The sequence below is a fragment of the Carcharhinus amblyrhynchos genome, unplaced genomic scaffold, assembly GCF_965287045.1.
Source record: "Carcharhinus amblyrhynchos unplaced genomic scaffold, sCarAmb.v2.hapA scaffold_96, whole genome shotgun sequence".
Taxonomy (NCBI): Eukaryota; Metazoa; Chordata; class Chondrichthyes; order Carcharhiniformes; family Carcharhinidae; genus Carcharhinus; species Carcharhinus amblyrhynchos.
In genome coordinates this window covers 642972-783196 of record NW_027649836.1, presented here as the reverse complement: position 1 = coordinate 783196, position 140225 = coordinate 642972, and the positions used below count along the sequence as shown (strand labels likewise).

Here is a 140225-nt window from a genome sequence, read left to right as displayed (position 1 = left end):
GACATTGAGACTCAGAGACCCAGAGACCCAGAGACCCTGTGACCCAGAGACCCAGAAGCCCTGAGGCCCTGAGACCCTGAGACACGGAGACCTGGAGGCCCTGAGACCCAAAGGCCCTGAGATCCTGAGACACTGAGACTCAGAGACCCTGAGAACGTAAGACACTGAGACATTGAGACTCAGAGACCCAGAGATCAAGAGGCCCAGAGGCCCGGAGACCCTGAGACACTGAGACCCAGAGACCCAGAGGCCCTGAGACACTGAGACCCTGAGACCCAGAGTCCTTGAGACCCTGAGACACTGAGACCCTGAGACCCAGAGGCCGTGAGACCCTGAGACCCTGAGACCCTGAGACCCAGACGCCCTGAGACCCTGAGACACTGAGACCCTGAGACCCAGAGGCCCTGAGACCCTGAGACACTGAGACACAGAGACCCAGAGGCCATGAGAACCTGAGACACTGAGACATTGAGACCCAGAGGCCCTGAGACACTGAGTGAGACACAGAGGCCCTGAGACCCTGTGACACTGATACATTGACTCTCAGAGACCCAGAGACCCAGAGGCCCTAAGACACTGAGACACTGAGACCCAGAGACCCAGAGGCCCTAAGACCCTGAGACCCTGAGACACAGAGACCCAGAGGCCCTGAGACCCTGAGACACAGAGACCCAGAGACCCTGAGACCCTGAGACACAGAGACCCAGAGGCCATGAGAACCTGAGACGCTGAGACATTGAGACCCATAGGCCCTGATACCCTGAGACACTGAGACACTGAGACCCAGAGGCCCTGAGACACAGCGACCCAGAGGCCCTGAGACCCTGAGACCCTGAGACACAGAGACCCAGAGGCCCTGAGACCCTGAGACACGGAGACACTGAGACTCAGAGACCCAGAGGCCCTGAGACCCTGAGCCCCAGAGACCCAGAGGCCCTGAACCCTGAGACACAGAGACCCAGAGACCCTGAGACCCTGAGACACTGAGACCCTGAGACCCTGAGACCCAGAGGCCCTGAGACACTGAGCCCCTGAGACACTGAGACCCAGAGACGCAGAGGCCCTGAGACACTGAGACACAGAGACCCAGACGCCCTGAGACCCTGAGACCCTGAGACACAGAAACCCAGAAGCCCTGAGACCCTGAGACACTGAGACATTGAGCCTCAGAGACCCAGAGACCCAGAGGCCCGGAGACCCTGAGACCCTGAGACACTGAGACCCAGAGACCCAGAGGCCCTGAGACACTGAGACACAGAGACCCAGAGGCCATGAGAACCTGAGACATGAGACATTGAGAACCAGAGGCCCTGAGACCCTGAGACACAGAGACCCTGAGACACAGAGACCCAGAGTTCCTGAGACTCTGAGACACTGAGTCGCAGAGACCCAGAGGCCCTGAGACCCTGAGACACAGAGGCCCTGAGACCCTGAGACACAGAGACCCAGAGGCCCTGAGACCCTTAGACACAGAGACCCAGAGACCCTGAGACCCTGAGACACTGAGACCCTGAGACCCAGAGGCCCTGAGAATCTGAGACCCTGAGACCCTGAGACAGTAGAACACAGGGACCCAGTGGCCCTGAGACACAGAGACCCAGAGGCACTGAGACATTGAGACTCAGAGACCCAGAGGCCCTGAGACCCAGAGGCCCTGAGACCCTGAGACACAGAGACCCAGAGGCCTGAGACCCTGAGACACAGAGACCCAGAGACCCTGAGACCCTGAGACACTGAGACCCTGAGACTTAGAGGCCCTGAGACCCTGAGAACCTGAGACACAGAGACCCAGAGGCCCTGAGACCCTGAGACACAGAGACCCAGAGTCCCTGAGACCCTGAGACACTGAGTCCCAGAGACCCAGAGGCCCTGAGACCCTGAGACACAGAGACCCTGAGACCCTGAGACTCTGAGACCCTGAGACCCAGAGGCCCTGAGACCCTGAGAACCTGAGACCCAGAGGCCCTGAGAACCTGAGACCCTGAGACCCTGAGACAATAGAATACAGAGACCCAGAAGCCCTGAGACACAGAGACCCAGAGGCACTGAGACATTGAGACTCAGAGACCCAGAGACCCAGAGGCCCTGAGACCCAGAGGCCCTGAGACCCTGAGACACAGAGACCCTGAGACACAGAGACCCAGAGTCCCTGAGACCCTGAGACACTGAGGCCCAGAGACCCAGAGGCCCTGAGACCCTGAGACACAGAGACCCTGAGACACTGAGACCCTGAGACCCAGAGGCCCTGAGACACTGAGACCCTGAGACACTGAGACCCTGAGACGCAGAGGCCCTGAGACCCTGAGACACAGAAACCCAGAAGCCCTGAGACCCTGAGACACTGAGACATTGAGCCACAGAGTCCCAGAGACCAGGAGGACATGAGACACAGGGGTCCAGATGCCCTGAGACCCTGAGACACTGAGACACTTAGACATTGAGACTCAGAGACACAGAGGCCCTGAGAACCTGAGACCCTGAGACACAGAGACCCAGAGGCCCTGTGGCCCAGAGACCCAGAAGCCCTGAGGCCCTGAGACCCTGAGACTCGGAGACGTGGAGGCCCTGAGACCCTGAAACACTGAGACCCTGAGACCCAGAGGCCCTGAGACCCTGAGAACCTGAGACACTGAGACATTGAGACTCAGAGGCCCAGAGACCCAGAGGCCCGGAGACCCTGAGACCCTGAGACCCTGAGACATTGAGACTCAGAGACCCAGAGACACAGAGGACCTGAGACACTGAGACACAAAGGCCCTGAGACCCTGTGACCCAGAGACACTGAGTCACTGAGACTCAGAGACCCAGAGACCCAAAGGCCCTGAGACCCTGAGATCCTGAGACACAGAGACCCAGAGGCCCTGAGACCCTGAGACACTGAGACATTGAGACTCAGAGACCCTGAGACCCAGAGGCCCTGAGACCCTGAGACACTGAGACATTGAGACACAGAGACGCAGAGGCCCTGAGACCCTGATACAGTGAGACCCTGAGACCCAGAGGTCCTGAGACCCTGAGACACAGAGACCCAGAGGCCCTGAGACCCTAGGACCCTGTGACACTGAGACACTGAGACATTGAGACTCAGAGACCCAGTCTCTGAGACACTGAGACCCTGAGACACTGAGACACTAAGGCACAGAGACCCAGAGGCCCTGAGACTCTGAGACACTGAGACATTGAGACCCAGAGACGCAGAGGCCCTGAGACCCTGACACACTGAGACCCTGAGACCCAGAGGTCCTGAGACCCTGACACACTGAGACCCTGAGACCCAGAGGTCCTGAGACACTGAGACACAGAGACCCAGAGGCCCTGAGACCCTGAGACACTGAGACACAGACACCCAGATGCCCTGAGACCCTGAGAACTGCGACCCAGAGACACTGAGACCCTGAGACCCAGAGGCCCTGAGATACTGAGACACTGCGACCCAGAGACCCTGAGACTCTGAGACACTGATACCCTGAGTCCCTGAGACCCAGAGGCCCTGAGAACCTGAGACCCTGAGACCCTGAGACACTAGAACACAGAGACCCAGAGGCCCTGAGACACAGAGACCCAGAGGCCCTGAGACCCTGCGACACTGAGACATTGAGACTCAGAGACCCAGAGGCCCAGAGACCCTGAGACACTGAGACATTGAGGCTCAGAGACCCAGAGACACAGAGGAGCTGAGACACTGAGACCCAGAGACACTGAGTCACTGAGACTCAGAGACCCAGAGACCCAAAGGCCCTGAGACCCTGAGATCCTGAGACACAGAGACCCAGAGGCCCTGAGACCCTGAGACACTCAGACACAGAGGCCCTGAGACCCTGAGACACTGAGACATTGAGACCCAGAGACGCAGAGGCCCTGAGACCCTGAGACACTGAGACCCTGAGACCCAGAGGTCCTGAGACCCGATGACACAGAGACGCAGAGGCCCTGAAACCCTAGGACCCTGAGACACTGAGACATTGAGACTCAGAGACCCAGAGACCTAGAGGCCCTGAGACCCTGAGACACTGAGACACAGAGACACAGAGACCCAGAGGCCCTGAGACCCTGAGACACTGAGACATTGGGACTCAGAGACCCAGAGACCCAGAGACCCACAGGCCCTGAGACCCTGAGACCCTGAGACACAGAGACCCTGAGACACAGAGACCCACAGTCCCTGAGACCCTGAGACACTGAGTCGCAGAGACCCAGAGGCCCTGAGACCCTGAGACACAGAGGCCCTGAGACCCTGAGACACAGAGACCCAGAGGCCCTGAGACACTGAGACCCTGAGAACCAGAGGCCCTGAGAACCTGAGACCCTGAGACCCTGAGACAGTAGAACACAGAGACCCAGAGGCCCTGAGACCCTGAGACACAGAGGCCCTGAGACCCTGAGACACAGAGACCCAGAGGCCCTGAGACACTGAGACCCTGAGAACCAGAGGCCCTGAGAACCTGAGACCCTGAGACCCTGAGACAGTAGAACACAGAGACCCAGAGGCCCTGAGATACAGAGACCCAGAGGCACTTAGACATTGAGACTCAGAGACCCAGAGGCCCTGAGTCCCTGAGACACAGAGACCCTGAGACACAGAGACCCAGAGGCCCTGAGACCCTGAGACACAGACACCCTGAGACACAGAGACCCAGAGGCCCTGAGACCCTGAGACACAGAGACCCAGAGGCCCGGAGACCCTGAGACACTGAGACCCAGAGACCCATAGGCCCTGAGACCCTGAGACACAGAGACCCAGAGACCCTGAGACACTGAGACCCTGAGACACTGACACCCTGAGACGCAGTAACCCAGAAGCCCTGAGACCCTGAGACACTGAGACATTGAGCCTCAGAGTCCCAGAGACCAGGAGGACATGAGACACAGAGATCCAGATGCCCTGAGACCCTGAGACACTGAGACACTTAGACATTGAGACTCAGAGACACAGAGGCCCTGAGACCCTGAGACCCTGAGACGCTGAGACATTGAGGCACAGAGACCCAGAGGCCCTGAGAACCTGAGACACTGAGACACAGAGACCCAGAGACCCAGAGGCCCGATGGCCCAGAGACCCAGAAGCCCTGAGGCCCTGAGACCCTGAGACTCGGAGACGTGGAGGCCCTGAGACCCTGAGACACTGAGACCCTGAGACCCAGAGGCCCTGAGACCCTGAGAACCTGAGACACTGAGACATTGAGACTCAGAGACCCAGAGACCCAGAGGCCCTGAGACCCGAGACACTGAGACTCAGAGACCCTGAGAAACTGAGACACTGAGACATTGAGACTCAGAGACCCAGAGACCCAGAGACCCAGAGGCCCGGAGACCCTGAGACCCTGAGACACTGAGACCCAGAGACCCAGAGGCCCTGAGAAACTGAGACCCTGAGACCCAGAGTCCCTGAGACCCTGAGTCACTGAGACCCAGAGACCCTGAGACACTGAGACCCTGAGACCCAGAGGCCGTGAGACCCTGAGACCCAGAGGCCCTGAGACCCTGAGACACTGAGACACAGAGACCCAGAGGCCATGAGAACCTGAGACACTGAGACATTGAGACCCAGAGGCCCTGAGACCCTGAGACACAGAGACCCAGATGCCCTGAGACCCTGAGACACAGAGACCCAGAGTCCCTGAGACCCTGAGACTCTGAGGCCCTGAGACCCTGAGACACAGAGACCCAGAGGCCCTGAGACCCTTAGACACAGAGACCCAGAGACCCTGAGACCCTGAGACACTGAGACCCTGAGACCCAGAGGCCCTGAGAACCTGAGACCCTGAGACCCTGAGACAGTAGAACACAGAGACCCAGAGGCCCTGAGACACAGAGACCCAGAGGCACTGAGACATTGAGACTCAGAGACCGAGAGGCCCTGAGACCCTGAGACACAGAGACCCAGAGGCCCTGAGACCCTGAGACACAGAGACCCAGAGTCCCTGAGACCCTGAGACACTGAGGTCCAGAGACCCAGAGGCCCTGAGACCCTGAGACACAGAGACCCTGAGACACAGAGACCCAGAGGCCCTGAGACCCTGAGACACTGAGACCCTGAGACTTAGAACATAGAACATAGAACATAGAACATTACAGCGCAGAACAGGCCCTTCGGCCCACGATGTTGCGCCGACCAGTTACAAAAACAATGACCCACTAGCCTATACCAATCCCTTTTCGTCCATAAACCTATCCAGAGATCTCTTAAACGCCCCCAAACTAGACGCATCTACAACTGCAGCAGGCAGGGCATTCCAATCCCTCACCACCCGCTGGGTAAAGAACCTACCCCTAACATCCGTCCTGTAGCTACTCCCCCTTAATTTAAAGTCATGCCCCCTCGTGCTAGCTTTCTCCATCCATCCATCCATCCATCCAGAGGCCCTGAGACCCTGAGACCCTGAGACACTGAGGCCCAGAGACCCAGAGGCCCTGAGACCCTGAGACACAGAGACCCTGAGACACAGAGACCCAGAGACCCTGAGACCCTGAGACACTGAGACCCTGAGACTTAGAGGCCCTGAGACCCTGAGAACCTGAGACACTGAGACCCAGAGGCCCTGAGACCCTGAGACACAGAGACCCAGAGGCCCTGAGACCCTGAGACACAGAGACCCAGAGGCCCTGAGACCCTGAGACACAGGGACCCAGAGACCCTGAGACCCTGAGACACTGAGACCCTGAGAACCTGAGACCCAGAGACCCTGAGACACTAGAACACAGAGACCCAGAGGCCCTGAGACACAGAGACCCAGTGGCACTGAGACATTGAGACTCAGAGACTCAGAGACCCAGAGGCCCTGAGACCCTGAGACACAGAGACCCAGAGGCCCTGAGACCCTGAGACACAGAGACCCTGAGACACAGAGACCCAGAGTCCCTGAGACCCTGAGAGACTGAGGCCCAGAGGCCCAGAGGCCCTGAGACCCTGAGACACAGAGACCCTGAGACACAGAGACCCAGAGGCCCTGAGACCCTGAAACACAGAGACCCAGAGGCCCGGAGACCCTGAGACACTGAGACCCAGAGACCCATAGGCCCTGAGACCCTGAGACACAGAGACCCAGAGACCCTGAGACACTGAGACCCTGAGACCCTGAGACCCAGAGGCCCTGAGACACTGAGCCCCTGAGACACTGAGACCCTGAGACGCAGTAACCCAGATGCCCTGAGACCCTGAGACCCTGAGACACTTAGACATTGAGACTCAGAGAAACAGAGGCCCTGAGACCCTGAGACCCTGAGACGCTGAGACATTGAGGCACAGAGACCCAGAGGCCCTGAGAACCTGAGACACTGAGACACAGAGACCCAGAGGCCCTGTGGCCCAGAGACCCAGAAGCCCTGAGGCCCTGAGACCCTGAGACTCGGAGACGTGGAGGCCCTGAGACCCTGAGACACTGAGACCCTGAGACCCAGAGGCCCTGAGACCCTGAGAACCTGAGACACTGAGACATTGAGACTCAGAGACCCAGAGACCCAGAGGCCCTGAGACCCGAGACACTGAGACTCAGAGACCCTGAGAACCTGAGACACTGAGACATTGAGACTCAGAGACCCAGAGACCCAGAGGCCCGGAGACCCTGAGACCCTGAGACACTGAGACCCAGAGACCCAGAGGCCCTGAGACACTGAGACCCTGAGACCCAGAGTCCCTGAGACCCTGAGACACTGAGACCCAGAGACCCTGAGACCCTGAGACACTGAGACCCTGAGACCCAGAGGCCGTGAGACCCTGAGACCCTGAGACCCAGAGGCCCTGAGACCCTGAGAGACTGAGACACAGAGACCCAGAGGCCATGAGAACCTGAGACACTGAGACATTGAGACCCAGAGGCCCTGAGACCCTGAGACACAGAGACCCAGATGCCCTGAGACCCTGAGACACAGAGACCCTGGGACACAGAGACCCAGAGTCCCTGAGACCCTGAGACTCTGAGGCCCTGAGACCCTGAGACACAGAGACCCAGAGGCCCTGAGACCCTTAGACAGAGAGACCCAGAGACCCTGAGACCCTGAGACACTGAGACCCTGAGACCCAGAGGCCCTGAGAACCTGAGACCCTGAGACCCTGAGACAGTAGAACACAGAGACCCAGAGGCCCTGAGACACAGAAACCCAGAGGCATTGAGACATTGAGACTCAGAGACCCAGAGGCCCTGAGACCCTGACACACTGAGACCCTGAGACCCAGAGGTCCTGAGACCCTGACACACTGAGACCCTGAGACCCAGAGGTCCTGAGACACTGAGACACAGAGACCCAGAGGCCCTGAGACCCTGAGACACTGAGACACAGACACCCAGATGCCCTGAGACCCTGAGAACTGCGACCCAGAGACACTGAGACCCTGAGACCCAGAGGCCCTGAGATACTGAGACACTGCGACCCAGAGACCCTGAGACTCTGAGACACTGATACCCTGAGTCCCTGAGACCCAGAGGCCCTGAGAACCTGAGACCCTGAGACCCTGAGACACTAGAACACAGAGACCCAGAGGCCCTGAGACACAGAGACCCAGAGGCCCTGAGACCCTGCGACACTGAGACATTGAGACTCAGAGACCCAGAGGCCCAGAGACCCTGAGACACTGAGACATTGAGGCTCAGAGACCCAGAGACACAGAGGAGCTGAGACACTGAGACCCAGAGACACTGAGTCACTGAGACTCAGAGACCCAGAGACCCAAAGGCCCTGAGACCCTGAGATCCTGAGACACAGAGACCCAGAGGCCCTGAGACCCTGAGACACTCAGACACAGAGGCCCTGAGACCCTGAGACACTGAGACATTGAGACCCAGAGACGCAGAGGCCCTGAGACCCTGAGACACTGAGACCCTGAGACCCAGAGGTCCTGAGACCCGATGACACAGAGACGCAGAGGCCCTGAAACCCTAGGACCCTGAGACACTGAGACATTGAGACTCAGAGACCCAGAGACCTAGAGGCCCTGAGACCCTGAGACACTGAGACACAGAGACACAGAGACCCAGAGGCCCTGAGACCCTGAGACACTGAGACATTGGGACTCAGAGACCCAGAGACCCAGAGACCCACAGGCCCTGAGACCCTGAGACCCTGAGACACAGAGACCCTGAGACACAGAGACCCACAGTCCCTGAGACCCTGAGACACTGAGTCGCAGAGACCCAGAGGCCCTGAGACCCTGAGACACAGAGGCCCTGAGACCCTGAGACACAGAGACCCAGAGGCCCTGAGACACTGAGACCCTGAGAACCAGAGGCCCTGAGAACCTGAGACCCTGAGACCCTGAGACAGTAGAACACAGAGACCCAGAGGCCCTGAGACCCTGAGACACAGAGGCCCTGAGACCCTGAGACACAGAGACCCAGAGGCCCTGAGACACTGAGACCCTGAGAACCAGAGGCCCTGAGAACCTGAGACCCTGAGACCCTGAGACAGTAGAACACAGAGACCCAGAGGCCCTGAGATACAGAGACCCAGAGGCACTTAGACATTGAGACTCAGAGACCCAGAGGCCCTGAGACCCTGAGACACAGAGACCCTGAGACACAGAGACCCAGAGGCCCTGAGACCCTGAGACACAGACACCCTGAGACACAGAGACCCAGAGGCCCTGAGACCCTGAGACACAGAGACCCAGAGGCCCGGAGACCCTGAGACACTGAGACCCAGAGACCCATAGGCCCTGAGACCCTGAGACACAGAGACCCAGAGACCCTGAGACACTGAGACCCTGAGACACTGACACCCTGAGACGCAGTAACCCAGAAGCCCTGAGACCCTGAGACACTGAGACATTGAGCCTCAGAGTCCCAGAGACCAGGAGGACATGAGACACAGAGATCCAGATGCCCTGAGACCCTGAGACACTGAGACACTTAGACATTGAGACTCAGAGACACAGAGGCCCTGAGACCCTGAGACCCTGAGACGCTGAGACATTGAGGCACAGAGACCCAGAGGCCCTGAGAACCTGAGACACTGAGACACAGAGACCCAGAGACCCAGAGGCCCGATGGCCCAGAGACCCAGAAGCCCTGAGGCCCTGAGACCCTGAGACTCGGAGACGTGGAGGCCCTGAGACCCTGAGACACTGAGACCCTGAGACCCAGAGGCCCTGAGACCCTGAGAACCTGAGACACTGAGACATTGAGACTCAGAGACCCAGAGACCCAGAGGCCCTGAGACCCGAGACACTGAGACTCAGAGACCCTGAGAAACTGAGACACTGAGACATTGAGACTCAGAGACCCAGAGACCCAGAGACCCAGAGGCCCGGAGACCCTGAGACCCTGAGACACTGAGACCCAGAGACCCAGAGGCCCTGAGAAACTGAGACCCTGAGACCCAGAGTCCCTGAGACCCTGAGTCACTGAGACCCAGAGACCCTGAGACACTGAGACCCTGAGACCCAGAGGCCGTGAGACCCTGAGACCCAGAGGCCCTGAGACCCTGAGACACTGAGACACAGAGACCCAGAGGCCATGAGAACCTGAGACACTGAGACATTGAGACCCAGAGGCCCTGAGACCCTGAGACACAGAGACCCAGATGCCCTGAGACCCTGAGACACAGAGACCCAGAGTCCCTGAGACCCTGAGACTCTGAGGCCCTGAGACCCTGAGACACAGAGACCCAGAGGCCCTGAGACCCTTAGACACAGAGACCCAGAGACCCTGAGACCCTGAGACACTGAGACCCTGAGACCCAGAGGCCCTGAGAACCTGAGACCCTGAGACCCTGAGACAGTAGAACACAGAGACCCAGAGGCCCTGAGACACAGAGACCCAGAGGCACTGAGACATTGAGACTCAGAGACCGAGAGGCCCTGAGACCCAGAGACCCTGAGACCCTGAGACACAGAGACCCAGAGGCCCTGAGACCCTGAGACACAGAGACCCAGAGTCCCTGAGACCCTGAGACACTGAGGTCCAGAGACCCAGAGGCCCTGAGACCCTGAGACACAGAGACCCTGAGACACAGAGACCCAGAGGCCCTGAGACCCTGAGACACTGAGACCCTGAGACTTAGAACATAGAACATAGAACATAGAACATTACAGCGCAGAACAGGCCCTTCGGCCCACGATGTTGCGCCGACCAGTTACAAAAACAATGACCCACTAGCCTATACCAATCCCTTTTTGTCCATAAACCTATCCAGAGATCTCTTAAACGCCCCCAAACTAGACGCATCTACAACTGCAGCAGGCAGGGCATTCCAATCCCTCACCACCCGCTGGGTAAAGAACCTACCCCTAACATCCGTCCTGTAGCTACTCCCCCTTAATTTAAAGTCATGCCCCCTCGTGCTAGCTTTCTCCATCCATCCATCCATCCATCCAGAGGCCCTGAGACCCTGAGACCCTGAGACACTGAGGCCCAGAGACCCAGAGGCCCTGAGACCCTGAGACACAGAGACCCTGAGACACAGAGACCCAGAGACCCTGAGACCCTGAGACACTGAGACCCTGAGACTTAGAGGCCCTGAGACCCTGAGAACCTGAGACACTGAGACCCAGAGGCCCTGAGACCCTGAGACACAGAGACCCAGAGGCCCTGAGACCCTGAGACACAGAGACCCAGAGGCCCTGAGACCCTGAGACACAGGGACCCAGAGACCCTGAGACCCTGAGACACTGAGACCCTGAGAACCTGAGACCCAGAGACCCTGAGACACTAGAACACAGAGACCCAGAGGCCCTGAGACACAGAGACCCAGTGGCACTGAGACATTGAGACTCAGAGACTCAGAGACCCAGAGGCCCTGAGACCCTGAGACACAGAGACCCAGAGGCCCTGAGACCCTGAGACACAGAGACCCTGAGACACAGAGACCCAGAGTCCCTGAGACCCTGAGAGACTGAGGCCCAGAGGCCCAGAGGCCCTGAGACCCTGAGACACAGAGACCCTGAGACACAGAGACCCAGAGGCCCTGAGACCCTGAAACACAGAGACCCAGAGGCCCGGAGACCCTGAGACACTGAGACCCAGAGACCCATAGGCCCTGAGACCCTGAGACACAGAGACCCAGAGACCCTGAGACACTGAGACCCTGAGACCCTGAGACCCAGAGGCCCTGAGACACTGAGCCCCTGAGACACTGAGACCCTGAGACGCAGTAACCCAGATGCCCTGAGACCCTGAGACCCTGAGACACTTAGACATTGAGACTCAGAGAAACAGAGGCCCTGAGACCCTGAGACCCTGAGACGCTGAGACATTGAGGCACAGAGACCCAGAGGCCCTGAGAACCTGAGACACTGAGACACAGAGACCCAGAGGCCCTGTGGCCCAGAGACCCAGAAGCCCTGAGGCCCTGAGACCCTGAGACTCGGAGACGTGGAGGCCCTGAGACCCTGAGACACTGAGACCCTGAGACCCAGAGGCCCTGAGACCCTGAGAACCTGAGACACTGAGACATTGAGACTCAGAGACCCAGAGACCCAGAGGCCCTGAGACCCGAGACACTGAGACTCAGAGACCCTGAGAACCTGAGACACTGAGACATTGAGACTCAGAGACCCAGAGACCCAGAGGCCCGGAGACCCTGAGACCCTGAGACACTGAGACCCAGAGACCCAGAGGCCCTGAGACACTGAGACCCTGAGACCCAGAGTCCCTGAGACCCTGAGACACTGAGACCCAGAGACCCTGAGACCCTGAGACACTGAGACCCTGAGACCCAGAGGCCGTGAGACCCTGAGACCCTGAGACCCAGAGGCCCTGAGACCCTGAGAGACTGAGACACAGAGACCCAGAGGCCATGAGAACCTGAGACACTGAGACATTGAGACCCAGAGGCCCTGAGACCCTGAGACACAGAGACCCAGATGCCCTGAGACCCTGAGACACAGAGACCCTGGGACACAGAGACCCAGAGTCCCTGAGACCCTGAGACTCTGAGGCCCTGAGACCCTGAGACACAGAGACCCAGAGGCCCTGAGACCCTTAGACACAGAGACCCAGAGACCCTGAGACCCTGAGACACTGAGACCCTGAGACCCAGAGGCCCTGAGAACCTGAGACCCTGAGACCCTGAGACAGTAGAACACAGAGACCCAGAGGCCCTGAGACACAGAAACCCAGAGGCATTGAGACATTGAGACTCAGAGACCCAGAGGCCCTGAGACCCAGAGGGCCTGAGACCCTGAGACACAGAGACCCAGAGGCCCTGAGACCCTGAGACACAGAGACACTGAGACACAGAGACCCAGATGCCCTGAGACCCTGAGACACTGAGGCCCAGAGACCCAGAGGCACTGAGACCCTGAGACACAGAGACCCTGAGACACAGAGACCCAGAGTCCCTGAGACCCTGAGACACTGAGGCCCAGAGACCCAGAGGCCCTGAGACCCTGAGACACAGAGACCCTGAGACACAGAGACCCAGAGACCCTGAGACCCTGAGACCCAGAGGCCCTGAGACACTGAGACCCTGAGACACTGAGACCCTGAGACGCAGAGGCCCTGAGACACTGAGACACAGAGACCCAGATGCCCTGAGACCCTGAGACCCTGAGACACAGAGACCCAGAAGCCCTGAGACCCTGAGACACTGAGACATTGAGCCTCAGAGTCCCAGAGACCAGGAGGACATGAGACACAGAGATCCAGATGCCCTGAGACCCTGAGACACTGAGACACTTAGACATTGAGACTCAGAGACACAAAGGCCCTGAGACCCTGAGACGCTGAGACATTGAGACACAGAGACCCAGGGGCCCTGAGACCCTGAGACACTGAGACACAGAGACCCAGAGGCCCTGTGACCCAGAGACCCAGAAGCCCTGAGGCCCTGAGACCCTGAGACACGGAGACGTGGAGGCCCTGAGAACCTGAGACACTGAGACCCTGAGACCCAGAGGCCCTGAGACACTGAGAACCTGAGACACTGAGACATTGAGACTCAGAGGCCCAGAGACCCAGAGGCCCTGAGACCCTGACACACTGAGACTCAGAGACCCTGAGAACCTGAGACACTGAGACATTGAGACTCAGAGACCCAGAGACCCAGAGGCCCGGAGACCCTGAGACACTGAGACCCAGAGGCCCTGAGACACTGAGACCCTGAGACCCAGAGTCCCTGAGACCCTGAGACACTGAGACCCAGAGACCCTGAGACACTGAGACCCAGAGGCCGTGAGACCCTGAGACACTGAGACCCTGAGACCCAGAGGCCCTGAGACCCTGAGAAACTGAGACACTGAGACATTGACACTGAGAGACCCAGAGACCCAGAGGCCCTGAGATCCTGATACACTGAGACCCAGAGACCCAAAGGCCCTGAGACCCTGAGACACACAGACGCAGAGGCCCTGAGTCCCTGAGACCCTGAGACACAGAAACCCAGAGGCCCTGAGACTCTGAGAACCTGAGGCACAGAGACCCAGAGACCCAGAGGACCTGAGACCCTGAGACCCTGAGACACAGATACCCAGAGGCCCTGAGATTCTGAGACCCAGAGACGCTGACACCCTGAGACCCTGAGACGCTGAGTCCCTGAGACCCTGAGACCCTGAGACACTGAGACACAGAGAACCAGAGGCCCTGAGAACCCGTGCCACTGAGACCCTGAGACACTGAGACTCAGAGACCCTGAGACCCAGAGGCACTGAGACCCTGAGACACTGAGACACAGAGACCCAGAGGCCCTGAGACCCTGAGACACTAAGACACTGAGACATTGAGACTCAGACACCCAGAGGCCCTGAGACCCTGAGACACTGAGACATTGACACTCAGAGACCCAGAGACCGAGAGGACCTGAGACCCTGAGACACACAGACCCAGAGGCCCTGAGTCCCTGAGACACTGAGACCCAGAGGCCCTGAGACCCTGAGACACAGAAACCCAGAGGCCCTGAGACTCTGAGAACCTGAGACACAGAGACCCAGAGACCCCGATAACCAGAGGCCCTGAGACCCTGAGACCCTGAGACACAGAGACCCAGAGGCCCTGAGATACTGAGATACTGAGACCCAGAGACCCTGACACCCTGAGACCCTGAGATACTGGGACGCTGAGTCCCTGAGTGCCAGAGACCCTGAGACACTGAGACACAGAGAACCAGAGGCCCTGAGACCCTGAGACACTGAGGCCCTGAGACACTGAGACATTGCGTCCCAGAGACCCAGAAACCCAGAGGCCCTGAGACCCTGAGACGTTGAGATATTGAGACTCAGAGACCCAGAGACCCAGAGGCCCTGAGACCCTGAGACACTCAGACATTGAGACTCAAAGACCCAGAGACCCAGAGGACCTGAGACACTGAGACACAGAGGCCCTGAGACCCTGAGACACTGAGGCACTGAGACCCAGAGACCCTGAGACTCTGAGACATTGAGACCCAGAGACGCAGAGGCCCTGAGACCCTGATAAACTGAGACCCTGAGACCCAGAGGTACTGAGACCCTGGGACCCTGAGACACTGAGACACTGAGATATTGAGACTCGGAGACCAGAGACCCAGAGGACCTGAGACCCTGAGACACTGAGACATTGAGACCCAGAGACGCAGAGACCCTGAGACCCTGATACCCAGAGGCCCTGAGACACTGAGACACTGAGACATTGAGACTCAGAGACCCAGAGACCCAGGGGCCCTGAGACCCTGAGACACTGAGACCCAGAGACCCAGAGGAACTGAGACCCTGAGACCCAGAGGCCTTGAGACCCTGAGACCCTGAGACCCAGAGGCCATGTGACCCTAAGACCCTGAGACCCTGTGACACTGAGACCCTGAGACCCAGAGGCCCTGAGTCCCTGAGACACAGAGAGCCAGATGCCCTGAGATCCTGAGACACTGAGACATTGAGACTCAGAAACCCAGAGACTCAGAGGACATGAGCCAGGCAGACCCAGAGGCCCTGCGACACTGAGACACTGAGACATTGAGACTCAGAGACCCAGAGACCCAGAGACCCAGAGGACGTGAGACACTGAGACCCAGAGGTCCTGAGACCCAGAGGCCCTGAGACCCTGAGAAACTGAGACACTGAGACACTGAGACATTGAGACTCAGAGACCCAGAGACCCAGAGGCCCTGAGACACTGAGACACTGAGACTCAGAGACCCAGAGACCCAGAGGCCCTGAGACCCTGAGACCCTGAGACACAGAGACCCAGAGGCCCTGAGTCCCTGAGACACAGAGAGCCAGATGCCCTGAGACCCCGAGACACTGAGACATTGAGACTCAGAAACCCAGAGGACGTGAGACACTGAGACACTGAGACCGAAAGACCCTGAGACCCTGAGACACTGAGTCCCTGAGACCCTGAGGCACTGAGACACTGAGACTCAGAGACCCAGAGGTCCTGAGACCCTGAGACACTGAGACACAGAGACAGTTTCTCTGACAAAATAGAATTAAAGATCTAATGGTTGAAAACAACGTTTTTTTTAACGCATATTTCAACACATTTCCTACATGATGATGTCTGAACCCAATAAAGGAACAATACTCTTTGCACATTGTTCTGTCTGGATGTTTATAGTCAAATAATAAAGACATTGTACAGTGGGTAATAAAATAAGGAAAACATCAAATCTAACAACTGCATAATATTTCCCGGTAGATCGGAATTTACCAGAGGAAGTATTACTCTCAACAGGCACACAGAATGACTGACTTTGTTCAACTTGATCAGTGAATTATTGGTATAAGTTAATATACATGAGGATATGAGTAATTCAGACCCAGCACTAAATTAGGGAAAATGTGATGAGGATTTGTACTAAGCAGGCTGAAGTTCATGTTTATGACTCTGCTGTGTGACAACAATTATCAAATTTTAACGTAGGGAAATTGTGAAATATTGACTTTTTGGTGCAATCGTGATCTATCTATCTATCTATCTATCTATCTATCTATCTATGTATCTATCTATCTGTCTATCTATCTATCTATCTGTCTATCTATCTATCTATCTATCTATCTATCTCTCCCTCTCTCTCTCTATCTATCTGAGACACGTATATAAGTCCTCTGTGAAATTGGATTAGAAGTTTCTGAATCCTGTCACCAATTGTAACAGAGTCACACGAGTTAATGCTCAAAATGTCCATCATTTTGTACAACATTTAAATTTAGTGTTTGAAAGCAAGTATGTTTCAAAGAAGAGAGTTTATTGTGTCCTATTCTCTGCCGGATGAAACCCATAAATGAACATTGATCTTTGAACCTTGTTCTCCCGGGAATTGCCTCATTAAATAATAGATAAGTTAGACAGTGGGTGATAACATCTAACAACTGCTGACTATTTCTCTGTGGGTCTTAAAGAATCTGTGGACAATACTCTCTGTTATTAGGTACACAGAATGAATGTCTTCGTTTAAACTGATTACGGATTTATTGAAAGGATTCAGTAAAATTATACTGTTTAATTCAGACCCAGCTGGCATTAAGAGAAAGGTGTGGTGAGGAGTTGCACTGATCAGACTGAAGGTCGTATTTATGACTGTGTGTAACTGATCTTTACCCAGGGTGTGTTTGATAAGCGGTTGAATCCACTGTACTAATTTGTTCAGACTTTCTGGAACCAGGAGCGGGAACGGCTGTTCACGGTAAGAGCCCAGAATATCCTCACCACCTTTACATTGTTTTAATGTAGGGAATCTGAACAATCTCGAGTTTTGGTGCCATGGATCGATAGGTTAGAAAGTTCAAGGAGGTCAGTGTGTCTGTGTTAGTTTTCTGTGAGAACAATCCAGACAGTCCTTCTAGCCCCTATTTGTCCATGTACCCCCTCATCCTTTCCTTCAATACTTCTTTGTTTCTGATTAAACAAGGCGAAATGGGATAGAAACGCTTCCCAATCCTTCTAACAATGATAACAGTTTATCTGCATTTAATATTGAACTGTTCAGTGTTTGTAACATCACGTGAAAGCTTCTGTTGAACCTTTTTTTACATGTGCTGACAGTAATCATGCAACTGAGTTCCTTCATCCATGTATGATTTTCTTTTTTTTTCTTTATCCTCTGTGAACCTTACAGCTTCACTCTCGTGTGTGTCTTTTACTCGAGGGGATATTCCCGCTTGAAGCTGGAACAAAGTTTCATAAAGTTTCATTGTGACCTCCTAGGTCTGAGCAAGTCAAGTCTGACATGCAGTGTGGGGCCGGGGACATCCTAACTGTGAGGTATCCAAAGATGTCCCTACAACAGGCCAGAGGTCCTTTAGTCAGGGTTGTACGACATTGCCCGAGAAGTTCAATTCTGAGGGTTCCCACCACCTCTCCTGTGATAATACTGCCACTCCCTCTGGTAGATCTGTTCTCTCATTGGACAGACATTGAGTGATTCCATTCCAAAAAATGGAACCAGCAGACAAAGCTAATTACCAAATATTGAGGCTAATTAGCTGCTATATTTCTGATCACATCTCAGGCTGTGAGCAAAAAAAACACAGATAACCAACTAGAGACTAGTCTGAGACATTCTCCTCATTAATCTACTGTTGCTGGGAGAATTATCGATGATGGAAAACACACAAGTTTACGGCAGTAGAATATGATAGAAGCCTGGGTACCGAGATTAATGGATCAACAATATCAATAAATTGCATTTACACAGATAGAATTGTAACAAATTGGAGTGAAAATCGAGCGATTGAAAACAAATATATTTCAACGGTAAAGCTCAGTATTTCCTATCCTCTTGTGTCTGATCCCAATAAAGCAATAATGTTTGAATTTTGAACTTTGTTCTCTTTGAAAGTATACAGTCCAATAGTAAATGCATTAAACAGTGGGTAATAAAAAGAGAGAAAAAAAGAAAACCACAGCCAAAAAATGTGGACTGTTTCTCCGTGTGTCTAAAAGAGCAGGAGGAAATGTAATCACTATCAACAGGCACAACATCCTTGTCAAAATGTATCAGTGACTAATCAAAATAATTCAAATAAAATGATATGCCATTTAATTCAGATCCAGCTCTAAATAAAAGTACAATGTGTTAATGGTTTGTGCTGATCAGGGTGAAGGTCTTGTTTATGACCCTGATGTGTAGTTATTCTTTACCCAGGGTGTGTTCGATAATCTGCTGTAAGCTCCACACTAATTTATCAGGACTCTCTGGAACCAGAATCAAGAACCACAGCACAAGGTAAGAACCGAGAATATATTACAGTGATTTGAGAAAGGACACTCGAGCCTTTGTTGCATTTTACAGAGTGGCCCAGTAGATTAATTGAATGGTTAACAGCACTGAAGAACGTCAGCCAGTCTGATCAATCTCACCCTAAAACCTTCTGTCCCAAATATCCTGCCTTGCTTGTTGCTCTATTTCCTTCAAATTGATTTGTTTTCTTTGGAAGAGATTGGAGAAATTGAGACAAAGATTTTCATTTTTCCAATAACAGTTACAGGTTCTCTGTATTTTGTCTACATCGCTCAGTAGTTGTCTGCCACCTACAGAAAGTGTAGGCAGCAGACAAGAATAATAACACAATATTGAAGTTAACTGGTTGTAATATTACTATTCAGAGATAAGGTTTATAAAACAGAAAATTCACATGTAACGAAATAGGGGCCATGTATAGGACATTCGGTCATTACTCCACTGTTATTTCATTAATAAAAAATCATGGAGGGAGCTGCACATAGTCAAGGCTGTATAAATGAGGTAACATGATAGAAACCCGATACCGAGATAAATCAAACCAAGTTGCAAATACATTTCGTTTATTGAGATAAAATTGTAATAAATTAGAATTAAAGATTAAAGGTTGAAAACAACGTTTTTTTTAACACATATTCCAACACATTTCCTACATGATGATGTCTGAACCCAATAAAGGAACAATACTCTTTGCACATTGTTCTGTCTGGATGTTTATAGTCAAATAATAAAGACATTGTGGGTAAGAAAATAAGGAAAACATCAAATCTAACAACTGCATAATATTTCCCGGTAGATCGGAATTTACCAGAGGAAGTATTACTCTCAACAGGCACACAAAATGACTGACTTTGTTCAACTTGATCAGTGAATTATTGGTATAAGTTAATATACATGAGGATATGAGTGATTCAGACCCAGCACTAAATTAGGGAAAATGTGATGAGGATTTGTACTGAGCAGGCTGATGTTCATGTTTATGAATCTGCTGTGTGACAACATTTATCAAATTTTAACGTAGTGAAATTGTGAAATATTGACTTTTTGGTGCAGTCGTTATCTATCTATCTATCTGTCTATCTATGTATCTATCTCCCTATCTATCTGTCTATCTATCTCTCCCTCTCTCTCTCTATCTATCTGAGACACGTATATAAGTCCTCTGTGAAATTGGATTAGAAGTTTCTGAATCCTGTCACCAATTGTAACAGAGTCACACGAGTTAATGCTCAAAATGTCCATCATTTTGTACAACATTTAAATTTAGTGATTGAGAGCAAGTATGTTTCAAAGAAGAGAGTTTATTGTGGCCTGTTCTCTGCCGGATGAAACCCATAAATGAACATTGATCTTTGAACCTCGTTCTCCCGGGAATTGCCTCATTAAATAATAGATAAGTTAGACAGTGGGTGATAACATCTAACAACTGCTGACTATTTCTCTGTGGGTCTTAAAGAATCTGTGGACAATACTCTCTGTTATTAGGTACACAGAATGAATGTCTTCGTTTAAACTGATTACGGATTTATTGAAAGGATTCAGTAAAATTATACTGTTTAATTCAGACCCAGCTGACATTAAGAGAAAGGTGTGGTGAGGGGTTGCACTGATCAGACTGAAGGTCGTATTTATGACTGTGTGTAACTGATCTTTACCCAGGGTGTGTTTGATAAGTGGTTGAATCCACTGTACTAATTTGTTCAGACTTTCTGGAACCAGGAGCGGGAACGGCTGCTCACGGTAAGAGCCCAGAATATCCTCACCACCTTTACGTTGTTTTAATGTAGGGAATCTGAACAATCTCGAGTTTTGGTGCCATGGATCGATAGGTTAGAAAGTTCTAGGAGGTCAGTGTGTCTGTGTTAGTTTTCCATAATACCAATCCAGCCAGTCCATCTTTCCCCTATTTGTCCATGTACCCCCTCATCCTTTCCTTCAAGAATTCTTCATTTCTGTTTAAACAAAGTGAAATGGGATAAAAATGCTTCCAAATCCTTCTAACAATGATAACAGTTTATCTGCAGTTAATATTAAACTGTTCAGTGTTTGTAACATCACATGAAAGCTTCTATCGACCTCCCTTCCACATGTGCTGACAGTAATCATGCAACTGAGTTCCTTCATCTGTGTATGATTTTACTAATTTTTCTTTGTCCTCTGTGAACCTTACATCTTCACTCTCGTGTGTGTCTTTTACTCGAGGGGATATTCCTGCTTGAAGCTGGAACAAAGTTTCATAAAGTTTCATCGTAACCTTCAAGGTCTGAGCAAGTCACTGAGTCATCTCATTGAGACGTATAAGGTGATGAATGGGATGGATAGGATAGAGGTGGAGAGACTCTTCCCGCTCAGAAAGGACAGTAGGACTAGGGGGCACAGCCTCAAGATAAAGGGGGGGCGGTTTAGAACGGAGTTGAGGAGGAACTTCTTCTCTCAAAGGGTGGTGAATCTCTGGAATTCTCTGCCCGTTGAAGTGGTGGAGGCTGCCTCGCTCAATATACTTAAGACGCGGGTTGATGGGTTTTTGATAAGAGAGGGGATTAAGGGTTATGGGGAGAGGGCGGGAAAGTGGAACTGAGCCACGACAGATCAGCCATGATCTTATTGAATGGCGGGGCAGGCTCGAAGGGCTAGATGGCCTACTCCTGCTCCTATTTCTTATGTTCTTATGTTCTAAGTCACGTCTGACATGCAGTGTGGGGCTGGGGACATCCTAACTGTGAGGTGTCCAAAGATGTCCCTACAACAGGCCAGAGGTCCTTTAGTCAGGGTTGTACCACATTGCCCAAGAAGTTCAATTCTGAGGGTTCCCACCACCTTTCCTGTGATAATACTGCCACTCCCTCTGGTAGATCTGTTCTCTCATGTGACAGACATTGAGTGATTCCATTCCAAAAAATGAAACCAGCAGACAAAGCTAATTACCAAATATTGAGGCTAATTAGCTGCTATATTCCTGATCACATCTCAGGCTGTGAACAAAAAATAGCGCAGATAACCAACTGGAGACTAGTCTGAGACATTCTCCTCATTAATCTACTGTTGCTGGGAGAATTATCAATGATGGAAAACACACAAGTTCAGGGCAGTAGAATAGAATAGAAGCCTGGGTACCGAGATTAATGCATCAACAATATCAATAAATTACATTTACACAGATAGAATTGTAGCAAAATAAAGTGAAAATCTAGTGATTGAAAATGAAGATATTTTAACGGTAAATCTCAGTGTTTCCTATCCTCTGGTGTCTGAACCCAATAAACCAACAATGTTTGAGTTTTGAACTTTGCTATGTTTGAAAGTTGATATTCCAATAATAAAGACATTATACAATACGTAATACAAAGAGAAAAAAAAACATCACAGCCAGTAAATGGAGACTGTTTTTCTGTGTTTCTAAAAGAGCAGGGGGAAATTTAATCACTATCAACAGGCAACAAAATGAACATCCTTGTCAAAATTGGTCAGCAACTAATCAGAACAATTCAATTAAAATGAAATGCCATTTAATCCGGATGCACCTCTAAATAAAAGTACAATGTGTTAATGGTTTGTGCTGATCAGGGTGAAGGTCTTGTTTATGACCCTGATGTGTAGTTATTCTTTACCCAGGGTGTGTTCGATAATCTGCTGTAAGCTCTACACTAATTTATCAGGACTCTCTGGAACCAGAATCAAGAACCACAGCACAAGGTAAGAACCGAGAATATACTAACAACTATTCCAGTGATTTGAGAAAGGAAACATGAGCCTTTGTTGCATTTTACAGAGTGGCCCAGTAGATTTATTGAATGGTTAACAGCACTGAGGAACGTCAGCGAGTCTGTGCCGGACACTGCAAGGTCAATCCTTCTAGCCCAAATATCCCACCTCCCTTATCACCCTGTTTCCTTCAAATCGATTGGTTTTCTTTGGAAGATATCGGTGAAATTGAGACAAATATATTCAATTTTTTCAGCAATAGTTACAGTTTCTCTGCACTTCGTCTAAACCGCTCAGAACTTTAAACATCTATTGAAAATACTTCTCAATGCTGTTCTCCATGTTGCTAATGTATCTGAATGTTATCAGTGTAACTGAACGTAATGTTACCAATGTCATTTCTGGCACCATTTTTATCAACATTTTCTTCACCTCTCTGAACAGGTTATGTTCTTGTTTAAGTACATGTCCAATGTTCAACTCATTATTCCTGCTTAAGGCTGAACTAATGTTTTAGGTTATATTCAATTTGGGCTCATACTTTTCACACTCTGAGACATCCTATTTGGGCATACCCAAAAAAGATGCTGGGGACACCCACACCACACCCCAGAATCCCCCGGTAAATCTTGTGTGACAATTACCCGAGAAGTTCAATCTTTAACTGAGCCCATCGTCCTGTAATGGATCCACCAGATATTGTGATGTAAATTACAAACTTCCAATTGTTCAGACTGACTGACAATAGTCATCACTTAGACCAATTTAGAAGAATTAAATCTACTTCAAATTTAGATCTCACTAGATTACTGAGGTATCTGTTGATAATATGGTGATCGATAGATCTTTAGATCCATAGACCACCCACCAGTGGCTAATAATCCAATAAGAACAATAGACTGCCATGACACTCCATGTTATTCCACATCTAACTTTCTAACATCCTGACCGTCCCCTCGATCCCCTCTGGCCAAATCCATAGAACATCAGTTCCCCTCCCCGTGTCCCGACTTCACCACCTCCACATTCCACTGGATCCCACGGAAAACCACCTGATCTACAGAACACTTCTGACTGTGTCTTCCGTGTGAGCCCACCAGACCATGCCTGCCTACCAGACACTGCCACGTGAGTTATTATGAGCCCCTTGGGGAAACCCCACCTCCCTTCCTCAGGACTACAAATTTAATTACCCCCAGTCAACTCGTCACTGACTAAATGCCATTGAGCACCATTCACTACTGACCCCTATACCCACTGATCATCCAGACCATCTGAACATCCCCCTGCAGCCCACCCTCCCCACTGAGCACCATTCACTACTGACCCCTATACCCACTGATCATCCAGACCATCTGAACATCCCCCTGCAGCCCACCCTCCCCACTGAGCACCATTCACTACTGACCCCTATACCCACTGATCATCCAGACCATCTGAACATCCCCCTGCAGCCCACCCTCCCCACTGAGCACCATTCACTACTGACCCCTATACCCACTGATCATCCAGACCATCTGAACATCCCCCTGCAGCCCACCCTCCCCACTGAGCACCATTCACTACTGACCCCTATACCCACTGATCATCCAGACCATCTGAACATCCCCCTGCAGCCCACCCTCCCCACTGAGCACCATTCACTACTGACCCCTATACCCACTGATCATCCAGACCATCTGAACATCCCCCTGCAGCCCACCCTCCCCACTGAGCACCATTCACTACTGACCCCTATACCCACTGATCATCCAGACCATCTGAACATCCCCCTGCAGCCCACCCTCCCCACTGAGCACCATCCAAAGACTTGACCATTCTGATGACTGACCCGGCTGACAATCTGACTGATCTCCACCAAGTAACAACGTCATTGAAAATATGACACCCCAGAGGAACTTCATTCACCGTCTGACAACACCACACTGAACATGTCCTGTCCAAGCCTTTCACTGACCATCCCCCTGGCCACCTGTCCCTCTGGCAACTTCCTTGACCACCCAAAGGCCTAACATTGCCCACAGGTCCCACACTACATCCAAAACCCACTGCCATCACGTGACCTGCCTACAAACCTCCCAGAGATCCATGGGACGAAGCCATTTCTCTTCACCACAAGATTAGCCCCTCCATCCTGAATAGGGCAACATAACTGTCCCCCCACCAGCTGATGGATACAACACTGTCTCACTTGCAGCTCAGTGCACCCATCGAGAACCACCCAACATAGCACAGAATTCCAGCCCATCTTCCACAGCCGGGCCAACACCCCTCTGACTATTCTGATAATGATTTTCCAATCATCACTAGATATAGAGGAACTAACTGAGGGCTGCAGAAAGGCAAACTTAGTTCTATTGTTTTAAAAAAAGGTGTCAAGGGAAATGCCAAACAATTATAGGCCAGTTAGCCTTAAATTGGTGGTGGGCAAATGAATGGAAATAATCCTGAGTGAGTGGATTAATTGTCAAATAGAAAGGCAGAGATTTATCAGGAATGGTCAATGTGTATTTGTTAAAGGAAGATCTTGCTTCACAAATTTGATTGAATTCTTTGAGGATGTGATGAGAAAGGATGCTGGAGGTAGTGCTGTGTATGTTGTGTACATGGAACTTAGCCAGGTCTTTGACAAGGTCCCATATGGCAGATAGGTGAAAAGTGTAAAAACCCACGGGGTAGAGTGTAATGTGGCAAACTGGATAAAATGTTCCACAGTGCTCGCTTTTGCAGCTCCTTACACTTTGTGTTACAGATTAACATTGTGGAAATGAATGGGGCAGCATGATTTGGAAATTACAGAGTCATAGCCATAGAGATTTACAGCATGGAAACAGGCCCTTCGGCCCAACTTGTCCATGCTACCCTTATTTTTTTAAACCCCTAAGCTAATCCCAATTGCCCGCATTTGGCTCTTATCCCTCTATACCCATCCTACCCATGTAACTGTCTAAATGTTTTTCTAAAAGATAAAATTGTACCCGCCTCTACTGCTACCTCTGGCACCTTATCCCAGACACTCACCACCCTCTGTATGAAAAAAGATGCCCCTCTGGACACTTTTGTATCTCTCCCCTCTCACCTTAAACCTCTAGTTTTAGACTCATCTGCCTTTGGGTAGGGGAGTCTAAAATTTGCAGATGGAAAAACATTGGCCGAGTAGTGAACAGTGTAGAGGGTAGCTATAATTTTGAAATAATATAAATGGGTTGGTGGAGTAGGTGGTGAAGAGGCAGACACATTTTAACACAGAAGAGTGTGAAGTCATGTCATTAGGGAGGTAAAGCAGTTATAGAGATTACACGATAAATGGAAATATATTAAGAGGAATAGATAAGGTGAATGATCATGGTGTACAAGTACACTGGTGCCTAAATGCAGCAGTTCAAGTAGATAAGGTTGTAATGAAGGCACAGGGAATGTTCTCCTTCACTGCCAGAGGTATAGAATATAAAACTAGGGATGTAATGTTGGAATTGGACAAAATACTGATGAGGCCACAGCTGAAATGTAGTGTGCAGTTCTTGTCCCCATATTACAGTAAGAATGGAATTGTTCTGGAATGAATGTAGAGGAGGTTTACAAGAATGGTGCCAGGGCTAGAATACTGTTGCTATGAGGAGAGATTAAATAGGTTGTGGTTATTTTCCTTGGAAAATAGTTAACTTAACCCAAAAATTACTTGAGCCCAGGCACATTATTGGAATCTGGAGCTTTTTCCTTCACAAGTGATGAACACTGCGCTATGGTTTTGTGACCGAGATATTCCACACTTTGTGTCTAGAAAATGCACTTGGTACAATTCTGATGCAATGCTGTTTCTGAAGACTCTAACACTTGATTCAGGGTTGCTGAGGTGTTCCTCCTCAGTTTTCCCTGTAATTAGATGTAATAAAAATGAACAGCTACAGGAGGAAAACTTTGTCACAGATTATCCGTTGTTCCCAGCACGGTTTGAAAACAGAAACTCCAGGTAATCACGTACACACAGTATCATCATTTTTAATAACAGGGATATTTGATGCTCCCCAACTGAATGGACTCATCGAGTGGCTGCAAAGAATCAAACTCCTCCTCCTCCACTTTACCTTTCATGGTGAAGGGCACTGTCCAGTACTTGAAAAAGTGAGGAGGATAATCTGTGGATCAACAAACAACTTCACTATGGTGCCACGCAATGTACCCAGTTCATCTGAATATTTCTGACTGGAATCCTCTGTCACCTTTGTGTGCTTTATTTCATCCCAGTTCTACAGAACTTCACTGAGCAGCCGTGTCCTATAGATAAGGCTCCTTTCCTTTTACCACAAGGACACATGTTCTCCCTTTGTGTGCAATGTCCATTTCTAACACTGGAAGCAATGGTCTGGGCTCTCTGGTGTACATCTGAAGTTTGATCCCTGTCTGAGGAAGGGCTGGTGCCTGGTTAGAGTCCCAAGTTGTCTTGCTGGTCCTTTCACTGATTGCAGAGGCAGAGACTCCCGTGTCCACCACCACCTTGGTTTGTTTTCCACCGACCTCCACTGTTTCATAGATAGGTTTCACACACCCTGACTCACATTAAACATGTTGTAAGAGTGCTCCTAGAGCAAAGAAAAGTACAACACAAGAACACAACCTTCAGCCCTCCAAACCTGTGCTGATTATGATGTGCTAACTGAAATAAAAAGCCCTTCTGCCCTTACTCGGCCTGTATCCCTCTACTCCTTATTCATATACCCATCTAGGGTGGCACAGTAACACCGTGGTTAGCACTGCTGTTTCACAGCTCCAGGGACCTGGGTTCGATTCCCAGCTCGGGTCACTGTCTGTGTGGAGTTTGCACATTCTCCTCGTGTCTGCGTGGGTTTCCTCCGGGTGCTCCAGTTTCCTCCCACAGATGTGCGGTTTAGTTGATTGGCCATGCTAAAATTGCCCCTTAGTGTTCTGAGATGTGTAGTTTAGAGGGATTAGTGGGTAAATATGAAGGGTTGTGAGGATAGGGAATGGGTGGGATTGTGGTCGGTGCAGACTCAATGGGCCAAATGGCCTCATTCTGCACTATAGGGTTTCTATGATTCTATGATGGCCTTAAATGTTGCGAATGTGCCTGTGTCAACCACCTCCTCTGGCAGCATGTTCCAGGCTCCAACCATTCTCTGTGTGAAAAACATCCCCTGCACATCTGTCTCAAACGTGCCCCCTCTTTCACCTTGAACCCTTTTACTGACACTTGCACCCTGGGGAAAAAGCTTCTGAATTTGCACCGTGTCTGTGCATCTCATAAGTTTCTAAATCTCTATCAGGTCTCCACTCAGCCTCTGGCTGTCCAGTGAAAACAATCCTTGTTTATTCAACCTCTCACCATAGCCAACACCCTTCAGACCAGGCAACATCCTGGTGAACCTTATTTGTGTTCTGCAAAGCTTCCACATCCTTCTGGTAGTGTGGTGATCAGAACTGCATGCAATACTCCAAATGTGGCCGAACCAAGGTTTTATATAGCTGCAGCATGATTTGCCAATGCTTGTAATCAATACCCTGGCCATATGTCGTCTCAATAACTGTGGCCACCTATGTTGCCATGTTTAGGGAACTGTGGACCTGCACACCCAGATCCCTCTGTGTCTTAATGTTCCAAAGGCTTCTGCCGTTTACTGTACAATTCACACATAAACTTGATCCTCCAAAATGCATCACTTCACATTTATCCAGATTACATTTCATTTGCCATTTCTGTGCCCAAGTTTCCAACCTATCTATATCCTGTTGTAAACTGAACACTGTTGCCCTCTCCACCAATCTTTGTGTCACCCGCAAACTTACTAATCAGCCCATCCAGTTTTCTCCAAATGAAATAGGTCCCAGCACTAATTCCTGCAGAACATTACTAACTATAGATCACCATTCTGAAAAAAAACCCTTGCCCGGCTCCTTTCTGGGGCGAATTTTCCTCTTCTGCCCACCATGGGAATCGGAAAGCTGAGGTAAGGTTTGTTGACCTCGGGTTGGCTTTTACGGTTTTGGGACGAGCACAGCCGTAACATCCTGCCCTCTGTCTTCTATCACCAAGCCAGTTCTGTTTCCGTCTAGCCAGCCCACCCAATTCCTTGTGATTTCAGTTGTTGTACAAGTCTGCCAGGTGGGACCCTGTCAAACGCCTTAGTACAGTCCATATAAACTACATCCACAGCCCTTCCCTCATCAGATATCTTTATCACCTCTTCGAAAACCTCAGTCAAATTGGTGAGACATGATTTTCCCTTATAAAAACCACGCTGCCTGACACAAGCTAGTCAATGTCTTCCAAATGTGCACATATCCTCACCAGAAGCTTCTCCACCACAGACGTTAGGCTCACTAACCCTTGATTTCCTGGATTATGCCGGCTTTCTTTCTGAAACAATGGATCAACAATGGCTATTCTCCAGTCACCTGGAACCTCGTCTGTGGTTAAAGAGGATGTGAAGATATCTTTTTTATTCCCCTATTTCTTTCCTCCCACAGTAAACTGGGGTCAATCCCATCTGGCCCCGGGGACTTGTCTACCTTCATTTAATTGAGATACTTATTGCTTTCTTCTTTGATATATTGACATTCCCTAGAGTGTTCACACACCTATCCTTGGCCTTAACATCCTCATGCCCAACCCTTGATGAATATGGATACAAAGTACTTATTAATGATCTCATTGACTTCCTGTGATTCCACACATACCATGTGCCCATTGCCCATGATTGGGCCTATTCTTTCTTGGGCTACTCTCTTGCTCTGAATACATGCAGAAAAGATATGGGATTCTCCATCCCCCTGTTTGCTAAAAACGTTTTAGCCCTCATAATTTGATGATTAAATTCATTTTTTTATTTTCTCCACACTCCTCAGAGGCTTTGTCAGTTTTTGTTTCGTTGCCTCGATCTATTTTTTGATTTTTTTTGACTAAGCTTACAATTTTCCTGGTCATCCATGGTTCCCGAATTCTGGTATTTCTATCCTTCATTTTCTCCAGGTCAGGCATGTCCTGCATTTCAATCAATTGGCCTTTAAAAGCTTCCCACATGCCAGTCCTGTATTTGCCCTCAAAGAGCTGCTCCATATCCGCACTCCCCTGTTTCCTGTCTAATTTGGAAGTATTTGGCCCTTGTCCAATTGAACCGAGGGTCACTCTTGTCCTTATCCATTCCTACCCGAAGTCTTATGGAATTATATGGAATCCTTTGCTCCTGTATCTGCTCTGAGCTTTCCAGGTGATGTATAGCTGACTGATGCTTTTTCAGATTTGAATTCCCTCACTCTGCTTTCGACTTGCTCTTAGCACCTTTACAGTTCTTCATTAAACGCCCCCTTTTTGTTGCAGTGGTGACAAACAGCATCAATAAATTTGTGATGTGTCCCTCGATACCTGAAACATCCCATTGCTTTCACCTTTCTTCTTGCTGCCTCTTTGTTTTCTTGATGCAGTGCCCCCTCCTGCACACCACCATTGGTCTTCTGGATATCTTTTGCTGCTGTTGAGATGGGGAATATCATTCTGTCTCAGGCAAGATTAGTTCCAAAGGAAGGTGGTGGAACTTGAAACTGAACCTTGAGAAATGAGAAATACGTAGTCGGCAGGATTCAAACATGTGCAGGGAAACCTCAGTGGATTTCTAGTGCTTCATCCTAATCACTTGGTCATGACTAAACATGACATAGCATCTAAAATCACACTGATCTCCAGTCAAAGAAATTACCAATGTTACTAAAAATGTTACCAAGTGTTTCAGCATCTCCCCAGGCTGATGTTAACTTTTCTACCCCAATCTCTCTCTCCTTTTTTCTGCATCTTGAGGAGAATTGTTTGATAGAGCAGATGCAGCACGGTTGAGGGGAAGTCGTGTCTGACAAATTTATTGGAGTTCTATGAGGATGTGTCTAGGGCGGTGGATAGAGGAGAGCCGGTGGATGTGGTCTTTCTGGATTTTCAGAAGGCGTTTGACAAGGTACCTCACAAGAGGTTATTGCAGAAGGCTGAGGGACATGGAGTTGGGGGTAGGGTGTTAGCGTGGATAGAGGATTGGTTGTCAAATAGGAGGCAGAGAGTCGGGGTCAATGGGTGCTATTCGGATTGGCGGATGGTGACTAGTGGAGTGCCCCAGGGGTCGGTGCTGGGGCCTCAGCTATTTACCATTTATATAGATGATCTGGAGGAGGGAACCGAGTGTAGGGTGTCGAAATTTGCTGATGACACCAAGATTGGTGGAATGGCAAATTGTGCGGAGGGTGTGGAGAGTCTGCAGAAGGATCTAGATAGGCTGGGCGAATGGGCCAGGAAATGGCAAATGGAATTTAATGTTGGCAAGTGCGAGGTGGTCCACTTTGGTAGGAATAATGGTAGGAAGGATTATTACTTACATGGAGAAAAACTGCAGCAGGCGACGGTGCAGAGGGACCTCGGGGTCCTTGTGCATGAGTCGCAAAAACCCAGCTTGCAGGTGCAGCAGGTGGTCAGGAAGGCGAATGGGATGCTGGCCTTCATAGCGAGGGGGATTGAATATAAAAGTAGGGAGGTCTTGCTGCAGCTGTATAGGGCATTGGTGAGGCCGCAGCTGGAGTACTGTGTGCAGTTTTGGTCGCCGCACTTACGCAAGGATATTTTGGCCTTGGAGGGAGTGCAGAGGAGGTTTACTAGGCTGATACCAGAGTTGAGGGGGTTGAGCTATGAGGAGAGGCTGAATAAACTAGGCTTGTACTCGTTAGAGTTTAGAAGAATGAGGGGAGATCTCATTGAGACGTATAAGATGATGAATGGGATGGATAGGATAGAGGTGGAGAGATTCTTCCCGCTCAGAGACTTTGCCGGGAATTATAGACCGGTGAGTCTTACTTCTGTTGTGGGCAAGGTTTTAGAAAAAATTATTAGGGATAGGATTTATAGTTATTTGGAGTGTAATGAATTGATTAGAAATAGTCAGCATGGTTTTGTAGCGGGTAGGTCGTGCCTTACTAACCTTATTGAGTTTTTTGAGAAGGTGACCAAAGAGGTGGATGGGGGTAAGGCAGTTGACGTGGTATACATGGATTTTAGTAAGGCGTTCGATAAGGTTCACCATGGTAGGCTTCTGCAGAAAATGCAGATGTATGGGATTGTGGGTAATCTAGGAAGTTGGATCAGGAATTGGCTATCAGATAGGAGACAGAGGGTGGTGGTGGATGGTAAATATTCATCATGGAGTGCAGTTACGAGTGGTGTGCCTCAGGGATCTGTTTTGGGGCCACTGTTGTTTGTAATTTTTATTAATGATCTGGATGAGGGTATAGTTGGGTGGATTAGTAAATTTGCTGATGACACCAAAGTTGGAGGTGTGGTAGATTGTGAGGAAGGGTGTCATAGTCTGCAGGGAGACTTAGATAGGTTGCAGAGCTGGGCCGAGAGGTGGCGGATGGAATTTAATGCGGAGAAGTGTGAGGTAATTCACTTTGGTAGGAGCAACAGATGTGTCGAGTATAGGGCTAACGGGAGGACTTTGAATAGTGTGGATGAACAGAGGGATCTAGGTGTGTGTGTACATAGATCCCTGAAAGTTGGGAATCAAGTAGATAAGGTTGTCAAGAAGGCGTACGGTGTCTTGGCGTTTATTGGTAGGGGGATTGAATTTAGGAGTCGCAGTGTAATGTTGCAACTGTACACTACTCTAGTGCGGCCGCACTTGGAGTACTGTGTGCAGTTCTGGTCCCCGCATTACAAGAAGGATGTGGAGGCGTTGGAGAGGGTGCAGAGGAGGTTTACTAGGATGTTGCCTGGTATGGTGGGGAGGTCCTATGAGGAGAGACTGAGGGATCTAGGGTTGTTTTCGTTGGGAAGAAGGCGGCTAAGAGGGGATCTTATTGAAACATATAAGATGATTAGAGGTTTAAATAGGGTGGATAGTGATAGCCTTTTTCCTCGGATGGAGAAAGCTAGCACGAGGGGGCATGACTTTAAATTAAGGGGGGGTAGCTACAGGACGGATGTCAGGGGTAGGTTCTTTACCCAGCGGGTGGTGAGGGATTGGAATGCCCTGCCTGCTGCAGTTGTAGATGCGTCTAGTTTGGGGGCGTTTAAGAGATCTCTGGATAGGTTTATGGACGAAAAGGGATTGGTATAGGCTAGTGGGTCATTGTTTTTGTAACTGGTCGGCGCAACATCGTGGGCCGAAGGGCCTGTTCTGCGCTGTAATGTTCTATGTTCTATGTTCTATGTTCTATGAATGAGGGGAGATCTCATTGAGACGTATAAGATGATGAATGGGATGGATAGGATAGAGGTGGAGAGGCTCTTCCCGCTCAGAAAGGACAGTAGGACTAGGGGGCACAGCCTCACGATAAAGGGGGGGCGGTTTAGAACGGAGTTGAGGAGGAACTTCTTCACTCAAAGGGTGGTGAATCTCTGGAATTCTCTGCCCGTTGAAGTGGTGGAGGCTGCCTCGCTAAATATATTTAAGACGCGGGTTGATGGGTTTTTGATAAGAGAGAGGATTAAGGGTTATGGGGAGAGGGTGGGAAAGTGGAACTGAGCCACGACAGATCAGCCATGATCTTATTGAATGGCGGGGCAGGCTCGAAGGGCTAGATGGCCTACTCCTGCTCCTATTTCTTATGTTCTTATGTTCTTATTATACTGCAAGTAGCATCACATTATGAATCCATTGTCGAACAGATTTCAGATATGTGGGAACAACAGTAATTTTTTGTTAAGGCTGGGCAGCAGTTGACTGCCGGTGAAGTCCTGATTAAGACACTTTGCTAAAAGGGGCAGAATGTTAGAGATAGAATCGTGCTGCTCTAGAGCATAGAGCAAGGCCTTTCGGCCCATCTTGTCTCTGCCGGCCATCAAGCACCTATGTTTTCTCATCTATTTTCTAGCACTTTGCATGTAATGCCTCTGCCATAGTATTGCAACCATTTGCGTAGATGCCAAAATACTGTGAGAGTTCGCTCACCTCTACCACCCTTTCAGGCAACGAGTTTCCAGATTACCATCACCCTCTGGGCGAAAACATTTTTTCTCAAAACCGCTCTGAATCTCCTTCTCCAAACATAAAATCGTTCCTCCCTTTTTATTGAACTGTCCTGTGAGATGAAAAGTTTTTTTTATCCTATATACCCAATCTATATTCCTTCATCTGGGCTAACATATTTCCCCAGGAACATATCAGTAACTTATTCAATCAACAATGAAACTCCAGTCTCTCTCCCTTTCTGGTGGTACTTCTTAAAACATTGAATACTCCTCAATGCTTATTTCCAATACTTGGTAACCTAGCAACCATTGCTCTGTATTACAAAATAAAACAATAACCATTGAAAACTATTCACACAACTATTCTGTTTTGATTTGGAAGCTCTGAGCATTCAGGTATGAAATCGTAAGGTAAACACGTTTGATGTTTCTTGTCCCATTCCGTAAATTTTTACTGAGTCCTTATCTGACCCTGGTCCTTGATTTCACTGCCAATCAACATTCGTATTCACCTTGCTGTATTTCCGTCTTTTTTCTTGATTACCCCAACTTGGAATAGTCACATAGATTCCCATCCCTCTGGCAAATTGATTTGAAGCCTGTCCAACCATTCTAGCAAGAACTCCCCAAGGATATCAGTCCTGTTCCTGCCCCGATGTAATTCATGTCTTGGCCTAAAATGATCAGAGGGTTAATTGAGTAAATCAATTGAAAATGTCCTTGTGTGTAATTGATAAGGAACTCATTATGAGAAAGTGAGGTTTGGAGGGATTATGATTTCATCATAACATCCTGTGGTTGAGAAAGTAATGTCTGTACTTTGGGGCACCCTAACTACGGAGTTCCCCAGGATGTCCACACCTGGGCTGGAAGTTCTCAGTTAACACCATATGTTAATTTCCTGAGATGTTCAATCTTGATTAATCCCTTCCAGGTTTCTGCCACCACCTCTGGTCGATCTATCCTCTGGTGGGACAGACATTGTGTAATTTAATTCCAAAAAGTACAAGCGCAGAGAAGAGTAACAATACAATATTGAAGTTACGTATTAGTCACATTGCTGTTTAGAACGAAGGTTGGAAACAGAATTACCACATGTAATGAAACAGAGACCATCTCCACAACATTTCAATCATTACTCCACTGTTGCTGGAAAATAAGCTATGAAGGAAAGTGCACACATTCAAGGCTGTTTAAACTGGTTAAAATGATAGATGCCTGGATACCAAAATTAATGGAGCAAAGATGCAAATACATTACATTTACTGAGATAAAATTGTAGCAAAATAGAATGAAAAATCTAGTGATTGAAAGGAAAGGTTTTCTTCAACAGGAGAGCTCAGTGTTTCCTATCTTCTGTTGTCTGAACCCAAACAAGGGACAATGTTCTTTTCACTTTTCTCTCTCTGTACATTTATAGTCAGAGAATAACATTATAGAGTGGGTAACAAAATGAGGAAAACATCAAATTGAACAACTTCAGACACAGTTTTTCTGTGGGTCTGAAAGAGCCAAGGAAGGCAGTCACTGTAAACAGGCATACAAAATGAATGATTTTGTCTAATTCGATCAGAGATTTTTCAGAATAAGTTAATATAAATCAGGGTGTGTGAGATTCAGACCCAGCAGTAAATGAGAGCAAAACATGGTGAGGGATTGTACTGATCAGGCTGAAGGTCGAGTTTGTGATTCTGGTGTGTAATTGTCCTTAATCCAGGGTCTGTTGAATAAACTGTTGATTTCCCTACATTAATTTGTCAGGAAGCAGGAATGATAATATTTGCACAAGGCAAGACCCCAGAATATCCTAACCATCACTATAATATTTAACATCGAGCACCAATGCCAAATCGACTTCTGATGAAGTTGTACAACAGATGCATTTAAAACTTAGGTCGCTGAAGGAGCTCAGTGGTTCATACTAGGTTTCTGTCAGGACAATCCAACCAATATCACTACCCTGCCTTTTCCCCGTGACCCTGCTTCCTTTCCTTTAATACTTACTCATTTCCATTTGAAGACATTTATGAAAATGGGTTAGAAATCTGATGAATCCTTCCAACAATGGTAATAGTTTCTCTGTGGTCACTGTTCAATTTGTTTGTTGTTTTGAACATCATTTGCAAGATTCTATCAGTCTCTCTTCTTCCTGTCCAGATCCTGTCCATGCAGCTGAGGTCCTTCAAATCTAGTTTGATATTCATCAATCATTTATTCACCCTATTTAACATTGTTACCTTTTTTCTCAAGTGAATGTTCTTTATTCTTTACATGACCTCGTTCTGCTTGAAACTGAATGAAAATTTTATGAAGTTTCATCATAACTTTCTGTGTCTGATTGATTAATATTGGAGCTGGGGTTGGTGGTGGGCAGAGAGGAGTGTCTTAACTGCAAATTCCTCCAAAGGTTTGCCCTAAGCGCAGAGAATCGTAATCACAAATTATTGAATATATTTGCTTTTGATTTTCCTGTTGACAGCTAAGACTAAATATAAATATTGCAAATAACTGACTGGAGACATTTCCAGAGCAAACTAATCACTGTTCTGTTGTTACTTGGAAAGGGACCTGTGAAGGACATTGCACAAACTCAAGGCTGGAGTACTTGGCTAATAAGATACTGTTGCTGGGTTTTTGATAAGCGAGGGGATTAAGGGTTATGGGGAGAGGGCGGGAATGTGGAACTGAGCCATGACAGATCAGCCATGATCTTATTGAATGGCGGGGTAGGCTCGAAGGGCTAGTTGGCCTACTCCTGTTCCTATTTCTTATGTTATGTTCTTATGTAAGATGGAAGCCTGGATAGTGAGATTAATAGAATCACGATGCCAATGCATTATATTTACTGGGATAGAATCGTGACAAAATATCTAGTGATTGAAAGCAAAGAAAATTCAGCATGAGAATTGGGTGTCTCCTATAATTTGGCCTCTGGAATCAATAAACAAAAATGTTATTTGAACCTGATTCTCTGTGAATTTTACAGTTGAGTAAGATGTGAGTTATACTGTGGGAAATAAAATATAACCACTGCAGATGGCCTCTCTCTGGGTCTGGAATGCCCTGGGGATGATATTTGCTGTTTTCAGGCAAACAGAATGAGTGACTTGGGTATAAATTGATCAGTGATTTATTGAAACACTTCAGTAAAATGATACTGTTTAATTCAGGCCCAACTCTCAAAAGGAGAAGGGTGTGGTGAGGGATTGTACTGATCAGGCTGAAGGTCGTGTTTATGACTCAGGTGTGTAACTGATCTTTGACCAGGGTGTGTTCAATAAACGGCTGAATCAACCACACTAACTTATCTAGATTCTCTGGAACCAGGATCGGGAGTGGCTGCACAAGGTAAGAACCAGAATATTCTGATTGTCATTATATCGCTTTAAAATAAATAATCTGAGCGAAGTTGACTTTTGGTGCAGTAATTCCACAGTTTCATAGTTTAGAAAGCTGAAGGAGGTCAGTATATCTGTCTTCGCTCTCTGTCAGAACAATCCAACCATTCCCTTTATCCAGTGTTTCTGTCGGGAGCTCTCTGCCTTCCGTTCAATGGTTCTTCCTTTCCATTTGAATTTGCTCAAATGGGATAAAATGCATCTCAATCCTCCCAGCAATGATAACTGCTACTCTGCAGTTAATATTAAATTGCTGATTGTTGGAACATCACATAAAACCTTCTGTCAACCCGTCTTCGCCAAGTGCTGACAGTAATGATGCAACTGTGTTCTCCCAAGCCTGGTATGATTTTCGCCACTTTCTTCTTCATCCTCTGTGAAGCTGTGACACCTTCTCTCAAGTGTGTGTGTTTTATTCAAGACAAAACTCCTGCTTGAAGGCCAACCAATGTTTCATAAGATTTGGCCATAACTTTCTGAGCCTGAGCAAGTCAGCTCTGACCTGGAGGGCGGGGGCATCCTAACTGTAGCGTTACCCAAAGATATTCCTATAACTGACCCAGGGTCCTTTAGACAGGATTGCATGGCATTGCAAGCGATGTTCAATTTTTAGGGCTCCCACCAACTCCCTCACGACGACTCTATTTTCACACTTTGCAGAATTGCTAACATCTCCTCCTTATGAACCTCAATCCCATCTGTTCTAATAGCCTGTATCTCAGTATTCTCCTCAACAACATTGCCTTTTTCCTATGTGAATACCGATGAAAAACATTCATTTAGCATCTCTCCTGTCTTTTTGGACTCTACGCACAACTTCCCACTCCTGTCCTTGACTGGCCCTAATCTTACCCATGTCATTCTTTTATTCCTGACATACCTATAGAAAGCTTTAGGGTTTTCCTTGATCCTACCTGCCAAAGACTTCTCATGTTCCCTCCTGCCTCTTCTTTGCTCTCTCTTTAGCTCCTTCCTGGCTAACTTGTAATTGTTACCTAAATAAGCCTTCACGTCTCATCTTTACATAAGTCTTCTTCCTCTTCACAAGCGATTCAATTTCTTTAATAAACCTCACTCTACCACTCCCTCCCTGCCTGACATGTATATATTTATCAAGGATACGCAGTAGCTGTTCCTTGAACAAGCTCCATATTTCAATTGTGCCCATCCCCTGCAGTTTCCTTCCACATTCTATGCATCCTAAATCTCGCCTGATCGCATCATAATTTCCTTTCCCCCAGCTGTAACTCTTGCCCTGTGGTATATACCTAACCCTTTCCATCACTAATGTAAACGTAACCGAATTGTGGTCACTATCACCAAAGTGTTCACCTGTCTCCAAATCTAACACCTGGCCTGGTTCATTACCCAGTACCAAATCCAATGTGGCCTTACCTCTTGTTGTCCTATCTACATACTGTGTCAGGAAAGCCTGCACACATTGGCCAAAAGCTGACACATCTAAAGTACTCCAACTATAGTGTTTCCAGTCAGTATTTGTAAAGTAAAAGTCTCCCACAGCCACTACCCTGTTACTTCCGCTCTGATCCAGAGTCATCTTTGCAATCCTTTTCTCCTCATCTCTGGAACTTTTTGGAGGCCTGTAGAAAACTCCCAACAGGGTGGCCTCTCCATTCCTGTTTCTAATCTCAGTCCATACTACCTCAGTAGAGGAGTCCTCATCAAACGTCCTTTTTGCCACTGTATTACTGTCCTTGACTAACAATACCACACCTCCCCCTCTTTTATCACCTTCCCTGATCTTACTGAAACATCGAAACCCTGGAACCTGCAACAGCCGTTCCTGTCCCTGCTCCATCCATGTCTCCAAAGTGGCCACCACATCGAAGTCCCAGGTACCAACCCATGCTGCAAGTTCACCCACCTTATTCTGGATGCTCTTCAAACCACCTTCCTGCCTGCTGGTACACTCCTGTGACCTTGAAACCTTATTCATGACCTCACTACTCTCAACTCCTGTATACCGGAGCGACAATTCAGGTTCCCATCCCCCTGCTGAATTAGTTTAAACCCTCCCAAAGAACATTAACAATTCTGCACCGCACACCCCCCCTCCATTCCACCAGGATATTGGTACCCCTTTGGTTCAGGTGTAGATCATTCCGTTTGTAGAGGTTCCACCTACCCCAGAATGAGCCCCAATTATCCAGGTATCTGAATCTGATTTATTGAATGGTTAACAGCACTGAAGAACATTAGCGAGTCTGTGCCGGGGAGTGCAGCATCAATCCTTCTGGTCCGACTATCCTGCCTCCTTGTCACCCTGTCTCCATCAAATCTATTTGTTTTCTTTGGAAGATACCGGTGAAATTGAGTAAAAAGATTGTCAATGTTTCCAGCAACAGTTACAGTTTCTCCATACTTTCTCTAAACCGCTAAGTATGCTGGGGAATAGGTACAGAGGAGATGTCAGGGATAAGTGTTTCACACAGAGGGTGGTGGGTGCATGGAATCGGCTGCCGGTAGTGGTCATAGACGTGGATTCGCTACGGTCTTTAGAGACTTTTGGATAAGTACATGGAAATTAGTAAGATGGAGGGTTATAGATATGCCTAGTAGGTAGGGACATGTTCAGCACAACTTGTGGGCTGAAGGGCCTGTTTGTGGTGTAGTTTTTCTATTTTTCTACTTTAAACATATCTTGAAACATTTCTCAGTCTCTGTTCTCCATGTCCCAATGCCTAATCATGTAACTGAAGATCTTCATTGCTGGAACCATTTTTATCAACATTTCATTTGTTTCTCTGAACCAGTTATTTACTTCCTTAAGTTTTAGTCCAAAATCCAACACATTATTCCTGCTTAAAGCTGAACCAATATTTTAAATTATCTGCATACAGCTAGGGCTGGTACCTTTCGGGCTCTGAGGCATCCTAACTTGGAATTGTCACAAAAGATGTTGAGGGACAGCGCTGGCCACACTGCAGAACTTCCCGCTAACACTTGCGTGACGGTTGCCCAATTACCCATTGGTTCATTGCCCTGCAATGGGAATCACTAGATACTGTGATGCAAATCACAAACTTCCAATGGTTCAAACTGTCTGAAAATAGTCATCACTTTGAGAAAGTTAGATTAACTAAAACTACTTCAAACTTCAAACTAACTACAGTACTGAAATATCTGTCGACAACTTGGTGATTATCCTATCCACAGATCTCCCACCAGTAGCGAATAGCGCTGAGCCCACGGGCCAGCCCCACTCACCACAGAAGAACTCTCGACTGTCCTCTGAAACAACCCACACTCACTACTTTACTAACCACTGGCAACCCATAACACCATAACGCTCGATGGTACTCCACATCTGACCTCGAAACCTCTCAGCTGCCGCCTTGATCACCTCTGGCCAAGCCAACAGAGCATCAGTTTCCCTCCTCTTGTGTGAACTACTCCATCTCCAACCTTCCATGGAATCACACAAATAACCGTGTGATCTGCAGAGCACTTCTGATTGTGATACCCGTGTGACCTTCACCGGTCCATGCCTGTCTATCCAGAGGCTCCCAAATGAGGTCTTACGAGCCCCTCGAGTAACCCACTCCCCTTTCATCACAATTACAAACTTAATTACCCCCGGCCAACTGCCCGTTGCCTGAATCCCAGTGAGCACTATTCACGACTGAGCACTGTCTCCACTGATTATTCCCAGCACCTGAACGTCCCACAAACCACCCCTGACTGTCCACAGTTTTCCACAGAACACCAGAATTCTCCACTGACTACCCGAACTGAACTCTACCAAGAATGAGGCCATTGAAAATCTAACATCCACTTTTATTCACCACCTGAACACCTCCCAAGCAAGTCTTCCAATGACCATGTCCGTGACTCATCCATCGGGCCACTCTCCTGACCACCGAAATGTCTAACATTCCCCACGGCCCCACTCTACACCCCATCCCCATTCTCAACATGTGACCTGTCTTCTACCCTCTTGGAGATCCATGGGACAAGATGACTCCACTCTGCCACAAGATTGCTCCATCCATCCAGGATAGGGAAACACAACATCCCTCCCCAGTTGATGAATACACTCACAGCTTCGTCTACAGCTCGGTGCACCCACTGACAACCATCCGATAAAATCCAGCCCAGCTTCCACAGCCGGACCAACACCCCACTGATATTCTGAGATTCTAACTATAGAGGAGGCAACTGAGGGCTGCAGATTTGCAGACTTAGTTCCATGGTTTAAAAAGAGGGAAACATCAAACAATTATCAGACAGTTAGCCTTATATAGGCGATGGGCAAATTATTAGAATCAATCCTGAGAGATCGGATTTACTGTCATGTAGAAAGGCATGGACTTGTCAGGGATGGTCAACCTGCATTTGTTGAAGGAAGATCTTGTCTCACGAATTTGATTGAATTATCTGAGGACTTGAAGAAGGGTTGATTGATAACGGTAGTGCAGTGAATGTTTTCCATGTGGAATTTAGTAAGACATTTGGCAAGGTCCCACATGGTAGACTGAACAAAAAAATAAAAGCCCGTGGATGCATTGTAATGTGGTAAACTGGATTGAAAAGTTGGTTTAGTAACAGGAAATAAAGGGTAATGTTCGATCGAAACCCTTACAACTGGAAAATTGTTTCAAGTGGTGTTTCACAGTTTTGCAACCCCTTACTGTTTGTGTTACAAATTTATGATGTGGACATGAATGTGAGGGCATGTTTGGGGAGTTTGCAGATGGCAAAAAAACTGGCAGAGTAGTGAATAGTGTAGAGGGCAGCTATAATTTTGAAATGTTCTAATGGGTTGGCGAGTGGGAGGCAAAGATAGATTCCAGTGCAGAGAAGTGTGAGGTCATGTAATTAGGGAGGTCAAGTAGTTACAAAGAGTACACAATAAATAGGAATATAATAAGAGGGGTAGATGAAGTGAAAGATCATGGTGTACTGATTCCTTAAGGTAACAGTTCAAGTAGACAAGATTGTTAAATGGCATAGTGAATGTTCTCCTTCATAAAGTTTATGTATTAGTCACAAGTAAGGCTTACATTAACATTGCAATGAAATTACTGTGAAATTCCCCAAGTCGCCTCAGTCTGGTGCTTGTTCAGGTCAATGTACCTAACCAGCACGTCTTTCAGAATGTGGAAGGAAACCAGAGCACCCAGAGGAAATCCACGCATACAACGTACAAACTCCATGCAGACAGTGACCCAAGCTGGCAATCGAACCCGGGTCCCTGGCGCTGTGAAGTAGCAGAGCTCACCACTGTGCTGCTGTGTCACCCAGAGGTATGGGATAATAAAGTAAGAATATAATGTTGTAATTGGATAAAACACTGATGAGGTCACAACTGAAGTCAAGTGTGTAGTTCTTGGCATCTTTGTAGAGAAAGGACGTGATTGTTCTGGAGAGAATGTAAAGGAGGTTTACAAGAATGTTGCCAGTGCTGGCAAGTTGTTGCTCTGAGGAGAGATTGAATGGCTTGTGGTTATTTTCCTTGGAGCAAAAGTACACAACATGATGAGGGGAAGAGATGGTGAGAATTCTAGAAACATGGGGTATAGATTCAAGATAAATGTCAGAAGGTGTAGAGCAGACATGTGGATAATCTGTTAATCTGTTTTATTCAGAGGGTAATGCGTGCCTGGAGTTCACTGCCCAAGTTCCTGATGAAGGCAGAAACCCCCAACTGTTTTAAAAGGTAGCAGGATCCGCATCTTAAGTGCGAGATTAGAAAGGATACCTGAATGTAATCGAGCTGGCATGGGCAATATGGGCTTCAAAGTTTCAATGACTCTACCTTAATGTATCCAACTATCTCCTGACTATTGCTGCAGCTCTATCCATCACTGACTCCCTCTGTACAAAACCCAGCAATGATCACTGAAAGCATGGCTCCCACTGTCTTCCCCCACTGACTACCCCATGGCTTAGCACCTGACTACCAGACCCTCACTAGCCACTGCCGCTGCCCCCATTCTGATCCACCAATTGACCACCACCCCAGGGAATTGCGCACTGATCTCCACCAATGTGAAAACACAAAGGTCAACCTCCCAAATATTCTATGGAAGCTGTTGACTATAATATCAGACGTGATGCCGGATTGCTGTTAGAGCACATATCTTTTGGGGTATCTGGTATGTTCAACACTTAAAAAAAACTGTTGACATGAAGATAATTACGTTTCCCGAAGACTGGTTTCTGTGACATGGGAAACCTCAGGGTGATGCCGCTATAGCTTTGCATCACGTGACTCAACATCTTGTGAGTGAGGTTGACACCTCACTTTGGCAGAGACATGGTTCTACTCCTCCCATACCCTCCTGAACACTGCGTTATTCTGGGATTGGTTTCCTGGCTCAGTGGTAATATCAGAGTTGTGCTGTGAAGGGCTTTGATGTTACAATTCGTTGGTTGACACAATTCTGTCGGTGATTATGAACAACAACATTTCATTGATTCCCAATCCTGAGTCTATTGATCTGTCCAAAACATATCACACTTCGTACGCTGTTAGTGCCACAAATGACGATATTGGCTATTGTAAACTTGTAGTTGAGCCCTGATTTCCACAAGGATTGAATGCTGGTCACTCTTGCTGATACTGTCATCATGTGGGTATGCTGGCGTTGGACTGGGGTAAACACAGTAAAAAGTCTGACAACACCAGGTTTTAGTCCAACCGATTTATTTGATAATAGACTCACGATAATAATACACACGACAGCGCAGAGTCGCTGAACAGAGACTGATAGCTAAGTTCCGCACACATGAGGACGGTCTCAACAGGGATCTTGGGTTCATGTCGCACTATCTGTAACCCCCGTGACTGGCCTGGGTTTGCAAAACCTCACTTACTGTACTGTCTGGAGACAATACACATCTCTTTAACCTGTGATCAGTGCTCCTTCCACTCACATTGTCAGCCACTTCAGGTCTTGAACAGCAGGTTAGGTGTAAGGATTCGCATTCTAATCAGTAATCTCTAAACTGTCTGTGCTTTATATGCTCTGTCTGAGGCCAGAACTCTCCATTCACCTGACGAAGGGGCTAACCCCGAAAGCTTGTGAATCTATTATCAAATAAATCGGTTGGACTAAAACCTGGTGTTGTCAGACTTTTTACTGTGGATACTGTCATCAACAGATCTGTCAGAAACTGGTAGATTGGTGAGAAAGTTTTGAAGTAGCATTTCCCTCTTGTTGATTATCTTGTCACCAGCTGCTTTCCCAGACTAAAACTATGCCCTTTACACCCGAAAAGCAAGGTCAGATGTGTTACAACCGAGTCACTCTTCAACTTCAATGACATTGAGGTCCCCAACAGAAAGTAGATCATGAGAAACTAAATTAATATTTCTCATCATTATTTGCTGTTGAGAAAAACATGAATGTTAGGGAACTTGGGGAAATAAATAGTGATGTCTTGAGGAGTGTACATATAACAGAGAAGGAGGTGCTGTGGAAGTCTTAAAGAACATCAAAGTAGATAAATTGCTGGGACCTGATGAGGTATATCCCAGGAAACTGTGGGAAGTTAGAGAGGAAATTGCGGGTCCCCTAGCAGAGATATTTGAGTCATCGCTAGTCACATGTGAGGGGCCTGGATATTGGAGGGTGGCAAATGTTTTGCCTTTGTTTAAGAAGAGCTGCAGGGAAAAGCCTGGGAACTACAGGCCTGTGAGCCTCACATCTGTGGTGGATAAGTTGTTAAAAGGTATTTTGAGAGACAGGATAGACAGGCATTCAGAGAGACAAGGACTGATTAGGGACTGTCAGCATGGCTTTGTAAGTGGATAAGCATCTATCACAAATTTGATTGAGTCTTTTGAAGGGGTAAGCAAATAGGTAGATGAGGGTAGTGCAGTTGATGTTGTCTACGTGGACTTTAGCAAGGCCTTTGACAAGGTGCTGCATGGTAGGTTGGTGCATAAGTTTAAATCTCACGGGATCCAGGGTGAGGCAGCTAAATGGATATAAAAGTAGTTTGATGACAGAAGACAGAGGGTGGGTGTAGAGGGTTGTTTCACAAATTCGAGGCCTGTGACCAGTGGTGCCCCTCAGGGATCGGTGCTGGACCCACTGTTATTTGTGATTTATATTAAAGATTTGGATGAGAATTTAGTAGGCATGGTTACAAGTTTGCAAATGACACCCCAAGATTGGTAGCATAGTGGACAATAAAGAAGACTATCTCGGGTGGCAACGGGATCTTGATCAATTGGGCCAGTGGAGATGTGAGGTGATTGATGCATTTTGGCAGATCGAACCAGGGCATGACTTATTCAGTTAATGGTAGGCCGTTAATGGGAGAACAGAGAGATCTCGGGGTTCAGGTTCATATCTCCTTGAAAGTGGAGTCACGGGTGGGCAGAGTGGTGAAGAAGGCATTCGGCACACTTGGTTTCATTGGTCAGAACATTGAATACTGGGACAACTTGTTGAAGTTGTACAAAACAATGGTAAGGTCACACTTGGAATACTGGTCACCCTATTATAGAAAGGATATTATTAAACTAGAAAGAGTGCAGAGAAAGAATTACTAGAATGCTACTTGGACTTGATGGTTTGAGTTATTAGGAGAGGCTTGATAGGCTGGGACTTTTTTCTCTGGAGCGTAGGAGGCTTAGGGATGATCTTCTATAGGGCTATAAAGTAAAGAGAAGCATAGATCAGCTGGATAGTCAATATCATTTCCCAAAGGTAGGGGAGCCTAAAGCTAGAGGACATAGGTTAAGGTGAGAGGGGAGACAGATGAAAGGGTCCATAGGGGCAACTCCTTCAAGGTGAGTGTCTGGAACAGGCTGCCTGAAGTAGTAGTAGTAGATACGGGTACAATTTTGTCTTTTAAAAAATGTTTAGACAGTTACATGGGTAAGATGGGTATAGAGGGCTATGGGGGCAAACGTGGGCAATTGAGGCTAGCTCAGTGGTTAAAGAAGGGCGGCATGGAGAAGTTGGGCCGTAGGGCCTGTTTTCACACTGTAAACCTCTATAACTCTATGACTGTGTGCACTCAACATTCTCAGTGCTACTTTCAAGTAATAATTAACATGAAGGAGTACTGATTCACCGGCAGAGGTGGGTGTGTCAAGGATTAAGCAGCCGGACGTTTGTGACCCTTTGATTCAATGTTATAAGCGCTGTTGGGGCCTAGAGTCAATGTTAAATATTACCAGTAACTTCCTCCCAACAGCTGTGCCATCACATCCCTTCTATCTGTCCTGTTAGTGGGACAGACATTTACTAAATCAGTTCCCAGAAGTGAAATGATCACAGAAGCAGAATCAAAAATTATTACTGGGAGGTGCCTATAACCTGCCTGAAGGCAGTTCAAAGACCGTTAGTTATTAACTGGAGATTATAACCACAGGATATTACCTTGGTTCTGCTGTTAATGATTATCCAGTCTATCACGGAAACAGTACAAAGTCAGAGCAGAATAATCTGCTAAATTTTATAGAAGGCTGGATGCCGAGGTCAATAAATCTGAAACCCACATTAATACTACATTTAACCGTTAGAATCGGGACAGAAACAAGAGCCAGTGATCAAATACAGATATGGTGCAATATGAAAGTTCAGTGTGCTCTTCTCTCTTGTGTCTGAACCCAAAAACTGAACAAAGTTATTTGCATCTTGCTCTCTCTAGTCTTTTCTCATCAAATAATCCATAAGTTAAACAGTGAGCCATAAAATTCGAACAGCATTGCCTCTAACTACAGCATATGACTCTTTTTTACGTTATTCATTAAACCTCACATGAGGGAGTCAGGGAAAGGCAGTCACTGTCAAGAGAGACAGCATTAATGGCATTCCCTAAATAAGCCGTGAAATTAAAACAATTAAATCCAAATGAGTTTGAGTGTAATTCAGATCCTGCTCTGTATGAGAAAGTAGTGTGGGTAGAGATTTCACTGGTCAGCCTGAAGGTTCAGGTTAATGTTTGTCACTATGTTGTATAACTTATGTTTACCCAAGGTTTGTTCAGCAAACTGCCAAACCCATTACACAAATATTCCCGGACTCTCTGGAAGCAGTATCGGGAATTGCAGCACAGGGTAAATCCCAGAATGCAGTAACCAGCCTTATATTTTAGTTTAGTCATTGTGACCCATCGTACATTTTGGTGCACTGGTTGAAAGCACGGGTAGAATGTTTGTCAGCACTGAGGAAGGTGAGTGAGTCTTCACCGAGCCCAGCAAGATCATTCCTTCCAGCTCCATTATCTCATTTTCATTGTAGTCCTGTTTTCTACAAATCTCTCTTTCCTCTATGGAATATGTTGGTGGAGTTTGGTACAAAAATTCACGACCCATTTAGCAGTGGAAACATTTTGTTTCTATTTACCCTGTCTAAACTGTTCATTGTGTTTCATAGCTTTCAAATCATCTCTCAATCTCGCTTCTCTAGGGACAAGCATTCCAAGCTTCTGAAATATATCCATGTCACTGAATATCCTCCTTCCTGCTCCATTCTCATCAACCTTTGCTGAATTGTGTTTGAAGCTGTTAGATTCTTCATTAGGTATTGCTTTTGAATTCACCACTATATCTCTATTCAAAACTGCATATTTAAGAAATAGATCGTTCTTGAGTTTATACTCTATGCCTCAGTCTGCAAAGTCCAGTATCCCCCAAGCTTATGAATCATTTTTTTCAAGCTGCTCCTCCAATGTTAACTATTTGTCTATCTGTACCCCAAGTCTCTGCTCCCACTGCCCCTTTAGAATTATTGCCTCCTTTCTTCCAAAATGTATGACTTCTAAATTTTCTGTGATGAATTTCATCTGCTTATGTTGGCCTGTTCCAGCAATCTGCCTGTGCAGTTGAAATATTACCACCATCCTCCACGCAACTTTCATGTTCTCTAATGTTTGGATTATTCCTGTTCCACTAATTCAGAAGCACTTACCGATATTAAGACAACAGTTGTCCTAGTTCTGAACTGGCATAACCCAGCTGTTTACCCCCCTCCAATCCCAAAATTCGTGGTTCATCACTGCACTGCAAGTCATGTTATTCCATTAACTTTGTATTTATGCGACCATTGGATCTTTTATTTTCAAGGACATGAAATTTGCTGACCAGATTGATATATGGAACTTTGCAAAATATAATTTCACAGACGTCAAATCAATTGCATTTTCCATCAAATTTAGTCTGATCCATCCTCAAAAACATTAATGAATTTAGTCAAATATGATTTTGTGGATCGCATCACACGGGCTTCTCTGAATTATTACACAGCTTTATAATAACTTAATGATAACTTTTCTTTAGATCAGATAAATGCAATGTTCTCATCCTGTGCTTCAGCTATGGTCTCTGACTCATTGGTACATCTTTTTTGTCACTTGTCACTATTTCTCATCTTACTATCTATTTTGCATTTCATATAATTTTCCAGCACATGTGCATTGTCTTTAATGTTAGCATCCAATATCTATCATGGTCAGTTTTAATATTACATGGCATGTGACATAACTGGCAAGGCCATCATTTCTCACCCATGTCATAAGAGCTGACGGGGGCCACCATATCGAATCATTATTAAGATTTAATGAAGAATTTGTTGTCTACTTGAAGGAAAATTAAACACCAATGATCGCACTTTAATTAGAAAGAAAATCAATTACGAAGGCAGAAATTTACAGTGTTCATAGAATTTAAATTAGTCACGGATAATTGATCCGATGCTGGAAACATCTCCTCAGTCTGATAGCTGCTATCCCGGGTACATAAAAACAAGAATGGCTATGTAGGAATTTCAGAAGTGGTAGTCATAATCTTTCAAATCTGACTTGATTCAAAGTTCTGCTTTAAAAATGGAAATTTTCTCACTCTGTTATTTAAATGTGTGTGTGTGTGTGTGTGTGTGTGAGAGAGAGAGAGAGAGAGAGAGGAGCCAGGCACTTAACAGGCCTGTCAGTTTAAATTATGCTGTGTGAAAACTTACCAGCACCAGTCAGTGAGGATTGAATGAATGAATGGAAGAACAAATCTGACCTGATCAGTGAAAGCCAAAAAGGGTTTATTAAATAAAATCCACATCTGCATAACCCAGTTGATATGGCTGGGGGAATCGCTGAAAAGGTGGATGAATGGTACGTTCCATCGTTTACAAATAATATAATCTGTGTTGCTTTAAATAGATTTCAGCTGATTAAGAACTGATCAATTAATCATGTAACCATGTCAGGGATAAACTATTTCCTGTGATAGCGAATGAAAAACATGCTGATTTCATGTTAAATTAGAGCAAAATTATACCGGATGGAAATCAGGAAGTTTCTTTTGAAAAAGGATTGCAGAAATCTGTGGCGAGCTGCTAAAAAGACCTGTGCAAGCTGATACAATTAGAGTTTCAAGGCTGATGTCGATAGTTTTGTATTCTCTATTTTTTAGCAATGCCACGTAAATGGTGGTGAGACATAGATCAACCATCATAACACTGATTTCCAGGATCTGAATGATCTCTTACCCCTCAGATATTCCACAAGTATTGTGATTTCCTGGCCTGGGAGATTCCACATAACCCAATAATACAAAAAAAATACTTCTAATGGATGGAAAAGAAAAACATTAATCAATGACAAACACAACAAAAATGTAATTTAGAATGAGAGCCATAATGATAGAATATGGAAAAAACACAGCTTTTTTTTAACAATGGCGATGTGTAATCACAGTAAAAAGTCTGACAACACCAGGTTTTAGTCCAACCTATTTATTTGATAATATTCTCACAAGCTTTCGAGGGGTTACCCTCTTCGTCAGGTGAATGGAGAGTTCTGGCCTCAGACAGAGCATATAAAGCACAGACAGTTTAGAGATTACTGATTAAAATGCAAATCCTTACACCTAACCTGCTGTTCAAGACCTGAAGTGGCTGACAATGTGAGTGGAAGGAGCACTGATCACAGTTTAAAGAGATGTGTATTGTCTCCAGACAGTACAGTAAGTGAGGTTTTGCAAACCCAGGCAAGTCACGGGGGTTACAGATAGTGCGACATGAACCCAAGATCCCTGTTGAGACCGTCCTCATGTGTGCGGAACTTGGCCATCAGTCTCTGCTCAGCGACTCTGCGCTGTCGTGTGTCGTGAAGGCCGCCTTGGAGAATGCTTACCCGAAGGTCAGAGGCCGAATGCCCGTGACCACTGAAGTGTAATCAAACAGGAAAACCTAGTGAGGGGTATTTATTTGACTCATGATTGTCGGTTCCATTCATGGAGCTTATACCGGTGATGATGACATTAGTTGGGCAGTATATGGAGTGTGATATACAGAATAACGTAATGATGTTTCCCTGTTGCTTGATGGGGAGTCAGACTTGCTTTAGTTTGGTAATGGACAGTTTTCAAGAGACAGCTGATTATTTGTAGGGTTCAATCTCCATCTGGATAAACAGAGTTAGATTGCTCATCGAACTGAGTGGTATTGCATGTGCGGGGGCCTACTCCTGTGTATAAGATGAAGAGACTGAAACAGTCTTACCAGCTTCCACGATATTTAGTTATGTAAATCTCCAGGACATTCCCTACTTAAATGGATCCCTGCATCTGCCTTGAAACTGCATCATCCTGGTTCACATTTCTAGTAAAACGGCAACAATTTGAACTTCTAGCCATTCAATTAACTTTAACATGACATGCAGCAATCTGTCTCCAGACATCCAGTACTTGATGTTTTAGCGGCACTTTAGATTTGGATGTTTAGCTGCAATCTGTGAGTTTGCTGAAGCTGAAATCCAGACTATCGGAAGGAATGGCCATTCCATGATCAATCCCTGAGGGAAAAAATGGCAGCGTTGCAATCTGAGTGAATTAAAACTGTTGATCACTATCGATTGTTTTTGATAGTAACTAAATTGTTACTCACCAAAGCAATTTCAGTTTTGCTGATATGGATATTACATGGTATTTGATCAGACATTTGTTAAAGGTTCACATATATAAGCTAGGATTCTACCATCCTGCTGCACTAATGTATTTAGCGCAGTGGGCTGGGAAATCGCGGGAGTTCCCGTGACAGTTCACCTGCTGTGGTTACTCCTCCCTGTCCCGGATTTCCAGCAGCATCTGCTCAGTGCTGGAAATCAGCTGGGAGGTGGGGTTAGCCTTTAAATAGTATTTGGAATAGTATTTAAATGTTATTAGTGGGCCCGGGACTGTATTCTCTGGGCTCGCTAGCACCCCTCACCCCACCAGAGTGTTTGATTCCAGTGGTGATTACAGTCACTCCTGACTTTTGGGGACAGTAAAAAGTCTCTCAGCACCAGGTTAAAGTCCAACAGGTTTATTTGGTGCTTCCGAAAACACATGCTTTTGGAACGTTGCCCCTCATCAGGTGAGTGAAGAGTTTGGTTCCCAAACAGGGCATTTATAGACACAAACTCAATTACATGATAATGGTTGGAATATGAGTCTTAACAGGTAATCAAGTCTTTTCAGGTGCAGAAAATGTGAGTGGAGGTAGAGATAAGCACAGGTTAAAGAGGTGTGAGTTGTCTCCAGCCAGGACATTTAGTGAGATTTTGCAAGCCCAGGTAAGCTGTGAGGGTTACAGATAGTGTGACACGAACCCAAGGTCCCGATTGACACCATACCCATGTGTGCGGAGCTTGGCTATCAGTTTCTGCTCAGCAATTCTGTGTTGTCGTGTGTCCTGAAGGCTATCTTGGAGAATGTTTACCCAAAGATCAGAGGTTGAATGCCCATGATTGCTGAAGTGTACCCCGACAGCAAGAGAACACTTCTGCCTTGTGATTGTTGAGCGATGTCCATTGATTCGTTGTTGTAACGTCAGCATGGTCTCGCCAATGTTGCATGCCTCGGGACACCCTTTCCTGCAGCGTATCAGGTACGCAACGTTGGTCAAGTAATGAGAATATGTAACATGTCCCTGGTGGATCAGGTGAGACGATGGCATCCGTGTTGATGATCCAGCATGTCGTACCTTAGTTGCTGTGGCAAGGTTGTGTGGTATCATGGTCACAGTTCCCCTGAAGGTTGGGTAGATTGCTGTGAACAATGGTCTGTTTTAGGTTGTGCGGTTGTTTGAAGGCAGGTAGTGGAATTGTGGGGATGGCCTTGGTGAGATGGTCAACTTCATCGATGACATGTTGAAGGCTCTGGGGAAGATGCCATAGCTTCTCCATTCTGGGGAAGTACTGGACAGCGAAGGGCTCTCTGTCTGCCGTGCCCTGTGTTTGCTTCTGAGGAAGTCTGTGCGGTTTTTCACCATGGTGCATTGGAGCTGTCGATTGACGAGTTGAGCGCCATATCCTATTCTTACAGGGGTGTATTTCATCGTCTGTAGATGATGTTGCGATCCTCCTCATCTGAACAAATCCCATGTATACGGAGGGCTTGTCCGTAGGGGCTGGTTTCTTTTGATTGGGGTGGAAGCTGGAGAAGTGGAGCATTGTGAGGTTATCCATGGGCTTGCGGTACAGTGAAGTGCTGAGGTGACCGTCCTTGATGGAGATGCCTGTGTCCAAGAATGCAGTGGATTCTAGAGAGCAGTCCATGGTCAGTGTGATGGTGGGATGGAACTAGCTGATGCCAACATGTATTTGTTTCAGTGATTGTTCACCATGAGTCCAAAGGAAGAAAATGTAATCAGTCTATCTAATGTGTAGTATCGGTTGATGGTCCTGTGTGGTGAAGAATTTGTGTTCAAACGTGTGCATGAAGATATTGGCATATTGAGGTGTGAATTTTGTTCCCTGACTGTTCCATGTGTCTGGATAAAGAACTGGTTGTTGAATGTGAAGATATTGTAGTCCAGGATGAAGCAAATGAGTTTTAGAATTGTGTCTGGAGATGTTTGTGTTGAGTATTGAGTTAGTTGCATCAATGCCGTTGTTGTGGTGGATGCTGGTGTAGAGTGCTGAGACATCCATTGTGAAGAGGAGTGTTCCTGGTTCAACTGCTCCATGGGAGCTGAGTTTCTGTAAGTCCATAGTGTCTCGACAAAAGCTGGGGGTTCTTTGTACAATGGGCTTCAGGATGCCCTCGATGTAACCAGAGAGGCTGTTACACAGGGTATCATTGCCTGATATGATAGGATGGCTGGGTGTGTTAGCCTTTTGTATCTTCGGGAGGCCAAAGCCATCTCCACACCTCCACTACTTGCCTTCAAACAACCGTGCAATCTCAAACAGACCATTGTACCAGCAAACTACCCGCCTTCAGGAGAACTGTGACAAGGACATCACACAGCACTGCCAGAGCAACCTCTAAGACGTGCCGGATCATCAACACGGATGCCATCGTCTCACCTGAGAACACCAGGTACACGATAAATACTCGTGTGACTTGGCCCACATTGTTTACCTGATACGCTGCAGAAAAGGATGTCCTGAGACATGGTACATTGGGGAGACCGTGCAGATGATATCACAACGAATGAATGGACACCGCTCAACAATCACCAGGCAGGAGTGTTCCCTTCTTTTCTGGGAATTTCAGCAGTCAGGGGCATTCAGCCTCTGATCTTCGGGAAGCGTTCTCCAAGGCAGCCTTCACAACACACGATAACGCAGAATCGCTGAACAGAAATTGATAGCTAAGTTCCGCACACATGATGACGGCTTCAATCAGATCTTAGGTTCCTGTCACACTATCTGTAATCCCCGGAATTTCTCTGGGCTTGCAAAACCTCAATAACTGTCCTGACTGGAGACAATTCACACCCCTTTCACTTCAGGTGTGATTCAATGAACCCACAAGGAGCTTTTATCAAAAACAATGTTTAATTAAGAATATTCTCAACGTATAGTAAGAATCTTAGCAAGAATGTTTAACAATTATGAACAACAAACACATCAGCCATGATAATATATTAACTCTAAAGGGAATATTTCTAATGTCTTCCAACCAAAGACAACGTCCAACACACAAAACCCAACAAACAAACACGTTACTGCAGAGGTTAATGCCCACTCATTACAGGAATCCCGCCTGCTGGTTTGAATGCTGAAAATCCTTTGTGAAGAATCTCAGAAAAGGTTATAGAAAAAAAATGTTTCTCCTAAACTCAGCTTCTTTCAGGCAGATCCAAAAAAAACAGGGAGAGAAAGAGATTGTTTCTTATCTTCCTGCTAAACTGCTTCCCAAAACAAACCTGAAAGCCCCAAGAATAAACAAACCTATCACCTGACTGACACGGTTTAGCTCCACCCCGAATGACATCGCTGAGTCTTTAAACTACAGGATTTAAAAAAAAGCTTCCTTAAAGTATACTCACATGACAGTATAGACAAGCTGCTGGAGTGGACAGAAAGTTGGCAACTATAATCCTTCACATTGAGGTGTAAATTGGTGCATTTTGGCTGGAGGAGAATGGACAGACAATAAAAAATAAGGTGTAAAATCTCAATGAGGGCAGAAACAGGGGAACGTGTGCACATGCACATCGATCATTGAACACGACAGGAATAGGTCAGCTTTGCTAGGGGTACAATTGTGCCAAGCCCTACAGTAATTTACTTCAACGTGAAAGTGAATGGAAAATTTTGGTTTGAGGATATAAACCTACAGGAGGATGGAGTCAGTGAGGTCAGGCTGTGTGTAACCTGAGGAGGATGGAGATAGTGATGTCAGGCTGTGTGTAACCTGGGGATGATGGAGATAGTGATGTCAGGCTGTGTGTAACCTGGGGAGGATGGGGTCAGTGATGTCAGGCTGCGTGTAACCTGGGGAGGATGGAGTTAGTGATGTCAGGCTGCCTGTAACCTGGGGAGGATGGAGTCAGTGAGATCAGACAGTGTGTAACCTGGGGAGGATGGAGTCAGTGAGGTCAGGCTGCGTGTAACCTGGGGAGGATGGAGTCAGTGAGATCAGACTGTGTGTAACCCGGGGAGGTTGGAGTCAGTGAGGTCAGGCTGAGTGTCACCCGGGGAGGATGGAGTCAGTGAGGTCAGGCTGAGTGTAACCTGGGGAGGATGGAGTCAGTGAGGTCAGGCTGAGTGTAACCTGGGGAGGATGGAGTCAGTGAGGTCAGGCTGAGCGTAACCTGGGGAGGATGGAGTCAGTGAGGTCAGGCTGAGTGTAACCTGGGGAGGATGGAGTCAGTGAGATCAGACAGTGTATAACCCAGGGAGGATGGGGCAGTGAGATCAGACAGTGTGTAACCCGGGGAGGATGGAGTCAGTGAGATCAGACAGTGTGTAACCTGGGGAGGATGGAGTCAGTGAGGTCAGGCTGTGTGTAACCTGGGGAGGATGGAGTCAGTGAGGTCAGGCTGTGTGTAACCTGGAGAGGATGCAGTCAGTGAGGTCAGGCTGAGTGTAACTTGGGGAGGATGGAGCCTGTGAACTGAGACTGTATGTAACCTGGGGAGGATGGAGTCAGTGAAATCGGACCGTGTGTGACAAAGGGAGGAGGGATTATGATCCAGTTAATACATTAGTATCAGTTCTCAGCTGTGTCACAGAGCAGACTGTTATCAAGGAGTTCAAATGCATGTTTGCATCTGTCACGAGCCATGCTCATGAATCAGGTTTGATGCTGCAGTGAAATGGACCTGTGATGAGTTACCGTCATTCAGTGTAACAGTGACAAGACAGCTCTTATTTCCATTGTGTTCTCCAGCCTGGGGAGATTAAAGGTCAGAATCAATCCCTGCTTCAGCTCAAGATCAAACCTCCTCGATTGGAGGGTGTGACTGTAGGGTATGGAACATGAAATAGATAATTGTGCAACAGAACATTTTGCTAATCTGAGAATTAGAATCTGTCCAACACAAAGAGGTGTTTACACCTGGAGGCGTGCAGTGTCTGTAATAATCACCCAGCTCTTCTCCAGATAACACAATGGATAGATTTCATAGAGAGGGAATTGAACCGGGACTGTTAGTTTACCAGACAAAGAGGTCCTTAGAAAACTGAAACCTGTTATTAATAACGAAGTAAAAATATGCTTGTTTCCAGGAAAGATGCTGCATTTTGTGAGGTAAGTATTTCTAATGGCTGGGTAGAAAGAGGGAAGTGAGTGACCATCTGGAAGGACATCAGTGTCACAGGTGAGGGAGCTCCTGAGTACTGGAATTGTCCTATAGGTAGCTGGTATTGGGAACTGCCTAGATTGAGCTGAAACAACTCAGCATCTTGTCTGGAACTGAACATAATTTAAATTATAATGATTAATAACTGGTTATTGAGGACTGACAGGGAATGTCAGCGGTCTCTACCTGTGATTCTGCTGAAAGAAAATCAAGCCCAAAGGAGAGAGAGCATTTGCAGATTGCCTGGGCTTGGCTAGACGTGTTTCAAACCAGGAGACACAGGCTGAGTAAAAACGAAACACACCGGATACTGGGATCGGGGGAAAAAAACATAAAATGCTGGAATAACTCAGTAGCTGTGGCAGCATCATGGAGAAAGAAACAGAGATAACATTAAAGTTCAAACCAAGAATCATCTTGGACTCAATGTGTTTACTCTGTTTATTTTTCCCTCAGATGCTGCCGGACCTGCTGGGATTTTCCAGCACCTTCTCTTTTTATTTTGAAAATTGAACAGAATTATCAGTGACCCTGCGTCGTAAATAAACTCCCTGAAATACCATGTGTAAAATGTATGGCTGTTATGAGGAGTTTCTTGGTGTAATTTTACATGGAAAATTGTATTTATTTCAGACAATCAGAATTTGGAATTGTCTAACACCACCATGGCTGAAGGATCAGATCCAACACCTTCAACAAGAGTGAAAATGGATGTGGGTAGGTTCAGAAAATAATTCAAATAGTAATTTCTCACAGGACAAAGTTCCAAATCTTGAGCAAGAATCTACAGTTCAAATGGGGAGTCAAAAGGAGAACAGGGGCTGAGCAGGATCCTAGTCTCAGATGGAGGGAGCTCGAGTTCTGGTACTGTCCAATAGATAGCTGGCACTGGGGACGATAAAGTGAATTGAGACAGTGACGATAGTGTGTAACCCGGGGAGGATGGAGTCTGTCTGATCTCACTGACTCCATCCTCCCCGGGTTACACACTGTCTGATCTCACTAACTCCATCCTCCCCGGGTTACACACTGTCTGATCTCACTGACTCCATCCTCTATGGGTACACACTGTCTGATCTCACTGACTCCATCCTCACTGGGTTACACACTGTCTGATCTCACTGACTCCATCCTCTATGGGTACACACTGTCTGATCTCACTGACTCCATCCTCCCCGGGTTACACACTGTCTGATCTCACTAACTCCATCCTCCCCGGGTTACACACTGCCTGATCTCACTGACTCCATCCTCTATGGGTACACACTGTCTGATCTCACTGACTCCATCCTCACTGGGTTACACACTGTCTGATCTCACTGACTCCACCCTCCCCGGGTTACACACTGTCTGATCTCACTGACTCCATCCTCCCTGGGTTACACACTGTCTGATCTCGCTGACTCCATCCTCCCCGGGTTACACACTGTTTGATCTCACTGACTCCATCCTCGATGTGTACACACTGTCTGATCTCACTGACTCCATCCTCCCCGGGTTACACACTGCCTGATCTCACTGACTCGGTCCTCCCCGGGTTACACACTGTCTGATCTCACTGACTCCATCCTCCCCGGGTTACACACTGTCTGATCTCACTGACTCCATCCTCCCCGGGTTACACACTGTCTGATCTCACTGACTCCATCCTCCCTGGGTCACAGACTGCCTGATCTCAATGATGATGTTTCAACAAAATAATAAAATGTTTCTTAAGCAAAGAAAGAAAAACTATAATAAACTACCTTCCCAGGTATATAAAAATTTACAACGTAACATGTTCTTGAAATCAATTTGATGGTTTAATGTTCTCAGTAAGTGCATGTAAGTCATTAGGCAAACTGTGGACAGATACACTACTCTCTGTAGCCAAGCACCCTCTGTGGATTTTCTTTTATCAATCCTTCATTCTCAATGCTGATCACACTGAGCCAACTTTCCTTATTATTCGTGAGACATGGGCAACACTGGCTGCCCAACATTTATTGTTCATTCCTAGCTGCCCTTACTGAGTGAGTTGCTAAGACATTTCAGAGGGCAATTGAGAGTCAGCCACATTGCTGTGGCTCTGGAATCACATGTAGGCCAGGCCACATAAGAATGGCAGACTTCCTTCCCTAAAGGACATTAGTGAAGTCGATGGGTTTTCCTGACAATTCACAATGTTTCCATGGTCATCTGTAGATTCTTAATTCAAGTTTTTTTTAAATCCAAATTTCACCAGCTGCCATGGTGGGATTCGAACCCAGACCCCGGAATACCAGCTGATTATCTGGATTAATAGTCTAGCGATATTAAAACTGGGCCATCACCTCACATGGATTCTGTTTTCCATATGAATGTTTCTAATCTTTGCTGATGAAGAGTAAGCTTTCGAATCTTCTCCGATTGATATTTCTATTGAATATCATCTTCAGGGATACACAGCCAGGATTCCAGCCTCTCTTTTGTGTCCATCTGCTCTGGATCACCACATAGATTCAAACTTCACTTTCCACAGACTCTCTGTGACACGTAGCCATGCTAACAGAACACAATTGCTTCATAGGCCTCAATAAGTTGTCACCAACTTCTGATCACATCCGAGATCTGACTTCTTGTAAAATGGATTTAAAATCTGCCTCTTGCAGTTGTCTCTACCTCTTGGGACTTTCACTGCTCCTTTCTTTAGCAACACTGAACAAGACCTTGTTCAGATTCCGGTGGGAAGATCATATTCAGTTTTGTTAAAGACTGTTTGGTGGCACAGTAGTTAGCATTGTTACATCACAGCATCAGGGAGCTAGGAATCGATTCCAGCCTTGGGTATCTGTGTGGAGTCTGTACAATCTCCCCTGTCTGCATGGGTTTCCTCCGGACGCTCCGGTTCCTCACACACTCCGCCGATGTGCATGTTAGGTACACTGACCATGCTACATTGTCCCCTGAGGATATGCAGGGGTATGGGGTGGGCGGAGGGGGGGGGAGGGGGCGTAGTGGAAAGTTCTGTTGAACGGGGAGTGTGGGGGAGGGGGGTTTGCAGACTCAATGGATTGAATGACCTCCTGCAGTGCAGGAATCATGTTTCTTTCTTCCTTTGAGAGTATGATCTTCCTGGAACTTTCTTTAGTTCTTTTCCCTGGTTTCCAAAGAGCATTTTTTTCTTCATCTTGGCACCAGCCACCCTGCAATCCCTATTAAGAATGTAAGAACACAAGAAATAGGAGCAGGAGTAGGGCATCTAGCCCTTCGAGCCTGCCCCACCATTCAGTAAGATCATGGCTGATCTGAAGTGGATCAGTTCCACTTTCCCGCTTACTTCCCATAACCCTTAATTCCCCTGTCTATCAGAAACCTACTATCCTGCTAGCCTTTCGAAGCGGGAAGAATTTCTCTACCTCTACCCTATCCATCCCCTTCATTATCTTATACGTCTCTATAAGATCTCGCCTCATCCTTCTAAACTCCAACGAGTACAGACCCAGTCTATTCAATCTCTCCTCATAGTCCAACCCCCTCATCTCCGGTATCAGCCTAGTAAACCTCCTCTGCACTCCCTCCAAGGCCAAAATATCCTTGCGCAAGTGTGGGGAGCAAAACTGCACACAGTACTCCAGCTGCGGCCTCACCAGTGCCCTGTACAGTTGCAGCAAGACCTCCCTACTTTTATATTCAATCCCCCTCGCTATGAAGGCCAGCATCCCATTCGCCTTCCTGACCACCTGCTGCACCTGCAAGCTGGGTTTTTGCGACTCATGCACAAGGACCCCCAGGTCCCTCTGCACCGTAGCATGCTGCAGCTTTTCGCCTTTTAAATAATAATCCCTCCTACTATTATTTCTACCGAGGTGGATAACCTCACACTTGCTAACATTGTACTCCATCTGCCAGGTCCTTGCCCACTCACTCAGCCTATCCAGATCCCTCTGCAGACTTTCCACACCTTCCGCACAATTTGTTTTTCCACTCATCTTCGTGTCATCAGCAAATTTCAACACCCTACACTCAGCCCCCTCCTCCAGATCATCTATATAAATGGTTAAATAGCTCAGGCCCCAGCACCAATCACTGGGGCACTCCACTAGTCACCAACCGCCAACCAGAATAGCACCCATTGATACCAACTCTCTACTTCTTATTAGACAACCAATCCTCTATCCACGCTAACACCTTACCCCCAACTCCATGCACCGTTACCTTTTGCAGCAACCTTTTGTGAGGCACCTTATCAAACGCCTTTTGGAAATCTAAAAAAAAACACATCCACTGGTTCCCCTCTGTCTACCACACCAGTCACATCCTCATAGAAATCCAACAAATTCGTTAAACACGACTTCCCCTTAACGAATCCATGCTGCGTCTGCTCTATCAAACCATTCTTTTCTAGGTGCCTCGCTATTTCTTCTTTGATGACGGATTCTAGCATTTTTCCAACTACTGACGTTAAACTAACCGGCCTATAATTCCCTGCCTTTTGCCTGCTATGCTTTTTTAAACAGCAGCGTAACATTAGCCGTTTTCCAATCTTCCGGCACTTCCCCAGAATCCAGCGAATTTTGATAAATAATCACTAAGGCGTCTACTATCACCTCTGCCATTTCTTTCAGAACCCTGAGATGCATTCCATCCGGTCCTGGGGACTTGTCCACAATCAGTCCCGTTAGTCTATCAAGCACTACCTCTCTAGTGACAGTAATCGCATTCAGGCCCTCGACTCCTACCATCCTTCCATCTTTAATATCCAGCAAACTATTCACGTCCTCCTCCGTGAAGACCGAGGCAAAAAACTTATTTAAAGCCTCAGCCATTTCCCCATTACCCACCACTAAATCCCCCCTCTCATCCTCCAAGGGTCCAACATTCATGTTTTCCCTGTCCTAGAAGTTCACTTGAAAGCTGCTGACCTGTGAAAAGTAAATATTAATGTTAAATCTATGCCCAATAGTAGGCAGCACAATCACACTCAGACCTCTCTCTATCCCCAGCCACTTCTGGTTCATTTTATTTCAGCCCAACAATTCATCCTGCCCTAGACCCAGTTTATGGCCAAAACATAAAGGCTGCCTGGCCTATCGGCTTGCCCAGTAGATGTAAAGGCAGATGAGCTGTGTAAAATTGCATTTAATTGGCCCCTTAATGGGCTAAATTGACAACTTGGTTTGTGGCGAGAGTCAGAGGAATGCCAGCCATTGAAATATTTCAATAATGTTGAAACGCTCGTCCAATGTCTTTTCCCATGATTTCACCCGTGTCTGAGTCAGGCACGTCCCCACCTGCTCAACATAAAATTCAGGCCAGTGTTCATAGGTTATTGAAGTGAGGTCAGGGAGAAGGGAGGGGACAGCTGCTATGGTCTGCATCTACTGTCAACAACTCATTTACTGATAAGGTGAATAGAACAGTGTGAAGGATATCAGCTAATGTGACCGGATAATGAGAAATATCCAGATTTGAGACGATAAACAGCATTGACCATCCAATTGGAATAGAAACTAAGGAGTACTAATTTACCACATGATTGTGGCCATGTAGCACAAAAGAAATGATGATATACATCACTATTTGGAAACTCTGTCAGTTAATTGGAGATGATGGTGTCCCCATATTTCCCCACCTGTCTTGGATAGTCAGATCTGTTAACTCAGGGGCAACTAATTTTCAAATGGATTGGATTAAAATAGCCCTCAATCTTTTTGGGAAAGGAAGAAATTTCAGGAACACTGAAAATGAACAACCATAAAAATCATTGAATCCCCGGAGTGTAGAAGGAGGCCATTCATCCCATCAAGTCTGCACTGACTCTCCGAATGAGTATCTTCCCCAGGCCCACACCACCACCACCATATACTTATAATCTTGCACGTTTACCATGGCTAATCCACCTATCCTACAAATATTTGGACGCCATGGGGTAATTTATCATGTCCAATCATCTAACCTGCACATCATTCGGACGGCGGAGGAAACTGGAGGAAAACCACACAGACACAGGGGAAACATGCAAACACGATACAGACAGTTTCTCAAGGCCTGAATTGAACCTGGGTCCCTGGTGCTGTGAGGCAGCAGTGCTAAGAAAAAAAAAATTCCACGGTTAAATCAAGATAGAAATCTATCTGAAGCCTATAAGCTGAAGCTAGGTTGTGTGACAAACTGTACATTTTTAATGAATTGATGATACAGATTAATGGAAAGTAGCACGTGTGTTGTATCTGTCTTTCCACACTCTGTTTCTGGTTCTGCCGTTCTCCTCTCTTCCCCTCTGTGGAAGTGATCCAACAGCGAGGACCTGCATGGAGAGTGACAGACAGATGTGAGAAAAACTTGGTGGTGGGGAAGCGGCTGCCAGGAAACCACTTGGAAATACTAATGAAACACTTAGTTTTTCACTTGTGTACCAATTTCCAGTTCTTAATGCAGCATTGAGCTGGGACCCTGCCTGCATTGGGATTCTCCAGGTTCACTGGGAATTGAAGTGTTTGATACAGGATCTCCCAGGGATGTCACTCACTCTGATATCACAGGCTGTGATATGACATCTGAGCATGTGCAGGATGTGTTCCCCCAGGTGTTGTAGCAATGTAGATAAACACAGCTTTAATAATCTGGTTCACAGGAGGATTCAGAATGAGAGGCAATGGAGCCGTCTGGGTAGAAAATTGATAATGTGTTGGTATTTCTTTACTTTCACAGATCCAAACTCGACACTCACTGAGTTCTTCACAAATTGTGATGATTACCTGTTGTTCCAATTAACCAAATGTTACCGGGATAGATTGGAACAGGCGATTGAAGAAGGGGTGGAAGGTTTGGCTCACATGTTAATCAGCGAGGACCATCTCAGTGGACAAGAATATCAGGTAAGATGTAGATTGAATTCCATTTCTTCACACATCACAAAACCTACAGAATGGAAACAAAGAAATAATGTGGGAAAATACCTCAGTCTGTCTACTGCATCTTCTTACATTTATCATTTGCATGATGTACTGAAAATTGAATTATTGACTAATGATACCAATCGGTAGGTCTACAGCAGACCCGTGTTTGGAATGAGACAAACCTCAGTGTTTTAGAACTTCTGGAGCTATAAAAAGGCCAGAATTATTTTGGAAGTGGCAAGATCCCACTGACAGGTCCCTTGCTTCAGCAGGTAGTGGGATCCAGGAACCTGCTGTCCTTATTAAAGGTGGCAGCTTCTACCCAAAGCTGTCAGCTCAGACAGACAGCCGGTAGCTCAGCAGCAACACCAGAAGCTGCATCTGGAGGGTGAGTGCAGATCAATGGCCAAGAGCCCTGAAATTTAGACAAGTTAGGTCTGGGGCCGGAGAGAGACCAGGCCCCAGAAAGACTGAGTTTATTTGAGGGCAGGCAGCACCGATGCCTTGGCATATTTATTGCCCCGGGGGGTAGGCCCATCTGTGAATGAAATAGTGTCCCAAAAAAAGGCCTTTTCTGAGAATCGATTTTGAGGCCACCATCTGGAATGCCTTCCTCTGCCATTTTGCCACCTTCCCACCTGGCAGCCCATCTCCAGATAGCCTGTAAAATCCCAGCCATAAAAACTTCCTTCCCCCAAACATCCTGAAAATCTGCTGGTCAAATTACTGATATATTATTATCTGAAATAAATCTAGATAACTTACTTTGGCATGACCAAAGCTTACAGTCTTACAAAGGATCTTCTTGTACAACTGGCCACTTGCTTATGAGATGTTGGAATGAAATTTCCAAAAGTGTACAATGTCTCGCTACTGGGAGTCAGAACATGAGTCAGCCCTGATTGGGTAGACCACAGGGCCCTGGGCATCATTTTATTAACAGCAGCCAATTAAGGAGTCACTGCTCGGACTCCTATCCAACTGAGAACAGTGACTCACCTCCCAGAGCTAATAACTTAATCAATGGATCTGCAGGCTCAGTAATGTCAGTGTTGGAAGTGATCCCTGCTGTTACTGCAGGGAAAAGGAGATAGCACCTTCATACTGAGCTTCCCTTCAAGGCCAGATTGCCTTTTGTACAGCCATGCCAGGGTGTGATAGGCAGGTCCCAGCAATTAGTGGGTTCACTGATGATAGCTGGAAGAGGTAGTCATTGCTGCCAGGGTCCTTCCATGAACCAAGGAGCATTTATAAAGGACGCTCTCTCCTAACAACCAAAGTTTAGCTGAAAGTTACCGCACACACAGGGATTACCCAACTATTGTAAAGTTCCAGTGGGGCAGGAAGGAAGCTTCACATGGATATTTCATTGGTGTAATGGGATGTCCATCTGAGGAGCGCACCACAGAGATTCTGACCTCTTCTAAGGTCCCATGACCCTGTCACATGGTGCTCAAACTGTGAAAGAGAGTATTAATGAGTACAGAAATAAACAACCATTCCAAGGTGGATCCTGTGTTTACTTTCCCCTCCAGCAAACACTTAGTCTAACCTGAACCCTTAATGCTCACTATCTGTTAGTTAATATCCCATCCAGTTGGACCACTCCTGCTTCTTGCTTTTGTTTGCTAGAAATTTATTATCCAATATATCAACAAAATAAAACTAACTTCTACATCACAATAATATATTATAACCACTTCACACTAAAACAATATCCAGTCTGACCCATAAGACTGTAAATGTGTGACCTCTGACTGAATGTTGGAAACAAACCATAAGTGTGTACTTCAGTGTAAGGCCACAATTGATTTGCTGTTTAATCTTCACAACTTTATTCTAATAAGTCCTGAATTCACAAATCTCTGTTATAACATCAATCCATTCACCTCCAGTAACAAAGAACAAAAACAGCCCGGGAAACAGGCCCTTCGGCCGAACGAGCCCGCACTGCCATCTTAACACCACCAATCCCCCCTCCACCCATGACCCTTATCTATGGTCATGGCATTCCACATTGAGGGAAACTAATTTAGGGACAATTTATTACCTCCAATCAGCCTAAGAGCACATCTTTGGGGTGTGGGAGGAAACCGGAGCACCCGGAGAAAATCCACGCAAGCACGGGGAGAATGCGCAAACTCCCACAGACACCGGCCCAAATCCATGTGTCTGCACAGCAATCAGTGATAGTCACTGAGCTGTCGTCTTGCCCAGAATCTGGTCCAGTTTAGGCACACACTAACAACATGAAGCACTAGGCCAATCTTGAACATCCAAGGGCAGCCCCAGTACGACCCATCGCGTGTATGCCCCTCGTTGGACACGAGGTGGACCGACTTAAAACCTGTGAATGAAAAGAGAAAACATTAGTATCATACTATACCCATTTACATTACCAGGGACGCCCCAATGCTAATGAACCTTATTTGAAACAATCTCTAATATCCTTCCATCTCCAACCCACTCATGTGCCTGTCTAGGTAACCCTTAAACAAATCCAGCGTATTTGCCTCCACCACCTTACTTGGCAGAGCATTCCATACCCCCACTACCCTCTGTGTGAAAAACCTCCCTCTAATATCCGTGTTATACCTCTCCCCCCTCACCCTAAGCCCGTGGCCCCTCGTACTGTGCGTCTCTAACGTAAGAAATAGCTTACCACTGTTTACTCTATCAATGACCTTCATAATCTTATATACCTCTATTAAAACCCCCCTCGGTCGTCGTTTTTCAAGGGAAAAGAGCCCCAATTTGCTCAATCTTTCCTCATACCCCAGTCCTTCCATACCAGGCAATGAATTTTATATGAATAATGAATTTTTTTGTCTCCACAGGCATTTAAGTCCAGCAAGGGGCATGCATGCGGCAGGTTGTAGTGGGCTGCTCTTGGACGTTGCTTCAGGAGTTGCCTATTGCTTCATGTCGTTAGTGTGCTTAAACTGGACCATCTCGAGGGCAACATGACAGCTCAGAGACATCTCTGTTACTGTGCGGACACATGGATTTGGGCCTGTGTCTGTGGGAGTTTGCACGTTCTCCCCGTGGTTGCGTGGGTTTCCTCCGGGTGCTCCGGTTTCCTCCCACATCCCCAAAGATGTGCTTTTAGGCTGATTGATTGGGTACTAAATTGTCCCTATATTGGACCTCCCTGATCCTCGCACATTAGGCATAGACTAAAATCATGAATAGGTCACTGAGACGGTGGGACGGCGGCGCGGGCTCGATGGGCCGAAGGGCCTGTTTCCGGTGCTGTGTTGTTCTTTGTTCTTTGTTCTTTGTTCTTTGTTCAGGCAGCATCCTGGTAAACCTCCTCTGCACTCTCTCCAGGGTCTCCACGTCCTTCCGGTAGTAAGGTGACCAGAACTGGACACAGTACTCTAAATGCAGCCTAACCAACGTTCTGTACAACTGCAACATTAGACTCCAGCTGTTATATTCTATACCCCTTCCTATAAAGGCTAACATACCATAGGCTTTCTTCACCACACTCTCCACTTGCACTGCCACCTTCAAAGACTTGTGCACTTGCACCCCCAGGTCTCACTGCGATTCTATACTCCTTACGGGCTTACCCTTTATCATATAACTCCCCCCTGCATTATTCCGGCCAAACTGCATCACCTCACGTTTATCCGGATTAAACTCCATTTGCCATATATCTGCCCAATCAACCAGCCTATCAATATCCTGCTGTATTGCCAGACACTGCTCCTCACTGCCCGCCAATCCAGCCATCTTGGTGTCATCAGCAAATTTGCTGATCCCACCACCTACTCCCTCTTCCAAATCATTTATATACACTACAAAGAGAAGAGGTCCCAGTACTGAGCCCTGCGGCACACCACTAGTGACAGACCTCCAGCTAGAAAAGGACCCTTCCACTACTACTCTCTGACTCCTCTTTGCAAGCCAGTTCTCTACCCATCTAGATACCTGGCCTTGTATCCCATGAGCCTTAATCTTTTCTACCAACCTACCATGAGGGACTTTGTCAAACGCCTGACTGAAATACATACAGACGACATCAACGGCTCATCCTTTGTCGACCGTTTTTGTCACCTCCTCAAAGAATTCTACCAGATTCGTAAGGCAAGACTTCCCCTTTACAAAGCCATGCTGCGTATCCTTAATCAGATCGCAACGCTCTAAATGCTCATACATCCTATCCCTAAGAATCCTCTCCATCAACTTACCTACCACTGACGTTAAACTCACCGGCCTATAGTTACCCGGGCTATCCCTCCTACTCTTTTTAAACAACGGTACCACGTTCGCTGTCCTCCAGTCCTCTGGGACCTCACCTGTGTCCAAAGAAGAGACAAAGATTCTCGTCAGAGGCCCAGCAATCTCATCCCTCGCCTCTCTAAGCAGCCTGGGATAAATGCAATCAGGCCCCGGAGATTTATCAGTTTTAATGCTACCTAAAAGCCCTAACACTTCTTCCCTCGTAATCGATAGTTCCTTCAATCGGTCTACTGCTCCCTCAATGACCGTACCAGACATCAAGCCCCTCTCCTTCGTGAATACCGACACAAAGTATTCATTCAGGATCTCCCCCATTCCCTCTGCCTCTAAGCACAATTCCCCACGTTTGTCCCTGAGAGGACCGATTTTTTTCCCCTAACCACCCTTTTGTTCCTGACATAGGAGTAAAACGCCTTTGGATTCTCCTTAACCCTACCTGCCAAAGCCATCTCATGCCCCCTCTTTGCTCTCCTAACTCCCCTTTTGAGATCCCTCCTACTCTCTCTGTATTCCTCCAACGCTCTCTCCGTTCCCAGCTGCTTAGACCTGACATACGCCTCTCGTTTCTTCCTAACCAGGTCTTCTATATCTCTAGTAATCCACGGTTCCCTAATCCTACCTTTCCCATCCTTTCTCCTAACCGGCACATGCCTTTCCTGCACCCATTGCAGTTTTCCCTTGAAAGACTCCCACATGCCTAACGTGGTCTTGCCTTCCAACAGCCTGTCCCAGTCTGTATCCCTGAGCTCCTGCCAAATCCGGCTGTATCTAGCCTTCCCCCAATTTAGCACCCTCCCCTTAGGACAGCTCTCATCTTTTTCCATTCGTATCCTAAAGTAGATGGAGTTGTGGTCACTGTTAGCCACATTTTCACCTACTGCAACCTCAACCACCTGACCCGGCTCATTTCCCAGAACTAATTCCAGTATCGCCCCCTCTCTAGTCGGGCTATTGACACACTGCTCCAAGGACCCTTCCAATACACATCTTACGAATTCCTCCCCCAGCTCTAGGCACCTTCCAATCCACCCCAGGGAGATTAAAATCTCCCATTACAACAACCCTGTTCTTCCTACACTTGTCCAACATGTCTCTACATATACCCTCTTCCACTGCCCATGGGCTGTTGGGCGGCCTGTAGTACACCCCTAGCATAGTAATAGCATAGTAATATATTCGGATATATTCTCAGGACAGTTTTCTAATTGTTTTTATTTTCCTATAATGGAGGGTCTGAAATAATCTGTAACTGAGTGAAACTCTGACCATGTTCTCCTGGTTTGGATGGCACTGCTCCCCAGGGAAACATCAGCATCTTGGGCACATCTACTCTATAGTTTATCTTTAACCTGATGAACACCCTAAAGTCACAGGGCATTGTATGATAAAGTTACTAGAGTGTTTGGATCACATCTGTAAGGACTGTTGTCATCAAAAGGAGATGTTGCTCTGAGTTTATTCAAGCAAAGATCTTTAGGGGATGTTTCACAATTCTATTAAGTGTCACCTTTCCCTTATTTGAATCACTTTTTAACCTCAATGCAGTGCCATCACAATTGGTCTGAGCTACTTTTTCAGAAAACTTCTGCAGAATAGAAAAATTAAGAAAGAAAACTTTTTGACAGCTGTTTCAAGCTTCCCTTTGCAGTTTGTGCACCCTTCCACGTGGACCATCCCATTCGGACCTCCACTCATGGCTGGAGACTTCAGATGTCTGACTGTCCCTTCTGCCTCTCAACTTTCCTCGCCTCCTGAAGACATTTCTGTACACCCTGTTTTGTATTAGGTTCATGGTCTGATTTCTCCTCTTTTTGTATATTGTAAACTCTGAATGTAAACTGGTGATGAATGTTAAAACTTTGTGAACATGGTTAGTGACATTTCACTAACTGTAAACATGCAGAATATTAGGTTCCGATATTTCAGTTAATGATGTGGAAATGATTGAAATGTTATTTTTGGTGATTCTCCTGATGGAGAAATCAACAATGTTTCGATTCATCTGTGGTAATTTCTGAGACGGCTACAGCACAGGATTATCATAGAAATCATAGCAAACCTATAGCACAGAAAGAGGCCATTCGGCCCAACGAGTCTGTACCGACCGCAATCCCACACAGGCCCTCCCCCCTTATCCCTACACATTTACCCACTGATCCCTCTAACCTACACATCTCAGGACACTAAAGGGATTTTAAAAAAAAATATGGCCAATTATCCTAACCTCCACTTCTTTGGACTGTGGGAGGAAACCGGAGCACCCAAAGGGAACCCATGCAGACACGAGGAGAATGTGCAAACTCCACACAGACAGTGACTGAAGCCGGGAATTGGACCCAGTTCCCTGGAGCTGTGAAGCAACAGTGCTAACTGCTGTGCTACAGTGCCACCCCAAAAATACTTCATGCGTATCCCCTCACCATGTAAGCTATAGTTGCAGATGTAACAAGACAGCAGGGCTCTGCTGTGGTGGGATTCGAACCCAGGTCCCCAGAACATTAGCTGAGTTTCTGCATTAGTAGCCTAGCGATAATACCACTCGGCCATTACCTCCACTTGTGCGCCAAACTTTGAGAACGGTATTCCAGCCATTAAATTTAGTTTATTCACATTAATTTGAAGGAATGATGGAATTAAGATGTGTGGAAAATATTTATCAATTTTCAGAATGACATTGCATCAAAACCAGTCGCTGCTTCTCAAAACAACTGGGAAATCCCATCCTGGAGTAAATCCTTTCCTTTTCTTTCCCAGTGTTTACCTTTCACACCACTCATCAATTTCTTCATTATTATTCTTTACAGAAAGTCAGTGAGCTCGTGGAGAAGGGAAACAGGGCAGACAGTTCCAAACTTCTCCTCAGTCTGGTAATGGAGAAGGACTCTCAGGCTCGAAGGGTGATGTGGGAATCCTTTGTGAAAATGCACCACAGCTTACGGAAACTGGGCACAATCCTGAGAGAAATAGAGGAACGCGGTATGGTAAAATCACACTGAATTCAGTTTCACACCCAAACACTGCAAACTTTACTGTAATATTACACAGACCTGATCTCATGGAAGTTAATTCCTTTCCATAGGTCCTGATCCAATTAATTATATGAAAGTTCAGCAAGAATTACCGGAAATACCCAGCCACCTGAAAGGTAAGGGAGGAAATGGAGATTTCAGACAATTCATTTTACTTGTCAGAATCTGGGTGTTTGAAAATGCATCTTTGCCGAGAGGTTTTCAGAATTTGAGATACAGAAGTTGAAAGGGTCTAGGAGCAGGAATAAAACTTGTTTGGAACTCATCAATTCTGGAGAATTCAGCATCGATGTAAGATTCAATCCATGTGACTTCTGACATTTGTTGTAATTATAGGGATATTGTTTCACTTCATTCAATTCACAAAACCATGTACACGCCTGGCAGGATCCTGATACAGTTTTAAACCCTGTACACACCCGGCTGGATCCTGATACACTGTGAAACCCCGTACACACCTGGCAGGATCCTGATACACTGTGAAACCCCGTACACACCTGGCAGGATCCTGATACACTGTGAAACCCCGTACACACCTGGCAGGATCCGGATCCACTGTGAAACCCTGTACACACCCGGCAGGATCCTGATACACTGTCAAACCCTGTACACACCTGGCAGGATCATGATACACTGTGAAACCCCGTACACACCTGGCAGGATCATGATACACTGTGAAACCCTGTACACACCTGGCAGGATCATGATACACTGTGAAACCCTGTACACACCTGGCAGGATCATGATACACTGTGAAACCCCGTACACACCCGGCAGGATCCTGATACACTGTGAAACCCCGTACACACCTGGCAGGATCCTGATACACTGTGAAACCCTGTACACACCTGGCAGGATCCTGATACACTGTGAAACCCCGTACACACCTGGCAGGATCCTGATACACTGTGAAACCCTGTACACACCTGGCAGGATCCTGATACACTGTCAAACCCTGTACACACCTGACAGGATCCTGATACACTGTGAAACCCCGTACACACCTGGCAGGATCATGATACACTGTGAAACCCTGTACACACCTGGCAGGATCATGATACACTGTGAAACCCCGTACACACCCGGCAGGATCCTGATACACTGTGAAACCCCGTACACACCTGGCAGGATCCTGATACACTGTGAAACCCTGTACACACCTGGCAGGATCCTGATACACTGTGAAATCCCGTACACACCTGACAGGATCCTGATACACTGTGAAACCCCGTACACACCTGGCAGGATCCTGATACACTGTGAAACCCTGTACACAGCAGGCAGGATCCTGATACACTGTGAAACCCCATACACACCCGGCAGGATCCTGATACACTGTGAAACCCGGTACACACCTGGCAGGATCATGATACACTGAAACTCTGTACACACCTGGCAGGATCCTGATACACTGTGAAACACTGTACCCACCTGACAGGATCCTGATACACTGTGAAACCCCGTACACACCTGGCAGGATCCTGATACACTGTGAAACCCTGTACACACCTGGCAGGATCCTGATACACTGTGAAACCCTGTACACACCTGGCAGGATCCTGATACACTGTGAAACTCTGTACACACCTGGCAGGATCCTGATACACTGAGAAACGTTGTACACACCTGACAGGATCCTGATACACTGTGAACCCTGTACACACCTGACAGGATCCTGATACACTGTGAAACCCCGTACACACCTGACAGGATTCTGATACACTGTGAACCCTGTACACACCTGACAGGATCCTGATACACTGAGAAACGTTGTACACACCTGACAGGATCCTGATACACTGTGAACTCTGTACACACCTGACAGGATCCTGATACACTGTGAACCCTGTACACACCTGACAGGATCCTGATACACTGTGAAATCCTGTACACACCTGACAGGGTCCTGATACACTGTGAAACCTGTACACACCCGGCAGAATCCTGATACACAGCCTGACTGGATCCTGAAGTGCTGTGCGCACTCTCAGGATGCCGAGATGGAGGTGCATTTCCGTACGGACGCATGAAGCATACAATTTTCTCCCTCCGACTGCGCACAACATCACAAATAAAAATAGTAAAAACCTGCTATGATAATATTCAGCCGCTGAGCAATCTGTGCCCCAACTCGAAACAATATCCAGAACTCAGCTGGGGAAACATCGCTGAAGGATTCAAACATTGAGCGACTGGAATCTCCATTGTTGTGCATCAGGATCACATGGGGATTTGTACTGTCTACAATACACAGCAGCTTGGGTAGTATTCACAATTAGAGAGAAAATATTACCGGAATAGAGATCTGTATTCAGTAAATATAGAATCAAGTGAGGATATGAACATTTTCTTAGCTTTTGTTCACTTTCAAATGAGATTTCCATTAACTTTTTAATGAATTAAATCTGTTTCCAGTATAGTGGTTTTGAGAAGTTACTTATTAACGCAAGTAACAATAAAACACATTTTCTCTCTGTTCTGATTGAAGATCTCCAACAGAAACACAAGGAGACACTCCGGGTACAAACTGAAACTCTGAGAGTGAACACTATCCTCATAAAGGAGAAGGTTAAGATTTTCCAGCTGGTTGATCGATACGCTGAGCTAACGGTTATTTCCAATGTTCGAGATCGGACACTTGTCGAACATGAACTGCTGGCAAGAGGCCGAGATCATGAAGAATGGAGAGAGAAACATCTCCGGAGAGAACTGGAAAAAATCCAAACTGACCAATTGTTCCAGAGCAGCTTTTCCCAGAGAAAATCCAAATCTGGGAATTCAGCAGCAGTGAGCGGAGTCCCGGGAATTGGAAAAACAACAATGGTACAAAAGATTGTTTATGACTGGGCCACTGGGAAAATATACCCACACTTTCAATTTGTCTTCAGTTTTAAATTCCGGGATTTGAACGCTATTAACGGTAGAATAAACCTGAGGAATCTGATACTGTTTTTCTATCCTTACCTTGGGAATATTCTGGGAGAGCTCTGGAAGAACCCAGAGGGATTGCTGTTTATATTCGATGGTTTGGATGAATTCAAGGACACGATTGATTTTGCCGACAATCGGAGAAATACAGAACCTCAGTCCATGTGCACAGATCCTGAATTCCGGTGTAAAGTGTCTGACATTGTGTACAGTTTAATACAGCACAAGCTGCTCCCAGGATGTTCAGTGCTAGTGACCAGCCGCCCCACTGCATTACATTTATTAGAAAAGGCTGAGATCAGTGTCTGGGCTGAAATCCTGGGATTTGTTGGTGATGAACGGAAGAAATATTTCAACAAGTTTTTTGAAGATCAGACGGTGGCAGCAGCTGTTTTCAAACACGTGGAGGAGAACGAGATCCTGTACACCATGTGTTACAACCCTTCCTACTGCTGGATCCTCGCTCTGTCACTGGGTCCCTTCTTTACACAAAGAGACAGGAAACAGCAGCAAGTTCCCAAGACCATCACCCAACTATATTCCTACTATATTTACAACATTCTGAAAAACCATGGCCGAGAGATTGAAAACCCCCGTGATGTGTTACTGAAGCTTGGTGAGATGGCCTACACAGGAGTCTCCCAGAAGAAGATTGTGTTTGGAAATGAAGATTTGATTGAGTACAATCTACAACCTTCCCAGTTCCTGTCTGGGTTCCTGATGGAACTTTTAGAGAGAGATGATTCTGCCCAGAGTGTGGTTTATACATTCCCACACCTCACCATCCAAGAGTTTGTATCTGCACTCACACAATTCCTGACTCCAGATCCCGGGGAGATCGGGAAACTCCTCAGTGAAGCCCACAGTGAGGCAGATGGGCGATTTGAGATATTTCTCCGTTTTGTTGCTGGTCTGTCCTCCCCACAGTCAGCTCGACCCCTGGAGGAGTTTCTGGGTAAATTTCTTCATCAGACAACCTGCCGAGTGATTGACTGGGTGAAGGAGAAGGTTGAAGGGCAGATTGGAAACACACAGACTGAAACTGGGAAAAGGAAGCTCCTGAACACATTCCACTACCTGTTTGAGTCTCAGAATAAAGCACTGGCTCAGAACACAGTGGGATCTGTGAAAACACTTTCATTTAGGGGATTGCGACTGACCCCGATTGACTGTGCAGTCCTGTCTCATGTCATTGGACTCTGTGATTCAATAAAACACCTCGATCTACAGGGATGCTACATTCAGTATGAAGGGCTCTGGCGGCTGGGACCTGTTCTGCACATGAGTCCGGGATTGAGGTAATTGTTTGGTCCTGTCCCTGATATTTTCATTGAGAAACCATTTCCTTTCTCCCACATAAAACAGAGACATGTTCAGTTGAGGAAGTCGAGAGGGAAACAATGTCCAGTGGTCACAGAGAAAGTGTGGGAGAATGGTGTAAAGTAATAATGTTCATTTCAGAGCAGCTGCAGACATGATGGGCCGATTGGCCTCATTCTGAACCTGTAATAAATCGATGATTCTCTGATAAAACTACATCATTTCAAGAAGGCAGATTCTCGTGGATAAATAGCCATGGGCAATAAATGTTGGCAACACCAGCGATGATCACATTCCTTGAGTGAATGAAAGCGTTATTGGGATACATTTTAAATAATTAGAGGTGTAAAGGCCTCCCTACAAAATTTAAAAATAAATATTTCACTCTCCCAACAAAAACCATCTGATTCTGTATGATGCTAGAAAAAAATTGTTTCTGTGTTCAGTACAGCTTACAGTTTGTAGCTCATTATTATCAGGATTATTTTTCTATACGCTGCCTCTCTCATGTATTATAGTTGGTGTGTATTATATCGGACAGTGTCCCTTTATAATTCATGTGATCACCGGTGACATCAGTCAGGGTTGAAGTGGAAGTTCAGTCTTGTATTAAACTTTACAGTGGGCAGTTATGTAAAAACCTCCCTGTTCGGTTACAGCAGCCCACCAGTTTTCTCTCTCACTGCAGCCTCATAAAACCTGAACCACTCACTCTGTTTAAAAATAGTTTTTTTCACACTGTATTTGCATCTTTTGCAAATCAATTTAAATCGTGTTGTTGGTCCTTGTCCAAACAGCAAATGTTGATTTGCTACCTGCTCTGTCCAGCACCATCACTATTTTGAACATTTCAAATCTCCTCTTAGCATTCTTCCTTCCAAGGAGAACAACCTCTCCAATCGATCCTCGTGATTTAAGTTTCACATCCTTGTAGCCAATCTTGTAAACATCTTCAGCACTCTCTCCAATGTGTTCTAAGCCTTCCTAAAGTATGACACTGTGCAGTGAGATCTTTTTTCAGATTTGGCACAGCCTCCTTGCTCTTGTACTCGATGCCCCTATTGACAATGTTATGATCCCAGCTGATTTCTGGACAGTCAGGCCTAAGAGCAGAACTCCGGCTTAGTAAATCGTGACTTTTATTCATTGTTTTATTATTTAGAAATGGAGATGAACAGAATAACAAAGTAGTCGATTAACTTTTAACAAAAGACTAAAACCTTTGTTAAGAAAAAACTACAGTGCCCCACTACTTCACCCATCTAACTTCACAGATGTCTGCAGATCTGTAAGGATGACATGAGTTACAGAATAGATCTTATGCTGTAATGCTGTCAGTAAGTACACAGTCAGTGTAAACCAACAAGCCACCCATGGTCAGATACACCATCCGTGTAGGTGTGACCTGTTCAGTAAGGACAGGTGGCACTTGAATCCCAGGGGGACCAATATCTTGGTGGGAAGGTTGGCTAGGGCTACTGGGGGGAATTTAAACTAGAAAGGTTGGGGGGAGGGAATAGAGATGAGGAGACTGAGAGTGAGGAGGTTAGCTCCCGGGTAGGGAAGGACTGTAGACAGTATGAGAAGGAGGTTAGACGGGTGATGGAGAAGGGAAGTGCCCAGACCGAGGGTCTGAGGTGTGTCTATTTTAACACCAGGAGTGTAGTGAATAAAGTAGATGAGCTTAGGGCGTGGATTGCTGCTTGGGAATGTGATGTGGTGGCCATTACGGAGACTTGGATGTCTCAGGGACAGGACTGGGTACTTCAGGTGCCAGGATTCAGATGCTTCAGGAAGGACAGGGAGGGTGGCAGAAGAGGTGGTGGAGTGGCACTGTTGATCAGGGACAGTGTCATGGCTGCAGAGAAGGAGGATGCCGTGGAGGGAATATCTACAGAGTCTCTGTGGGTGGAAGTTAGGAACAGCAAAGGGTCGATAACTTTGCTGGGTGTATTCTATAGGCCGCCCAATAGTGACAGGGAAGTTGAGGTGCAGATAGGGAAACAGATCTTAGAGAGATGTAGAAATAACAGAGTTGTCGTGATGGGAGACTTTAATTTCCCAAACATCGACTGGAATATCCCTAGGGTAAGGGGTTTGGATGGGGAGGAGTTTGTTAGGTGTGTTCAGGAGGGGTTCCTGACACAGCACGTGGATAAGCCTACGGGAGGAGAGGCTGTACTTGACCTGGTGCTGGCTAATGAACCAGGACAGGTGTGGGATCTCTCGGTAGGAGAGCATCTCGGGGATGGAGATCATAATTCTATCTCCTTCACGATAGCATTGGAACGAGATAGGATCAGGCAGGCTAGGAAGGTGTTTGTCTGGAGTAAGGGGAGATACGAAGACATCAGGCAGATAATTGGACGAATAAACTGGAAGGAGGTGTTCTTGGGGAAAAGTACTGAAGGAAGGTGGCGGATATTCAAGGAATGTTTGACCGGAGCTCTGCACGACAACGATCCGATGAGACAAGGAGGTTTTGGTAGGTTGCGGGAACCGTGGTGCACGAAGGCTGTGATGAACCTGGTCAGGAAGAAAGGAAAGGTGTATAAAAGGTTCAGAGAGCTAGGAGATGTTAAGGATCTTGAGGAGTATAAGGATTGTAGAAAGGAGCTTAAAAAAGAAATTAGGAGAGCCAGAAGGGGTCATGAGAAGGCCTTGGTGGGTAAGATTAAGGAGAATCCCAAGGCCTTCTATAAATATGTGAAAAGTAAAAGGATGAGAAGTGAAGGGATAGGACCGATAAAAGGTGAAGGGGGAAAGGTCTGTGTGGAACCGGGAGACATGGCAGAGGTGCTTAATGAGTACTTTGCCTCGGTATTCACGGTGGAAAGTGATCTGGGAGGTTGTACTATAGGTTTGTGGCAGTCTGAAAAGATTGAGTATGTGGATATTAAGAAAGAGGATGTGTTGGAACTTTTAAACTCTATCAAGATAGACAAGTCGCCGGGACCAGATGGGATGTACCCCAGGTTACTGTGGAAGGTGAGGGAAGTGATTGCAGAGCCCCTGGCAATGATCTTTGTGTCGTCGATGGAGATGGGAGAGGTTCCGGAGGATCGGAGGATTGCAGATGTGGTTCCTATTTTCAAGAAAGGGAACAGGGATAGCCCGGGAAATTACCGACCGGTGAGTCTGACCTCAGTGGTTGGTAAGTTGATGGAGAGGATTCTGAGGGACAAGATTTATGAGCATTTAGAGAAGTTTAGAATGATCAGAAATAGTCAGCATGGTTTTGTCAAGGGCAGGTCGTGCCTTACGAGCCTAGTTGAGTTCTTTGAAAATGTGACTGAACACATTGACGAAGGAAGAGCGGTGGACGTGGTTTACATGGACTTCAGCAAGGCGTTTGATAAGGTCCCCCATGCAAGACTTCTTGAGAAGGTGAGAGGGCATGGGATCCAAGGGGCTTTGGCTTTGTGGATCCAGAACTGGCTTGCCTGCAGAAGGCAGAGAGTGGTTGTGGATGGGTCTTTTTCTGCATGGAGGTCAGTCACCAGTGGAGTGCCCCAGGGATTTGTTCTAGGACCCTTGCTGTTTGTCATTTTCATAAATGACCTGGATGAGGAAGTGGAGGGATGGGTTAGTAAGTTCGCAGACGATACGAAGGTTGGTGGTGTTGTGGATAGTTTGGAGGGATGTCAGAAGTTGCAGCGTGACATAGATAGGATGCAAGACTGGGCAGAGAAGTGGCAGATGGACTTCAACGCGGATAAATGTGTAGTGATCCACTTTGGCAGGACCAATGGGATGAAGGAATACAATATCAAGGGCAGGAGTCTTAGCAGTGTTGAGGAGCAGAAGGATCTTGGGGTCCGGGTCCATAGGACTCTTAAATCGGCCTCGCAGGTGGAGGATGTGGTCAAGAAGCCGTATGGTGTACTGGCCTTCATTAACCGAGGGATTGAGTTTAGGAGTCGGGAGGTAATGCTGCAACTTTATAAGACCCTTGTCAGACCCCACTTGGAGTACTGTGTGCAGTTCTGGTCACCTCACTATAGGAAAGATGTGGAAGCTATTGGGAGGTTGCAGAGGAGATTTACAAGGATGTTGCCTGGACTGGGAGGCATGCCTTATGAAGATAGGTTGAGGGAGCTGGGACTCTTCTCCCTGGAGAGACGAAGGTTGAGAGGCGACCTGACTAGAGGTTTATAAAATGTTGAGAGGAATAGATAGGGTGGATTCTCAGAGGCTATTTCCCAGGGCTGAAATGGTTGCTACGAGAGGACACAGGTTTAAGGTGCGGGGAGGAAAGTACAGAGGAGATGTTAGGGGTAAGTTTTTCACTCAGAGGGTGGTGAGTGAATGGAATCGGCTGCCGTCGATGATGGTAGAGGCAAACTCGCTGGGGTCTTTTAAGAGACTTCTGGATGAGTATATGGGATTTAATAGGATTGGGATTTACAGATAGTTCTATGGCTTGGTAGGTTATAGATGTCATCGGCGCAACTAGTGGGCCAGAGGGCCTGGTTGTGCTGTAGTGTTCTATGTTCTATCTCTGAAACCAAGTGACAGATGCCGCCCAAAGTAACTTAGTGGATTCTTCTTCAAATCCCCCCAAATGTTTGTAACAATGTGAGAAAACTTGTCTCACTGGGATTCTTGCTTCCACTCTACAAACTCCGCTCTAGAAAAAAAAAAGCCTTTGGAATCCTTCCCCAAACAACACTTCCTCTCAGATGCCTTCACAAAGGATCCCCCTCCAATATTTCAATGTTTCCTTTTAGTATTCCTCCATACTCAGCCAGGCCAGCAGTACACAGCTCCTCTTGGCTGTATGAAGGTGTCACCAACTTTAGGATGATATCAGATGTCTGGATACTCGTGAGCAATCTTTACCATGTCCGCATTTAGCAGCTCTGTCTGTAACTGGGAGCCTCTCTCTGCTCCTCTCTTTAACTTTGGGAGCAGTAGCTTGTTCAGATTCAGGTTTTATTGTCACTTTGACTTCTATCTTCCTGACACTCCTCTTTTCCTTCTTGGTTTCTGATGGTGATTTAAATTTTGGGTTCTGCTTTCTGAATCCCTGCATTGCCCTGCCTCTCCTGGCAGCCTCTGTGAACACCGTCTTGTTTCTTGGGTTAACTGGTTACAACTGAAACTCAGTGTTTCTATCATTCACTGTGGGTCTCTGAATATAAACAACCATTTTCTTAACCTCGATAACTCTTACAGTATTGTAACCCTTAAATTAAAATGCAGGGACAGTTTAAAGTGAAACCAGGCAGGCAGCTTTGTTTAACATGAAGTGAAATTAAAGTTTTGGCCCTTTCTGAGCTCACAAGCACAGAAACACAAATTAAACTTAAACTCAGGGATTATTATCTGATACCCACAAACATAAACTATTTCATAACAGTGAAGCCCAAGATACTGTATTCTTTATTAACTGCTACCTACACTTACCCTGCTAACAGCAATGATCGATGTACATATACGTCCAGTCCCTCTGATCCTGCAATCCATTAACAATTCTACCGATTATTTTATATTGCTTCCTCATGTACATGTTTCCTGAAAGTCTCACCTCACCTGTCTCTGCATTGAACTTAATCTGCCTCCTATCTGTACACTCCACCATGGTCTGTTTTTCAGTCCCAAGCTCCCCTCCTCACAGTTTCTGATGCCTCAAAAAATTTCTGTGACTAACAAACTTTGAAATTTTCCCCAAGACTGTAAACACCGAGATCATTCATATATATCAGGGAAAAGCAGGAATCCCAATACTGACCGCTAGGATTCTCCACTACAGACATCCTCCAGCCTGGAAAATATCCATTACTCTTTATTCATCCAATTTTGTATCCACATTAATACTTTCCCATTTATTTAATGAGTTTATGTCACAAGTCTGTTGTGTCACTGCATCAGTTGATTTTTGAATATCCGTGTACACCACATCAACAGCAGAACCATCATTGACCCTTTCTGTTGTTTCCTCCAATTCACAGCAATATAAAGCCAGTGGCAAACAGCATTTTTTGTTTACCAACCAATGGATTTAGTTTTCCTCTGTCTCACTATTAGATTCACCATTTCCCTTTTGAACTCAGTGTGGGCCGCCTCAGAGTAGTTAAATGATTAACTGACCCTCTGACAATCAGCTAAGTTTAACAGCACTGCTCCAGGCTGGAGCCACAGACTTGACTACATTAGATAGACCCACTCTTTTAGGTTGTGGTTATTGGCTCCTGGCCCTCCCTTCATCCACTCCAACAAACTGAGATAGATGATACAATGTCAATAGTTAAGAGGCACTAAGAGGGATCCACTCTCACAGCTTTACCATTTAACTCTCCGTAAAATCTACAATTCTCATAAAATCCTGGGTTTCTGTAACAGCAGAAATGATTTGAATTTCCGGAAACGTAGCAGGGTCAGTGAGATTCAGGAGGGTAATTCTGATGATCAGGAAATGAGACCAGAATGTGGGACATGTTTAAAATTACTTTCTTGTTCACAGGATATGGGGTGGGGAGGATTTGAATGGGAGGGGAGCTAATGTCTTAGCGGGGAGGTTAGCTGGGGTGTTTATGAAGGGTTTAAACTAATATGGTGGGGAGGTGGGGAGGTGGCTGGGAGAGAGTCGGGTGAAAGGAGAAGTATCAGGGAGAAGGTGGTTCCGAGGGACACTTGTGGGTTGAACTGTGTCTGTTTCAATGCTAGGAGTGTGACAGGGAAAACGGATGAGCTTAGGGCCTTGATGTGTGTGAGGCAGTTGGATGTGGTGGCTGTAATGGAGGCATGGTTACGGGAAGGGCAGGACTGGCAGCTGAATGTTCCTGGGTACAGGTGTTTTAGGTGTGACAGAGGAGGGTTGAAGAGAGGTGGAGGGGTGGCACTGTTAGTCAAGGAAAACATCACAGTGGTGCAGAGGGAGGGCGATATGGAAGAGATAGGGATTGAGTCGCTGTGGGTGGAGTTGAGGAATAAAAAGGAAGAGATTACGTTGCTAGGGGTGTACTATAGGCCACCCAACAGCCCGAGGTCGGTGGAGGAAGGTATTTGCAGGGGCATTTTGGACAGGTGCAGGGAGAATAGAGTGGTTGTAGTGGGTGACTTTAATCTTCCTGGAGTGAATTGGAGGGGGCCTAGAGCTGGGGGTATGGAGGGAGAGGAGTTTGTGAAATGTATTTTGGAAGGGTCTCTAGAACAGTATGTAACTAGTCCGACTAGGGGAGGGGCTATACTGGATTTAGTGTTGGGTAATGAGCCGGGGCAGGTGGGTGAGGTAGAGGTAGGCGAACATGTGGCGAACAGTGACCACAAGTCCGTCTACTTTAGGATAAAAATGGAAAGGGACGAGTGCCGGCCGAACGGGAGTGTGCTGAACTGGGGAAAGGCCAGCTATAGCAGGATTAGGAGGGAGCTGCAGGACACTGATTAGGAGGGACTGTTAGCTGGAAAGTCCACGGTTGGCAAGTGGGAGGCTTTTAAAGGCAAAATGAAATGGTTGCAGGGGAGGTATGTTCCGGTTAAGCGGAAGGATGGGAAAGGTAGGATTAGAGAGCCGTGGATTACAGGGGGTACTGAAGACTTGGTCAGGAAGAAGAGGGAGGCGTATGTTAGGTCGAAACGACTGGGTACAGAGAGTGCGCTGGAGGAATATAGAGAGAGTAGGAGGGAGCTAAAAAGGGGAATTAGAAGGGAGAAGAGAGGGCATGAGATGGCTTTGGCTGGTAGGATTAAGGAAAATCCAAAGGCATTTTATTCCTATATTAGAGGCAAGAGAGTAGTTAGAGGGAAAATTGGTCCTCTTAGGGACAAAAGTGGGGAGATATGTATTGAGTCGGAGGGAATGGGGGAGCTCCTGAATGAATACTTTGCGTCGGTATTCACGGAGGAGAGGGGTTCGGAATCGTGCGGTCTCTTGGAGGGAGCGGAGGTTCAGTTGCAGGATATAGTTATTACGAGAGAGGAAGTGCTAGGGCTTTTAGGTAGCGTAAGGACTGATAAAGCTCCGGGGCCTGATGGTATTTATCCCAGGCTGCTTAGGGAGGTGAAAGATGAAATTGCTGGGCCTCTGGCGCAAATCTTTGTCTCTTCTTTGGACACAGGTGAGGTCCCAGAAGACTGGAGGGTAGCAAATGTGGTACCGCTGTTCAAAAAAGGTAGTAGGGATAACCCTGGGAATTATAGGCCAGTGAGTTTGACGTCGGTGGTCGGGAAGTTAATGGAAAAAATACTTAGGGGTAGGATGTATGAGCATTTGGAGCATTGCGATCTGATTAGGGATACGCAACATGGCTTTGTTAGAGGGAGGTCTTGCCTTACGAATCTGGTGGAATTCTTTGAGGAGGTGACAAAAACGGTTGACGATGGGAGAGCCGTTGATGTCATCTATATGGATTTCAGTAAGGCGTTTGACAAAGTCCCTCATGGTAGGCTGGTAGAAAAGGTTAAGGCGCATGGGATACGAGGCCAGGTAGCTAGGTGGATTGAGAACTGGCTGGGAAATAGGAGACAGAGGGTAGTTGTGGAGGGGACTTTGTCCAGCTGGAGGCCAGTGACCAGTGGTGTGCCGCAGGGCTCAGTACAGCGACCTCTCCTCTTTGTAGTCTACATAAACGACTTGGAAGAGAGCGTAGGTGGTGTGATCAGCAAGTTTGCTGATGACACCAAGATGGCAGGGTTGGCGGGTACTGAACTGGATTGTCAGGTGATACAACAGGATATAGATAGGTTGGTGCAGTGGGCAGATAGGTGGCAGATGGAATTTAATCCTGACAAATGCGAGGTGATGCATTTTGGAAGGAATAATGCAGAGAGGAGCTATGTGATTAAAGGTAGGCAAATTAGGAGTATAGAAATACAGAGGGACCCGGGAGTGCAGGTTCACAAATCCATGAAGGTTGTGACACAAGTGGAGAATGTTGTCAGGAAGGCTTATGGGATGTTAGCCTTTATAGGAAGGGGGATAGAGTTTAAAAGCTGCCGTCTAATGCTTCAGTTGTATAGAACGTTGGTTAGACCGCATTTGGAGTACTGCGTCCAGTTCTGGTCACCTTACTACCGGAAGGACGTGGAGGCTCTGGAAAGGGTGCAGAGGAGGTTTACCAGGATGTTGCCTGGTATGGAGGGGACTGGGTTACGAGGAAAGGTTGGAGAAACTGGGACTATTCTCCTTGGAAAGACGGAGATTGAGGGGGGACATGATAGAGGTATATAAGATACTGAAGGGAATAGATAGAGTCAATAGTGAGAGACTGCTCCCTAGATTGGTAACAAATACAAGAGGCCATGATTTAAGAGTGAGGGGGGAGAGGTATAATTTGGATGTGAGAGGAAGGTTCTTTATGCAGAGAGTTGTGGGGGTATGGAACGCGCTACCGAGTGGGGTGGTGGAGGCGGGAACGTTGGACTCGTTTAAGATTCAGTTAGATAGGCACATGAGTGAAACGAGGATGGAGGGTTATGGTAGGAGTTATTAAATAAGGTTAGAACCTCAGGAGACACCGGAAAGGCAGGCTTGTGATTAACGTTTTTGACTTTTCACTCCGCAGGTGTCGGTCCACCTTGTTGTCAAACGAGGGGCATGCACACGGTGGGTCGTGCGTGGGCTGCTCTTGGAAGTTCCGGGAGTGGCCTAGTACTTCGTGTCGGTGTGTGTGCTTGATCCTGGACCGGTAGACGGGCGCCGCAACGGCTCAGTGACTAGCACTGCTAGCTGTGCAGATACATGGATTTGGGCCTGTGTCTGTGGGAGTTTGCACATTCTCCCCGTGTCTGCGTGGGTTTCCTCCGGGTGCTCCGGTTTCCTCCCACACCCCAAAGATGTGCTCTTAGGCTGATTGGTTTTACCAAATTGACACTATTCTCCCCTGAATCTGGCTAAGTTAGGGGTTCCATTCGTAGACACGCAGGGTAGAATAGGTGTAGGGTGATGCGGCGGCGCGGGCTCATTGGGCCGAAGGGCCTGTTTCCCGTGCTGGGTTGTTCTTTGTTCTTTGTTATCTCCTGCTCTAGGGGCCATTAGCAGTGGGAAATAAATGCTGGTCTCATCAGTGACACCCATATCCCACGGACAATTAAACAAAATGTACATTTTGAGAGGTGTAAAAGTGGTTTCCCCAGTTGGCAAACCAGTGAGAGTGAATTGTTCATCATTTTTCAATGCTGACTGTTGCCTTTTCCATTCAACAGAAAGGGTTTGATATTATTTGATTTATTATTGTCACATTTATTAGTGCCAAAGCTTACCGTACAAAGAGAAGGAAAGGAAAGAGTCCAGAATGTAGTGTTACAGTCATAGCTAGGGTGTAGAGAAAGATCAACTTGGGTAAGATATCGTAACTTAAATCAGTTCACCATTGGTGCTAAGTTTCTGACACAAAGATAGACCCAGCTATTTCTCCTGCTGAACATTAATCTGAATTTAATGTGTTTCTCACTTTCTCCATTTAGTCTGGGTGGCAATAAAGTGGGAGATTCAGGAGTGAAACTATTCTCTGTGGCTCTGAAGAATCCAGGATGTGAAATACAGAAACTGGAGTAAGTATCAGACTGTGTGAGATTGTGTTAATAATCAGTGGATGTCTAACACTGTAAATTATTATCAGTGTCAGTAATAGTGTCATTAATAACCATTCCACATCATTCCTGTCAGTATTTGTGTTAAACACCACGGATTCACTCTGATTCCTGAAATCTTTCTCTCTCTGATCTCCAGTTTCGAGAGTAACAGCCTCAGATATTCTCACCTCTGCTCTCAGTACAAACCAGTCAGTGATGTGTCTGAACCTCAGTTACAATAAACTGCGAGATTCAGGAGTGAAAGATTTAACTAATCATTTATAATTATTCTCAAAACCATTCATGAGAATAAAAAAGATGGACAAAACAATTAAATGTTTATAGAATTACCAGATATGGCTGGTGACATGTTTAATTTAGTTTAATTTGTCATTCAGATTATAGATGTTTCTGTCTGTCAGCTTCTCAGTTTAATTAAACATAGAAAACTGCTGTATATTGGTAAGGCAGATTACAAACTACATGGAATTCTGATGAGTTTTATCCCGAGGGATCCACTCTCAAATTTATATTAAACGGAGCTTAAGGAGCATCTTAAAAGAGAATGCAGAGATGGAGGTGGGGAGGGTTATGAAGAGAATTCCAGAGCTTACCGCCCAGCAGTTCAAGGCACGGCTCAGCTGGAAATGGCAATAATCACAGTGCAGAATAGTCTGAATCATGTTCCTATTAATAATGGACATTGTTTTTAAGAACACAAATAATGATACTAAATATACCATTACTATCAGTATTCGTGTTATTAAAAACACTATCTGCTATTAGTAAACACATAATAAGCTTGGGAGCAAAGTTGGAGACTCTGAAATAAGAGACAAAGGCAGCCTGGATATGAAGTTATCTGAGTGACAGGAAACAGGCAGGAGAGGTGAACTGTACCTTCTCATTTATAGGAAGCTGACAATGGCTTTCCCCAGCAATCAGTACCGTGTTACATATACGACTTTCGGTTTATCTAAAAATGAGGTGTAAACCTGGTGAAGCTCCAGCACACGGCCACCAGACCAGAGAGTGGATACAGCATACGATAAACCGAGCTTGTGTCACAGTCGGAGCAGAAGGGGACCCACTGCCCACACCAGGGGCATCCTGAGAGGGGCTCCCAAATGCTGCAGGCAGCCGCTCCTCTATCCATTCAGGACAAACTGGACCCTCCCTGTTCAGCTGGGAAGTCCTGACAGTGACTCCAGGTACATTTTCCCATCCCTCCCACAGCCCGTGTCCCACAGAGCTCCTGGAGGTGGTGAGAACATGCAGCTCATGTGTATTTGCTGTGGGTGATATGCTGGATGTGACTCTCCATGAAGGTCACCAATCTCTCTGTGGAGGATATTATTTGTGTTCATACCTGAGACATGGTAACACTGCTGGTCTGGATTGACTCCTCCATCCTTTGTGTATGGATACACACAGCCTTTGGAAACTCCACCGGATGTTAAAATACCTTACACTGCAGCTCCAGTATCTGCTGCATTGTTAAATATTCCAGTCACATTTCACCTTCCACAAGCTGGCTCTGCCCTCTCCCCTCAAGAGTGTGAGTGAACTCAGCTATTGCTGCCTCCATCAGCTGCTCGGGTTTGTGTGTGCTGTCCTGTGCTGCCAGATTGTAACCCCTTTGCTACTCGTGTGAGACAGTATCTGCTCTGGCGGATGTTATGGGGAATAATATGACAATCCATCCTCTAACAACCCCTCCTCATCTTCAGAGGTGCACACCCGTCTCCCGCTCACCACAGCTGTTGATCTGTGAGAGAGTGAAGAATGTTAGAGGGTAATGCACATCCCAACATGTCCTGGAGACTGATCCTAACCCAGAGCTCCATCTGACCAATGGTGAACACACAAACACCAGGTTTTGGACTCAGCAGCAGAGCCTCTCCTGTGCCCATCACTCACTCACTCACTCTCTCTGGATCCACAACCCATCTCACCATCAGTGATTGCCCACCCAGCCTCCAGGTCTCCCAGCTCCAGCACTTCATCTTCCATTGGCATAAGGATAACACAATCCAGACACTGTCACTCTTGGCTCCTTCTCTGTCGCTCTGTGCCCTCTTCTACAAGCACATAAATTTCCATTGTTACTCACCCATCAAAGACACACACAAGCCTATGGTGCTGCCAGACTGCCCATCATGGGCCCACCAGGATGGTCACTCAGTGTGGGCAGTACAGCAGTCATCTCTGACTGACCGGAACCCTTCACAGAGAGGCTGACATGTTCCTGAAGATTGATGCTGCTGTTTGGACATTGCCAGTGTCTGGGTGGAGATGTTCTTTCCACAATTTCTCTTCCATCCTTATTCACATATCAGCCTGTAAGTTTAACGCTCACCTTGTCAGAACATATCAGGTTATTGATCCTTTTGCCTCACTGCAGCCACGTGCTGCCTGCTCTGGCCCTCGGCAGTTTCTATCCAGACTTGCTTGTGTTGATGTGACAGGTCTCCTCCTCCAGTCCTGAGGGAACAGAACCTCCCTCCAAACCGATATAGCCTTGAGAATTTCCAGAGAAGTGTCAGTGAATTGGGTTTAATCTGCCTTCTGCCATTTCAGCCCTTTGTTCATTAACCAGGGCTCCCTCACTGCTCCCTTCAGAGCCTTTAAAAGTGCTGCTGGCTGCCTTTAAATCTGGTGCCAGCTTTGCCTGAATGGGATCTTCCCCTGCAGCCAGTGGTTAAGCTCTGGAATACACACGGTTTTGGGGGAAGGTGAGGGAATGACACTTAGTGAGTTGCTCATTCGGAGAGTCAGTGCAGACACAATGGGCCGAATGGCCTCCTTCTGCTCTGTAACAATTCTGTGATTGTGCCTGTGCTGCCTGAGTGGACGGATTCCCCTAACCTGTCAGATATTAATGTGTCCGTTCTGGTTCTGTGTGGGGTTGGTTAGTTCAGTTGGTTTGGTGTCTGGAGTGTGATGTGGAATGATGCTAATGTTGAGGGTTTGGTCCTCGTATCGGCTGTGGGGGTTCATGGAGTCCCAACTCCTCCCAGTGCCCCACGTTTACTAAGTTTTGTCCCTGAAGCTCCATGTAACAAATTGTCTCTCTCTATTGGAGAGAAATACAGATATTTCATTGAGGACTGTGGCTACGAACACTGTCCACTCAGGTTCGATCTTACTCACATCTGAACATCACACTCCAGGCATCTTTCTCCACACCCATTTCAACATCCTGATCTTCACGTGGGGGGGGGCTACTCCTCTTACCGGTCTAAGGCTGGGTCTGTAAAGACAAATGCCTCCTTGTCCGTATATGTTCAGTTCAGAACTCTTACACACTCTCACACTCTTTCATCACAGATGAACATCTACTGCACCTACTGTACTTTGACCCATTCTTTTAAGTTTGGTGATCTATTCCGGGGCTCTGGTCATTCCAGAGTTTAACCACTGGCTGCATGGGAAGATCCCATTCAGGCAAAGCTGGCACCAGATTTAAAGGCAGCCAGCAGCACTTTTAAAGGCTCTGAAGGGAGCAGTGAGGGAGCCCTGGTTAATGAACAAAGGCAGAAGGCAGATTAAACCCAATTCACTGACACTTCCCTGGAAATTCTCAAGGCTATATCGGTTTGGAGGGAGGTTCTGTTCCCTCAGGACTGGAGGAGGAGACCTGTCACCCTGAAGCTACATTTAACTAATTGTGTCTCTCTATTGGAGAGAAATATTAATATTTCATTGGGGACTATGGTTACTAACACTGTCCACACGGCAACATCACCAACTTCCAGCTGAAATATCGATACATTTCCAACCATTATCTTCACAGAATTGTTACGGTTCACAATGAGGCCATTTGGCCCATTGAGTCTGTACTAGCTCACCAAATTAGCATTAGGAATGTGTGTCATTCTCCAGCCTTTTTCTCGTACCCTCGCTCATTGTTTCTATTCAAATAATCATCTAATTCCTTTCTGACTGTTTCGATACAGCCTCCCTCCACCACACTTCCCAGCTGTAATTCCAGACCCGAACCACTGGCAGTGTGAAAAAGGTTTCTCTCTCATCGTCTTCAACCCCACCACACACTCCATTCCTGAGCCACTGACCATCCCATGTCCCTCCCTGTGACTCAGGGTAAGGACATGGGAATCCTGAGCTCTTCCCTTTCACCATCATCCTTTTTATCATTTAATCACTCCGACACTTCCATTTTATTCTTTCCTTGTCACCCGCCCATCCCCAGCTCCCTGTCACTTCAAACAATTTAATTCACTGCTACTTCCAAGTTCTAATTTTAGCTAATTAAACTGAAACTAAATCTGTTTCTCTCTTCACAGATATTGCCTGACCTGATGAGAGTTTCCAACATATTTATTCATATTTCAGATTTACAGCATTAATATAATTTTGCCTTCTGTATGAACTGAAATTGTGTTTCTTGAATGTCCCGCGCTGTATATTATTATTGTTAATGATCTTATTCTTAAAAACACTGTGGATTTACCCTGATTCCTGTTATTTTTCTCTCTCTGATCTCCAGTCTGAATGGTAATGATCTCACTGATTCTTGTGCCGAGGACCTGGCCTCTGCTCTCAGTACAAACCGCTCACTGATAGATCTGAATCTGGGTTACAATAATCTGGGAGATTCAGGAGTGAAACGGCTGTCTGTGGCTCTGAGGAATCCGGACTGTAAAATACAGAAACTGGAGTAAGTAGCAGACTGTGTGAGATTGTGTTTATAATAACTGAATATTCAACAATATAATTTCACCACTGGTATTTGTATAAAAACACTGCCCATTACTATTGGTGTCAGTTATGAATAAGGAAAATTGTTTTTCCTCTGACTCCTGTTGCTTCTCTCTCTGATCCCTGAGCAATGGGATGTCAGTCCCACAGATCCTTATGTTGAGGGTGTGGGGGAATAATGTTATGGTTCACCCTCTGAGGTTCTCTCCTCCTCCTCAGATGTGTACAGCTCTCCCCGGACACAGCATCCATTGATTTGTGAAAGGGGACAGAGTGAATAGATGACAGTAAATGGAGGACAGAACATGGTGGTGGAGTCTCGCTGTTAGTAACAGATGACAGTACAGCAGCGAGAGGTGAACTTAGTTCCAATGATCAAGATGCAGAATCAGTTTGGGTAAAGATAAGAATTAACAAAGTTAAAAGATCACTTGTGGGAATCATTTATAGGCCCCTAACAATATTGAGAATCTCCGACACAGTCCACAGGAAAAATAATGGGGTCGTGTAAACACAAACTGCAATAATCACGAGTGATTTTAATCTTCATCCATGAAGAAGAACAAAGAGCCACAGAACACAGTAACAGGCCCTTCGGCCCACCAAGCCTAACTCCTAATCCTTATTCAGACCCAGTCCTTACTGCCCATACGTGGTTTCTATTCATCTGTTCGTCTCCTGTTCCTGTGTCCATAAGAACATAAGAAATAGGAGCAGGAGTAGGCCATCTAGCCCCTCGAGCCTGCCCCGCCATTCAATAAGATCATGGCTGATCTGTCGTGGCTCAGTTCCACATTCCCGCCCTCTCCCCATAACCCTTAATCCCTTCTCTTATCAAAAACCTATTAACCCGCATCTTAAAAATATTTAGCGAGGCAGCCTCCACCACCTCAACGGGCAGAGAATTCCAGAGATTCACCACCCTTTGAGTGAAGAAGTTTCTCCACAACTCCGTTCTAAACCGCCCCCCCTTTATCTTGAGGCTGTGCCCCCTAGTCCTACTGTCCTTTCTGAGCGTGAAGAATCTCTCCACCTCTATCCTATCCATCCCATTCATCATCTTATACGTCTCAATGAGATCTCCCCTCATTCTTCTAAACTCTAACAAGTACAAGCCTAGTTTATTCAGCCTCTCCTCATAGGTCAACCACCTCAACTCCGGTATCAGCCTAGTAAACCTCCTCTGCACTCCCTCCAAGGCCAAAATATCCTTGCGTAAGTGCGGCGACCAAAACTGCACACAGTACTCCAGCTGGGGCCTCACCAATGCCCTATACAGCTGCAGCAAGACCTCCCTACTTTTATATTCTATCCCCCTCGCTATGAAGGCCAGCATCCCATTCGCCTTCCTGACCACCTGCTGCACCTGCAGGCTGGGTTTTTGCGACTCATGCACAAGGACCCCGAGGTCCCTCTGCACCGTCGCCTGCTGCAGTTTTTCGCCACGTAAGTAATAGTCTTTCCTACCATAATTCCTACCAAAGAGGACAACCTCACATTTGCCAATCTTCCGGCACTTCCCTGGAATCCAGCGACGTTTGGAAAATAACCACCAAGGCATCCACTATCACCTCCGCCATTTCTTTCAGAACCCTCAGATGCATTCCATCTGGTCCTGGGGACTTGTCCACAATCAGTCCCTCCAGTCTGTCGAGCACCGCCTCTCTAGTAACAGTAATGTCATTCAGGCCCTCCAGTCCTACCATCTTTCCATCGCTAACACCCGGCAAATTATTCACGTCTTCCTCCGTGAAGACCAAAACAAAAAAGTTATTCAAGACCTCAGCCATTTCCCCATCCCCTACCACTAAGTCCCCCCCCCTCATCCTCTAAGGGTCCAACGTTCACCCTAGCCAGCCTCTTCCTTTTTATATATTTATAAAAACTCTTGCTATCCTTTTTTATATTAAGCGCTAGCCCAGCTTCATAGTTTCTCCTACCCTTCTTTATCAACTTCTTTGTCAATCTTTGTTGACATTTAAACCTCTCCCAATCCTCTTCTCGCCCACTACTCTTAGCTACTCTAAATGCCTCCGCTTTTGATTTAACACTTTCCTTCACCTCCTTCGTTATCCACAGCTTATTACCTCTCCTCCTACAGTCCTTTTTTACCATCGGAATAAATTTCTGCTGAGCACCAAGAAAGATCTCCTTAAAGATCCTCCACTGCTCCTCAGCAGACCTACCTTCCAACGCGCTCCCCCAGTCCACATTCGCCAATTCTTCTCTCATCCTACCGTACTCCCCTCTGTTCAAACAAAGGACGCGTGTCCGGGAACCCACTTTCTCCTCCTCCATCTGCACCAGAAACTCCACCATACAATGATCACTCTCCCCAAGAGGATCCTTCACCGCAAGGTCCCTAATTCTACCCGCCTCATTACATAGCACCAGATCCAAGATAGCTCGCTCCCTCGTCGGCTCCAACACACACTGTTCAAGGAAACTATAAGATGTATGTTGAATGTTGGTAACATGTCTGCTTCCACCACCTCCATTGGCAGTGCATTCCACACCCCACCACTCTCTGTGAAAACTTTCCCCACACATCTCCCCTAAACTTTGCCCCTCTCACCATCATCCTGTGCCCTCTTGTAGTTGACCATCCCACCCTGGAGAAAAGTCTCTGACTATCCACCATGTCGATGCCCCTCATAATTGTGTTCACCTCCATCAGGTCACCCCTCAGCCTCCCTTTTTGTTCTGAAAACAATCCGTGTTTATACAATCTCTCCTCATAACAACCCTCCATGGCCAGGCAACGATCTGGTGAACCTTCTTTACACCCTCTCCAAAGCATCCCCATCCTTCTGGTAGTGAGGTGAACAGAACAGCAAGCAATATTCACATGTGGCCAACTAAAGTTTCATACAGCTGTAACATAACTTGCTAACTTTTATACTCGATGCCCCAGTCAATGAAGATAAGCATGCTGTCTGCCTTTTTGACCACCTCGTCCACCTGTGTTACCATTTTTGGGATCTGTAGACTTGTACACACAGATCCCTCTGTAGGTCAGTGTTCCTATGGGTTCTTCCATTTATTGTATAAATCGCTCAGATTGTAAAAAGTTGAATAGAAGATTAGTTCACAGAATGTATTCAAGCAGTTTCTTGGAGAAGCACGTTCCAGTGCCAATCAAAAAACAAGCTGTTTTAGACATGGTGATGTGTAAATGTGTGGCGTTTCCAACAAAAATAGATTCCTTTCATTTGAAAACAGCAGCAGAAGTGTTCCAGCCATTGCTAATTCAAGGATTGTATTAGATTAAGTGAAGATGTGGCACCGGGATTGGCACTGCTGCCTCACAGCGTCAGGGACCCGGATTCATTCCAGCCTTGGGCGACTGTCTGTGGAGTTTGCACATTCTCCCTGTGTCTGTGTGGGTTTCCTCCGGCTGCTCCTGTTCCCTCCCACAGTCCAAAAAATGTGCAGGTTAGGTGGATTGGCCATGTTAAATTGCCCATTAGTGTCCAAGATGTGTAGGTTAGGAGGATTAGCAACATATGCGGAGTTACAGGAAACCGGGCAGCTGCAGGTCTATTAGTCTGACAGTGAGAGTATGGAAGATCCTATAATAATCTATAATAAAGGAAGTGAGAACAAAACACTTCGTAATTAATGGCAGGATTAGACAGGACCAACATGGATTTATGAAAGGCTGGCACGGTGACACAGTGGTTAACATTATTGTATCACAGCCAGGGGCCCGGGTTCAATTCCAGCCTTGGGTGACTGTGTGGAGTTTCTACATTCTCCCCATGTCAGTGTGTGTTTCCTCTGGGAGCTCCGGTTTCCTCCCACACTCCAAGGATATGCACGGTAGATGGATTCAGCATGATAAAATTGTCTTTAGTTTCCCAAGATGTGTAGATTAGGTGGATTAGCCCTTGTAAATTTGTGAGGTTATGGAGAGCGGACCTTGGTAAGATACTCCGTCAGAGTGTCTCGATAGGTGGAATGACGACCTCCTACACGAGGGATTCTGTAGTTGGATGATTCACACACAAGAGGTTATTAAAGAAAATTGGAGCATATGGGATTGGGAGCAATATACCAGCATGGATTGAGAACTGGTTAGTGGACAGAAACAAGGAGTTGGAATAAATGGGTTATTTTTGGGTTATGATGTGGAGATGCCGGCGTTGGACTGGGACAAACACAGTAAGAAGTGTCACAACAGCAGGTTAAAGTCCAGCAGGTTTATTTGGTAGCAAGTTAGTGGTGTTTGCTTCCAAATAAACCTGATGTACTTCAACCTGGTGCTGTGAGAGAATTACCTGTTTTTGGATTGACGACCTTGAACTAGTGGAGTACGGCTGTTATTCAGAATCTGTATCAATGATATGGATGTGGGGATCAAATATAATATTTCCAAATGTGTGAATAATAGAAAACCATGTGGAAATCTGAATTGTGAGAAGGATGCAATGATGTTTGAAGGGGATGTGCAGAGGCCCAGAGAGTGGACAGATGTTTACCAGCTGGACTAAAGGTGGAAAAATGTGAAGTTATCTAATTGTGTAGGAAAAACAGACATGAAGACATCTCCAAAGATATTTTGATGTTCTAGTTCATGAGGCACTGAAAGCAAAGATGAGAGCAGTTAAGATAACAAATGGTATGTTAGTCATTATTCTAAGAGGATTTGAGTTGAGGAAAAAGATGTCTTCCTGTAATTATCTGCAGCCTTGCTGAGACCAACCTGGAGAATTGTGGACAGTTTTGGTCTCCTGACTGAAGCAAAGATGTACTTGGCATGTAAAGAAGGTTCATTAAAATAGGTCCAGGGACAGATGGGTTGTCCTCTGAGGAACAAAAACACTTTATTCTCAGGCCTTTAGAAGAATGATAGCTGAACTTATTCAAACCTACACTATTTTATAGCGTTCAATAGGCCAGATGCAGAAAGGATGTTTCCCCTTACTGGAGGGTCTGAAACCTGGGACACAGTCTGAGAATAAGGGACAGTTATTTAGGCTGAGATGAGGGGTATTTATTTCCCATTAGAATGCTGGTGAATCAAGGAATGCAGGGATAATGTTGGAAATGGTGTTGAAGCAGAGGATCAGCCATGGTCACATTGAATGATGGAGTGGATTTGAAGGACAGAATGGATGATTCCTGCTCCTGTTTCTTAACATTCTTATTGCAATAGGAATGGAAGGTAAGAGTAAGAAGGTTTTGCTGCAGTTTTACACGTCCTTCATTAGAACACAACTGGAGTAATGTGTATAGTGTTGAGCTACTTACGTAAAAAAGGATAGAATTGTATTAGAACCAGTTCAGAGAAAGTTCACTCGGCTGATTCCTGGGATGGAGAGGTTTATTTTATCAGGAAAATTTCAGCAGATTGGAGCAAAATGTGTGAAAGTTCAGAAGATTAAAAGGTGATCGCATTGAGGAGATGAAACAGAGGAGTTGCTGAGAGGCTGTTTCTTTTTGTCCAGGACAAGGGGACAGATTTTCAAATGTAATTGTCAGTCCCTTAAGACTGAGATGAGGAGAATTTATTTTTTAGATGGTTGCTGGTCAGTGGAATTCTCTTCTCTGGAGACTAGTGGAGGCAGAGTCATTGAATATATTCAGGGCTGGGTTAAGAATGATTTTGAATTGAGGACTGAATAAGGATGGTAAGACCTGGATGTCTCCACTCTCTTCTTCACTCATTCCCTGATGGTGTTTGCTCTCTTTCCAAACACATAAATTGTTCCTCACTCATCAAACACATGCTCTAGCCCAGGGTTGTCCAACGTGTGGACCAAGGGGTGAATGTGACCCTCGAAGCCCCTCAGTGCGGCCCCCGGAGCGAGTTTCCAGAGTCTCAGTCACACAGTTCAGTTTGAATGGAAGAATCTGTATGGAGCTGCTCCTCCAATCACAGGCCGTTTCTTTCCCATGTTTGCTGCTGATGGGTTTTTGAGCCAATCTGCAGCAAATGTGGGTGCAGGGTGTGGACATTGCTGGTTAGACCGGCATTCATTGCCCATCGCTAATTACCCTCACATCCCCGAGGGGCCTGTAGCAGTCGGTAACATGCGCTGGTCTTGCCAGTGACACCCCTATCCATGAACAATTGAACAAAAACATACTTTGAGAGGTGGACAGGTGGTTTTCACCAGTAGGCAAACCAGTGATAGCAATTTGTTTCATCATTCTTATACCCCAGGAGGCGGGACAGTAAGTTGCAATGAGGAAATAAGAATGGATATGGATAGGTGAGGAGAGTGGGCCAAAATCGGGCAGATGGACTTTAATGTGGGTAAGTGTGAGGTCGTGCATTTCGGTTGGAGAAATGGCAGAGTGACTTATTATCCAAATGGGGAGAGACTTCAGGGTGCTGCAGTGCAGAGGAATGTGGATGTCCTCGTTCATGAGTCCCAGTAAACTAGCACGTAGCTACAGCAGATAGTAAAGGAAGTGAATGTGAATGAAAGGAATAAAATATTAAAGTAAGAAGGTATTGTTGCAGCGATACAAGGTGAGGCCCCACCTGGAGTATTGTGCACAGTTTTGGTTCCCTTATTTGATTAAAGATGTAGTGGAATTGGAGGCAGTTCAGAGGAGGTTCATTAGATTGATTCCAGAGGTGAGGGGTTTGTCGTATGAAGAGAGATTGAACAGTTTAGGTTCAGACTCTCTGGGATTTAGAAGAATGAGGGGAGATCAGATTGAAATATAGAAGCTGATAAAAGGTATGGATAAAGTAGCTTCCGCTGGTGGGACATTCTAGGATGAGAAATCCACATTTTAGGATAAGGGGCAGCAAATTTCAAACAGAGTTGAGGAGAAACTACTTCTCCCAAAGGGTTCTGAATCTGTGGAATTCACTACCCCAAAGTGCGGTGGGTAAACTTACAAAGGATTTAGACAGATTTTTAATCGGTAATGGGTTGAAGGGTTATGGGGAGATGGCAGGAAAATGGGGATGAGGAGCGTATCAGCCATGATCGAATGGCGGAATGGGCCCGATGGGCTGAATGGCCTAATTCTGTTCCTGTATCTTATGTACTGGTGAATTAATGAGCTGAAGGCTCAGCTCAGCTGTCAATGGTAATAATCACAGTACAGAATAGTCAGAATTATATCCCTATTAATAATGGGCAGTGTTTTTAATAACACAAATAATGATACTACAAGTCCCATAGCTATCAATATTCGTGTTAGAAACACTGTCCACTGTTAATAGACACATAACCAGCTTGGCAGTAAAATTAAAGACCATGAAATAAAACAGACAATGGCAGCATGGATATGAAGTTATCTGTGAGACAGACAGGAGTGGGTGAACTGGACTCTTTCAGTTAGAGGAAGCTTACAGTGGCTTTTCCCAGCAATCAGTAGTGTTACTGTGGCTAATTGTCTTTACATATATTAACAAATTAGACTCGGGCGTATCTAAAAATGAGATGTGAACCTGGTGAAGCTCCAGCATACGGCCACTTGCAGCCCAGAGAGAGGAAGCAGCATATGATAGACCGAGCTCTGGATCAGATCAGAGATCTGCAGTCCTGCCATATTCACTCATAAATAGTGTTAGACATGGAACAAATGTTGGACATGCCGCTAACATTAGGTGACACGGTGGCACAGTGGTCAGCACTGCTGCCTCACAGCGCCAGGGACCAGGGTTCAATTCCGACTTTGGGTGACTGTACGTGTGGAGTTTGCACATTCTCGTTGTATCTGTGTGGGTTTCCTCTGGCTGCTCTGATTTCCATCCACAGTCCAAAGATATGCGGGTTCAGTTGATTGGCTGTGCTAAGTTGTCCCAAGCACTCTGAGGATGTATAGGTTAGGGGGATCAGTGGGCCATATATGAGGAGTTTTAGAGACAGGACCTGGGTAAGATAATCTTTCAAAAAATTGGTGCAGACTCGATGGGCCCAATGGCCTCCTTCTGTACTCTGGGAATTCTATGATTCCAGAAACAAGCCACAAGAATCCCATCGTTACTGATGAGGGAACCCAGACCATCAGTACAAACAACGAGGCTGAAACATTAGCAGCCACCTTCAGCCAGAAGTGCTGAGTAGAATGATTAATCTCAGCCTCCTCCTGAGGTCCCCAGCATTACAGATATCAGTTTGATTCACTGTATGTGAGGTAAAGAAATGACTGAAGGCACTGTGTACTGTAAAATCTGCCAGCCTGGCAGTACCCCAGCAATGGTACTGAAGAATTGTGTTCCATAACTAGCCATTCCCCGAGCCAAGCTGTTCCAGTACAGCTACAACACTGGATCTACCGGACAATGGGGAACAAAGCAGGACAAATCCAATCTGGTGAATTACTACTCCATCAGTCTGCTCTTGATCATCAGAAAATGTGGAATCCTTCCAGTGCCTCATGATCATCACTGCAGGAGTTCCTCAGGGTGATGTCCGAAGCCCAACCACCTTCAATTGCTTTATCAATGTCCTTCCTTCCATTATAAGGTCAGAGAGAGGATGCTCACTAATGATTGTACAATGCTCAGTACTGTTCACAATTCCTCAGATACTGAAGCAGTCCATGTCCGTAAACAGCAAGACCTGAACAAAACAGAAAATGCTGGAAAATCCCAGCATCCTGACAGCTTCTGTGGAGAGAGAACAGTGAACCCTTCGAATCTGGATGACTTTTCATTGGAGCTCGGGGGCTGAAGACCATTCGGGCTTAACCTGATAAATAACAAGTTTGTGTCAGTATGTTGTGTGCCAGGAGAGGATCATCTCAAACAGAAGGCAATCTAACCACATTCCCTTTACATTGAATGGCAGCACCATCACTGAATCCTCGACCATCAACATCCTGAGTGGTGGGGGTGCACAGGGACCATTGAACAGACAGTGAACTGTAAACACTGTGGCTCCAAGGGTAGATCACAGCCTGGGAATTCAGAGATGAGCAACTCACCTCCTGTCTCCCAAATGCTTGTTCTCCACCAACAAGGCACAAGTCAGCAGTGTGATGGGATTTGCTCATCTTACTGGAATGAGTGCAGCTTCAGAAATATTCAAGATGCTCATCCGTGTCAGAGGAGCTGAATGGATCAGCAGGCCATCCACCAAATTAAACACTGACTCTCTCCATCACTGACACACAGTGCCAGCAGTGTGTATCACATACAAGGTGGATTGTAGCAACTCACCAAATTTCCTGAGACAGCATGTTCTAAATGTGTACTAATTATCACCGAGATGGGCAAAGATATCAGAAGAATGGAACATCAACCAGCTTCAGATTCCTTTCCAAGCCACACACCATGCTGACTTGGAAAGTATTGCATTGCCATCACTACTGTGGGATCATAATCCTGGATGTCCTTTCCGAATGGCATTGTACCAGGTGGCTGCAGAATTTAGGAAGATGGCTCACCACCCCCTTCTCAAGGGCAATTGGGAAGGGACTACAAGTGTTGGCATTCCCTGTAACACCATCATCCCATGAAAAAATGAAGACCAGCTCTACCCACTGAAGGATTGAGTAATTGTGCCTGTGTGTAACCCAAACTCAGTTACAGAGGAGAAACACAACAGCTACGACAGGGCACCTAGAGTGACCATTGAGCAGGCCGGAGGGTTTCTAAAGATAGATCTGGTGGAACTATTCAATATACCCAGCGAGGGTCTCAATGTCCTGGTGTTGTGCTGTGTTCTCTACAACCTGGAGTTAGAGTGGAGAAGCTTTGAACAGAGTGTGATGCAATACAATGTTGACCAGATGCTTCATGATGAGGAATCCCATGGACCACAGGCCAGGGACATGGGATATGTGTCAGGGAGGATGGAGATTCAGTAATACAGACATGTTCTCCATGGACCTTAACTCACACAGCCATTCAGTGTAATAAATCTCCCACCATCTCCAGCACTGTTACTGTTTCTGTGAATGTTTTATAATTTCCCTGGAGCCGTCACTACATGAAACAAAGACATTGGAATTGTATTGAGCTCATTCAGTGCTGTATTTCCCATCTCACATTCCCAGTGAACTGTTAAAGACCCAGTAATATGGTGAAGGATTTATTTAGTGATGTTCCATCTCTGAATCTACTGAAAATACAAACATAACAAAGTGACCGGTAACAACAAAGTATAACCCTGTGAAACCCAAGGCAGCAACCCCACCATGACAATCACCCCCATCCCTGCACTTTCCCCTGAGCTACAGGCAGGATCTTTATCTCTCTCCTCTGGGAATTTCGATGACAGTGGCCTTTGTCCTCAGATTTCCTGAGTCCTGGAAGGATCCAGCCGAATGTGAATCCTCTGCACAGATACTGGAGTTGTTTCCGTGATCACAGCTTCATGAGGTGTTTCTGTTACAGTCGGAGCAGAAGAGGACCCACTGCCCACACCAGGGGCATCCTGAGAGGAGCCCCCAAATGCTGCAGGCAGCCGCTCCTCTATCCATTCAGGTCAAACTGGACCCTCCCTGTTCAGCTGGGAAGTCCTGACAGTGACTCCAGGTACATTTTCCCACCCCTCCCACAGCCCGTGTCCCACAGAGCTCCTGGAGGTGGTGAGAACATGCAGCTCATGTGTATTTCCTGTGGGTGATAGGCTGGATGTGACTCTCCATGAAGGTCACCAATCTCTCTGTGGAGGATGTTATTTGTGCTCATACCTGAGACATGGTAACACTGCTGGTCTGGATTGACTCCTCCATCCTTTGTGTATGGATACACACAGCCTTTGGAAACTCCACCGGATGTTAAAATACCTTACACTGCAACTCCAGTATCTGCTGCATTGTTAAAGATTCCAGTCACATTTCACCTTCCACAAGCTGGCTCTGCCCTCTCCCCTCAAGAGTGTGAGTGAACTCAGCTATTGCTGCCTCCATCAGCTGCTCGGGTTTGTGTGTGCTGTCCTGTGCTGCCAGATTGTAACCCCTTTGCTACTCGTGTGAGACAGTATCTGCTCTGGTGGATGTTATGGGGAATAATATGACAATCCATCCTCTGACAATCCCTCCTCATCTTCAGAGGTGCACACCCGTCTCCCACTCACCACAGCTGTTGATCTGTGAGAGAGTGAAGATTGTTAGAGGGTAATGCACATCCCAACATGTCCTGGAGACTGTTCCTAACCCAGAGCTCCATCTGACCAATGGTGAACACACAAGCACCAGGTTTTGGACTCAGCAGCAGAGCCTCTCCTGTGCCCATCACTCACTCACTCACTCTCTCTGGATCCACAACCCATCTCACCATCAGTGATTGCCCACCCAGCCTCCAGGTCTCCCAGCTCCAGCACTTCATCTTCCATTGGCATAAGGATGACACAATCCAGACACTGTCACTCTTGGCTCCTTCTCTGACGCTCTGTGCCCTCTTCTACAAGCACATAAATTTCCATTGTTACTCACCCATCAAAGACACACACAAGCCTATGGTGCTGCCAGACTGCCCATCATGGGCCCACCAGGATGGTCACTCAGTGTGGGCAGTACAGCAGTCATCTCTGACTGACCGGAACCCTTCACAGAGAGGCTGACATGTTCCTGAAGATTGATGCTGCTGTTTGGACATTGCCAGTGTCTGGGTGGAGATGTTCTTTCCACAATTTCTCTTCCATCCTTATTCACATATCAGCCTGTAAGTTTAACGCTCACCTTGTCAGAACATATCAGGTTATTGATCCTTTTGCCTCACTGCAGCCACGTGCTGCCTGCTCTGGCCCTCGGCAGTTTCTATCCAGACTTGCTTGGGTTGATGTGACAGGTCTCCTCCTCCAGTCCTGAGGGAACAGAACCTCCCTCCAAACCGATATAGCCTTGAGAATTTCCAGGGAAGTGTCAGTGAATTGGGTTTAATCTGCCTTCTGCCATTTCAGCCCTTTGTTCATTAACCAGGGCTCCCTCACTGCTCCCTTCAGAGCCTTTAAAAGTGCTGCTGGCTGCCTTTAAATCTGGTGCCAGCTTTGCCTGAATGGGATCTTCCCCTGCAGCCAGTGGTTAAGCTCTGGAATACACAGGGTTTTGGGGGATGGTGGGGGAATGACACTTAGTGAGTTGCTCATTCGGAGAGTCAGTGCAGACACAATGGGCCGAGTGGCCTCCTTCTGCTCTGTAACAACTCTGTGACTCTGCCTGTGCTGCCTGAGTGGACGGATTCCCCTAACCTGTCAGATATTAATGTGTCCGTTCTGGTTCTGTGTGGAGTTGGTTAGTTCAGTTGGTTTGGTGTCTGGAGTGTGATGTGGAATGATGCTAATGTTGACGGTTTGGTCCTCGTACCGGCTGTGGGATTCATGGAGTCCCAACTCCTCCCAGTGCCCCACGTTTACTAAGTTTTATCCCTGAAGCTCCATGTAACAAATTGTCTCTCTCTCTATTGGAGAGAAATATTAATATTTCATTGAGGACTGTGGCTACGAACACTGTCCACTCAGGTTCGTTCTTACTCACATCTGAACATCACACTCCAGGCATCTTTCTCCACACCCATTTCAACATCCTGATCTTCACGTGGGGGGGGGCTACTCCTCTTACCGGTCTAAGGCTGGGTCTGTAAAGACAAATGCCTCCTTGTCCGTATATGTTCAGTTCAGACCTCTTACACACACTCACACTCTTTCATCACAGATGAACATCTACTGCACCTACTGTACTTTGACCCATTCTTTTAAGTTTGGTGATCTATTCCGGGGCTCTGGTCATTCCAGAGTTTAACCACTGACTGCAGGGGAAGATCCCATTCAGGCAAAGCTGGCACCAGATTTAAAGGCAGCCAGCAGCACTTTTAAAGGCTCTGAAGGGAGCAGTGAGGGAGCCCTGGTTAATGAACAAAGGCAGAAGGCAGATTAAACCCAATTCACTGACACTTCCCTGGAAATTCTCAAGGCTATATCGGTTTGGAGGGAGGTTCTGTTCCCTCAGGACTGGAGGGGGAGACCTGTCACCCTGAAGCTACATTTAACTAATTGTCTCTATTGGAGAGAAATATTAATATTTCATTGGGGATTATGGTTACTAACACTGTCCACACGGCAACATCACCAACTCCCAGCTGAAATATCGATACATTTCCAACCATTATCTTCACAGAATTGTTACGGTTCACAATGAGACCATTTGGCCCATTGAGTCTGTACTTGCTCACCAAATTAGCTTTAGGAATGTGTGTCATTCTCCAGCCTTTTTCTCGTATCCTCGCTCATTGTTTATATTAAAATAATCATCTAATTCCTTTCTGACTGTTTCGATACAGCCTCCCTCCACCACACTTCCCGGCTGTAATTCCAGACCCGAACCACTGGCAGTGTGAAAAAGGTTTCTCTCTCATCATCTTCAAACCCACCACACACTCCATTCCTGAGCCACTGACCATCCCATGTCCCTCCCTGTGACTCAGGGTACGGACATGGGAATCCTGAGCTCTTCCCTTTCACCATCATCCTTTTTATCATTTAATCACTCCGACACTTCCATTTTATTCTTTCCTTGTCACCCGCCCATCCCCAGCTCCCTGTCACTTCAAACAATTTAATTCACTGCTACTTCCAAGTTCTAATTTTAACTAATTGAACTGAAACTAAATCTGTTTCTCTCTTCACAGATATTGCCTGACCTGATGAGAGTTTCCAACATATTTATTCATATTTCAGATTTACAGCATTAATATAATTTTGCCTTCTGTATGAACTGAAGTTGTGTTTCTTGAATGTCCCGCACTGTACATTATTATTGTTAATGATCTTATTCTTAAAAACACTGTGGATTTACCCTGATTCCTGTTATTTTTCTCTCTCTGATCTCCAGTCTCTATGATAATTATCTCACTGATTCTTGTGCCGAGGACCTGGTCTCTGCTCTCAGTACAAACCACTCACTGATAGATCTGATCCTGGGTAACAATAAACTGGGAGATTCAGGAGTGAAACGGCTGTCTGTGGCTCTGAGGGATCCGGACTGTAAAATACAGAAACTGGAGTAAGTAGCAGACTGTGTGAGATTGTGTTTATAATAACTGAATATTCAACAATATAATTTCACCACTGGTATTTGTAGAAAAACACTGCCCATTACTATTGGTGTCAGTTATGAATAAGGAAAATTGTTTTTCCTCTGACTCCTGTTGCTTCTCTCTCTGATCCCTGAGCAATGGGATGTCAGTCCCACAGATCCTTATGTTGAGGGAGTGGGGGAATAATGTTATGGTTCACCCTCTGAGGTTCTCTCCTCCTCATCAGATGTGCACAGCTCTCCCCGGACATAGGCCCTTCGGCCCATCAACCCTGTGGCAGCAACTCATTCTTATTCAGACCCAGTACTTGTTGCTCATTCGCAGTTTCTATTCCTCTGTTCGTCTCCCGTTCATGTTTCTATCGAGATAAACCTTGAACATTGGGAACGTGCCTGCTTCTGTCAACTTCACTGGCTGTGCATTCGAGGCACCCACCACCCTCTGTGAAAACTTTCCCCGCACATCTCCTCGAAACTTTCCCCCTCTTGCCTTCAAACTGTCCCGTCCTGTAGTTGACCTTTTCACCCTGGGGAAAAGACTCCAACTATCAACCATATATCTGCCTCTATCAGGTCACCCCTCAGCCTCTGTCTTTCCAGTGAAAATAATCCGAGTTTATTCAACTTCTCTTCATACCTTAACCAGACCAGGCAACATCCTTGTAAACCTTCTTTGGTTCTGAATATTGTTTGGGGCCTACAAATGATTCCCACAAGTGATCTTTTAACTTTGTTAATTCTTATCTGTACCCAAGCTGATTCTGCATCTTGATCATTGGAACTAAGTTCAACTCTCTCTACTTACATCATCTGTTACTAACAGCGAGACTCCACCACCATGTCCTGTCCTCCATTTACTGTCATCTATTCACTCTCCCCTTCTCCAAAGCATCCACATCCTTCTGGTTATCTGGCGATCAGCACTGCACTCAATATTCCATATTGGGCCTAACTAAAGTTTAATACAGCTGGAACATAACTTGCCAACTTTTATACTCGATGTCCCGGCCAGTGAAGCGAGCTTGCTGCATTCCTTGTTGACCAAGTTATCCACCTGTGTTACCACTTTCAGGGATCAGTGGACAAGTACACACAGATCCCTCTGTATGTCAATGCTCCTGGTGTTTTACTCAGATAGAGAAAGCTGGGGGACAACCATGTGGAGTTCTATCAAATTATAAAACGAAGGAGAAAGGTTTCTTTCTCAGGGTCAATAACCAGTTGTATTGATTTAAGGCATTGAACAGGAGTTCCAGAGGAGAATTGAAGATGGCTCAGTGGTTAGCATTGCTGCCTCTCAACATCAGGGACCTTTGTTTAATTCCAGCCTCTGGTGACTGCCTGTGGAGTTTGCACGATCTCCCCGTGTGTGCGGGTTTCTGTCAGGTACTCTGGTTTCTCCCACAGTCCAAACTAGTGTAGGTTAGGTGGATCGACCATGCTAAATTATCCCTTAGTGTCCTAAGATGTGTAGTTTTGGTGGATTTGCCATGGTAAATATCCAGTGATAAGCAGTTGTGTGGGCCTGGTTAAGATGCATCTTCGGAGAGTCAGTGTAGAGTGGATGGGACGATTGGGAGCCTTCTGCACAGTGGGGATTCTCTGGTTCTGTGGAAATGTTTTTTCACCCAGAGGGTAGTGGGAATCTGGATCTCACTGTCTGAAAGGGTGGTGGAGTCAGGAACACTCTCAACATTTAAGAAGCATTCCGACAAGCAGTTGAAATGCCGCAGGGTACAAGGCTATGGAGCAAGTGCTGGTAATGGATTAGAATAGATTGGTGCTTGATGGCTGACACAGACACGATGGGCCGAAGGGCCTCTTTCTGTGCTGAAAACCTCTATAAGGGCCCAGGGATTGGAAGTTATGAAGCAGAACCTGAATCTTCACTAATCCCTGTTATTTCTCTCTCTCTGATCCCAATGCAAAGGAATGTCAATCACATTGATTTTTGTGCCCTGGGTGTAGGGGAATAATGTAACGGTGACCCCATGAGGACCCGTTCATATGTTTACAGGGGGACAGGTGTCACCCAGTCTCACAATCCTTGGTTTATGAGGAAGGGGAAAGAGTGAATGGAGGCAATTGTTAAGACACAGGCCAGAAAATCCAAGGTGTTTTGTGAAGTTAGCCTGGACCTTTGGTTTTACATTTGATTTTGGTATTGATGAGCATGAGGTGTTTCACTCCAGGTATGAATCAAGTGACCCACTAGGACGCTTTTATCAAACACAGTTTATTTAAGAATGCAATTAGAATATAACAACAAGAATTAGCATAACCTTTACCAATTACAAGACATAAACATGACACAGTATAACTCATAACAGCTAGCTATCTCTGTTGTTCCTATATAAAGCAATACCCACAGACACACACCCTTCTCCAACATTAATTAGCACAAAAACAAGAATGCTCACATGTTACCAATTTCCAGCTTTTTAACACTTCCAGACAGCCAATAGGCAATTGTTTTCAGAGAAGGATTTAGCCTCCGAACAGCCCAATCACAGAGTGGTAACCCCAGTCTCTGACAGCTTCCAACACAGCAACACTTCAACAGCAAAAACTCCAACTTCAGAGAGGGAAACAGCACTGCTGTTTGTCTTAACTTCAAGCAGCTTCTGAAAGCAGAATAAAAACTAGAATGCTCTGTGAAAAATAGCTGTCCCTCAGTCACATGACATAACCTGTCAATCACCCAGAATCAAGCTCTACTCTGCCATCCCAGGGGAACACTGAAACAACAGAACACTGCATTAGTTCAGATTAAAATCAACATGATGTCAATTATACTGCTTCAGTAACAATAAAGGAAACCGGTTACAGATAGCACGGTGCCGACAGTATAACCTGCATAGAAACATGATTAAAATAGAAAGTAGAAGCAGGAGTTGGCCATTCGGCCCTTCGAGCCTGCTCCGCCATTCATTTTGTTCATGGCTGGTCATTAAATTCAATATCCTTCAATATTCAGTATATTTCTTAAGGGTTTAGTTTGTAATAAAATGTACATTCCAACACATCCTTCAGCTGGTTCCATGTTACCAGTGATGGGTGAACGAGCTCTGTGTGCCAGAGAGTCTCCTGTACCCATTCATTCAACTGCTCACTCTGAGCTTCACAACAGATATCACAGTCAGTGATTTCCCACGCAATCTGCTATTCTCCCACCTCCAGCAGAATGAGGGGAGATCTCATTGAGACGTATAAGATGATGAATGGGATGGATAGGATAGAGGTGGAGAGACTCTTCCCGCTCAGAAAGGACAGTAGGACTAGGGGGCACAGCCTCAAGATAGAGGGGGGGCGGTTTAGAACAGAGTTGAGGAGGAACTTCTTCACTCAAAGGGTGGTGAATCTCTGGAATTCTCTGCCTGTTGAAGTGGTGGAGGCTGCCTCGCTAAATATTTTTAAGACGTGGGTTGATGGGTTTTTGATAAGAGAGGGGATTAAGGGTTATGGGAAGAGGGCGGGAAAGTGGAACTGAGCCACGACAGATCAGCCATGATCTTATTGAATGGCGGGGCAGGCTCGAAGGGCTAGATGGCCTACTCCTGCTCCTATTTCTTATGTTCTTATGTTCTTAAGATCTGGACATTGTCAGCATTTTTAACTCATTTCCTGTCCTCTCGTGCTCTCTTCTACAGGCACGTGAAGGTCCACTGTTACTCTTGTTGTAGTGGAGAATTTCTCATTTCCCGAGTTGTGATAATTAAACTTAACAAAGTTTGCTTTTCTAAAAATCAACTAGTTTTTATTATCTCAAAACTGCATGCAGTTTATGGCTGAATCTTGGAAACAGAGAGCAGTCCGCACAAACTGCTGATTCTATCCCAAGACTGTACCCACTACAAGGATCAATTCAATAATTATACATTTTCTTATCAGCGTACATGTTAGTAATACAAGCAGTGGTACATTGAACAAAACAAATTCTGTGACTCCCTCATCCCTGACCTTGGTTCAGTGACTCCTTCATGCCTTGTTTCCTGTAATAAACAGGTTCTGTGACTTCCTCCTTCCCGACCTTATCTAATGTCTCGTATGTTATCTCAAGGTATCTGGAGTCAACTGTGTAAAGGCCGACTGAGGCCAAGCATTTGGCCTTCACTGGCTGTAGTCATTTCTTTGTTCAGAGTCAGTCAGTTTTACAAGGGTCTGGCATGTTGAGTTGGTCCTTACTCTATCATTTTAAATACTTGACCATTTTTCTCATCAGGCCACTGCTTCATTTGTACCCTATCACATCATCCCATCAAAGACACAAGTCTGTGCTGGTGACAACCTGACTGACCATCGTGTCTGCACAGGGAAAGCCTGTGACCATCTCACAGTGTAAGAGTTATCTAACTAACCAGAACGCTGCAGAGAGAGACTGACATCTCTCTGACAGTCGATGCTGCTCTCTGGGCATTTCCTGTGTCTGTGTGGGGATGACCTTTCTACATTTCACTCTCATTCTCATTTGACCTCATATCCCTCTGCTTACATGTTATAGGATGCTTCACCACCGTGTCAGAACATAGCAGGTTCTTCATCCTTTTGCCTCACTGCAACCGTATAACCCACGCCTGCTCAGGTCTCCGGCAATCTCCATCCCGTTATACTTGGATTGATGTGGCAGATACTCTCCAGTCCTGAGAGAACAGAAATTTACTCCAAACTCACGTAGTCTTGGGGAACACGACCAAGTGTTGCCAAGTGCATCATTGAATTGAGTTTAACCTTCCTCCTCCTATTTCAGCCCTGTGTTCAGTAACCAGGCCTTCCTCACTGCTCTCTCCAGAGCTGCTGCCTATGAAATTGCTGCTGGTGCCAGCATTGCCTGAACCGGGACATCCCCTGCAGCGAGTGGTTAACGGCTGGAATTCACTGTCCGAGAGTGTGGTGGAGACACGTTCAGTTGAAAATTTCCACAGGGAATTGGATTATTATCTGAAAAGGAAGAATGTGCAGGGATACGGGGACAATTTGGGGGAATGACAAAGAACAAAAACAGCCCGGGAAACAGTCTCTTCAGCCCAACAAGCCCGCGCCGCCATTTTAACATTACCAGTCCCCCCCCCTGTTGTTTATGGCATTCCAGATTGAGGGAAACTAATTTAGGGACAATTTATTACCTCCAATCAGCCTAATAGCACATCTTTGTGGTGTGGGAGGAAACCGGAGCACCCGGAGAAAACCCACGCAAGCACGGGGAGAATGCGCAAACTCCCACAGACACCGGCCCAAATCCATGTGTCTGCACAGCAATCAGTGATAGTCACTGAGCTGTCGTCTTGCCCAGTATCTGGTCCAGTTTAGGCACACACTAACGACATGAAGCACTAGGCCAATCTCAAACAACCAAGAGCAGCCCCAGTACGACCCATCGCGTGTATGCCCCTCGTTGGACACCAGGTGGACCGACTTAAAACCTGAGAATGAAAAGAGAAAAACATTATTATCATTCCACATCCTTACACATTACCAGGGACGCCCCAATGCTAATGAACCTTATTTAAAACAATCTCCTATATCCACCCATCTCCAACCCACTCATGTGCCTGTCTAAGTTACTCTTAAACAAATCCAGCGTGCCTGCCTCCACCACCTTACTTGGCAGAGCATTCCATACCCCCACTACCCTCTGTGTGAAAAACCTCCCTCTAATATCTGTGTTATACCTCTCCCCCCTCACCTTAAGTCCATGGCCCCTCGTACTGTGTGTCTCTATCATAGGAAATAGCTTACCTCTGTTTACTCTCTCTATACCCTTCATAACCTTATATACCTCTATTAGATCTCCCCTCAGTTGCCGTCTTTCAAGGGAAAACAGCCCCAATTTGCTCAATCTTTCCTCATACCCCAGTCCTTCCATACCAGGCAACATCCTGGTAAACCTCCTCTGCACTCTCTCCAGAGTCTCCACGTCCTTCCGGTAGTAAGGTGACCAGAACTGGATGCAGTACTCTAAATGCGGCCTAACCAACGTTCTGTACAACTGCAACATTAGACTCCAGCTGTTATATTCTATACCCCTTCCTATAAAGGCTAACATACCATAGGCTTTCTTCACCACACTCTCCACTTGCACTGCCACCTTCAAAGACTTGTGCACTTGCACCCCCAGGTCTCGCTGCAATTCTATACTCCTTACGGGCTTACCCTTTATCATATAACTCCCCCCTACATTATTCCGGCCAAAATGCATCACCTCACATTTATCCAGATTAAACTCCATTTGCCATATATCTGCCCAATCAACCAGCCTATCAATATCCCGCTGTATTGCCAGACACTGCTCCTCACTGCCCACCAATCCAGCCATCTTGGTGTCATCAGCAAATTTGCTGATCACACCACCTACTCCCTCTTCCAAGTCATTTATATACACTACAAAGAGAAGAGGTCCCAGTACTGAGCCCTGCGGCACACCACTAGTGACAGACCTCCAGCTAGAAAAGGACCCCTCCACAACTACTCTCTGTCTCCTGTTACCAAGCCAGTTCTCTACCCATCTAGATACCTGGCCACGTATCCCATGAGCCTCAAACTTTTCAACCAACCTACCATGAGGGACTTTGTCAAACGCTTCACTGAAATCCATATAGACGACATCAACGGTTCAGTAAATTGCTGATTCAGAGAGTCAGTACAGACAGTGTGGGCCGAATGGTCTCCTTCTGCTCTGTAACAATTCTGTGATTCTACCTGAGAGAGATACCAATGGCCCTTAGTGGATACTGGTTAAATTATCTAACCCTGTTAACACTACAACATCACCAGCTTCCAGTTAAAATATCAATACATTTCCAAACATTATCTTCACAGAATTATTGCCGAGCTCCACAAGGTGAAATGTGTCTGCCCCGGCTCACCAAACTAGTATTAGGAATTTGTCTCATTCTCCTGCCTTCTCCTCGTATCTTTACACATTGTTTCATTCGAATGTTCATCGACTGCCCTCAGTTATGCCTCGAATCAGCCTCCCTCCACCACACTTCCCGGCTGTAATTCCAGACCCGAACCACTGGCAGTGTGAAAAAGGTTTCTCTCTCATCATCTTCAACCCCACCACACACTCCATTCCTGAGTCACTGACCATCCCATGTCCCTCCCTGTGACTCAGGGTAAGGACATGGGAATCCTGAGCTCTTCCCTTTCACCATCATCCTTTTTATCATTTAATCACTCCGACACTTCCATTTTATTCTTTCCTTGTCACCCGCCCATCCCCAGCTCCCTGTCACTTCAAACAATTTAATTCACTGCTACTTCCAAGTTCTAATTGTAACTAATTGAACTGAAACTAAATCTGTTTCTCTCTTCACAGATATTGCCTGACCTGATGAGAGTTTCCAACATATTTATTCATATTTCAGATTTACAGCATTAATATAATTTTGCCTTCTGTATGAACTGAAGTTGTGTTTCTTGAATGTCCCGCACTGTACATTATTATTGTTAATGATCTTATTCTTAAAAACACTGTGGATTTACCCTGATTCCTGTTATTTTTCTCTCTCTGATCTCCAGTCTCTGGGATAATGATCTCACTGATTCTTGTGCCGAGGACCTGGTCTCTGCTCTCAGTACAAACCGCTCACTGATAGATCTGAATCTGGGTAACAATAAACTGGGAGATTCAGGAGTGAAACGGCTGTCTGTGGCTCTGAGGAATCCGGACTGTAAAATACAGACACTGGGGTAAGTAGCAGACTGTGTGAGATTGTGTTTATAATAACTGAATATTCAACAATATAATTTCACCACTGGTATTTGTATAAAAACACTGCCCATTACTATTGGTGTCAGTTATGAATAAGGAAAATTGTTTTTCCTCTGACTCCTGTTGCTTCTCTCTCTGATCCCTGAGCAATGGGATGTCAGTCCCACAGATCCTTATGTTGAGGGTGTGGGGGAATAATGTTATGGTTCACCCTCTGAGGTTCTCTCCTCCTCCTCAGATGTGTACAGCTCTCCCCGGACACAGCATCCATTGATTTGTGAAAGGGGGGAGAGTGAATAGATGACAGTAAATGGAGGACAGGACATGGTGGTGGAGTCTCGCTGTTAGTAACAGATGACAGTACAGCAGCGAGAGGTGAACTTAGTTCCAATGATCAAGATGCAGAATCAGTTTGGGGAGAGATAAGAATTAACAACGTTAAAAGATCGCTTGTGGGAATCATTTATAGACCCCTAACAATATTCAGAATCTCTGACACAGTCCACAGGAAAAATATTGGGGTCGTGTAAACACAAACTGCAATAATCTCGGGTGATTTTAATCTCCATATACAAAGAAGAACAAAGAACCACACAACACAGTAACAGGCCCTTCGGCCCACCAAGCCTGCGGTGACTCTTAATCCTTATGTAAACCCAGTACTTACTGCCCAATTTATATTCCTCTGTTTATCTCCTGTTCGTGTATCTATAAAGATGTATGTTGGACATTGGTAACATGCCTGCTTCCATCACCTCCATTGACAGTGCATTCAAGGCACCCACCACCCTCTGTGTGAAAAGTTTTCCATAATTGTGTAACGTCCATCAGGTCACCCCTCAGCCTCCCTTTTTGTAATGAAAACAATCCATGTTTATCCAACCTCTCCTCAAAACTTAACCCCCCCCTTGACCAGGCAACATTCTGGTGAACCTTCTTTACATCCTCTCCAAAGCATCCCCATCCTTCTGGTATTGTGGCAAACAGAACTGTAAACAATATTCACATGTGGCCAACTAAAGTTTCATACAGCTGTAACATAACTTGTTAACTTTTATACTCGATGCCCCAGTCAATGCTGTCTGCCTCCTTGACCACCTCATCCATCTGTGTTACCATTTTAGGGATCTGTAGACTTGTACACACAGATCCCTCTGTAGGTCAATGTTCCTATGGGTTCTTCCATTTACTGTATAAATCACTCAGATTGTCAAAAGTTGAATAGAAGATTAGTTCACAGAATGAATTCAAGTAATTTCTTGGAGAAGTACGTTCCAGTGTCAATCACAAAACAAGCTGTTTTAGACATGGTGATGTGTAAATGTGTGGCGTTTCCAACAAAAATAGATTCCTTTCATTTGAAAAAACAGCAGCAGAAGTGTTCCAACTGTGACTAATTCAAGGATTGTATGAGATTAAGTGAAGATGTGGCACTGGGATTGGCACTGCTGCCTCACAGCGTCAGGGACCCGGATTCATTCCAGTCTGTGGAGTTTTCACATTCTCCCCGTGTCTGTGTGGGTTCCACCGGCTGCTCCCACAGTCCAAAAAATGTGTAGGTTTGGTGGATTGGCCGTGATAAATTGCCTGTTAGTGTCCAAGATGTGTAGGTGGGGGGATTAGCAGCATAAATATGTGGGGTTACAGGAAACCGGGCAACTGCAGATCTATTAGTCTGACAGTGAGAGTATGGAAGATCCTATAATAATCTATAATAAAGGAAGTGATAACAGAACATTTCAAAATTAATGGCAGGATTAGACAGGGCCAACATGGATTTATGAAAGGCTGGCACGGTGACACAGTGGTTAACATTATTGTATCACAGCCACGGGCCCGGGTTCAGTTCCAGCCTTGGGTGTCTGTGTGGAGTTTCTCCATTCTCCCAGTGTCAGTGTGTGTTTCCTCTGGGTGCTCCGGTTTCCTCCCACACTCCAAAGATATGCACGGTAGATGGATTCACCATGATAAAATTGCCCTTACTGTCCCAAGATGTGTAGGTTAGATGGATAAGCCCCAGTAAATTGTGATGTTGTGGGGAGCGGATCTTGGTAAAATACTCCATCCGAGTGTATCCTACACTCGGGATTCTACAGTTGGATGATTCACACATAAGAGGTTATTAAAGAAAATTGGAGCATATGGGATTGGGTGAAATATCCCAGCATGGATTGGGAACTGGTTAGTGGACAGAAACAAGGAGTTGGAATAAATGGGTTATTTTTGGATTGACAGCCTCTAACTAGTGGAGAACGGCAGGGATCAGTGTTTGGGTCTCAGCTATTCAGAATCTATATCAATGATATGGATGTGGGGATCAAATATAATATTTCCAAATTTGTGATGAATAGAAAACCATGTGGAAATCTGAATTGTGAGGAGGATGCAGTGATGTTTGAAGGGGATGTGGAGAGGCTCAGGGAGTGGACAAATGTTTACCAGCTGGATGACAAGGTGGAAAAATGTGAAGTTTGAATTTTGTTAGAATTTTGTTAGAAAATAAAACTGACATTGAGACAACTCCAAAGATATACATGGTAGATGGATTCACCATGATAAAGATATTTTGTCCTTGTTCATGAGGAACTGAAAGTGAAGATGAGAGCAGCAAAGATAACAAATGGTATGTTAGCCATTATTCTAAGAGGATTTGAGTTGAGGAAAAAGATGTCTTCCTGTAATTATCTGCAGCCTTGCTGAGACCAACCTGGAGAATTGTGGACAGTTTTGGTCTCCTGAACGAAGCAAAGATGTACTTGGCATGTAAAGAAGGTTCATTAAAATAGGTCCAGGGACAGATGGGTTGTCCTCTGAGGAACAAAAACACTTTATTCTCAGTCCTTTAGAAGAATGATAGCTGAACTTATTCAAACCTACACTATTTTATAGCGTTCAATAGGCCAGATGCAGAAAGGATGTTTCCCCTTGCTGGAGGGTCTGAAACCTGGGACACAGTCTGAGAATAAGGGACAGTTATTTAGGCTGAGATGAGGGGTATTTGTTTCCCATTAGAATGCTGGTGAATCAAGGAATGCAGGGATAATGTTGGAAATGGTGTTGAAGCAGAGGATCAGCCATGGTCACATTGAATGATGGAGTGGATTTGAAGGACAGAATGGATGATTCCTGCTCCTGTTTCTTAACATTCTTATTGCAATAGGAATGGAAGGTAAGAGTAAGAAGGTTTTGCTGCAGCTTTACATGTTCTTCATTAGAACACAACTGGAGTAATGTGTATAGTGTTGAGCTATTTACCTAAAGGATAGAATTGTATTTGAACCAGTTCAGAGAAAGTTCACATGGCTGATTCCTGGGATGGAGAGGTTTATTTTGTGAGGAAAATTTGAGCAGATTGGAGCAATATCTGTGAAAGTTCAGAAGATTAAAAGGTGATTGTATTGAGGGGATGAGACAGAGGAGTTGCTGAGAGGCTGTTTCCTCTTGTAAGAGAGACCAGAACAAGGGGACAGATTTTCAAATGTAATTGTCAGTCCCTTAAGACTGAGATGAGGAGAATTTATTTTTTAGATGGTCGCTGGTCAGTGGAATTCTCTTCCCTGGAGACTAGTGGAGGCAGAGTCATTGAATATATTCAAGGCTGAGTTAAGAATGATTTTGGATTGAGGAGTGAATAAGGGTTACAGAGGAGCGAGCGGGAAAATAATTGTGACTACAATTCAATCAGCCGTGATGGAGTCTGCTCGAGGGGCTGAATGGCCTTCTGCTCCTCCTAGTTATTTTGCTCTTATCCCAATACGTCCTTCAGACTGCTCTCTGTGACCAGTGATGGATACACAAGCTCTATGTTTTATCCTCACCAGACACTCTCCTGTGTCCATTCATTAGGCCACCCACTCAACCCATCTCACCAGCAGTAATGACCCACTCTGTCCCCAGGCCTTCCTGATCCAGCACTTCATCTTCCATTGGTGTAAGGATGGCAAGACCTGGATGTCTCCACTCTTCTTCACTCATCCCCTGATGGTGTTTGCTCTCTTTCCAAACACACAAATTGTTCCTCACTCATCAAACACATGCTCTAGCCCAGGGTTGTCCAACGTGTGGACCAAGGGGTGAATGTGACCCTCGAAGCCCCTCAATGCGGCCCCCGGAGCGAGTTTCCAGAATCTCAGTCACACAGTTCAGTTTGAATGGAAGAATCTGTATGGAGCTCCTCCAATCACAGGCCGTTTCTTTCCCATGTTTGCTGCTGATGGGTTTTTGAGCCAATCTGCAGCAAATGTGGGAGAGAAACAATTTGTGATTGATGAGGATTAAACTCTAATCATCATCTTTATTTATTCCTCATTATTGTGCTCAGCAAGTTGTTTCTTTTCATATCTCAGTTTAGTTTTTAATTGAAATTTCTGCTGTGCCAAACTTGATCATTCTGAAATTTACTCATTGGCCCCTTGAGTGAGAAAAACATTGCCATGTGTTTGCCCAGTGAACATGTTGGTGAACCCTGCTCTAACCTATGCTGGTGCCAGTCTAACGGACATGTCTCTGACAGTCAATGCTGCTGCCTTTGCATTGCCGGTGTCTGGGTGGAGATGTTCTTTCTACAATTTCCCTCTCATCCTTATTCACATATCAGGCTGTGCTGCACTCACCGTGTCAGAACACATCAGGACATTGATCCTTTTCCACACTGTAACCACGTGTCTGAAACCTGCTCACCTCCCAGCAATCTCCATCCAGACTGGCTTGTAATGATGGGATAACCTCCTCCCATCCTGAGGGAACAGGACCTCCCTCTGAGCCTGAGCAGCCAGGAGGAGCCCCTCCAGGGAGGAATTAGTGATTGGGGGGTAATCCTTGCTCTGCTTTCTGTCATTTCAGCCCCTCATTCAGTAAGCAGAGCTCCCTCACTGCTCCCTCCAGAGCTGCTGTGTTTGAAAGTCCTGCTGGCTGCCTTTGGAGATGGTGCCAGCATTGCCTGAACCGGGACTGTCCCCTGCCCAGGCTTCCTCAGTGGGCAGCTCCCCCTGCCTGCCAGCCGTTAATTGTCTGCCTCTGACAATATCACCTTCATAACTCTGCCTATCCTGCCCACACAGACACACCACCCATTTCCAATCCCCATGTTGGGAATTCACAGCTTCTGGGAAAATCACAGCCATTATCTTCACCCTCACCACAAACTGCATTCCCAAACCACTGACCATCCCATGTCCCTCCCGAGCCACTCCGAGTAAGGACATGGGGATCCTGTGATTATGGTCCTGTCCCATCATCACTTTTACCATTTAATCACTCCTGTCATTCCAGTTTGTCCTTTCTTTGTTTCATCCCCAGCCACCCACCGCTGTCCCTTCAAACCTGTCAATTCACTGCCAGTTCCCAGTTCCAATGGAAGCTCAAACTTTACCCCTGTTTCTCTCTTCACAAATATTTCCCTAACCTGCTGAACATTTCCAGTTTATTCATATTTCATTTTCAGCATTGAGTATTTCCTCATTCTACAGAAATGCAAGTTGTGTTTTTGGAATGTCTCCTACAATACATTATTATTGTTATTAACAGTATTATATAAAACACTGGGGATTGAGCCTGATTCCTGTTATTTCTCTCTCTGGTCTCCAGTCTGTATAGAAACGCTCTCACAGATTCTTGTGCTGAGGATCTCGTCTCCGCTCTCTGTACAAACCAGTCACTGAGGGTTCTGAACCTGGGATCAAACTCCTTCACAGATCAATCTGTCCCTGCTCTCCGCCACCTCATACTGACCTGCAGGAGTCTGGAATGGATCTGGTGAGTGTTTGTGTTAATTATTAGTGTAATAATTAAAATATAAATGGATTTAAAATATAAATGGGCCTGAATCTTCCAAGCAGCAGCAATGGTAAGCAGATTGCCGGAATGTGTGAAAATTCCCCCAACCTGAAACTGCTGCATATTTCTCCCAGAATCTTCAGCACAGTGACCCCGGGGATCTCCATCAGAGCAGAGTCGGGGAAGAGAGAGCACACACCCTATTTACAGCACAGTGACCCCGGGGATCTCCGTCAGAGCAGAGTCGGGGAAGAGAGAGCACACACCCTATTTACAGCACAGTGACCCCGGGGAGATCCATCAGAGCAGAGTCGGGGAAGAGAGAGCACACACCCTATTTACAGCACAGTGACCCCGGGGAGCTCCATCAGAGCAGAGTCGGGGAAGAGAGAGCACACACCCTATTTACAGCACAGTGACCCCGGGGAGCTCCGTCAGAGCAGAGTCGGGGAAGAGAGAGCACACACCCTATTTACAGCACAGTGACCCCGGGGAGCTCCATCAGAGCAGAGTCGGGGAAGAGAGAGCACACACCCTATTTACAGCACAGTGACCCCGGGGAACTCCGTCAGAGCAGAGTCGGGGAAGAGAGAGCACACACCCTATTTACAGCACAGTGACCCTGGGGAGCTCCATCAGAGTCGGGGAAGAGAGAGCACACACCCTATTTACAGCACAGTGACCCTGGGGAGCTCCATCAGAGTCGGGGAAGAGAGAGCACACACCCTATTTACAGCACAGCGACCCCGGGGAGCTCCGTCAGAGCAGAGTCGGGGAAGAGAGAGCACACACCCTATTTACAGCACAGTGACCCCGGGGAGCTCCGTCAGAGCAGAGTCGGGGAAGAGAGAGCACACACCCTATTTACAGCACAGTGACCCGGGGGGGATCCGTCAGAGCAGAGTCGGGGAAGAGAGAGCACACACCCTATTTACAGCACAGTGACCCCGGGGAGCTCCGTCAGAGCAGAGTCGGGGAAGAGAGAGCACACACCCTATTTACAGCACAGTGACCCCGGGGAGCTCCATCAGAGCAGAGTCGGGGAAGAGAGAGCACACACCCTATTTACAGCACAGTGACCCCGGGGAGCTCCGTCAGAGCAGAGTCGGGGAAGAGAGAGCACGCACCCTATTTACAGCACAGTGACCCCGGGGAGCTCCATCAGAGCAGAGTCGGGGAAGAGAGAGCACACACCCTATTTACAGCACAGTGACCCCGGGGAGCTCCGTGTTAGTTGATTGGGGTAGTGAATGGGTTGGTGTGTCGCTGGATGAATGGTTAGTCAGGGAGCTGGGGAGAGGTTGGAGGATTAGTTCTGGGTATCGGGGGAGTGGATGAGTTGTATTGTGTTGGGTTGGAGGGTTAATCGGGGGTTTGGATGGTGGCTGGGAGTTGGTCATGTTGTTGGGGTCTAAACAGATGTGGTTGTGTGATGGGAGGTTGGGGTTGATTAATAGCTTTGAAGAGGGTAGTGGGGTGGGGGTTGGTTCTGGGGGAATGAGTTTAAGTCAGAGGTTTAGTCAAGAATGTATTCAAGAGGCAGCTGGATAGAGCACTTGGGGTGAACGGGATCAAAGGTTATGGGGAGAAAGCAGGATGAGGCTATTGAGTTGGACGATCAGACATGATGGTGATGGATGGTGGAGCAGGTTCGAAGGGCCAAATGGCCTCCTCCTGCTCCGATCTTCTATGTTTCTATGTCAGGTGAGGAGAGGTTGGCTCAGGATGAGGCCAAGTTGGGAGGGTTAGTCCGATTAGTTTAAGGGCTCATGGGAGGTGGCCAGGCTGGAGGGGAGGTAGGGATGAGTGGGTCTAGTCAGATTGTGGGAGGTGTAGTATGGGGGATCAGTGGGAAGTGATTGGGGGACTCGGTTGTGCTATTCAGGTATTAGCCCAGGTGGTGAGCTGTCTAACATTACCTGAGTAACTATCCAGGTAAATTTTGTGGATCTGTCCCAAGTCTCTGACTCTAACTGCAGCAGGGGACTTCCCCAATAGTAGTTACTACCTCTGGGACAATTCCCAGGTAGATCAGTGTGTCAGGACATCCACAGGGTCCCGATGCTCATCTTCAGTTGTGTGTCTGGGTCTCTGGTGATCCAGAAACCAGAAGATTTGTCCCATTAACTCCAGTCTCCTGTTATTTACCCTGTTGTTCAATCTGTTTATTTCCTGTTTCATCTTTAATCTGTTTCAGGCTGATCAATAATCAGTTCAGTTCAAATGGAAAGAGACAGCTGGAGTCACTGCGGGAATCCAGATCGGGACTGACAGTGAGAGTGTGAACATTTCAATCTATGAACATTGCGGCTCCACCGGTTACAGTGAAATCCTGAATTGTGAAGATCTTCGACAGCTCCTTCCAAACCCTTCATTCCTGCCCCTCTCCCTCCCTATTCCATCAGCCCCTCCGGCCTGGCAGTGATTTCCCTGCTTACCTGGTTTCCCAGCTGGAAAACTGTTGTAGTTTTAGTCTCCACATTGAAGGAAAGATTGCTGCAAACCATTGTTTAAGCAGCAATGTGTTGTCAGTGTTCTCAGCAACAGAGTCTTCACCCTCCTTTCAAAATGGAGCAGCAGAGATCATTCTCCAGAGAGAGGGAACAGTGTGTGTGATTCTGACAGTACCCAGCAGAGGACAGATTGGTCAATCTTGTCAGAGTTTCCTCTCTGTCTCTGTGAATGAATTAAAGGCTCCACCAGCCTCTCCTCAAAACCTCTTTCACTATCTGGGGATTAAAGTCACACAATGCCACCATCTGCTGGCGGCTCACACCTACTGCAGGCGCTGCTCTTTGTGAGCCTCAGACAAGTTCAGTCAGTCCCATGTCTGCATCTGGGAACCGGTTACTGCAGTGTGAATATTGAACAATATTGACAGGGATTGGAGTTTACAGCAGGAACCTCAGCTGGTGAATTAACCCTTTTATCACCAGACACTGTACATGAACTCTGTTCCCTCATTGGGAACCATTGGAATGCTGAAACTAATACGGACACAAGCTAATAAAGAGCAGGGGACTAGTGTAAATATTGTAGATAACAGTGAGAGTGAAACTAAAAAGTTATAAGATACAGGAGCAGAATTTAAAGAATTCTGCTCTTTCTGCACACAGTAAATTTTTAGGCAAGTATATAGTTTTGAAATTTAATGACTAATTTGTATACTACTGTAAAAATACTTTTATTCTGCACTGTTTGCAATTTTTAGACATTTGGGTTTGCAATAGTTTGAGATTTTTATGAATAAAGTATGTTATTAAAATAAAAAAGATCTGCTCATTGAGTCCACTCCACCGTTTAATCATGGCTGATAAGTTTCCAAACCCATTCTCCCATTGTTTCTCTATAATATTTGATCCCCTAACCAATCAGGAACCTATCTATCTCTGTCTTAAATACACTCAATGAACTGGCCATGCACAGCCTTCTATGGCAATGAATTCCACAGATTCACCACCCTCTGGCTGAACAAAGTCCTCCTCATCTCGGTGCAAAACGGTGGTCCTTTTATTCTGAGGCTCTGCCCTCGGATCACAGTCTCTCCTACAAATGGAAGCATCTTCCTCACGTCCATTCTATCCAGGTCTTTCAGTATTCTGTAAGTTTCAATGAGGATCCCCTCATCTTTCTAAACTCCGAGTACAGACCCAGAGTCCTCAAACTTTTCATTCCCGGGATCATTCTTGTGAACCTCTTCTGGATCTTCTCCAGGGATAGTACATTCTTTGTTTAGTACAGGCCCAAATTTGCTCACAATACTCCAAAGGTAGTCTGACCAGAGCCTTATAAACCTTCAGCAGTACATCCCTGGTTTTGGTGGCACAAATTATTTTAATTTGTAAATGTGACAAAAACCTTGAGGTTAACAAATAAAACTCAGCTGATAAAATCATTTCTTACATGTCAAAGTCCCAGATTGGTCTGTCATGGTTAACCTAACAACAGGAGATTCAGATGCAGCTTCCAGTCACTTTCTCATCTGCTGGGGTTTTAATTGTTTTATCTTTTGATTTGATTTATTATTGTCACATATATTAACATTCATTGTAAAGTATTGTTTCTTACGTACTAGACAAGCAGAGCGTGACATTCATAGAGAAGGAAAGGAGAGAGTACACAATGCAGTGTTACAGTCACAGCTCAGGTGTAGTAATGCACTATGGTGAACTAATGCAAGTTAGGTTCGTTTAAAAGTCTGATGGCAGCTGGGAAGAAGCTGTTCTTGAGTCAGTTGGAATGGACCTCAGACGGAGAGCAGGATCCAGACCAAAATGTGAGACAACCAGAAAGAGTGCTTTCTATGGTGCATTTGTCAAAGTCACTGAGAGTGGTAGTGGGTGTGTCAAATTTCCTTAGTCTGTGATCGCCTTGGACAAATATGAAATTGGAGAGATGATAATGTTAGAATTGTAATATCTGATGGTGTAAAGTATCTGGGAGCAGAGTGGATTTGATAAAGGCTGGAATACAGACTGGGGGAATGAGTGGGAAGATGTTGTGCTGAATGAATGGTTCTCGTTGTAGGAGAGGGATGGATGGAGAGAGGGAAGGAGGGTGAGATGGACAGAGGGAGGGTGAGGGGGACAGAAGGAGGGAGGGTGAGGGGGACAGAGGGAGGGTGAGGGGGACAGAGGGAGGGTGAGGTGGACGCGGGGAAAATTTGAGATGCAGTTCACATTTGAAGAGGTTCCCAGTGCGTCTCAGCAGCTGAACTGGGGAAGCCTTTGGGCAGAGACGGGGCTGCTGCTGTTTCCCCTCCCGGCCACCAGGAGCCACTGTAACCCTCCCGGCTTGCACTGCTCCTCCCAGTGTCGCCTCCTGCTGCCTCTGGCCCAGATGCTTGTCTTTGGCGGAACATCCGGGACCTGGGGAGGGGGCGGGGCCTCCGCCATGTTGCCGTGACGTCACGGTGAGGCCCCTCCCCCTCCGTTTGTTTTTAAATAAAAAGGAAGGAGTGAGTGTTGAGCAATGGGGAAAGTGAGAGAAATTCCGAGCCGGAAACCCCGCCAGGAACCCAATCAAAATTAAATCAAATCCAAGGTTTTAGAAAGAATTATTAAGGATCGGATTTATAGTTATTTGGAGAGTAATGAGTTGATTGGAGAGAGTCAGCATGGTTTTGTAGCGGGTAGGTCGTGCCTTACTAACCTTATTGAGTTCTTTGAGAAAGTGACCAAAGAGGTGGATAGGGGTAAGGCAGTAGATGTGGTATATATGGATTTTAGTAAGGCGTTTGATAAGGTTCACCATGGAAGGCTTCTGCACAAAATGCAGATGTATGGGATTGGGGGTAATCTAGGTAATTGGATCAGGAATTGGTTAGCAGATAGGAGACAGAGGGTGGTGGTTGATGGTAATTATTCATCATGGAGTTCGGTTACGAGTGGTGTGCCTCAGGGATCTGTTTTGGGGCCACTGTTGTTTGTAATTTTTATTAATGATCTGGATGAGGGTATAGTTGGGTGGATTAGTAAATTTGCTGATGACACCAAAGTCGGAGGTGTGGTAGATTGTGAGGAAGGGTGTCATAGTCTGCAGGGAGACTTAGACAGGTTGCAGAGCGGGGCCGAGAGGTGGCGGATGGAGTTTAATGCGGAGAAGTGTGAGGTAATTCACTTTGGTAGGAATAACAGATGTGTTGAGTATAGGGCTAACGGGAGGACTTTGAATAGTGTGGATGAACAGAGGGATCTAGGTGTATGTGTACATAGATCCCTGAAAGTTGGGAATCAAGTAGATAAGGTAGTTAAGAAGGCATACGGTGTCTTGGCGTTTATTGGTAGGGGGATTGAATTTAGGAGTCGTAGCGTTATGTTGCAACTGTACACTACTCTGGTGCGGCCGCACTTGGAGTATTGTGTGCAGTTCTGGTCCCCACATTACAGGAAGGATGTGGAGGCTTTGGAGAGGGTGCAGAGGAGGTTTACCAGGATGTTGCCTGGTATGGAGGGGAGGTCCTATGAGGAGAGACTGAGGGATTTGGGGTTGTTTTCATTAGAAAGAAGGCGGCTAAGAGGGGACCTTATTGAAACATATAAGATGATTAGAGGTTTAGGTAGGGTGGATAGTGATAGCCTTTTTCCTCTGATGGAGAAATCTAGCACGAGGGGGCATGGCTTTAAACTAAGGGGGAGTAGTTATAGGACAGATGTCAGGGGTAGGTTCTTTACCCAGAGGGTGGTGAGGGATTGGAATGCCCTGCCTGCTGCAGTTGTAAATGCGCCTAGTTTGGGGGCGTTTAAGAGATCTGTGGACAGGTTTATGAACGAAATGGGATTGGTTTACGTTAGTGGGTCATTGTTGTTTTTTTGTAACTGGTCGGCGCAACATCGTGGGCCGAAGGGCCTGTTCTGCGCTGTAATGTTCTATGTTCTATATTTATATCCAGAGGCCGGGGCGGGACCGCGCCTGCGCGCTGTGTTCTCCCAGACTGCACCGCGCGGATCAGGATTAAAAAAAAATTAAAAACAAGAAGCGACCTTCCCGAATCGAGCAGGAACAGAAATTCTGCCGGGAGCGGATTAGGAATAAAAACCATCAACATTTAAAAAAAAAACCTCTACCTGCCGGTGCGCATGTGGGGGAGGGGGATTCTCCCAGAGGGCCGCGCGCGGGCCGCCGCATTGTAACCCCTGGCAACGGCAAGATGGTGGTGGGCCGTCTCCCCTGGCAACGGCAAGATGGCAGAGGGCCGTCTCCCCCAGGCGGCGATGCTGGCGTTGGACTGGGGTGAAACAGAAAGAAATCCCACAACGTCCGCTTAAAGTCCAAACAAATTTGTCGCAAAAGCCGCAAGCTTTCGGGACAGCCTTTCCCTTCATCAGGCGGCTGGGAATCCTGTTCACAAACAGGGCACAAAGACACAAACTCCATTGAGATGAATAATGATTGGAATGTGAGTCTTTCCAGTGAATCAACAGTGAGAGTGGAGAGAGGGTTAAGCACAGGTTACAGAGATGGGTATCGTCTCCAGACAGTACAGTGAGTGAGAGTTTACAAACCCAGGCAAGTCACGGGGGTTACAGATAGTGCAACATGAACCCAGGATCCCTGTTGAGACGTCCTCATGTGTGCGGAACTTGGCTATCAGTCTCTGTTCAGCGACTCTGCGCTGTCGTGTGTGGTGAAGGCTGCCTTGGAGAATGCTTACCCGAAGGTCAGAGGAAAGTAAAGACACTTTTAACAGATTTATATTTGCACTGAAATACTGTGTTTTGAGTAGTATTATTAATGTAATGTTTTTGTGTCTGGAGAAGAAAAAAATATGCAGTTCTAGTGAAGTTGGACAATGTTTTTTGTTTCAGTTTTGGGCTAGACCAAATTCTACTGTGCTCCCGTTGTGCTTAGAGAGGGTTGCAGCTTTAGGAAGACTGATAGACGGGTAGTTTCACAACTGAAGGTCCTGGAAAGAATAAAAGAGCTTTTGAGTTTTAGCTTTAGAAGGATATATTGTAGTTGGAAATCGGACACACTATAGTGAACATCTCTAAATACTGTCAGGAGAAGCTGGATAGGCCACGTGAGGCCAACAAAGTGTACGTTTTCTAAAGAACATATTACATTCAAAGTAACTGGGGAGCAACAACAGAAAGAAGCTTTTAAATGACTCAAGTTAACCGAAAAAGCCTAAAAGTATGGTTCAGAATAATTCAACGAGAAGTTAGCAATGTTTTATGGAAGAAGGGGATACTTATAGTCACCAGATTCAAACTGAAACGACAAACCTCAGCGATAACTCAAAAGTGTGATACTATTTTAATATATTCCAAATGGAGAGTTAATAAAATTGTGATCAGTTTGTGAAGAATCAATAAAAAATAAATCATAACAGTTTGGTTGTAAATCCTGGATTGAACTGATTGTTAAAAGTGGAGCCTTTGCTTTTTTTTAAGTGTCTTTTGGCCTTTTTACTGCAAAAGGGTGATTGGAAAGCATTAAAAGTGGGGAAGATAACCGTGATCTTGGGGGTGGATTTTGGAAAAGCTCAGATGACCATCACTGGGTGGGATGGGGGGGAGGTGGGGGGGCTGTGGACAGGATGGGGAGGGGGGTTGATTCTGAGGAGAAGTGCACATAGGTCTGGAGAGTAATACATATACTTAACCAGAATCATCAGATTACAATATATAAAACATAAGATGGTGGAACATTGCCACACTCATTAAGATGTGCCTTTATAATTCACGTCAATCTCAAACTCTGACTGTAACTGTGATGCTTGGGGGAGTAAATTTCTGCTTCATTTTAATCTCAAAATTACAATCCATTTTCCATGTTTAATATTTGTTTTTAATCTTGCCGTTCTTCCACTTAAAAACAAGTGTAAATGTTCTGGTCAGTTTGTTCAGAGCTCTGTTCTGGGAACATTCAGTTCAGTGAAGATGAACTGTGATGAAACCACAGTCAGTAACCCGAGGAATATCATTGATTGTCACATGTGTCAGTCAGCAGGCGGAGCTCATTTATATTTTGAGCCATGTCTTATTGAACAGGCGGAGAAATCTAACTTGTTAAGGCCACTTTCAGTCAGCAGGTGAGGGTTCCTTATTAGCTGTGCATGGAAGTATTTGAGATCAAGGGTTGTGCCCCAGGACTAAATGATTCATCACTGGAAGCTCAGTGATCCAGATCAAAACTTGCGAGCTGTTTGGTTTCTTCATTAATTTAGTCATCATTGTTAGCGGATGTATCACTGCATTCTTGAGTTGCTCTCTAAATTTGGTTTGAGTCACCCCATAAATAATTGTGTTTGTGCGGCAACTTAAATTACGCAGCATCACTCCCACTTGCTGGAATACATATTCAGAATAGATAACGTAAACTAGTGCTCTTGCATCAATATAGAAGATTTGAAGAACATTCAACAACCACAGCACTATGAAGCTGCCGGATATTGTGAATAGTAAAACCATATCTTTCTTTCTGCTCTCCATCTCTGTGTCATCCTGATTCTCCAACTTACTCTGAGCCCTCAGTCCCTTATGGACACGACTGGTCACCAATATATGTCTGACTGTGAGAGCATTTATCAACAGTATGGAATCAAATGGTAGCAATGGGTTTACAAACTTATCAAACCACGAGTATCCAAGCCATCTGGGATCACGTAAAGCGTCTAGTTTGGTATCACAGTACCATGGAACATTATTGATTATTTCTCCAGGTTCAGAAATAAAGGACCATGGGTTGTTTTTTAAACACAGCAGAATGCCCGTTGTAGTTAGAACTACAACTGCAGTTTTCTTGGTGCAATATTTTCCTTTCAGTTTTTGACATCGAACAACAACAAATCGATCAAAGGTGAAGGTGACTGTGAACCAGACAGAACGGTCTGTGGCTAAAATCATCAGATTTAACAGTACACACAGGAGTGATGTCCAAGAAACTTTCTGGGAAGTAATAACCACTCACATAGCTCAGTAAGACATCAGTGATAATGACTAGTAAATCCGCAGTTGCCATTGCCACGAGGTAGCATGTGGTGCAGTTTGATAGTCCGCGATTTCCTTGAGAGAGGATTACAATCGTCAGGATGTTAACTGTAAGAGAGATAAGGTAATAGATACTGGAAATTACTTGTCAACTTTGCTCCCTGTCTCAGATAGTCAGTAGGGACAGCATTTCAAGCCACAATTACTTGGGAGGGATTTGGGGCAGAGTTTACATTTTGGGAACCTCAACCTGTCACCAACACAAATTAACTTGCCCACTTCCAGGTTTAGTGGAGTTGGGGCAATTATTTGGAACAGATCCACTCTAAGGAGTTATACTTGTTATTGAAGCATTTTATACAAACAGAAAATATTGGATGTAATACGTTTTGTAGGAATAATTCTGACTTAACGAATTACAAATCAATCCCAATTCTGCACAAACGGATACCCTGAACTGACAATCTCCATGTGGATGGAATTCTCTTCTACATGATTGGAATCCCTGTGGATAAGCACTGCCCAGCCCCACCCTCCACCACCCCCCCTCCCCCCATCCAGGAAATGGTCAATATGCCAAGGAGAGAACAAACACATATTGGGCCACTCTAAGCAACACACTCTTTCCAGGTCAGGAAATGGAAATAGTTAAAAACTTTGTAGTTGTAGAGAAGTTAATAGCAATTATGAAAAGTTAGAGTGTTCCTGAGCAAAAAGCGGCCCAACGCAAACACACAGATAATGGAAAAGGTTTTATTTTGTAATCTGATGGTCATTCGATGAGGAGAATGTTGAAGTTTAATTTTTCCTCCAGCTGGACATACTGGGAGGTTAATGAAAAAGAAATGCCAAAGGAACTTGGCATGTTGTTTCGGAACAGTCAATCTTGAGTGAGTTGTAGACCTCAAGGGAGATGACGCATTTGCAAGACTATTTGGACAGGGAACTGGCGGGAAAAGGTACTGATTGAACATGTAAAGGTCCAACACAGTTCTATATACTAAATCAACAATCTGAAACATGTCCTACACTATTAAATCAAAGTAAGGGGCAGAGGGAAAGGGTCAACATTAAAGAGAGAAAGATGTAGGTAGTGAACTAGAATGGAAATATATTTGTGAGAAGCCAAATAACAGAGGCATAAAACCCATGGGTGGCACTGTGACACAGTGGTTGGCTCTGCTGTGTTACAGCACCAGGAAACTACATTCGATTCCTGGCTTGGTAACTCTCTGTGTGGAGCTGCACGTTCCCCCAGTAATTGTGTGGGTTTTTCCGGGCGCTCCAGTTTCCTCCCACAGTCTGAAAGATGTGCTGGTTAGATGCATTAAATGGAACATACACCGGAGTGTGGTGACTAGGGAAATTTCACAGTAACTTCAGTGCAATGTAACATAAGCCTTACTTGTGAATAAAAAATGAACTTTACTTTTTATTTTACCATCTCTAACCCGTTGCTATGGGCCCTTTAGCAAGTGATTTTCTATCTCTAAAGTTGCATCAGAAAGTATGTGGAAAGTGAAATATGAATGTGAGTGGTTGATGCAGGGGAGAGGAACATTGGAAGGTGAGATCAAAACTGCTGAGTTGATTTTTTGTGGAGGACATCCATGTGGAATAGTCCATGATGTTTATCTTCAAGAGTGAAGAATCGACACACCGTGTTCTCCTGAAGAATACATTTCAAGTCAGACACTCTCCACAATCGGGAACCCTTGAGAATCAGACTTTGCTGGTGGCAAACCTGCTCTCAAGATTCACACGTCCCACCCTCGGATGGAGACACATTAAGATCAGACATCCTCATTATTTGAGAACTCAACAGAATCAGAACACCATCCTTCAGACCAGAGCCCCTTCAAATCAGGAATCCCTCACATCCGAACCCACAAACACATTTCAACCCCAAGGAGATTAGGCCAACCTGCGATCGCATCCCACGATCAGGATTATTCAGCATGCATCCCGTCTGAGTGAAGATCACGAGAGTCCCATCAGATCTGCTTAGGGTGGAGTGCGGTACTTCGATTAAAATTAATTCAGCATTTGCCACGATTATGCCCCATGGGTTTTATACTGGCTGTGGACATTAGAACACATAGATTTTGTCACATCATCTGTATGAACCTGGAAATATATCTTTTAATTTGTTACTTTCCGGTGAAGGATTAGTGTTTCAACTTCAACTCTTCTACATTTCAACTCTTCTTGGTTAATATATGTCTTATTATATTGTGCAATCACCATCATTATGCTCTGAGATTCTGCTTTGTACTCTGCTCTCAGCTTCTAAACAAATAAAAACAAATATTTAAGATCTATTAGGTCTTTTTCCAGTCTTTTTAGCAGCAATGCCAACTGGGATTGTCATTCTTTAGCAAATAAACATTTCCCGGTGTGGATCTCTCCATGGATGGATGAACGGGATCCTTCCTGCAAAACACCTCGCCGTTGGGCAAGGCAAACTTCAGCTTTGGTGTTCCCCAGAATTAAACCATTCTGATGATTAGAACTGAACAAGAATGGAACTCAGTCAGGTTTCTGCATTCTGCATGATTGGAAACAATGATTGGATTAGTTTTGAGGTGGAGATGCCAGCGTTGGACTGGGGTGGGCACAGTGAGAAGTCTCAAAACACCAGATTAAAGTCCAACAGGTTTATTTGTAATTCCGAGCTTTCAGAGCGTTGCTCCTTTATCAGGCGAAGATGGTGTTGTGAGACATCATACTGAGTCTGTTTTGCCAACCTGATTAGAATTGGTGCAGTATTAACATCAACATCACCTCTATTACTCCTCAAACCACCTTCCGGGATCAGGAAACATTTCGAATCAGATTATCCTGATGAACAGGACGGCTCCTGCACATCCTGGCAATTGACACGTCTTGAGATAAGATCTCCTCAGAGTTTGATAAGTCAACAGAATAACAGCGCCCTCCCTCAGATCAGAGAAGTTCAGGCATAGCTCACATCCAATCTCACAATCGCATTTGGACCCAAAGAATATTTAGACCACATCTGATCCTGATGAGTTTAAACCTCTCATTATTGACACTGGAAATGTAGCTCCGGTATTCATCCCTCATCATCTCGATAGACTTCTCCCGGATGGTAGGATAATTTAATTCTCAATTCATCAGCACTCAAAATCTGTGAATCTCGTTCTTGGGAAGCAGGCATACCTGCTCAGCCTATTTGAGTGTTGGTTACCACTGACACCAAACCTACACAAGGTTTAAACTGATTCGGAGGGGGGGTGGGATCCTGAGTAGAGGGGGTGAAAGTGAGGGGTGCATGGATGGGGACTGCAATGCACGGCATCACAGGGGTGGGGTGGAGCAGGGTTTGAAATGCGTATACTTCAATGCGAGGAGTATTCACAATAAAGTGGGTGAACTTGCAGCGTGGATCAGTACCTGGGACTTTGATGTTGTGGCCATTTCAGAGACATGGATAGAGCAGGGTCAGGAATGGATGCTGCAGGTCCCGGGGTTTAAATGTTTTAGTCGGAGTAGAGAAGGAGGTAGAAGGGGGGGAGGGGTAGCATTATTGGTCAAGGATTGTATCACAGTGTCAGAGAGGAAGTTTGATGAGGACTTGTCTGTTGAGGTAGTATGGGCGGAGATTAGAAATAGGAGAGGAGAGGTCACCCTGTTGGGAGTCTTTTGTAGACCTCCTAAAAGTTCTAGAGAGGTTGAGGAAAGGATTGCGGAAACGATCCTGGTTAGGAGTGAAAGTAATAGGGTAATTGTTATGGGGGATTTTAACTTTACTAATATTGATTGGAATTGTTATAGCTCTTGCTCGTTAGAGGGGTCAGTTTTTGTACAAAGCGTGCAGGAAGGTTTTTTGACTCAGTATGTAGATAGGCCAACTAGAGGTGAGGCTATATTGGATTTGGTGCGGGGAAATGAGCCAGACCAGGTGTTAGACTTGGACGTTGGGGTGCATTTTGGTGATAGTGACCACAATTCGGTTACGTTCACCTTAGTGATGGAAAGGGATAGGCATGAACCTCGGGTCAGTGGTTTTAGCTGGGGGAAGGGTAATTATGAGGCTATTAGGAGAGAATTAGGAAGCATTGGTTGGACTAGGAGATTACAGGGACTGGGAACGTCCGAAATGTGGAATTTTTTCAAGGAGCAGCTACTGCGAGTCTGTGATAGGTATGTCCCTGTCAGGCAAGGTGGAATTGGTAGGGCTAGGGAACCGTGGTGCACCAAAAAAGTTGATTTGTTGGTTAAAAAGAAAAAGGAGGCTTATGTTCGGATGAGACGTGAGCACTCGGATAGTGCACTAGAAAGCTTTAGATTGGCTAGGAGGGAGTTGAAGAGCGAGCTAAGAAGGGCTAAAAGAGGACATGAGAAGACTTTGGCTGATAGGGTTAAGGAGAATCCTAAGGCGTTCTATAGGTATGTCAAGAACAGAAGGTTGGTTAGGGCAAGGTTAGGGCCAGTTATAGACTGGCCCTATAGGGAAGTTATGTGTGGAACCGGAGGAGATTGGTGAAGCATTGAACCAATATTTCTCTTCGGTGTTCACGCAGGGGGACATGGATATAGCTGAGGAGGACACTGGGTTGCAGGGGAGTAGAATTGACAGTGTTACAGTTGATAAGGGGGATGTGCTGGATATTCTGGAGGGTTTGAAAATAGATAAGTCCCCTGGTCCGGACGGGATTTACCCTAGGATTCTCTGGGAGGCAAGAGAAGTGATTGCAGAGCCTCTGGCTCTGATCTTCAGGTCGTCGTTGGTCTCTGGTATAGTGCCAGAAGATTGGAGGTTAGCGAATGTTGTCCCATTGTTTAAGAAGGGGAACAGAGACTTCCCCGGGAATTATAGACCGGTGAGTCTCACTTCTGTTGTGGGAAAGGTTTTGGAAAAAATTATTAGGGATAGGATTTATAGTTATTTGGAGAGTAATGAATTGATTGGAGATAGTCAGCATGGTTTTGTGGCGGGTACGTCGTGCCTTACTAACCTTATTGAGTTCTTTGAGAAAGTGACCAAAGAGGTGGATGGGGGTAAGGCAGTTGACGTGGTGTATATGGATTTTAGTAAGGCGTTTGATAAGGTTCACCATGGTAGGCTTCTGCAGAAAATGCAGATGTATGGGATTGGGGGCGATCTAAGGAATTGGATCAGGAATTGGCTAGCGGATAGGAGACAGAGGGTGGTGGTTGATGGTAAATATTCATCATGGAGTTCGGTTACGAGTGGTGTGCCTCAGGGATCTGTTTTGGGGCCACTGCTGTTTGTAATTTTTATTAATGATCTGGATGAGGGTATAGTTGGGTGGATTAGTAAATTTGTTGATGACACCAAAGTCGGAGGTGTGGTAGATAGTGAGGAAGGGTGTCATAGTTTGCAGGAAGACTTGGACAGGTTGCAGAGCTGGGCCGAGAGGTGGTGGATGGAGTTTAATGTGGAGAAGTGTGAGGTAATTCACTTTGGTATGAATAACAGATGTGTAGAGTATAGGGCTAACAGGAGGACTTTGAATAGTGTTGATGAACAGAGGGATCTAGGTGTATGTGTACATAGATCCCTGAAAGTTGGGAATCAAGTAGATAAGGTTGTTAAGAAGGCGTACGGTGTCTTGGCGTTTATTGGTAGGGGGATTGAATTTAGGAGTCGCAGCGTCATGTTGCAACTGTACACAACTCTGGTGCGGCCGCACTTGGAGTACTGTGTGCAGTTCTGGTCCCCACATTACAGGAAGGATGTGGAGGCTTTGGAGAGGGTGCAGAGGAGGTTTACCAGGATGTTGCCTGGTATGCAGGGGAGGTCCTATGAGGAGAGACTGAGGGATTTGGGGTTGTTTTCGCTGGAAAGAAGGTGGCTAAGAGGGGATCTTATTGAAACATATAAGATGATTAAAGGTTTAGATAGGGTGGACAGTGATAGCCTTTTTCCTCTGATGGAGAAATCTAGCACGAGGGGGCATGGCTTTAAATTAAGGGGTGGTAGTTATAGGACGGATGTCAGGGGTAGGTTCTTTACCCAGAGGGTGGTGAGGGATTGGAATGCCCTGCCTGCTGCAGTTGTAAATGCGCCTAGTTTGGGGGCGTTTAAGAGATCCGTGGATAGGTTTATGGATGGAAAGGGATTGGTTGAGGTTAGAGGGTCATTGTTTTTTAATTGGTCGGTGCAACATCGTGGGCCGAAGGGCCTGTTCTGCGCTGTAATGTTCTATGTTCTATGTTCAGAGTCTCAGTGTCTCTGTGTCTCAGTGTCTCTGTGTCTTTGTACCTCTGCGTCTCAGTGTCTCAGAGACTCAGAGTCTCAGTGACTCTGTGTTTCAGTTTCTCAGTGTCTCTGTGTCTCAGAGTCTCAGAGTCTCAGTGTCACAGAGTCTCAGTGTCTCCATGTCTCTGTGTATCGGTGTCATAGTTTGTCCCACCATGTCTCTTGTCTCATGGTCTCAGAGTCTCAGTATCTCTGTGTCTCAGTGGCTCAGTGTCTCATTGTCTCTGTGTCTCTGTGTGATTGTGTCTGAGAGTCTTAGTGTCACACTGTTTCAGTTTCTCAGAGCCTCAGCATCTCAGCATCTCAGATTCTCTGTTTCTCTGTGTCTCAGTCTCTCTGTGTCTCTGTGTCTCAGAGTCTCAGTGTCTCAGTGTCTCTGTATCTCAGTGTCTCAGAGTGTCAGCGTTTCAGTGTCTCAGAGTGTCTGTGTCTCAGTGTCTCTGTGTTTCAGTTTCTCAGAGTCTCAGGGTCTCAGTGTCTCAGAGTCTCAGTGTCTCTTTGACTCAGTGTCTCAGAGTCTCAGTGTCTCAGCGTCCCAGAATCACAGAGACTCAGTGTCTCAGTGTCTCTTTGTCTCAGAGTTGCAGTTTCTCAGTTTCTCAGTGTCTCAGAGTCTCAGAGTCTCAGTGTCTCAGTGTCTCTTTGACTCAGTGTCTCAGAGACTCAGTGTCTCAGTGTCTCTTTGTCTCAGAGTTGCAGTTTCTCAGTGTCTCAGAGTCTCAGAGTCTCAGTGTCTCAGTGTCTCTTTGACTCAGTGTCTCAGAGTCTCAGTGCCTCAGTGTCTCTGTGTCTCAGCGTCCCAGAATCGCAGAGACTCAGTGTCTCAATGTCTCAGTGTCTCAGTGTCTTTGTGACTCAGAGTCTCAACATCTCAGTGGCTCAGAGTCTCACTGTCTCAGTGTCTCTATGTATTTGTGTCTTTGTGTATCAGATCTCAGCGCCACAGTGTCTCAGTGCCTCTGTGTCTCAGTGTCTCAGAGTCTCAGTGTCTCAGTGTCTCTCTGTCTCTGTGTCACAGTCTCACAAACTCAGTGCCTCAGTGTCTCAGCGTCACAGTGTCTCAGTGTCTCAGTGTCTCAGTGTCTCAGAGTCTCAGTGTCTCAGCTTCTCAGAGTCTGAGTGTCTCAGTCTTTCAGAGTCTCAGTGTCTCAGAGTCGCAGTTTCTCAGTGTCTCAGGGACTCAGAGTCTCAGAGTCTCTGTGTCTCCATACCTCTGTGTCTCTGATTCTCTGTGTCTCAGTGTCTGTGTCTGTACCTCTGCGTCTCAGTGTCTCAGAGACTCAGTCTCAGAGACTCTGTGTTTCAGTTTCTCAGTGTCTCTGTGTCTCAGAGTCTCAGAGTCTCAGTGTCTCCGTGTCTCTGTGTATCTGTGTCTCTGTGTCTCATGGTCTCAGAGTCTCAGTATCTCTGTGTCTCAGTGGCTCAGTGTCTCAGTGTGTCACTGTCTCTGTGTCTCTGTGTCTCAGAGTCTGAGTGTCTCACTGTTTCAGTGTCTCAGTGTCTCAGAGTCTCAGCATCTCAGCATCTCAGATTCTCTGTTTCTCAGTGTCTCAGTCTCTCTGTGTCTCAGAGTCTCAGTGTATCTGTACCTCAGTGTCTCAGAGTCTCAGTGTTTCAGTGTCTCTGTGTTTCAGTTTCTCAGAGTCTCAGTGTCTCAATGTCTGAGTGTCTCAGTGTCTCTGTGTCTCAGAGTCTCAACATCTCAGTGGCTCAGAGTCTCACTGTCTCAGTGTCTCTATGTATTTATGTCTTTGTGTATCAGAGTCTCAGCGTCACAGTGTCTCAGTGTCTCTGTGTCACAGTCTCACAAACTCAGTGCCTCAGTGTCTTTGTGTCTCAGTGTCTCAGAGTCTCAGCTTCTCAGTCTCAGAGACTCAGTGTCTCAGACTCTCAGTGTCTCAGTGCCTCAGTGTCTCAATTGCTCAGTGTCTCAGTGTCTCAGTGTCTCTGGGTCTCAGTGCCTCAGAGTCTCAGTGTCTCAGTGTCTCTCTGTCTCTGTGTCTCAGTCTCACAAACTCAGTGCCTCAGTGTCTCTGTGTCTCAGAGTTTCAGTGTCTGTACCTCTGCGTCTCAGTGTCTCAGAGACTCACAGTCTCAGCGTCTCAGAGACTCACAGTCTCAGTGTCTCTGTGTTTCAGTTTCTCAGTGTCTCAGTGTCGCTGTGTCTCAGAGTCTCAGAGTCTCAGTGTCTCAGAGTCTCGGTGTCTCTGTGTCTCAGAGTCTCAGAGTCTCAGTGTCTCAGTTCCTCTGTGTCTCAGAGTCTCAGAATCGCAGAGTCTCCATGTCTCAGAGTCTCAGAGTCTCTGAGTCTCAGAGTCTCCGTGTTTCAGTGTCACAGTGTCTCAGAGGCTCAGTGTCTCAGTCTCAGAGTCTCACTGTCTCAGAGTCTCAGTGTCTCAGAGTCTCAGAGTTTCAGTGTCTCTGTGTATGTGTCTCAGAGTCTCAGTGTCTCTGTGTATCAGTGTCTCAGAGTCTCAGTGTCACAGCGGCTCAGTGTCTCTGTGTCTCAGCTTCTCAGAGTCTCAGAGTCTCAGTGTCTCAGAGTCTCAGTGTCTCAGAGTCTCATTGTCTCAGTGCCTCAGTGTCTCAATGTCTCAGTGTCTCTGTGTCTCAGCATCTCAGTGGCTCAGAGTCTCACTGTCTCAGTGTCTCTGTGTCTCAGAGTCTCAGTTTCTCAGTGTCTCAGTCTCTCTGTGACTCTGTCTCTCAGAGTCTCAGTGTCTCACTGTCTCTGTATCTCAGTGTCTCAGAGTGTCAGTGTTTCAGTGTCTCAGAGTCTCAATGTCTCAGTGCCTCAGTGTCTCTGTGTCTCAGCTTCCCAGAATCGCAGAGACTCAGAGTCGCAGAGTCTGAGTGGCTCAGTGTCTCACTGTCTCAGAGTCGCAGTTTCACAGTGTCTCAGATTCTCAGAGTCTCAGAGTCTCCGTATCTCTGTGTCTCTTTGTCTCTGTACCTCTGTTCCTCAGTATCTCAGAGGCTCAGATTCTCAGTGTCTAAGAGTCTCAGAGTCACAGTGTCTCAGTGTCTCAGAAAATCAGAGTCTCTGTGTCTCAGTGTCTCAGAGTCTCAGAGTTTCAGTGTCTCTGTGTCTCAGTGACTCAGTGTCTCGGTGTCTCTGAGTCTCAGAGCCTCAGTTTCTCAGTGTCTCAGACTCCCAGTGCCTCAGAGCCTCAGTGTCTCATATTCTCAGAGTCTCAGTGTCTCAGTGTCTCAGTTCCTCTGTGTCTCAGAGTCTCAGTGCCTCAGAGTCTCAGGGTCTCAGAGTCTCAGAGTCTCAATGTCTCTGTGTCTCAGTGTCTCAGAGTCTCAGAGACTCAGAGTTTCTGTGTCTCAGAGTCTCAGTGTCTCAATGTCTCTGTGTCTCTGTGTCTCAGTGTCTCAGAGTCTCAGTGTCCCAGAATCACAGAGTCTCAGTGTCTCAGAGTCTGAGTGTATCAGTGTCTCACTGTCTCAGAGTTGCAGTTTCTCAGAGTCTCAGAGTCTCAGTGTCTCAGAGTCTCAGTGTCTCAGAGTCTCAGTGTCTCTGTAACTCTGTGTCTCTTTGTCTCTGTACCCCTGCTCCTCAGTATCTCAGAGGCTCAGATTCTCAGTGTCTCAGAGTCTCAGTGTCTCAGTGTCTCTGTGTCTTAGTGTCTAAGAGTCTCAGAGTCACAGTGTCTCAGTGTCTCAGAAAATCAGAGTCTCAGTGTCTCAGAGTCTCAGTGTCTCTGTGTCTCAGTGTCTCAGTGTCTCAGAGTCTCAGAGTTTCAGTGTCTCTGTGTCTCAGTGACTCAGTGTCTCGGTGTCTCTGAGTCTCAGAGCCTCAGTTTCTCAGTGTCTCAGGCTCCCAGTGCCTCAGAGCCTCAGTGTCTCAGTGTCTCTTATTCTCAGAGTCTCAGTGTCTCAGTTCCTCTGTGTCTCAGAGTCTCAGAGTCTCAATGCCTCTGTGTCTCAGTGTCTCAGAGTCTCAGAGACTCAGAGTTTCTGTGTCTCAGAGTCTCAGGGCCTCAGAGTCTCAGAGTCTCAGTGTCTCAATGTCTCTGTGTCTCTGTGTCTCAGTGTCTCAGAGTCTCAGTCTCCCAGAATCGCAGAGTCTCAGTGTCTCAGAGTCTGAGTGTATCAGTGTCTCACTGTCTCAGAGTCGCAGTTTCTCAGAGTCTTAGAGTCTCAGTGTCTCTGTAACTCTGTGTCTCTTTGTCTCTGTACCTCAGCTCCTCAGTGTCTCAGAGTCTCAGTGTCTCAGAGTCTCAGTGTCTCAGAGTTTCAGTGTCTCAGAGCCTCAGTGTCTCAGAGTCTCTGTGTCTCAGTGTCTCAGTGTCTCTGTGTCTCAGTGTCTCAGTGTCTCAGAGTCTCAGACTCTCAGTGCCTCAGAGTCTCAGTGTCTCAATGTCTCTGTGTCTCAGTGTCTCAGAGTCTCAGTTTCTCAGAGTCTCAGTGTCTCAGAGTCTCAGAGTCTCAGAGACTCAGTTTCTCAGAGTCTCAGTGTCTCAGAGTCTCTGTGTCTCAGTGTCTCATTGTCTCAGTGTCTCAGAGCCTCAGTGTCTCAGTGTCTCTGTGTCTCAATGTTTCTGTGTCTCTGTGTCTCTGTGTCTCAGTGTCTCAGTGCCTCAGTGTCTCAGTGTCTCAGAGCCTCAGTGTCTCAGTGTCTCTGAGTCTCAGAGAATCAGAGGCTCAGTGTCTCAGTGTCTCAGACTCTCAGTGTTTCTGTGTCTTAGTGTCTCTGCGTTTCTGTATCTCAGAGTCTCAGAATGTCACTGTCTCAGTGTCTCAGAGTCTCGGTGTTTCTGTGTCTCAGTGTCTCTGCGTCTCAGTGTCTTAGCATCTCAGTGTCTCTGTGTCTCAGAGTCTCAGAGTCTCTGTGTCTCAGTGTCCCAGGGTCTCACAGTCTCAGAGTTCGAGTGTCTCAGTGTCTCAGTGTCTCAGCGTCTCAGAGCCTCAGTGTCTCAGAGTCTCAGTGTCTCTGAGTCTCGGTGTCTCTGTGCCTCAGCGTCTCTGCGTCTCTGTGTCTCAGAGGCTCAGAATGTGAGTGTCTCAGTATCTCAGTGTCTCAGCGTCTCAGAGTCTCGGTGTTTCTGTGACTCAGTGTCTCTGCGTCTCTGTCTCTCAGAGTCTCAGAATGTCAGTGTCTCAGTGTCTCTGTGTCTCTGTGTCTCAGAGTCTCAGAGTCTCAGTGTCTCAGAGTCTCAGTGTCTCAGTGTCTCAGTGTCTCAGAGTCTCAGTGTCTCAGAGTCTCAGTGTCTCTGTGACTCAGTGTCTCAGTGTCTCAGAGTCTCAGTGTCTCAGAGTCTCAGTGTCTCAGTGTCTCTGCGTCTCTGCGTCTCAGTATCTCAGAGTCTCAGTGTCTCTGTGCATCTGTGTCTCTGTGTCTCTGTGTCTCAGTATCTCAGAGTCTCAGAGTCTCAGTGTCTCTGTGACTCAGTGTCTCAGTGTCTCAGAGTCTCAGTGTCTCTGTGACTCAGTGTCTCAGTGTCTCAGAGTCTCAGTGCCTCAGTGTCTCTGTGTCTCAGAGTCTCAGAGTCTCAGTGTCTCTGTGACTCAGTGTCTCAGTGTCTCAGAGTCTCAGAGTCTCAGTGTCTCAGTGTCTCAGAGTCTCAGTGCCTCAGTGTCTCTGTGTCTCAGCATCCCAGAATTGCAGAGTGTCTCAGTCGCTCAGTGTCTCAGGGTGTCAGGGTATGTGGGTCATTTGGTCTCAGTGTCTCTGGGTCTCAGGATCTCAGGGTCTCTGGAACTCTGGGTTTCTGGGCTCTGGGTCTCTCGGTCTCTGGGTCTCAGTGTCTCAGTTTCTCAAGGTCCCTGGGTCTCTGTGAGTCAGTGTCTCAGTGTCACAGTCCCTCATGGTCTCTGGGTCTCTGTGTCTCAGTGTCCCAGTGTCTAATGGTCTCTGGTTCTCAGTGTCTCAGGGTCTCAGTATCTCAGTGTCTCAGTGACTCAGGGTCTCAATGTCTCAGTGTCTCATGGTCTCAGTGTCTCTGGGTCTCAGGTTCTCAGGGTCTCAGATTCTCTGGGTCTCTGGATCTCTGGGTCACAGGGTCTCTGGGTCTCATTCTGTCAGTGTCCCAGTGTCTCAGGGACTCAGTGTCCCAGTGTCTCAGGGTCTCAGTGTTTCTGTGTCACAGGGGCTCCGGGCCTCAGTGTCTCATGGTCTCAGTGTCTCAAGGTCTCAAGGACTCAGGGTCTCAGTGTCTCAATGTCTCAGTGTCTCAGGGTCTTAGAGTCTCAGTGTCTCACTGCTTCAGGGTCTCAGTGTCTCAGGTTCTCAGTGTCTCAGTGTCGCAGTGTCTCAGTATCTCACTGTCTCACGGTCTCAGGGTCTCTGGATTGCTGGGACTCAGTTTCTCAGGGTCTCTGTGTTTCAGTGTCTCAGTGTCTCAGGGTCTCTGGGTCACTGCCTGTCTTGTCCTCAGTGTCTCAGGGTCTCAGGGTCACAGAGGCTCTGGATCTCTGGTTCTCTGTGTCTCTTTGTCTGTGGGTCTCACTGTCTCTGTGTCTCAGGGTCTCTGTGTCTCTGGGTCGCCGTTTGTCAGGGTCTCAGGGTCACTGTGTCACTGGGTCTCAGTGTCTCAGTGTCTCTGGGTCTCAGTGTCTCAGGGTCTCTGGGTCTCAGTGTCTCAGGGTCTCTGGGTTCAGTGTCTATTGCCTCAGGGTCTCAGTATCTCAGTGTCTCAGTGACTCATGGTCTCAGTGTCTCAATGTCTCAGGGTCTCTGGGTCCCTTGGTCTCAGAGTCTCTGGGTCTCTGGGACACTGGGTCTCAGTGCCTCAGTCTGTAAGTGTCTCAGGGTCTCAGTGTCTCAGTGTTTCTGGGTCTCTGGGTCTCAGGGTGTCTGGGTCATTGGGTCTCAGTGACTCTGGGTCTCAGGATCTCAGGGTCTCTGGATCTCTAGGTTTCTGGGCTCTGGTTCGCTCAGTCTCTGGGTCTCTGGGTCTCAGTGTCTCAGTTTCGCAGTGTCTCTAGGTCTCTGTGAGTCAGTGCCTCAGTGTCTCAGGGTCTCTGGGTCTCTGTGTCTCAGGGTCTCTGGGTCTAAGTGTCTGAGGGTCTCAGTTTCTCAGTGTCTCAGTGTCTCAGGGTCTCTGGGTCTCTGGGACTCAGGGTCTCAGAGTGTCAGGGTCTTAGGGTCTCTGTGTCTCTGGGTCTCAGTGTCTCAGGATCTCTGTGTCTCTGTGTCTCTGGCTCTCTGGATCTAAGTGTCTCGGGGTCTCTGGGTCTCAGTGTCTCTGGGTCTCTGGGTCTGTGGGCCTCTGGGACTCAGGGTCTCACTGTCTCAGTGTCTCAGGGTCTCAGGGCCTCTGGGTCTCAGGGTTTCAGGGTTTCAGTGTCTCAGTGTCTCAGGGTCTCTGGGTCACTGCCTGTCTTGTCCTCAGTG

General features: G+C 46.4%; 2 protein-coding genes across 2 annotated transcripts; both read left to right on the top strand.

The window, feature by feature from the left end:
- The first annotated feature begins 22712 nt into the window (after positions 1 to 22712).
- Positions 22713 to 70239, top strand: LOC145338096 (uncharacterized). The gene is made up of 4 exons (XM_080182881.1): positions 22713 to 22779; positions 56769 to 56852; positions 62808 to 62974; positions 70048 to 70239. The coding sequence occupies exons 2-4, from the start codon at positions 56801 to 56803 to the stop codon at positions 70237 to 70239; spliced, it is 411 nt and encodes a 136-aa protein (XP_080039007.1). The 5' UTR covers positions 22713 to 22779; positions 56769 to 56800.
- An 88-nt stretch (positions 70240 to 70327) lies between these two features.
- LOC145338095 (NACHT, LRR and PYD domains-containing protein 3-like) lies at positions 70328 to 100198 on the top strand. Its single transcript, XM_080182880.1, has 5 exons — positions 70328 to 70388; positions 72761 to 74498; positions 84928 to 85014; positions 85193 to 85244; positions 100070 to 100198. The coding sequence occupies exons 1-5, from the start codon at positions 70343 to 70345 to the stop codon at positions 100196 to 100198; spliced, it is 2052 nt and encodes a 683-aa protein (XP_080039006.1). The 5' UTR covers positions 70328 to 70342.
- The last annotated feature ends 40027 nt before the right edge of the window (positions 100199 to 140225 follow it).

Excerpts from the sequence above, each read along its gene's own strand:
- LOC145338096 (XM_080182881.1), top strand. The coding sequence starts at position 56,801 with ATGGCTGAAGGATCAGATCCAACACCTTCAACAAGAGTGAAAATGGAT. Across the intron at positions 56,853-62,807 it reads AAGAGTGAAAATGGATGTGG|ATCCAAACTCGACACTCACT; the intron begins GTAGGTTCAGAA and ends TTACTTTCACAG. Across the intron at positions 62,975-70,047 it reads TCAGTGGACAAGAATATCAG|AAAGTCAGTGAGCTCGTGGA; the intron begins GTAAGATGTAGA and ends TATTCTTTACAG.
- LOC145338095 (XM_080182880.1), top strand. The coding sequence starts at position 70,343 with ATGAAAGTTCAGCAAGAATTACCGGAAATACCCAGCCACCTGAAAG. Across the intron at positions 70,389-72,760 it reads AATACCCAGCCACCTGAAAG|ATCTCCAACAGAAACACAAG; the intron begins GTAAGGGAGGAA and ends TTCTGATTGAAG. Across the intron at positions 74,499-84,927 it reads CACATGAGTCCGGGATTGAG|TCTGGGTGGCAATAAAGTGG; the intron begins GTAATTGTTTGG and ends TTCTCCATTTAG.